At 41.5% G+C, this 121,896-nt stretch overlaps 1 protein-coding gene, 1 non-coding gene and 1 pseudogene across 3 annotated transcripts in view; all 3 read left to right on the top strand.

Annotated features, from left to right (window-relative positions):
- Positions 1-831: 831 nt before the first annotated feature.
- On the top strand, positions 832-48,887 carry LOC120061872 (annotated as a pseudogene).
- A 21,647-nt stretch (positions 48,888-70,534) lies between these two features.
- The window catches only part of LOC120061982 (glutamate receptor 2-like), a 65,046-nt gene continuing 13,684 nt past the window's right edge, over positions 70,535-121,896 (top strand). The window contains exons 1-8 of one of the 2 annotated variants that reach the window (XM_039011769.1): positions 70,535-70,619; positions 70,809-70,949; positions 96,627-96,866; positions 115,359-115,555; positions 116,387-116,440; positions 116,700-116,858; positions 117,147-117,314; positions 117,611-117,715. In XM_039011769.1, coding sequence (XP_038867697.1) covers positions 70,535-70,619; positions 70,809-70,949; positions 96,627-96,866; positions 115,359-115,555; positions 116,387-116,440; positions 116,700-116,858; positions 117,147-117,314; positions 117,611-117,715 — 1,149 coding nt within the window. The remainder of the gene's footprint in view (positions 70,620-70,808; positions 70,950-96,626; positions 96,867-115,358; positions 115,556-116,386; positions 116,441-116,699; positions 116,859-117,146; positions 117,315-117,610; positions 117,716-121,896) is intronic. The other variant, XM_039011770.1, reaches the window with a different exon arrangement.
- Positions 95,198-95,273, top strand: trnag-ucc. The gene has a single exon. It is a non-coding gene; the product is annotated as a tRNA-Gly (tRNA).

Below are 121,896 nucleotides of genomic sequence, written 5' to 3'. Positions count from 1 at the left end.
AACTAGAACTTAATGGGAATCTAGCTAACGTTCTGGGAATGTTCCCGGTTGGCTGGGCTGGGTTATATCTGAAATGGGATTTGGAATAGAGTCCAGTTGTCACAGCCTGATCTGTTTCACCTGTCTTTGTGATTGTCTCCACCCCCTTGATGTGTCACCCATCTTCCCCATTATCCCCTGTGTATTTATACCTGTGTTCTCTGTCTGTTGCCAGTTCGTTTTGTTCGTAGAACCTACCAGCGTTTTGTGTCCCTGTTCTCTAGTTTCTCAGTTCTGACCGTTCTGCCTGCTCTGAGCCTGCCTGTCGTCCTGTACCTTTGCACCACTACTCTGGATCACCAACCTCTGCCTGCCTGCTGTCCTGTACCTTTACACCCTCTCTGGATTATTGACCTCTGCCTATCTTGGCCTGTCATTTGCATGCCCCTGTTATAAAAAACTTTTACTTCGACACAGTCTGCATCTGGGTCTTACCTTAAAATGTGATAGTACAAACTGGCCATGACTGACCCAGCAGACTCAGACCAGATCCACAACTCCCTCGCCTCCCAAGAAGCCATCATTGGCCACAAGGCGTTGCTTCGTTGTCTGATGGAAAGGTTCCAGGCCGTGGCCGAATGTCACGACTAAGTATTGGACACATTGAGGGAGCAATTCTGTGGGTTGTCTACTAGGCAGCCAACCACAACGTTAACCTCCCAGCCGCTCAGTAACCCAGCTGGTAACAGAGCCGTCACCACGGTTTCCCGGGAACCCCGCTTACCTCCCCCGGAGCGCTTCAATGGAGAGTCGGGCACCTGTCGGGCATTTCTCGCTTAGTGTTCCCTCGTCATGAAGCTGCAGCCCTCCTTCCCCTCAGATTGCTCTAAGATAGCGTACCTCATCACGCTGATGTCCGGGAGGGCCCTCGCCTGGGTGCCGGCCATTTGGGAACAACAGTTGGCCGTAAGCTTCAGTCTGGAGGGATTCGTGGCAGAAGTGAAAAAGGTTTTCAAGGCTACGTTGTCCAGGAGAGAGGCTGCCCGGAAGTTACTCCAGCTTCGGCAGGACACACTCAGTGTGGCAGACTATGCGGTGGACTTCCGCACGGTAGCAGCGGAGGGTGCCTGGAACCCAGAAGCGCTGTTCGACACGTTTCTGCACGGATTATCGGAGGAAGTAAAGGACGAGCTTGCAGCTTGCAATTTAACCATCCGGATCGATGGTCGGCTACGGGAATGTAGGAGGGAGAAGAGGTCTGATTGCGGTCCTAATCGCTCACTCAAGTATCCCACCTTGCATCTGATGAAATCGGGAAGTCCCCGGCGTCTACGTCCCCGAGAGGATCCAAGATTACCCTAGTTCCTCCAAGAGCCTCCGAAGACTGCCAATTCACCTCTTCTCGAGCCGATGCAGCTCGGCATGGCTGGGCTGTCTCCAGCCGAACACGTACGCAGACTTGACACCCAGAGTTGTCTGTATTGGAGGTACTGCCGGTCATTATGTGTCTACCTGTCCCTTCAAGAGACCTAGTACTCACTCCAACGAATGAGCTCTGGTGGGTCAAAAAATATAATTTTTCTTGTCCCCTTACTCGCCCCCCTCTCCATGCCATCCTGCTGTGGGGCGACCAGTCCAAGTCTCTCCAGAGGTACTCATCGACTCGGGGGCCGATGTGAGTCTTATAGACATTACCCTGGTGTCCGAGCTGGGCATCCCCACTCAACCCCTCTCCATTTCCATGGATGTTAGAGCGATGGACGGGTGCTCTATAGGCCGGGTCACCCACCATACCACCCCCATCAACCTACGAGTGTCAGGGAACCACAGCAAGACAATCCAATTCCTGCTAGTTGAGTCTCCGCAGGTTCCCGTGGTATTGGGATTCTCTTCGCTCCAGCGACACAATCTCTCTATTGACTGGGCTACTGGTGCCATCGTGGACTGGAGCCTGTCCTGCCACACTCATGGCCTGAAGTCAGCTCTGCCTGCCCTGGGACATCTTCCTGGGGACTTGGAAATTGCCCCGGACCTCTCCACCTGCCCCGCGGAGTACCAGGACCTCCGGGAGGGGTTCAGCAAGGTCCGTGCCACTTCACTTCCACAGCACCGACCGGTATCCAAGAAGGTCAAGGCAGATGCGCTGGCACGCCGCTATAGCCCCGCGGCTACACCCCCAGAAGCCGAGGCCTTTCTCCCACACTCCAAGATCATTAGTCCCTTTGCTGTTCGTCCTCTGTTGCCCCGTACCCTTCGTATACATCCTACCTTTCATGTGTCCAGAGTTAAACCCATGTCTCACAGCCCTTTGTCTCCTGTTTCCTGGCCCACCCCTCTCCCCCGGATCACCAAACTATGCCTGACCTGACCCTGAGCCTGCCTGCTGTCCTGTACCTTTACCCTCTCTGGATTGCTGACCCCTGCCTGCCTTGACCTGTCGTTTGCCTGCCCCTGTTGTAATAAACTTTGTTACTTCGACACAGTCTGCATCTGGGTCTTACCTTAAAACGTAATACCAGTAATACCTCTTGGCTAGACATACAAAGGCACGGATCATAAACCACATACTGTAGTTTGCTTTTCTTTGATATCAGACCGTGTGTGAAAGAAAGGAGTGGCTCCACCTCAAAGGTCAGCTTTGAATCTCTGTTGGCGTGGCTATAATAATGGGGAAGTACAGTATACACACACACCAAAGATGGTAGAGAACCTCCACTCCCAATTTCCTGATGGGCTTAAGAGGCTAGAATGCAGTACTGCACACACACAAACACAAACATAAAAATATAAAATATAGTACTTCAGGCGCCGACAGAGATGGCCGCCTCGCTTCGCGTTCCTAGGAAACTATGCAGTATTTTGTTTTTTTATGTGTTATTTCTTACATTGGTACCCCAGGTAATCTTAGGTTTCATTACATACAGTCGGGAGGAACTACTGAATATAAGAGCAACGTCAACTCACCATCATTACAACCAGGAATATGACTCTCCCGAAGCGGATCCTGTGTTTTGCCTTCCACCCAGTACAATGGATCTGATCCCAGCCGGCAACCCTAAACAATGACGCCGTAAAAGGGGCAAACGAAGCGGTCTTCTGGTCAGGCTTCGGAGACGGGCACATCGCGCTCCACTCCCTAGCATACTTCTCGCCAATGTCCAGTCTCTTGACAACAAGGTTGATGAAATCCGAGCAAGGGTAACATTCCAGAGAGACATCAGAGACTGTAACGTTCTTTGCTTCACGGAAACATGGCTCACTCGAGAGACGCTAACGGAGTCGGTGCAGCCAGCTGGTTTCTTCACGCATCGCGCCAACAGAAACAAACATCTTTCTGGTAAGAAGAGGGGCGGGGGTGTATGCCTTATGATTAACGAGACGTGGTGTGATCATAACAACATACAGGAACTCAAGTCCTTCTGTTCACCTGATTTAGAATTCCTCACAATCAAATGTTGACCGCATTATCTACCGAGGGAATTCTCTTCAATTATAATCACAGCCGTATATATTCCCCCCCAAGCAGACACATCGATGGCCCTGAACGAACTTTATCTGACTCTTTGTAAACTGGAAACCACACACCCTGAGGCTGCATTCATCGTAGCTGGGGATTTTAACAAGGCTAATCTGAAAACAAAACTCCCTAAATTCTATCAGCATATCGATTGTGCTACCAGGGCTGGTAAAACCTTGGATCATTGTTATACTAACTTCCGCGACGCATATAAGGCCCTCCCCCGCCCTCCTTTCGGAAAAGCTGACCACGACTCCATTTTGTTGCTTCCAGCCTACAAACAGAAACTAAAATAGCAAGCTCCCTCGCTCAGGTCTGTTCAATGCTGGTCCGACCAATCTGACTCCATGCTTCAAGACTGCTTCGATCACGTGGATTGGGATATGTTCCGCATTGCGTCCAACAACAACATTGACGAATACGCTGATTCGGTGAGCGAGTTCATTAGAAAGTTCATTGACGATGTCGTACCCAGAGCAATGATTAAAACATTCCCAAACCAGAAACCGTGGATTGATGGCAGCATTCGCGTGAAACTGAAAGCACGAACCACTGCTTTTAACCAGGGCAAGGTGACCGGAAACATGACCGAATACAAACAGTGTAGCTATTCCCTCCGCAAGGCAATCAAACAAGCTAAGTGCCAGTATAGAGACAAAGTAGAGTCGCAATTCAACAGCTCAGACACAAGAGGTATGTGGCAGGGTCTACAGTCAATCACGGATTACAAAAAGAAAACCAGCCCCGTCGCGGACCAGGATGTCTTGCTCCCAGACAGACTAAATAACTTTTTTGCTCCCTTTGAGGACAATACAGTGCCACTGACACGGCCCGCTACCAAAACCTGCGGGCTCTCCTTCACTGCAGCCGAGGTGAGTAAAACATTTAAATGTGTTAACCCTCGCAAGGCTGCAGGCCCAGACGGCATTCACAGCCGCGTCCTCAGAGCATGCGCAGACCAGCTGGCTGGTGTGTTTAAGGACATATTCAATCAATCCTTATCCCAGTCTGCTGTTCCCACATGCTTCAAGAGGGCCACCATTGTTCCTGTTTCCAAGAAAGCTAAGGTAACTGAGCTAAACGACTACCGCCCAGTAGCACTCACTTCCGTCATCATGAAGTGCTTTGAGAGACTAGTCAAGGACCATATCACCTCCACCCTACCTGACACCCTAGACCCACTCCAATTTGCTTACCGACCCAATAGGTCCACAGACGACGCAATCGCAACCACACTGCACACTGCCCTAACCCATCTGGACAAGAGGAATACCTATGTGAGAATGCTGTTCATCGACTACAGCTCAGCATTTAACACCATAGTACCCTCCAAACTCATCATCAAGCTCGAGACCCTGGGTCTCGACCCCGCCCTGTGCAACTGGGTCCTGGACTTCCTGACGGGCCGCCCCCAGGTGGTGAGGGTAGGTAACAACATCTCCACCCCGCTGATCCTCAACACTGGGGCCCCACAAGCGTGCGTTCTGAGCCCTCTCCTGTACTCCCTGGCCATGCACGCCTCCAACTCAATCATCAAGTTTGCGGACGACACTACAGTGGTAGGCTTGATTACCAACAACGACGAGACGGCCTACAGGGAGGAGGTGAGGGCCCTCGGAGTGTGGTGTCAGGAAAATAACCTCACACTCAACTGTCAGGTTTTGGCCAAGACTGTTCGGGTTTTGGTCACTAGATGTCCCCATTGCACCTTTTTTGTACCTTTTGTTTTTCTTGCTCTATTATTGTTTGCACCTGTAGGTCATTCCCTTGTTAGTATTTAAACCCTGTGTGTTCCTCAGTTCCTTGCTCAGTGTTTGTAAGTTAGCACCCAGCCCCAGCCCAAGCCTTGTTTTATACAGATATTTCTCTTGTTGGATTTTCCAGAGGTTCTCTGGTTTAGTTCTTGTGTATTATTTGAGTAGTCTTTTGAGGTTTGTTTTTCCCTGCTGTTTTTTACCACTTTGTGGAGTTTCTTTTGTATTTTGGAGGATTTCCATTTTGTGCCTCTTGGCTTTATTTTTGGACATTGTGGATTTAGTTTCTTTACCTGAAGATTTTGTTCTTTAATTAAACCACCATCTCTAGTACTGCTGTGTCTGCCTCATCTTCTGGGTTCTGACGATTATTAGTGACTGTTTCTCGCACCGGGTCCTGACACTCAACGTCAACAAAACAAAGGAGATGATTGTGGACTTCAGGAAACAGCAGAGGGAGCACCCCCCTATCCACATCGACGGGACAGTAGTGGAGAAGGTGGAAAGTTTTAAGTTCCTCGGTGTACACATCACGGACAAACTGAATTGGTCCACCCACACAGACAGCGTTGTGAAGAAGGCGCAGCAGCGCCTCTTCAACCTCAGGAGGCTGAAGAAATTCGGCTTGTCACCAAAAGCACTCACAAACTTCTACAGATGCACAATCGAGAGCATCCTGTCGGGCTGTATCACCGCCTGGTACGGCAACTGCTCCGCCCACAACCGTAAGGCTCTCCAGAGGGTAGTGAGGTCTGCACAACGCATCACCGGGGGAAAACTACCTGCCCTCCAGGACACCTACACCACCCGATGTCACAGGAAGGCCATAAAGATCATCAAGGACAACAACCACCCGAGCCACTGCCTGTTCACCCCGCTATCATCCAGAAGGTGAGGTCAGTACAGGTACATCAAAGCAGGGACCGAGAGACTGAAAAACAGCTTCTATCTCAAGGCCATCCGACTGTTAAACAGCCACCACTAACATTCAGTGGCCGCTGCCAACATACTGACTCAACTCCAGCCACTTTAATAATGGGAATTGATGGAAATTATGTAAAAATGTATCACTAGCCACTTTAAACAATGCCACTTAATATAATGTTTACATACCCTACATTACTCATCTCATATGTATATGTATATACTGTACTCTATCATCTACTGCATCTTGCCATCTTTATGTAATACATGTATCACTAGCCACTTTAAACTATGTCACTTTATGTTTATATACCCTACATTACTCATCTCATATGTATATACTGTACTCTATACCATCTACTGCATCTTGCCTATGCCGTTTTGTACCATCACTCATTCATATATCTTTATGTACATAGTCTTTATCCCTTTACACTTGTGTGTATAAGGTAGTAGTTGTGGAATTGTTAGGTTAGATTACTTGTTGGTTATTACTGCATTGTCGGAACTAGAAGCACAAGCATTTCGCTACACTCGCATTAACATCTGCTAACCATGTGTATGTGACAAATAAAATTTGATTTGATTTGAAACACTGACACTGTGTTGTTGGCAGACAATAGTGATGCATGGGTTGACTCCACAACGAAAGCCTTCCACAGGGATGCTGGCCCATGTTGACTCCAATGCTTCACACAGTTGTGTCAAGTTGGCTGGATGTCCTTTGGGTTGTGGACCATTCTTGACACACATGGGAAACTGTTGAGCGTGAAAAGCCCAGCAGTGTTGCAGTTCTTGACACAAACCAGTGCGCCTGGCACCTACTACCATACCCCATTTAAAGGCACCGAAATATTCTGTCTTGCCCATTCACCCTCTGAATGGCACACATACACAATCCATGTCTCAAGGCTTAGAAATCTGTCTTTAACCTGTCTCCTCTCCTTCATCTACACTGATTTGAAGTGGATTTAACAAGTGACATCAATAAGGTATCATAGCTCTCACCTGGTCATGTCTATGTCATGGAAAGAGCAGGTGTTCTTAATGTTTTTTATCCTCAACGTATGTAACAAGCAAATCCAATTAATATGCCTCCAAGGTCAGAAATCCAATAGTGCAATTAAAGGACTATTGGAGGAGGTTCTGTTGGTTGAACAGAATTCCTATTGACCTTATACACACCTTATAAGCATTCTATGTGGGTGCTTGTGCCACTGCCTTTACACTTGGATTTAACTCTTTATGAAAAGAAAGAATGGAGAATGGATGGATCAGAAAGAATGAATGGATCAGTAAGAATGGAGTGACAGTGGTGAACTCTTACAACAGGGCTTTATGAGGTCACTTGCAATGTTTTCCCAAACATTCAATTTATATTAGTTACAGTATATTAGGAGAGCAGCAATGATCGTCTCCTCAGTCCTCTCTCAGTGAGAAGGGAAATTACACAAGCCTGGGAGGGCATAGGTTTTTGCTCTGACATGCACTGTCAACTGTGGGACCTTTATATAGAGATTTTTGCCTTTCCAAATCATGTCCAATCAATTGAATTTAGCACAGGTGGACTCCAATCAAGTACTAGAAACATCTCAAGTATGATCAATGAAAACCGGATGCACCTGAGCACAATTTCGAGTCTGAATACTTATGTGAATAAGGTATTTCTGCAAACATGTTTTTGCTTTGTCATTATGGGTTATTGTGTGTAGATTGATGAGAAAAAAAAATGAAAAAAAACTTACATTTTAGAATAAGGCTGTAATGTAACAAAGTGGAAAGAGTCAAGGGGTCTGAATACTTTCCGAAGGCAGGAGAGACGATGCCAAAGCAAAGTGACTAAAAGCTCAGGAAATATGCAGGGCATACCAGCTAAAACACAATTTGGTCATGGCACAACTTTGAGAGCGATAGAGAGAGAGAATCAAGGTTATATGTCACTTGAAGATAATGATTATGGGGAATTCTGGATCAGACACAAAGAAGTACATGAGGGGATAGGTACTGACGTCCTTAGACAAACTATTTTTTACAGGTAAACTGACGCTCTGACGACGTGTTAAATTTAGGCACAGCAGAAAGAACTCTACGGTTAAGTTTAGGCGTAATTCCGACTGGGTTAGGTTAAGGTACGGGATTGGGTGGATTTGCCCCTATTGGCCGGTTTTGACAGCGTCTCCCAACGTCCCGGGGACCTGCACAAACGTCACCTTGGGTTTGCAGTGATCCCTCTGGTGTGTGTGTGTGTGTGCGTGTAATATGTGTGCGTGCATGCATGCATGGTGTGTAGGTGTAAATGTGCATGTGTGTGTGGAATCAATGATCATGTGTGAGATAAGCTAGCAGAGTTTTTTTAGTTCTGAAGTACAGAGTGATCTGAAGTCAGGCACAGTTCTCCTGGAACTGATGATGATCAATGTTGAGGCAAAGAGCAGACAGGGATTTCCTTGTGCAGCAGCAGGGAGCAGTGTCTAGACTAGACAATGAACTGGAATAACTTCATTCTGGCAGAGGAACTGTCTGAAGATTGGGTTGCAAAATCTTAATGTCATAAAGGGTCTAAATTGTGTTGGTGGCATCAATAAATACAATTGTAGATTTTCTTTTGACTAGTGCTTTAAATATAGTAAAAGTACTTTCAAACCAACAATTTCAGCAAGAGTAAGACATTGATATTATACTTTAAGAATGCTGTGATATGGGTATTAAGAAGAAACTCGTATATGAAATGACAGTATAACAAATGTGAATACATATTCAGGATGCAGTAGGTGGCCTATGTCGGAATCAAACACGCAACTCTTCTCCAACCAACTGAGCCCTAAGATTAAGAATACACTCAAATGTATGAATCAAATCAGAATATATTGGTTACAGAATCTGTCATATCCATGGAGGACCAGTCTGCTGACAGAAACATACATTTTCTACAGGAAAGGGATTTAAACCAGAGCATGCAAATATGTGCCTACTGTGATTGCAATGGGTTAGGAGAATGGGCTTTCGTCTTATATAACTAACCAATGTGGTAGCCTTGCTCCATATGCGCGAATCATCTTCAAGGTTCATTGGATGGGGAAAAGACAACATTTGGAGAGAGAGATCACGGATGTCAATGCGTTAAGCATGAGTCAGTTGAAGAGATGTCATTTTTCTTTTCTCTCGACTCTTTTCAGGCTCAGGGGTTGACCAAGATGCGTGTCAAGAAGCTGGCAATCTTTCTCCTTGTCCTCTTTGTTTGGATAGATGGAGGATCCGCCAAAGAAAAAGGGACAAAGAAGGGAAAGAAGGGGAAGCAAGTCTACTGTCCTTCGTAAGTGCAGAATTTCACCCCACCTCATGAGATTCCCGGCAACATTGCCTATATTGCCCAAACTCAAATATACGAGTTACTCGGATCATTTGCAAATGCTTAGTCTTTGAGAATGTAGTCCAAGTAGAGACAAGTATGGTGCATTAGAAATCAGGGAGTGGACAGCTGGCCTAAAAAAATTAAGAAAGTGAGATTTGTCATCCATACCCCTGCTTTAGCTTCAAAGCCTAATTTGTCATGCAATGTTTGATGTATTACTCTATTAATTCCTAAAAGGGATCAAACATACAAAGATGATTGAATTTGAAGGGAAACGTTTAATTTCATTACAATATTCACTACATTATATATGATGTCCTTAGAATAGGCCCCAGTGTGCTTTTGTGGACCCAGAGATCCAGTTGGTTCCAGTTTAGCTTTGGCCCTCTAGGTTGTCAGTGTACTTCAACACAATGGTGGAGCAGAGGATACATTTTGATCAAGGGAACTGCAAACACACGCACGCAAATTCCTGCTGAGCACTTTTACTCATCCTTAGTGCCTGATAAGGTTTACAGAATTGTATGTAAAGTGCTTTTCGAGTCGAATTCCTTGGCAGAGTTCAGTTGCCACCCACGTGGAGCAGATTATCCCTCTCTTCTGCCAAGTTCTGCTTGCTCCATCCATCTCTCCTCGGGTCATTGTTCTTTCAGCAAAGCAGTCTCAGAAAGCAGAAGATATTCCTTGAACATTGTAGGTGTTCCCTAGAAAATGCTTGAAAGGTCACAACTGATGTGGATCTTCCACGAATACACTAAGAACCTTTGCGATTTGACAGAAATGCAAATGCTTCTCACACTGTTCCAATAATGTCATGCAATGGTTGCAAGGAATGTTATGCAAATGTAATATTCAGCAACATTGGGGATGTTGCCATTTAGTTGCTGACATTAGAGCACCCAAGCATTGTCTGCTGGAGAGGTCCTATTACCAAAGCTAATTAAATCGACAATACGTAGTTCTCAGGTTATGGTTCAATCAAAAGGTACTGTTTAATGGGAACACATACATCCATCTGCAGTTTATCCAGGGGAATCTGATGTGCTACGTAATGCGGTTTAGAGTTTCCTTTTTTCTTCTTTGCAGACAGCTGACACCTGAGGATCTTGCACGAGTCCCTGAGAATTCAACCAGTAACATCTTGAACAGATTACAGATCCCCTATGATCCTGGAATCAGGCCCAACTTCAAAGGTTAGCCCTCTTGGTCTCCACTCCATGTTGAGGAAGCTACTTTAAAGGCAGTTATTGGATTAGACCTTTACAGTAATTCACGTTTTGAATCACATCACCCCCAGGCTTTTAAGATGTTTTGTGCCCCAATAGAAAACCCACCTTATGATGTTATGGGTCCAGGCTGATACAGATTTTTGCGGGTCAAGAAGGCCGATGGACGATATTTTATCATTACATTTGTTACTGACAACAGCCAAACAATGAATTTGACTTTGTTTTGACCAATCTAACTACATAACATAATGGTAATACTTTTATATGAATGGTAAATCTCTTGATAAACCGGGTAAATTAAGATGGCATAGGCCTTCTCACATTATAGGTGAATGCATAATCAATAGGAGTGTGTGCATGCATTGAGTTATTGAGCTTGTTTTGGCTGATCAGTGGAGTCATGGTGCTACAGATGGCAAACAGTCTGTTTGCCTTCCATTTGGGAATTATTTTATCCTACTGATCAACAACCTTTGCATAGAAGAATCACTCCAGCATGTCACGCCTGTATGGAAGGACATCATATCAGAACTGTTGTTTGTTTGAGAATATAAAATAACATTATTTAATGCAAATGGACCCAACGTAATGTCATGATTTGTGATCACTGATGTTTATGAAACTAGTATTTTGAGCAATTTTTCGTGATGGGGGATTTATTTCTTTCAATTTTCTTGTACCCCCTTTTTCTCCCCAATTTCGATCTTGTCTTATCGCTGCAACTCCCCAACGGGCTCGGGAGGCAAAGGTCAAGTCATGCGTCCTCCGAAACATGACCCGCCAATCCGCGTTTCTTAACATCCGCCCGCTTAACCCGGAAGCCAGCCGCACCAATATGTCGGAGGAAAAACCGTTCAACTGACGACAAGGTCCGCCTGCAGGCGCCCAGCCCGGCACAGGGAGTGGCTAGAGCGCGATGAGCCACTTAAATATCCCCCCCATTCCAAACCCTGCCCTAACCCTTGACGACACTGGGCCAATTGTGCGCCAGCCTATGGGACTCCCGTTCACGGCCGGTTATGACACAGCCCGGGATCGAACCTGGGTCTGTAGTGACACCTCTAGCACTGTGATGCAGTGCCTTAGATTGCTGCGCCACTCGGGAGGGCCCCGGGAAACTTTTTCATTTTCAGTCAGGATGCATCTCTACACAACTCAGCTGCCAGGACGAAATTCTAAACATCTAAATTGGCTAGTTCAACAATCTGTCACAAAATGGGCGGATTGTAACTTGATCCTACTGCTACGGTTGGATAGAGCAAAGCTTTAAATGAGCTCCCTTTCACATCTCCTCACATCTCTCTTCATCGTTCAAATCACTTGCTTCTGTTTACTGCTACGATGAGAACTAGCTCATTGGCGATGCTATTTGATGCCAAGTCATAAATGTGCATGATATCTAACAAGGAGAGTGAGTGTAGAACCTGCATTGTCGTTTCATCTTTTTTTCTGTCTCAATATCTCACATATGCCCATTGTTTGAGAAGTGAGGGTGCACACACATGCACGCTGATCTACAGCTTTCTTGGTCTGTAAACATGCAGGAAGATTCTTAAGTAGCTAAACCTATTGCCAAACTTTTATGTAGGAATTTTAAAACACTTCCTCCTTTCCCTATTACGACAATCATCTAATCCGACAATCAACTGTCAATTTACTGATACGATTGCGGCTGGTCAGGTCAGCACACCAGTAAATTGATAACGTTACAACACAAGTTGGTGCATGTTCAAGATGATAAACAGCAAACGTTAGAAGCGAATAGCCAATGTAGCTAGCTATCTGATATCTTAGCACGTTTATCTAGCCAGCTAGCTAGCATAGTAGCTAATATAGCTAGCTAGCTAACACCACAGAGTTCGATTTGGGTCACTGTGTCAATTCATCCATTTCTTAATACTGCACCTTTCTGTTGCAGAATGAGCTAGCTTGCTGCTGATGATGATTTTGCCAGCTAGACATTCCTCGGCATTGTACGATGCTCGTGGCTCAGGTGGTGACCAGCGGCTGGCTTAGCAGCAGTTTGGCTATGTAGAGGGACTATTGGCAAAGCCGATGGAGAAGAGCCGATAGACTCAAAGGCCAATATCGTTCTCTAGTTTGATGTGGTTCGTGCCATGTGAACTCTCTCTATGACTGCTTGCTTATTCCTCCCACTTATCCTATATCTGGATTTCATATCAAGGTGAGATGAAAGCTAGATCTTACATTAAAGTCAGCGTTTTAATCTCAGAAATTTGTTTTGAAGCTGTTTCTTTGGCACCCTTCGCCCAGGTCCATGAAATCTCGACCAGTTTTATATTATATATATTTTATCGTGACACGTTAGGGTTTTCTGAATATCAACTTAGTTGGCTACAGTCACAGCTGTAGGCTGAAATTCTGAAATCTCTGTATATGTCACGGATGACTAGGAGTGGAAGGTAGGAATCAGGCGCAGAGAGCAGAGGGTTCAAGGAAACATGGCAATTTAATCCGGCACAAAATGGTCCTGCCCAAACACAGGGCGGAAAACACTGACCAACCCAAAACACAGAGTAACACGGTCTGGAGCACAACAACACCTCCAACTCAAAACGTGAACACAAAATAATCCCGCACAAACAAGAGCGGGCTTCACAAGCTTAAATAGGCGAGCAAATCAATAAAACACAAATAGAAACAGGTGCAACTAATAAGACTAAACTAACAGAAAAGGAAAAAGGGATCGGTGGCGGCTAGTAGGCCGGTGACGACGACCGCCGAGCACCGCCCGAACAGTATACATAATTCATGGATGGATACGTCTCCTGTCGAATGCCATGGTTGCCCTTAGTTGGAATGCCATGGTTGCCCATCTCCTTAGCTATCATACTCAAATTCCACTGATTTCAAAACTTGGTCCTCCAGAAAGTGGAGAGCAACACTTATGCAGTTTTACTTACACGGTACAAAAAAAGCAGCGTTAGACAGGATTACCTAGACATACTGACCAGCTCAAATAGACAGAAGCGTGCTATATGGCAGACCAATCCAAACTCATCTCTTGGCGTGTCTAGCCCACTCATTATCTCAGCCAATCATGGCTAGCGGGAAGGCTGCTGACTTTTTCTGTGTCTTAACCAACTGGGTTCATAATTTAACAATTTTATTTATATTTACAGATGGCATACACGTTTGTTATGAAGGCACATGAAAGTTCACATGTTCGAGAAGGCATTTCTGCCAAAAATGCATTTAGCAAAAACTTTGTTTACTTTCAAACGGCTCTCCTGTGAAGCAGTGAACTGCGACATACGCCTAGTTTCCTGAAATGGGTAACAATTGGAGCGAAAGAAATATAGTGAACCGGCGATACTTAATGTTTGAATTGATTATTTTGTGATGGCGCCGGAGAGGATGGCTGCCGTTTTATTGGCTCTTAACCAACCGTGCTATTTTTTTGTTTGTTTTTTCGCATTGTTTGTAACGTATTTTGTACATAATGTTGCTGCTAACATCTCTTATGACCTGAAAGAGCTTCTGGACATCAGAACAGCGATTAATCATCTCGAATTGGACAAATAATTTTTCTTTAACCTCTCTTGGGTAGGGGGCAGTATTTCTACGTCCGGATGAAAAGCGTGCCCAGAGTAAACTGCCTGCTACTCAGGCCCAGATCCTAGGATATGCATATTATTAGTAGATTTGGATAGAAAACACTCGGAAGTTTCTAAAACTTTTTGAATGATGTCTGTGAGTATAACAGAACTTATATGGCAGGAAATGGTGGGAAATCTGAGGTTTGTAGGTTTTCAACTCTTTGCTTATCCAAGATACAGTGGAAATGGGGTCATGTTGCACTTCCTAAGGCTTCCACTAGATGTCAACAGTCTTTAGAACCTTGTTTGATGCTTCTACTGTGAAGTGGGGGCGAATGAGAGGGGATTGAGTAAGGTCTCTCCCAGAGTGCCACGAGCTGACCATGCCCGTTCATGTGAGAGTTAGCTTGAGTTCCATTGCATTTCTGAAGACAAAGGAATTCTCCGGTTGGAACATTATTGAAGATTTATGTTAGAAACATCCTAAAGATTGATTCTATACTTCGTTTGACATGTTTCTACGGACTGTAATATAACTTTTTGGACTTTTCGGCCGTACTTTCCTCTGGACTTGCACGGTCGTCGTGAGTTTAGATTGTGTACTGAACGCGCGAACAACAAGGAGGAATTTGGACATAAATGATGGACATTATCGAACAAAACAAACATTTATTGTGGAACTGGGATTCCTGGGAGTGCATTCTGATGAAGATCATCAAAGGTAAGTGAATATTTATAATGCTATTTCTGACTTCTGTTGACTCCAACATGGCGGATATCTCTTTGGGTTGATTTGTCGTCTGAGCGCCGTAATCAGATTATTGCATGGTTTGCTTTTTCCGTAAAGTTTTTTTTAAAATCTGACACAGCGGTTGCTTAAAGGAGAAGTGTATCTAAAATTCCATGTATAACACTTGTATTTTCATCAACATTTATGATGACTATTTATGTAAATTGATGTGGCTCTCTGCAAAATCACCGGATGTTTTGAAACTACTGAACATAACGCGCCAATGTAAACTCAGATTTTTGGATATAAATATGAACTTTACCGAACAAGAGTTAGCGGATGGCTTTTTGAGAGGGAAAAGAGTAAGAAAGACAGACAGAGACAAAGTCGTAAAGAAAGATGACACAGACAGGTGCTCATCTTTTTCTTTTCTTTCATATTTCCACTTAGCTATATCCTAGCATGGAAAAAGAGAGGACAGAAAGAGAGCGGGGTGAAGAGAGACAGCTGGTTCTCCATTTATCACTCAACGGTGCCTCTGATCTTTTGAAATACTCGTCGGTCATTTACACCTCGGCTGAATGCTCCTCTCTGCTGCACGCCCACCATAGTTAATAAATCCATTTTCACTTTGAGGCACAGTTGCCTGGAGAGGATGACTAATTTGATGTTGCAGTGGACACTAAATCCCCACAATGTTTTATAAGGCATCTCCGACTCTAGTTGTCCTCTTTGATTACACTTGGTGGATGTGTTAAATCTTTGCCAAATTCATAGCGGCAGACGTGTGGTTGATACCCAGCCGCGGAGAATACATTTCATCTTTAGAGATATACAAAAATCAGGTGTGAAATTTGGAATGCAACAGAGGTTGGTTGAGTTAATGTCAGGGTATAGTTAAAGATAGGCCTGTTAAACATACTATTACGGGTAGTTGTTAAAGGCCCAGTGCAGTCAAAATTTGTATTTTCCTTTATTTTATATATATTTCCACACTATCAGGTTGGAATAATACTGTTAAATGAGCATAATGCCCATTATTGTAAGAGCCTTTTGAAAAAAACACCTGAAAGTTCAGCCTGTTTCGGTGGGATGGAGTTTTAGCCTGCCTTGACTTCACCAGGCAGGGTCTGCCAATGACAGCTAGTTTTCAGTTTTCCCCTCACCATTCAGACCACTCCCAGACAGGCCTAGCCAAATTCTTGCTTTAGAAAATTGCATTGAAGTTACAGTATTTTTTGTTTCTTTTTGAACATTTTAATTGAAAACAATCACAGTAAGGTACTTAATTGTTACCCGGAAATTATATGTGACTGACCGGCTCAATTCACCATTTTGAAATGGTGTTTTTTACAATGGATAAAAGTAGAGACTCAGAGCTAGAAAATGGTATATCATACACTAAAGTTGAGGAACAATGCGAAAGTAATTCCGCTTTGAAAGTTGATAACACTTTTGCAGTTCTACTATTTGATATCTTTCTAAAAAGCCTCGTTCGAAAGGATTACCTACACATACTGACCAGCTCATGTTATAGATGACAGCATGCTACATGGCAGACCAATCTGAACTCATCTCTGGGCATGTCCAGCCCATCCATTATCTCAGCCAATCATGGCTAGCGGGAAGGTTCTTGACTTTTTCCGTGTCTAAACTTACTAGGCTCGTGATTTAACAATTGTATTAGTATTTACAGATGGCATACAAGGTTGTTATTAAGGCACTTGAAAGTTCACATGTTCCAGGAGGCATTTCTGCCCAAATGTGTTTATTTTTTAATTAAAATATGTGTGAATGGCTCACATATGATATTGAGATAAAAACGTCTGCATTGGACCTTTAAGGCCATAATGTATTGCAGGGGTGTCAAACAAACTTTGCCCCAGGGGCCGCATTCGGCCTTCAACGAGGGCCACACTGAAAATTGGTTCTACTTTTGTATATATAGTGTATGTGGACACCCGGTAGTGTAGTGTGTTTGTCGGGAGCTTCAGGAAATTTGTTTCCATGGCCGAGCAGCCGCACACAAGCCTAAGATCACAAATATGCTTTGCCAAGCGTCGGCCGGAGGGGTGTAAAGCTCGCTGCCATCGGACTTTGGAGCAGTGGAAACGCCTTATCTAGAGTGATAAATCACGCTTCACCATCTGGCAGTCCGACAGACTAATCTGGGTTTGGTGAATGCCAGGAGAACGCTACCTGCCCCCAATGCATAGTGCCAACTCTAAAGTTTGGAGGAGTTTTCATGGTTTGGGCTAGGCCCCTTACTTCCAGTGAAGGGAAATCTTAACGCTACATCATACAATGACATTCTAGATGATTCTGTGCTTCCAACTTTGTGGCAACAATTTGGGGAAGGTCCTTTCCTGTTTCAGCATGACAATGCTTCCATTCACAAAGCGAGGTCCATACGGTGTGGAAGAACTTGACTGGCCTGCACATAGCCCTGACCTCAACCCCATCAAACACTTTTGGGATGAATTGGAACGCTGATTGCGATCTAGGCCTAATCGCCCAACATCAGTGCCCGACCTCACTAATGCTCTTGTGGCTGAATGGAAGTAAGTCCCCACAGCAATGTTCCAACATCTAGTGTAAAAGCCATCCCAGATGAGTGGAGTCTGTTATAGCAGCAAAGGAGGGACCAACTCCATAATAATGCCCATGATTTTGGAATGTGACGTGAAATAAAATAAATAAAAATAAATTCAGATTTTTTTTTTCTCCCACTAATTGGTCTTTTGACCAATCACATCAGATATTTTTCAGAAGACCAGTTAGTAAATAAAATATCAGAATTGGGCTACCTGTGTAAAGGCAGACTTAGAAACTTTTGATCTAAATGGTTTGTTTGTAATCAGTTGGTAGAGTTCGTGGGAAGAAGTCAGCCATTTTGTTAGCAGTCTGAACTACCTGTGGACACTTCCAATTGACTGATGATGGATAGTAATCACACTTTTCTGACATGTAACTCCAGAAAGTCAGGTTTGCTTGTCAAATATTCATCAGAGGAAGTCTGACTACTTGTTGCTACAGATGCTGATTCAACAATCCGTGCCGGCCTCGACTGGGAGATCCATGAGATGACTGTAGGTTTTTGGTTTCTCTCCCTCTAAAAACAGAAATAATTAAAAATAACAAACTGGCTTTATTTACAAATTGGTAACGTCTCACCCCATGTTCAAGAATGGCCTTTTTCCTCGCTCATTATACGTTATTTGAAAACGAAATCTCCAAAATATTGTTATTTTTTAACTAAGCGACTATTATTAATTTAGAATTATATAAAAGCCCATTGGATATTCTCACATATATATTATTAACTCTGCTATTAGCAGGACAATATAAACTCAGCAAAAAAAGAAACGTCCCTTTTTCAGGACCCTGTCTTTCAAAGATAATTAGTAAAAATCCAAATAACTTCACAGATCTTCATTGTAAAGGGTTTAAACACTGTTTCCCATGCTTGTTCAATGAACCATAAACAGTTAATGAACACGCACCTGTGGAACGGTCGATAAGACACTAACAGCTTACAGACGGTAGGCAATTAAGGTCACAGTTATGAAAACTTAGGACACTAAAGAGGCCTTGCTGCTGACTCTGAAAAACACCCAAAGAAAGATGCCCAGGGTCCTTACTCATCTGCGTGAATGTGCCTTAGGCATGATTCAAGGAGGCATGAGGACTGCAGATGTGGCCAGGGCAATAAATTGCAATGTCCGTACTATGAGACGCCTAAGACAGCACTACAGGGAGACAGGATGGACAGCTGATCGTCCTCGCAGTGGCACATGTAACAACACCTGCACAGGATCGGTACATCTGAAAATCACATCTGCGGGACAAGTACAGGATGGCAACAACAACTCCCCGAGTTACACCAGGAACGCACAATCCCTCCATCAGTGCTCAAACTGTCCGCAATAGGCTGAGAGTGGCTGGACTGAGGGCTTGTAGGCCTGTTGTAAGGCAGGTCCTCACCAGACATCACCGGCAACAATGTCGCCTTTGGGCACAAACCCACCGTCGCTGGAACAGACAGGACTGGCAAAAAGTGCTCTTCACTGACAAGTCGCGGTTTTGTCTCACCAGGGGTGATGGTCGGATTCTCGTTTATCGTCGAAGGAATGAGCATTATACCGAGGCCTGTACTCTGGAGCGGGATCGTTTTGGAGGTGGAGGGTCCGTCATGGTCTGGGGCGGTGTGTGACAGTGAGAGGACGTTTCTTTTTTTGCTGAGTTTATTTTGGGTTATATATGAACTTTACATTGAACCATAGCATTAGCTCAGCTATTGGTTAGCATAGCTGTGGGCCAGGTGTTTTGTGTCCTGGATTTCTCTGTTGTCTTTTTGCCTGGATTTAGCTTACATTTTGTGAAACTTGCCTACACACAAGGACAAATCTCTCCATTACTGACAATAACCACAAGATTAAGGTTTTGTCATGTTTTTGTATTCCCAACTGTGAACATAACAGGATTACAGAGTGAACATCTTCCTGAGGCAGCGATGGAACGATCCCAGACTCAAGCTACCTCGGGACTTTAAGTCCGACTCGCTCACCGTGGATACAAAGATGTTCAAATGCCTGTGGAAACCTGATCTGTTCTTCGCTAACGAGAAGAGTGCCAACTTCCACGACGTCACCCAGGAGAACATTCTCCTCTTCCGCAATGGTGACGTACTCATCAGTATGAGGTGAGTGTTACATTTATGTATTGTAGAAGAGAAACTTGTTCAGAAGCATACATGTGTATTGCTAATCATCCTATGGGGGAGAGGGGGATGAAACATTTAATTTGGCATTACTGCTATTAGTCAATAAACGCATTGAATAACAGATTCACTACATGGAACAACAGATAGTCAAAACAATTATCTGAAGGAAGTGTGTTTCTGAAGTATCTCTCCTATATCTGAGATATGATATAAGAAAGATCAGGAAACATTTTTTATTTTTATTTACATGTATTTATCCCCTTTATTTTAGGCACTAAACTTTCTCCATATATACTTCCATTCATTTTTTAAACTGGTACCGGGGACATTCAAACGAGTCTTGTGAGGCTTGCGTCTCTCATGAACACAACAGGGGGGTGTAACTCAGTAAAATCTTTGAAATTGTTGTGTTTATTTTTGTTCAGTATAAAAGCTGATAGTATATCAACCACATAAATAGGCCTATGAATCAAAGCTGAACTGACAATCTTATCAGAAACATGTTGGGATGTTTTCACAGCTTTCTATTTTCCTTAAAACCAGTCAAACTGATGATATATAGACATTTTGACAATTCTTTCCAGTTCTTTTTTTACAAATTAGAATTTTCAGTTTTTAATGATTTTTTTATGCAATTGCATTTTGACCCTGGTCCGTAAGTGTTTTTGCTCCGCGAAAGAAGCAGAGATGACAGAACCAACGTCAACTAGATGGAAGCATTCATTCTATCATTTATTACATTATTCTGGTGAGCAAGGGTTTATTTCGTTTTCTACGGCAACATACTGTATATTGGCAGAAGAGAAGCTGTATGTATCTAGTTATAGACGAGTTGACTAAACACAAAGCCGACCAAAATGTTGGAAATTACAATCAGAAACCTCTTCATCTGTCAAATCGTTCTGCTGTCTCTGACTGTAACCTACAGCACATTTTCTCTTTTAAGTGAAGGGAAAGGGGATATCTCGTCAGTTGTATTAGCGGGATAAGGTTGGGTACGGGCCTCATTCTCACTTCATCACATAGTACATAGTCGGCTGGTTGTGGATGGGTTATTAGCAATTGCGGGCAGGTGTGGATGAGCAAACGGCTGACCCGCGCACCACTAACACACACACAGACACACATTATTGCAAGCATGCATGCCCCCTCCTCACATCCCCACCATTTCCACTCTACCAGCTGGTTACATCTACTCTACTAGCTGGGTGGTCTTCCCTCACCCACTCTCTTTTTCTTCTCTCACTGCTAGTTTGTATTTTCCCACAGTGCCCCACTCCACTCCGCTTCACCCAGCCCAAAAGATTAGCACATTAAAAATGCTTTCCCCCACTAATACAGTCCAATGTTCATCTCCCCAGTCAGTTCTCCCTCTACTTGCTCCCCATCTGTCAAGACTTAGCCTCTGCTGAGTCCCCCAACAACCGGATGTTCCACTTTTGGACGTTAACAAGGCGACACTCCATCTTAACCACTCCTACACATTTACTGGTTGAACAGTGCAGAAGAGAACCTCCTCCAACATTTGTCTTCTTGTCAAGACCAGTATGTTGGGGATCTAGTTTCAGGCGCTTCTTTTACGCCTGCTATGTTAGGTTAGTCTAGACTTGACATTAGTATTTTCCTTATAAGTCACCTGACAAGGTGGCACTAGCTGTTGTAAGAACGACAGTGTCTGGATAGGATGATGTTTAGTTTTGAACCTGTCACACTCTCAAGTACTGAAGCTTGGCTGCTTGACTGCTTATTTCCGATCCCACATCGGATGCCCCACACATGTATTTTCATGTCACTCAGGGCTAAAAGCTCGGAGTCACTCCCTAAGCTTACTGTGTTTGTGATGATCTACTGTAATGTGTGTACTGTGTATACAAAGGATTGGATGGGGAAATCTGTAAAAAAAAATACTAAAGTAGCACCACCCTTTTCAGTGATGTTGCACTCCTCTAGAGTCTGGAGCGCCCAAAAACAAAGCTTTCATGTGCAAATGGAAGGCTGGGAAATAAATATGCAACTCCGTCTCTGCTCATGCACAATAAAGGCGTCGCTTGCATTAAGAATTTATTTCCGGAGCCGACAAAAAAGCTTTTAAGAGCGGGAGGAACAGTCTTTTTCAATCATTCAGCACTCTCCATTGTCTCTGAAATGATGAAATAGAGGCCCTAATTCTGCTGAATAATGTAGCTTTGCGGTATTCATGAACAGATTTTGGGGGGAAAGAGTTTTAGAAGTCTGAATCCCCATCAGCTCTATCTCCATCTAGTTCATACTTAAATTCAAGGACACTGACATTTTTAAATACATTTTTCAAGTCAGTTTAACCAGTCAATACCATTTAAGAAACAATTGCAACTAACAGACAATAATTACATTTATTTGCATAATTGTGGTTCTGCATGTTCTGTTCCCAGGTTGTCTGTCACTCTATCCTGTCCCCTGGACCCGACCCTGTTTCCCATGGTTACGCAGCGCTGTAAGATGCAGCTGGAGAGCTGTGAGTAACTGATAATGACTCAGTTTTACATTACCATATATGGTATCCGTTAGAGAAGGAGCTAGAGATAGTTATTCCTGAATTCATGTAAAAGGAATTTTTCAGTTAGAGACACGGGTATTTTACAAATGTTCCATCCTGAGAATAAATCACTTTTCCCCCGGTTAACCCGGTACGTTCCGCCAAAACCGTAAGTGTCATTAAAAAGCATTATAAAGCATATAAATAAGCCTATGTCTGGATTTGATTAGAGCTGTGATCGAAAATTCAAGCCTGATGCTACCGGAGTCTGATGAGCCATACAATAAATATATTTAATGAGCCCAAGCCCAAAAAAGCCCAAATGATTGTGCCGTTATCCATTAAATACCGTATATGTTGTAGGCTACTGCACATTACGCACAACAGAAAAACATAAAAGCCCATAGATGTAGCTGGCTATATGCTCTCTTGTGTAAATAAATGAAACTACTGTAGCTCCAGTAGGCTAATCTTTTTCAGTGTGAACTGTATTACTGTACTATATTGTATTATATGGACTGGAATTATGCACATTGTTCAAACCATGACAAAGCATGGAGAGAAAGAACATGGGATTCTGGTGCAGCACATGCAGCCTACATAGTTACAAGTATAGGTTAGCAAATTTTATTTTAATTTTGAAATATAATAGGGCCTATTTGTATAATTAGTAGGCTGACATATATACCTTTCATAATATTTCCCTTAATGTTATTAGCCGAGTAGGCTCTTTTTTTATTATTGCTTCATTCCTTCCTTGCTTTCAACAGTTAAATGAAATAAGGTCCGTTGTTCTTATCTTCATCATTCCAACAACATCCGTGAATATTATAGGACTAGAATTAGATGGAGAAGGCTTTAACTTCTCTTCACGAAGGTTCAATAGTTATGGGTCTGAATAAAAATAACGCTATAGCCTAAAGCCATCGCATGTTCGCTCTTCTCTCAAAGCACCTGTGATTTCTATTGGCTGCTGTTTTTAACATTCAGCAAACAAGAGCTTGCGCATCTCTTTGAATAGTCTTTTGGTATAAGAAATGCAAAAAATGTCCAGCACGCTACTCTAGTCTAGCTTTTCCTGCATGGGACTCCAAGAGCTAAGGAGCGTTTTTTAAGGAGAGAGGCCAGCGGAGCACAGGTGCATGCATATTGCTCAAGTGACAGAGGCTATCAGTTAGAAGCTTATTATGCATAACCCATCATTAATTAGATAAATATAAGGCTAATACTGAATTGAATGTATTACCTGAAAGAGGTAGGCTAGGACATCGATATATAGGGCTATACAGTGGGGCAAAAAAGTATTTAGTCAGCCACCAATTGTGCAAGTTCTCCCACTTAAAAAGATGAGAGAGGCCTGTAATTTTCATCATAGTATGAACTATGTATGAACTTCAACTATGACAGACAAAATGAGAAAAAAAATTCCAGAAAATCACATTGTAGGATTTTTTATGAATTTATTTGCAAATTATGGTGGAAAATAAGTATTTGGTCACCTACAAACAAGCAAGATTTTCTTTTCTTTCACTATGCAGTCCGACTCATCCCAAACCATCTCAATTTGGTTGATGTAGGGGGATTGTGGAGGCCAGGTCATCTGATGCAGCACTCCATCACTCTCCTTCATGGTCAAATAGCTCTTACACAGTGGATGTGTGTTGGGTTATTGTCCTTTTGAAAAACAAATGATAGTCCTACTAAGCCCAAACCAGATGGGATGGCGTATCGCTGCAGAATGCTGTGTATAGCCATGCTGGTTAAGTGTGCCTTGAATTCTAAATAAATCAGACAGTGTCACCAGCAAAGCACCCCGTCACCATAACACCGTCTCTTCCATGCTTTACGGTGGGAAATACACATGCAGAGATCATCCGTTCACCCAAACCACGTCTCACAAAGACACGGCGGTTGGAACCAAAAATGTCAAATTTGTACTCCAGACCAAAGGACAAATTTCAACCGGTCTAATGTCCATTGCGCATGTATCTTGGCCCCAGCAAGTTTCTTTTTCTTATTTGTGTCCTTTAGTACTGGTTTCTTTGCAGCAATTTGACCATGAAGGCCTGATTCACACGGTCTCCTCTGAACAGTTGATGTTGAGATGTGTCTGTTACTTGAAATCTTTGAAGCATTTATTTGGGCTGCAATTTATGAGGCTGGTAACTCTAATGAACGTATTCTCTGCAGCAGAGGTAACTCTGGGTCTTCCATTCCTGTGGCGGTCCTCATGAGAGCCAGTTTCATCATAGCGCTTGATGGTTTTTGCGACTGCACTTGAAGAAACGTTCAAAGTTCTTGAAATTTTACGTATTGACTGATCATGTCTTAAAGTAATAATGGACTGTCGTTTGTCTTTGCTTATTTGAGCTGTTTTTGCCATAATATGGATTTGGTATTTTACTAAATAGGGCTATCTATCCCCCCCTCCACACACACACACACACACACACACACACACAGCTTGTCACAACACCTTGGCTCAAACTGATTGGCTCAAACTCATTTAAGAAGGCACACCTGTTAATTGAAATGTGTTCCAGGTGACTACAGTGGTTCCTCCTTTAAAAGTTTTGTCATACTGCAGCACACCTTGCGGGCTGCTGCAGATTTCTATGGCACGTTATTTAATTGTCAGCCATTTTTACCATTAATGCAAGTTCGTGCTAGTTTGACCACCAGAGGGCATCTTTGAGAAGCATTTGATAGTCTTCAATAATGGCATTACTAGAGAATTTTAAATATTTTTTGTATGAACATAGTATATGGGATTTATTTTAAGAAATTTAGCTTAATTCATTTGATTAATATTATGGTGTTTCTATTCCAAGAAAAACGAAACCCTAATAAACCCAAAACCCCTTAATATCTAAGGGGCATAAAATGTCCACGCCCTAATTGTAGTGTAACCAATACCCAAATGGAGATTCAGTGAAAATAAAAATCTAATTGATTTATCAAGACCAGTCCTCATGCTTGTTTCATAGCAGTGTGTAACGATGCTGAAATAGTTATTACTTCAAATCCTATTGCTTCTAACTTCAATATGCTTTTTAAATAAATAAGGTTGGAACGAAAAATATGGCACTGTACAATGTGACGGTCGGGAGTAGGCTACAGTCCTGGGCTATTCAGCTAAAGAATCCCTGTGTCGTGTGGGCACGCGGGAGACCGGGGTTCAATTCCCCGATGGGGAGGAAGGAATAGGCTGTCCTTGTAAATAAGATTTTTTTCTTCACTGACTTGCCTAGTTAAATAAAGGTTACACTAAGAGCATAACATTTCTACACTATAATTGTAGTCTAACCAATACCCAAACGGAGATTCAGTAAAAATAAAAATCGAATTGATTTATCAAAATCAGTCCCCATGCTTGTCTCAGAGTTGCGCGAAACGGTGCTGAAATAGTTGTAGGCTATTGCTTTAAATCCTATTGCTTCTAATTTCAACATGCTCTTTAAATAAATAAGACCTACACCACTTTTAATATAAGATAATATATAACAATATTTTGGAGGTTATTATTTTTTTTTTTTATGAAAGTGAGCGATTGTAATCTGAATAAAGAGTAAAATAATATTTGTAAGGGCCAAAACATGTATTTCTGTTTTTAGAGGGAGAGAAACGCTGGGCCAATTGTGCGCCGCCCATTGGGACTCCCAATCAAGGTCGGATGCGGTACGTAATAATAATAATTTTTTATGTTTTGGTTTTATTTGTTTTGTCTTTTCTGTTGGATTAAACTGAAATTTCAACCAATCATGGCCTGTTGTGATACAGCCAACCTAACTAAGAAATACATTTGATGATAGAATTCTCCCCCTAACTTTCTTCTAGGCAAGTCTATTGTCCAGCTACCTGCTAATAGCCATAATGGCGCTGTACAACGTGACTGTGTGGGTTTTGAAAGAGTATTTTCCAGTAAGCAACCATTTGTTTACCTTCATTAGACAACTTTGTTCCAATATTTCTGTAATTCATTGGTCTTTATTCCCTTAATAATTCGCTATGGATCCATAACTGAATAAACATTGGCATTTTTAAAATAGTATTTTTTTCAGTATTTTATTAACGAAAGCATAAAGATGCTGATGAAGAAATACAGTAATGTACAGTGTATGCTTTTACATTTGGATAATAAAGCATTTAAAGCATTTTTAAGATATAAGCCACCTGCATTTGTTTATTAGGCTATAGCAGAACAGCGTAACGGTCCGGATGGCTCTTGCTGTACCTGGTGAGCAGTTGGTCTAGTTCTGTTGTCAGAAGAGGACTGGAAATTTCAGGGTGAACCGACGACCTGATGAACCCGCCAGGTATGTTGACTCTGCCTATCGGAGGTGGAGTTCCAGAGCTCACAGGTGTGCCTGGCATGGATTGTGACTCCATCTCATTCCTCGCCATCTTCAACGCGTCATTCTCCGCCTGGCTCTGGACCCAATGAATCAGCTGTCGCCCGTATCTCTGCCCTCAGATAATGTTTCTCTTTCTGCTGGTCAGCCTTCAATGACTCGATCTCGGTCTTCAAAGTTTGAATCTGATCCATGTGCAGTAGCTTGGATGAATAAGGTGCCCAGAGTAAACTGCCTGCTACTCAGGCACAAAAGCTAGAATATGCATATAATTAGTAGATTTGGATAGAAAACAGTCTGAAGTTTCTAAAACTGTTTGAATGATGTCTGTGAGTATAACAGAACTCAGAAATGGCAGGCAAAAACCTGAGAAAAATCCAACCAGGAAGTGGGAAATCTGAGGTTTGTAGTTTTTCAAGTCATTGCCTATCCAATATACAGTGTCTATGGGGTCATATTGCACTTCCTACGGCTTCTACTAGATGTCAACAGTCTTTAGAACCTTGTTTCAGGCTTCTACTGTGAAAGGGGAGAGAATAAGAGCTGTTTGAGTCAGAGGTCTGGCAGAATGCCATGAGCTCAGTCAGGCTCGCGCACGTGAGAGTTAACTGCATTCCTTTTCATTTCTGAAGACAAAGGAATTGTCCGTTGAAACATTATTGAAGATTTATGATAAAAACATCCTAAAGATTGATTCTATACATCGTTTGACATGTTTCTACGAACTGTAATATAACTTAATATAATAATAATTATATTATAATAGAACGTAATATAACGCTAGCGTCCCACATATCCCAGAGAAGTTAAGAATTAAATGTGACTACACAAATGCTGCATACACATTTTAAGAATCTAATGAAACGAACCTCTTTCTTGGCAATCATGCGTTTTTTTTCAGTGTAGCCCGTTGTCCAGCCCTTTGTCCACTGATCTCCACGTATGGTTGTCGGCATGGTTGTATTCTCTGCAAAAATACATTCACATTTTTAGTACACAATCATTTTTATTTTTTTATTTAACCTTTATATAATTCTCCATTTTATTACACAGTATGCTTACACATTGATAGGCTATATAATTTTTTTTTCAAATCTTCTCGTGGTTATGGTCCTAACTCTGGAATGGGTAGCACCATAGAAAGAAGATGGCTTGATGAAAACGATGTCCATTTCGTCTGTTCTCTTTGGTCGCAATGTCATATTTTTTTGGATAAACAGCTCATTTTTGAATGGCAAGTGTGTTAGGGTGAAGTTTGGGGCGGGGTGAGAAGTACTGGAAAGGTGTGACTTTCACACCTACAGTAGCCGGGCTATAAAGAGTCTATTGTCCTGCTAATCTGACTACAAGTGTTTGAAAACCTGTTTTCAAAATGGCACCAGCTGTCCATCACTACTGTAAATAAAAACACAGCATCTTGTTTACATTCTTTGTAACCACAATGTCACAAATAATTTATATCTACCTTTCCAATTACTTTTAGAGTTTGGGATTTACAAATGTGTGCTTTTCATGTCATTTTACATTAAATCCTGTTCGGATTTAAGTATAACTTTTGAGTGACGCGTTTAGTGAGAGGTCTAATGATTTTAATATTTAATAATATTTTTCCTCCGAATTCATATCTAAGGGGCATTTTTCACGCCATTATTAGTTAATAATTTTGGTTTAGTTTGAAAATGAAGACTGGCACTAAGAACAGCGGGAACGTTTCCCTAGTCAGCGCCATTATTAGTGCAATGCCCCTTAAAGTGTTGCTCTGTGCTACCCAGTGGGGCGGGGTGGGGGTCTACCCCCTCCCCCTTCTTCCCCATGAGCTAGGTCCGTCTTCTGCTGCGGCTCTGCGGCCCATCCCGTGCCCCCTACCCTTGTGCCTTGAACCTCGTGCGGCCACCGCTATTTCAGTGGATACAGCTGGAGAACTGCAAGGCAATCCCATTGTGTGCCACTCATGAGCCATGACCAATATAAACTCAGCAAAAAAAGATACGTCCTCTCACTGTCAACTGTGTTTATTTTCAGCAAACTTAACATGTAGAAATATTTGTATGAACATAACGAGATTCAACAACTGAGACATAAACTGAACAAGTTCCACAGACATGTGACAAAGAAATTGAATAATGTGTCCCTGAACAAAGGGGGGGGGGGGGGGGTTAAATCAAAAGTAACAGTCAGTATCTGGTGTGGCCACCAGCTGCATAAAGTACTGCAGTGCATCTCCTCCTCATGGACTGCACCAGATTTGCCAGTTCTTGCTGTGAGATGTTACCCCACTCTTAAACTAAGGCATCTGCAAGTTCCCGGACATTTCTGGGGGAAATGGCCCTAGCCCTCACCCTCCGATCCAACAGGTCCCAGATGTGCTCAATGGGATTGAGATCCGGGCTCTTCGCTGGTCATGGCAGAACACTGACATTCCTGTCTTGCAGGAAATCACACACAGAACGAGCAGTATGGCTGGTGGCATTGTCATGCTGGAGGGATATGTCAGGATGAGCCTGTAGGAAGGGTACCACATGAGGGAGGAGGATGTCTTCCCTGTAACCCACAGCATTGACATTGCCTGTAATGACAACAAGCTCAGTCCGATGATGCTGTGACACACTGCCCCAGACCATGACGGACCCTCCACCTCCAAATCGAATCCCGCTCCAGAGTACAGGCCTCAGTGTAACTTTCATTTCTTCAACAATAAATGCGAATCCGACCATCACCCCTGGTGAGACAAAACCCTGACTCGTCAGTGAAGAGCACTTTTTGCCAGTCTTGTCTGATCCAGCGACGGTGGGTTTGTGCCCATAGGCGACATTGTTGCCCGGTGATGTCTGGTGAGGACCTGCCTTACAACAGGCCTACAAGCCCTCAGTCCAGCCTCTCTCAGCCTATTGCGGACAGTCTGAGCACTGATGGAGGGATTGTGCATTCCTGGTGTAACTCAGGCAGTTGTTGCCATCCTGTACCTGTCCTGCAGGTGTGATGTAAGAATGTACCGATCCTTGTTACACGTGGTCTGCCACTGCGAGGACGATCAGCTGTCTGTCCTGTCTCCCTGTAGTGCTATCTTAGGCGTCTCACAGTATGGACATTGCAATTTACTGCCCTGGCTAAATCTGCAGTCCTGATGCCTCCTTGCAGCATGCCTAAGGCACGTTCACGCAGATGAGCAGGGACCCTGGGCCTCTTTAGTGTCCTACGTTTTCATAACTGTGACCTTAATTGCCTACCGTCTGTAAGCTGTTAGTGTCTTAACGACCGTTCCACATGTGCATGTTCATTAATTGTTTATGGTTCATTGAACTAGCTTGGGAAACAGTGTTTAAACCCTTTACAATGAAGATCTGTGAAGTTATTTGGATTTTTACTAATTATCTTTGAAAGACAGGGTCCTGAAAAAGGGACGCTTCTTTTTTTGCTGAGTTTATGTTGTCCTGCTAATAACAGGGTTAATAATATATATGTGAGAATATCCAAGGGGCTTTTATATAATTCTAAATTAATAATAATAATACAAATTATAATAATAATCGATTTGTTTAAAAATAACAATATTTTGGAGAGTTTGTTTTCAAATAACGTAAAATGAGCGAGTAAAAAGCCCATTCTTGAACATGGGGTGAGACATGGTTACCAATTTGTGAATAAAGCCAGTTTGTTATTTTCAAAAAAAAAATCTGTTTTTAGAGGGAGAGAAACCATAGAGAAACCAGTCATCTCATGGACCTCCCAGTCTAGGCCGGCACAGGTATTGAACCAGCATCTGTAGCAACACCGCGTGCTCTGTGATGCAGTGTCTTAGACTGCTGCGCCACTAAGGCGCTGTACAACGTGACTGGCCGGGAGTAGGCTACAGTACTACAGAGACACAGTAGGGCCTTGGGACCCAAAAGCATAATCAGTCCTCGAACTCCCCCTTGGGCTGGTCTGGAGCAAGGAAGTAATGACGCAGGGTACCGTACTAAACCACAAATGACCTCTCAGTCCCGCAGCATAATCGCAAAACTTTTAGTGGTGCAACCACTGTACCTCCATAAAGCTGGTTGAGAGAATGCCAAGAGTGTGCATAGCTGTCATCAAGGCAAAGGGTTGCTATTTGAAGAATTTCAATTATAAAATATATTTTGATTTGTTTTACACTTTTTTGGTTACTACATGATTCCATATGTGTCATAGTTTTGATGTCTTCACTATTATTCTACAATGTAGAAAATAGTAAAAATAATGAAAAACCGTTGAATGAGTAGCTGTTCTTAAACTTTTGACTGGTAGTGTATATTACTCCTCACCTCTCCACCTGATGGCTGATGTGTGGCACAAAATTGGTGGTGGATGAGGTGAGTTTCCCTCACCTATGTAAAGCGCTTTGAGTACATCAGTTGATAGCTCTAAAGCTCTATATAAATCAAATAATTAATTATTATTATTTCTATACGGTCACATATTTCTGTATTATGCGTGGGAATACTTGGGAACACAATTTCCTAAATTAAAATCACTTGGAGCTAATATCCTGGTGTTTTTATAGTATTTTATGTACAACAATGAAAATGGCCAAATAAAACCACACGCGGGCCACCAGTTGGATAACCCTGTTATAGACTGTGCTGCAGCAAATGTAGGCTTACCTGTCACAAGAAAAAAGTTACCATGGTGATAGATCTACATGCATTGTGAACTGCGCTCCAATCTGAGATGTGTTGTCTGTCCCCCCCTGATGATTCATCATGCAGATGCTGTAGATAAGCCAGATTTAGACATTGCATATCATTTAACAGTTCCATTTCACGCCCATGCTCTTCATTTATATAATTGATTATAATGCCCAGTTATCTCGCTGTTATTTATCCCAGGGAAAGGGAGTGGTTTTGGGTGGTAAGTCTCCGTAACCAGGTTCCCGCCATTCAACCCGATTTAGAGACCAATTGGTTTAATTTATAGCCAGTTTGTCACTGTTTTAGTATGCATTGTTGTTACTGTCTGTACTGTCTTATGTCTTGTGATGTCTTTCCTGTTCTCTCTTTCCTGTCCTGTTTTATTTATTTAGAGCTGCACTTGCCCTTCACCACTTCTCAGGCCGTAATCGTAAATAAGATTTTTTTTCTTAACTGACTAGCCTGGTTTAAAAAAAAACACTAGTAAAATCTATAGGATATGTAAATCTGCCTATATTTCATGTTTGTAAGTAATTGAAAATGACTACTGGAAAAAGCATCTTCTTAGCAGAGTGTGATTACTATTAATTGAAAAATGTACTTCAAACAACATTGAGAAATAGTGTAATCATGCCTGGATGGAGTTTTATATACAGTATTAACTGTTGTTGATGACGACAATGTGTGTGGGTGTGTTTGCACGTGCGTGCGTTTGCCTGTGTACGCGTGCCTGTGGATGCTTCTGTGTCTGTGAATTTGTCTGTCTGTGTCTACAGTTGGCTATACAACAGATGACCTGCAGTTTATGTGGCGGTCATGGGACCCTGTCCAGATGGAGGAGATCGCCCTGCCACAGTTTGATATCAAACAGGAGGATATAGAGTATGGCAACTGCACCAAATTCTACGCAGGGACAGGTATGCTCCTCATATGCATGCATCTGTGAAAACTGTGCTAACTACAGGTATAAGTCATGATTGCTTGTAATATGCATGTATGTATAAATGGGTTTTCATATCAACTGTATGTAGCTTTCAAGCCAATAATGCCCATAAAACACTGCTATGCAGGCTCTATTTCACTATAGGCCTATATGCCTATACATAACACTACCTACTATATTTGCCTTTATTTTTAAGGAATATGCGAATTAAACCATATTGGTCTAATTTATTGTACTTATGCCGGACTCTCCCTTGCATTTGGTTGCACAGTGAGAAATCCTTTGAACCAATTAACTTCCAGTCTCCTGATTAAGCTTTGCCATAAATTGGAGTGTCAGAGACCTACATGTGCTTGGCTTAAGAATGTAAGGCTCTGGATTTTCCATTTTCATCTATTCATTAATTATTCAATGTAAGTTCAAATGATTTACGTGGCTCAATACTAATGCTAATAATAATAATTTATTCAACTTTTATAGCACTGTCATGACGTTGGGTTGGGGGTAGGTTTACGACAGTCATAAATACCTCTTTCCCCCTTTTTCTCTCTCCCCACTATAACTGATGTGACATAAGGAAACCCATGGGTTAACATAGAGATTCTGGGTAACATCCGAAGTTGGGGGAAATGAACTATATTCTGGTAATCCAACCAACTGTACATATGCGGTGGTACTTAAGGTATATTATGTCAGTTCGGTTGCCCTCTGACACATTCTCATCAATGATAGAATGACATAAACGCTACTGTGAAAAGTCTAAACGTCAGAGGTATCGGATTCACATGGAATTGTTGTTTAATTCAAATGTTTGAATATGACATTGTTTGTGAAGAGGTGAAATGTAATTTTACCTTCCAAATGAGAGATCTGTGTTTTCATAAATTTGGCTTCTGCTCAACCAGGGGCCCGCCCCTGTGAAGAGACCTGGGTAATAGACTTTTCAGACACACCCCTCTCCCTCCACTATATAAAGCCATAGACAAGAATATAACTTCCTGTTCCGGGTACTCTAGGATGACGATCCAGGGTCAGAATGGTTCAGATAATCACTATAGATGAAGCCAACATCAGCATGGACTTTGATTGTGAATGGTATGAACTTTGAACTCGTATTCACTACAGAAGTGATATCTCCTAGCCTTTGAGTTAGCAACAGCTAAACGCAGGTTCGGAAGGACAGTCCAAGTATCCCGTCTAATACACACGTGTTCCCGTGACTACCAGAGACCATCTCCAAAGGACAGAGGACTCGGGTTGGCGATACGGCCTTCCATCTACCACCAACCTACTGAAGCGCAGCTCAGAGTAAATATGTATTGCATGTTCTTCTTCAAATGGGCGGTAATTTAGAATGCATAAGATACTATATTTACGAGAGCACAGCTTTTGCCCTGTTCCGAGTCTCCCGCTCTTTCACTAAGACTCAGCCCCTTTTCTTTGTGTAACAAGCTGCCATATCTACTCCGCCCGCTAGGGACGTTTTCTGTATGACGTAATTTGTGATCAAGTTATGATTTAATTGTATATGTGTGATTCTGTGTGATTAGTTAGGTATTTAGTAAATAAATAATTAAACCCAATTTTGTATTGCTGATTCAACTTGTTAGCCAGGATTCTTGCAGATAATCAAGGACTTACAACTTTCAGATGAGACTGAATATAATGACGATTAATGTGACTGCTATTTAGTAAAATATTACTAAATCTTTAAGAGTTTATTCGAAAGATAACAGCTCTATAAATATTCTTTCGTGGTGTCCCTCTCTAGTTAATTAATATTTACATGATTAGTTCAATCAGGTAGTATTAATTACGGAGAAATTATTTTATAGAATAGCATGTCATAGCAATTAATCTGGCATAGTCAAAGACACGACAGCGCTATTCATTAAATAAATCTCAAACTGCTTTAAAGGAACACAAAAGACAAGCAATATAGAAAAACAACGATATCATTCATGAGATAGAAGGTAATGTTGAGGGTCAGGGAAGTGCATGCTTGAGTGGTCAACGGCGGGAGGTGTTCAAAGGGGGAGAGCAACCAAAGATGGTCTCTGTAGCAAGGGGCGGGCAGGCAGCACGGTGTCATCAAGGTGTCTTGCCACCCTGTGTGGCTTCTCCATAGTAGGACTCAGATGAAGTTTGAGCTCAGCAACTGCAATTGATGGAATCCGTAGCTTGTGAAGAGAGCACGAAAAACCTATTTCCCCTCAGGAGACTGAAAAGACTTGGCATGGGTCCTCAGATCCTCAGAAGGTTGCATCACTGCCTGATGTGGCAACTGTTCGGCCTCCGACCGCAAGGCACTACAGAGGGTAGTGCGAACAGCCCAGTACATCACGGGGCCAAGCTTCCTGCCATCCAGGACCTCTATACCAGGAGGTGTCAGAGGAAGGCCCTAAAAATTGTCAAAGACTCCAGACACCCTAGTCATAGACTGTTCTCTCTGCCACCACACGGCAAGCGGTTCCAGAACGCCAAGTCTAGATCCAAGAGGCTGCTAAACAGCTTCTACCCCCAAGCCATAAGACTGCTGAACATCTAATCAAATGGCTACCCAGACTATTTGCATTGCCCCCCCCCCTCCCCCTCTTTTACACCACTGCTACTCTCTGTTGTTATCATCTATGCATAGTCACTTTAATAACTCTACCTACATGTACATATTACCTCAACTAACCGGTGCCCCCGCACATTGACTCTGTACCTGTACCCCCCTGTATATTGTCTCGTTATTGTTATTTTACTGCTGCTCTTTAATTACTTGTTATTATTTCTTATTCTTATCCGTATTTCTTTTTAAACTGCATTGTTGGTTAAGGGCTTGTAAGTAAGCATTTCACTGTAAGGTCTACCTACACCTGTTATATTCGGTGCATGTGACTAAAATTTGATTTGATTTACTCCTTCACTTTTACCAAATTAAAGCACCCACTTAGTTGAAGCTACGGCAGTCACGTGGCGCCAAAAAGCAAACCACATTTCAATAATAATTCAAGAGTAGCCTTGTAACGTAGTATTCCATATGATCCTCATCACTGCATCACTGTATGTAGCTAACGAGCTTTGGCCAAAGCTTTATTGGTGTTTTTTTACACTTGTCCTGCACTTGCACATGGAAGAAATATATAGTTGCCCTCATGCTCAATGCCCGGAGATATTAAAACTCTGACAGGTCACACTTCGCTAAAGCACTAAAACCCAGGCCTTTTTCTCACTTGTCAGTGTGAGTACCAAAATGCTAACACTAAAAACAAAGCAGCGATTGTCACTGGAGACTAGCATAGCGCCAATAGCGAAAGGCCTATACAGTTAGCACTCAGTTTGAACACAACCCCAGCACACTCACACAGGGGAGCAACGCAGCTGGCAGTGAGGCTGACCTTTTTAATGGGATTGTTGTGACGAACCAGTGAGACACAAAGATCACCGTTGTCTGTGACCGGTGGGAGCCTGTTCTATGGTAGCCCCCCCTTAACATGGCATGAAGATCACACAGTGAGACTGGAGGTGGGTGAACAACCTCAGTCTGTCCTCCCGAAACCCCTACAGGCCTCAATGCCTGGTTCAAGTATGATTCCTTCTCTTTCAAATACTTTGTTTGATTGAGCCTGTTTGAGTGCCAGAAGGGCAGGAGTTTGCACTTCTGTGACTATTCCATTGGTTCCATTTCTCCAGGCAAGCTACATCTGTTTGGACCCCAGGAAGAATAGCATCTGCCTTGGAAAAAAGCTAATGGAGATCCTAATAAAATACTAAATACAAGCTCTATTGAAGGGAAAGGTAGAGCGAGTAGCCAGGAAACAGGGTGTGAAAACGAAAAGTTATGAATATAGCCAGCCTAGTCTCATAGACTAGATATATTGTAGTAAATGTACATACAGTGGGGAGAACAAGTATTTGAAACACTGCTGATTTTGCAGGTTTTCCTACTTACAAAGCATGTAGAGGTCTGTAATTTTTATCATAGGTACACTTCAACTGTGAGAGACGGAATCTAAAACAAAAATCCAGAAAATCACATTGTATGATTTTTAAGTAATTAATTTGCATTTTATTGCATGACATAAGTATTTGATACATCAGAAAAGCAGAACTTAACCTCTACTTCCTCAGAAACCCAGGTCCGGGAGCACCCCCACCAGTAAAAAAGCTGACTAGCATAGGCTAGCATAGCGTCACAAGTAAATAGTAGCATCTAAATATCATTAAATCACAAGTCCAAGACACCAGATGAAAGATACACATCTTGGTAATCAAGCCATCATTTCTGATTTTTAAAATATTTTACAGGGAAGACACAATATGTAAATCTATTAGCTAACCACGTTAGCAAAAGACACCATTTTTTTTACTCCACCAGTTTTTTACTCCATCAGTAGCTATCACAAATTCGACCAAATAAAGATATAAATAGCCACTAACCAAGAAACAAATTCATCAGATGACAGTCTGATAACATATTTATTGTATAGCATATGTTTTGTTAGAAAAATGTGCATATTTCAGGTATAAATCATAGTTTACCATTGCAGCCACCATCACAACTCGACTAGAATAACTACAGAGAGCAACGTGTATTACCTAATTACTCATCATAAAACATTTCTTAAAAATACACAGCGTACAGCAATTGAAAGACACAGATCTTGTGAATCCAGACAGTATTTCAGATTTTCTAAGTGTTTTACAGCGAAAACACAATATAGCGTTATATTAGCTTAGCACAGTAGCAAACCAAACAACAGCATTGATTCCAGCCAAACATAGCGATAACGTATTCACCACCAAAATATATTAATTTTCACTAACCTTCTCAGAATTCTTCAGATGACAGTCCTGTAACATCATATTACACAATGCATATAGAGTTTGTTCGAAAATGTGCATATTTAGCGGCACAAATCGTGCTTATACAATGAAAATAGTGTCCAAATACTCAAGCAATCTGTCCGGCGCCATCTTGGAAAGACACCTATTCTTATCGAAAACTATTCATAAACTTGACAAAAAAAATACAGGTTGGACAGCAATTGAAAGACAAATTAGTTCTTAATGCAATCGCTGAATTACATTTTTAAAATTAACGTTACTGTGCAATACAGGGTGCAATACAGGGTGCGATAACGCAAGGCTACACGGCAAATAATGGCGTCTTATGCATTTTACTTTTTCAACAGAACAACGAATTATCAGCATAAATAGTTCTTACTATTAGCTGAACTCCCATCAGAATCTTGGGAAAGGTGTCCTTTGGCCAAAATAATCGTTGCTGGGTTGGAGAATGTTTTCTTCCACGTTGCAATTAGCAGTACACAATGGCATGCGAGAGAGAGATACCCAACTCAATACAACGGCAGAAAATGAAATGCCCGAAAATCGCAATATACTGACATAAACTGATATAAATCGGTTTAAAATAACAAGATTATGATGTCTTTAAAGCCTATATCGAATAAAAACAGAGCCGGATATAACTAGAAGCTTAAACGGGAGCTTCTAAAACGACATGCCAATGTCCTTAAGTGCGTCAGCGCGAAGAAGCAAAAGAAGGGACACCTCGATTCCAATCAATTTATAGACTTTCTGAACTGCGTAGAGACTCCATTTCAAGGCCCTCTATTCGCTGACACCCAGGGGAAGGCGTATGCAGTGCATCTCAACCAATAGAAGACAGGCAAAGTTATACACAGGTCTGAGAACAGGTTTGGAAAAATCTGCATTCTCAACTCCACATAGGGAAATTGCTCTAAGTCCAGTTCTGTTTCACTTACAGACATAATTCAAACGGGTTTAGAAACTAGAGAGTGTTTTCTATCCAATAGTAATAATAATATGCATATTGTACGAGCAAGAATTGAGTACGAGGCAGTTTAATTTGGGAACACCAAGAAAAAAAGTGCTAACAGCTCCCCCTATTGACAAGAAGTTTTAATATTTGGTACAGAAACCTTTGTTTGCAATTACAGAGATCATACGTTTCCTGTAGTTCTTGACCAGGTTTGCACACACTGCAGCAGGGATTTTGGCCCACTCCTCCATACAGACCTTTTCCAGATCCTTCGGGTTTCGGGGCTGTCGCTGGGCAATACGGACTTTCAGCTCCTTCCAAAGATTTTCTATTGGGTTCAGGTCTGGAGACTGGCTAGGCCACTCCAGGACCTTGAGATGCTTCTTATGGAGCCACTCCTTAGTTGCCCTGGTTGTGTGTTTTGGGTTGTTGTCATGCTGGAAGACCCAGCCACGACCCATCTTCAATGCTCTTACTGAGGGAAGGAGGTTGTTGGCCAAGATCTCGCAATACATGGCCCCATCCATCCTCCCCTCAATACGGTGCAGTCGTCCTGTCCCCTTTGCAGAAAAGCATCCCCAAAGAATGATGTTTCCACCTCCATGCTTCACGGTTGGGATGGTGTTCTTGGGGTTGTACTCATCCTTCTTCTTCCTCCAAACACGGCGAGTGGAGTTTAGACCAAAAAGCTCTATTTTTGTCTCACCAGACCACATGACCTTCTCCCATTCCTCCTCTCGATCATCCAGATGGTCATTGGCAAACTTCAGACGGGCCTGGACATGCACTGGCTTGAGCAGGGGGACCTTGCGTGCGCTGCAGGATTTTAATCCATGACGGCGTAGTGTGTTACTAATGGTTTTCTTTGAGACTGTGGTCCCAGCTCTCTTCAGGTAATTGACCAGGTCCTGCCGTGTAGTTCTGGGCTGATCCCTCACCTTCCTCATGATCATTGATGCCCCACGAGGTGAGATCTTGCATGGAGCCCCAGACCGAGGGTGTTTGACCGTCATCTTGAACTTCTTCCATTTTCTAATAATTGCGGCAACAGTTGTTGCCTAATCACCAAGCTGCTTGCCTATTGTCCTGTAGCCCATCCCAGCCTTGTGCAGGTCTACAATTTTATCCCTGATGTCCTTACACAGCTCTCTGGTCTTGGCCATTGTGAAGAGGTTGGAGTCTGTTTGATTGAGTGTGTGGACAGGTGTCTTTTGATACAGGTAACGAGTTCAAACAGGTGCAGTTAATACAGGTAATGAGTGGAGAACAGGAGGGCTTCTTAAAGAAAAACTAACAGGTCTGTGAGAGCCGGAATTCTTACTGGTTGGTAGGTGATCAAATACTTATGTTATGCAATAAAATGCAAATTAATTACTTAAAAATCATACAATGTGATTTTCTGGATTTGTGTTTTAGATTCCGTTTCTCACAGTTGAAGTGTACCTATGATAAATTACTGACCTCTACATGCTTTGTAAGTTGGAAAACCTGCAAAATCGGCAGTGTATCAAATACTTGTTCTCCCCACTGTATGCGTCACTTAAATTAGTATGATGTGTTACATTTGGTATGGTTACATAAGACAAATGGTTACTTAAGCAAAGTGTGGATGGGTGGGCGCATAACGCAAACGTCAAGGAACACAAAGTTGCGAGTTCGAATCTCATCATGGATAACTTTAGCACTTTAGCTAATCAGCAACTTTTCAGCTATTTAATACTTGTTAGTTACTAAGCAACTAGTTAGCATGTTAGCTAACCCTTCCCCTAACCGTAACCCTTAAACCTCACTCCTAAACTTAACCCTAACATTAACCCCTAACCCAGCTAGCGTTAGCCAGCTAGCTAATGTTAGCGACCTAGCTGACCTAGCTAGAATTCGTAACACACTCATACGTTTAGCAAATTTGGTAACATATTGTACGTTTTTCTAATTCACAACATATCATACAAAATGGGTGATGGACATCCACAAATTAATGCATGACATACAAACCTAACATATCATACTAAATTAAGTCTTCGATTTACGTACAGAATAATACTAAATGCCTTGAGACCAGGTAGATATATATCAACTGTGGGGCCTTATAGACAGGTGTGTGCCTTTCCAAATCATGTCCAATCAATTTAATTTACCACAGGTGGAATCCCATCAAGTTGTAGAAACATCTCAAGGATGATCAATGGAACGATCACAGGATTTACCTGAGCTCAATTTTGAGTCTCATAGCAAAGAGTCTGAATACTTATGTAAATAAGGTATTGCTGTTTTTATTTGTAATACATTTGCTAAAATGTTTAAAAACCTGTTTTTGCTTTGTTATTATGGGGTATTATGTGGATTGATAAGGAAAAACATGTATTTAATCCATTTTAGAATAAGGCTGTAATGTAACAAAGTGTGGAAAAAGGGAAAAAGTCTGAATACTTTCCGAATGCACTGTAAGTGATCAAATTATGAAACCCATACATTGTAATTTTTAATTGCGTAAAGTGAGTGTGGTAGAAGTGAAAAAACTATCAACAATGACAAGCCATCTGGGTCTGACAACTTGGATGGAAAGTTACTGAGGATATTAGCGACGATATTGCCACTCCTATTTGCAATAGCTTCAATCTAAGCCTACTAGAAAGTGTGTGCCCTCAGACCTGGAGGGAAGCGAAAGTGATTCTGCTAGCCAAGAATATTAAAGCCCCTTTTACTTGCTCAAATAGCCGACCAATCAGCCTGTTACCAAAGTTTAGTAAACTTCTGGAAAAAATGTTTTTTTGACCAGATACAATGCTATTTTACTGTAAACAAATTGACAATATACTTTCAGCATGCTTGTAGGGAAGGACATTAAAACCTTTTCTCAATAGGGGGTGCAGTTTTCACTTTGTAAAAATTTCGTTCCCAAATTAAACTGCCTCGTACTCAATTCTTGCTCGTACAATATGCATATTATTATTACTATTGGATAGAAAACACTCTCTAGTTTCTAAAACCGTTTGAATTATATCTGTGAGTAAAACAGAACTCAAGTTGGAGCAAACTTCCTGTGAGGAAGTGAGAAATCTGAAATCAGGCAGGCTGTTCTGGGGTCAGTTTATTAATTTGCATGTCTTCTATTGGTCGAGATGCACTGCATACGCCTTCCCCTAGATGTCAGCAAATAGTGAGAATTGGAATGGAGTTGCTAGGCAGATCTGAGGCCATATAAATGGTCTTGGAACGTGGGGTGCAGTCTTTTCAACATTCGCCATGACGCAAGACAGACCTCAGGATGGCGTTCTGGAAATGTCCCGTTATAGGCCTTAGATATATCCGGCTCTGATTTTATTCGATATAGGTGTTAAAGACATCATAATGTTGTTATTTTAAACCGAGTTATATCAGTTTATATCAGTATATTGCGATTTTCGGATATTTCTTTGTGCTGCGTTATAGTGAGTTGGGCACGTCTGGGCCACATGGCTAATGTTTACTGCTAATTCCCCTATCAACTCCGACAACCACTGCTGATCCCTCCTGGCCTCACTCCTGAGTGTGTTTTCACCCCGGGCAAACAGGACCGCACTCGCGAGTATCTTAAATTGTCATTCTGAAACCACATGCCCTAGGGCACGGTCGGAGGACAGCCTTTTTGAACTTAGTCTTACGCTGGCCATCTTACTAAAGTAAGGAAGCACTAGCTACACAAGCAGAGCAGAAAGTTGTTACTTTTTAGCAAAAACCAATATACAACACTCACAACATCTAGGGCAGGGGTCTTCATCCTTTTCTAGCATGAGAGCTACTTTAAAAAATGTAACATGTTGCAAGCTACAATTTTTTTCTAGCCATTTAAATTGGCACATTCTTCTCTTCTATTCTCCCCTGCAACTCTTCCCCGCAACTTTTCCCCAGGTTCTTAATGTACAAGAGAAAGTAGTCCACTGTTTTCTGCCAATATATCTGGTAAAATAATGGTTAATAAACAACTCTAAGGGGGGCCCTATAAAATCTGTGGGTTTTCTTCTCCCTAATTGTTTTATTTTCCTAAATTGTTTTCTCAGTTTTATTTTTCCTGGTTTTAGATTGTTTTTCACTCTCAAAATTACAATTGTTCATAGAGAGACAACACAATTGGATGTACTGAGACCATGTCGATGCTGAAATCACATCAGAAGACAAGTATTTTTTTTAGGTCTGGAAGAAAACAAAAATGTATTTTTGAGTGTAATTCCCCTTTTAATTGCACATCTAGCAAGTGAGGAAGGTGCCATCTAATGGGCTAGTCTAATGATGAGTCTGAACTGCTACTGCTACTGCTTGGGGGGAAAGTATTTCTGTCAATCCACAAGACCCTTATCACATCAACACATGGAGTGAAAGACAAACGTGCGCACCACACAGACCGACGGGCAATATTGCTGGAAATGTTTTTGCAGATATTGTGTTAAATTTGACTTTTTAATCCAATAGTGGCTAACCAGGGCTGGGATAATATCAATGTTGCATTGTTTAGATACTAGCTGGGAGATTGCGGTGTCTGATACTTGTGAGATTTGTTAACAAAAGTTTGCGGTGGGACAACGTGAAAATTGGATGTACTTTCAGAATTGTTTGGTGAGCTACTCATAGGTGGGCTGCAAGCTACTGGTAGCTCACAATCGACATGTTGGAGACCCCTGATCTAGGGGGAGGAGTACGCACTGTTCCCACTAACAGACACCTAAGTCGGAGCCGAATTTCGTGGTCTTCGTGTGTTTGAAAAGTTTGGAAATTGCGTGACAGGAGCTGAAGAGCGAAGAAATTAGAAAATGAATGCGAGCCCTGATTATTATAGCCATGAAGGGGGCGGGCACGGCATCCATTGGGCGTGATTTCAGTTTTCTTAAGGTGAATACGATTGGTCGTTGACTCCCCATAGTGTGTTATACCGAGTGACCGACTGAAAGGGAACACGAGAGAGACGTGTTTTAATGACGTTACTCCAAAGCAGATAACAAGGGAAAGAATTTGTGAAACAGCAGTCTGTCTAGGAAGTGAGATACCATGGTTATTCATAAATGCAATTAAACAGCAGAGCATTAGCAGATAGAGCGGAATCTGACCAAATGGAACACGCCAGGGGCTGCCCCTTATGTTCTGCTTCTGAAAAAAGACACAAGAGGAAATAGCCTCCGGTATTAGACGAGTGTGAGAACATACACATTTAGCCTGGTATATAGGGTATCTTGAAGAAGCGTTCTCTCTCTCTGCTTGTCCTTCGTCAAACTCTTGGAAAAGATGTGTAGTTCATTATTATGATTTCATTCACAGACCAATGTAATGCAATGGTATTTAGCAATTATAGTTAGTTATCACAACAGTAATTTAGTAGTCATATTATTGTATACCCAAATACATTTTAGATTACTTTGTTATGAATGTGTGTTACCCTACCAGTAGCTTGAAAAACTTGGTACACTTATACAAGGGATGGCCAACATTAATCTGTTTGTGCAGGCTTTTCACACTCCTCTGCCCCCCCCCCCCCCCCCCCCCCCCCCATCTTTACTTCTCTAGGCTACTACACGTGTGTGGAGGTGATTTTCACCCTGAGGAGGCAGGTGGGCTTCTACATGATGGGTGTCTATGCCCCACACTCCTCATCGTGGTCCTCACTTGGCTCTCATTCTGGATCAACCCTGATGCCAGCGCTGCCAGGGTCCCTCTGGGTAAGACCTCTAATCAATCCCTATCTTAACCACTGACCGTAAACCCCTATCCTAGTCTTACCCTGAAAGCAGTGATTCCTTGGTCCCTTTGGGTAACAGACAAGCCTGCTTTAGTCTCCCATGTCACTGTGGTGTTGTCTGTGGTGTTCGAATCACGCCAAGTTTCACGATTGTTTCGCTTCACTAATTGAAGCAATAGTGAAACGTAGTGTGATTCAGTTTGGATTTCGAGGCTAATCTTGACATACCGAGGCATCAAATGCAGCCTAATATTAGCCATCACTGAGTGCTTTCCATTTTTTCATATAATCTGGGACCACCCATTGTCATTCCACTGTCGCCCCTACATGATACATAATAGATAATGATACCTTTTTATTTTGTATGGGTAACTCGCCTGGTCCATTGTAAACAAGCCTGCACGAGTCGGAAATGTCAACTTCTCACCCATTTGACGTCACTTCACACAGTCCGATGGGTCTGGAAAGAGCTGTGTGGATAAGAGGACCATCCACCTCCAGCTGTTTGTCACTTTCATCCCATCCTTCCATTTCCTCTGGAGGGCCACCTCATGACACCTCAGTAAATGGGATCAGCAAAGGTCAGTCATCTCCCGCGTGTGACCGTTTGACATATGTCATTCATTCATCTCTGTGAGTGTGTGTGTTTATGTTAGCGTGCATGTTATTAAATGTGTGGAATACTTCCATACATGCTTCCTACTATGTGTGTCGGTTTCAGACTCATTTTGTTCCCACAATAAAGCGGCCCATCGGGGGCCAAGCATCAGCAAACAAAGCATTATGCTGTTTCAACAGAGCCAACATCTTCCTTGTGTTATGTAAAATAGGCCATCTTACATGCTGTGATGAAAAGGATTTCGGAGCTCGGCGAACTCGAATGGGGTTAGATAATCATCCGAAATAAGGATCTATATAAAGATTTTTACGCATACAACCACCTAGATTAATTGTCCAATTGGAGAAAAATAAATAAAAAATAGCCCTCCGTTATCAGTGGCTATTTGAACCCGCTTCATCACTAGAATGAGAAAGATAGAAAGGTAAAAAAAGGTTAATAATTGTGCTCTTTGTACTGTAAATCCTGGGATATGGGCTTGTGAGTGTTTCATTACCACTGCCTAGTTTAGGTGATTCATATATCCATTATTATGTACTGTACACCAGGGGTATTCAATTCCAACTCTCAAGGGCTGCTGTGTCTTCTCCCTGCTATTTACCACTCACCTGGTTTAGATCAAAGTCTAGACCTCTGATTTAAAGGCAAGGATGAAAACTAATAAAATACTGCAGTCCTCATGGTCTGAAGTTGAATCTCCTTGTCTGCTGTGCATTTTATGTCGCGCATTAGAGAGTCCAGGGGTCAAATGCTAATTTGAGATCCTAAGACACCCGTAGAAGTATCCCCAACGCTAAGCTATGCTCTCCTTCCTTGGATGTTTAATTGACAAGGCCACATCTTCACTCCCATCCTCTCAGTGCTCTCCCTGTCTTCTGAGTGCACGTCCCTGGCCTCAGAGCTGCCCAAGGTGTCCTATGTGAAGGCCATCGACATCTGGCTGATCGCCTGCCTACTGTTTGGCTTCGCCTCGCTAGTGGAGTATGCCGTGGTGCAGGTGATGCTCAACAGCCCCAAGCACATTGAGGCAGAGAAGGCCAAGATGGCGTCCAAGGCAAAGGGGAAGGAGAAGGCGGCGGGCAAGAACAACATGTTCAACGGCACCAGCGGGACGCCCTGTCATGTCAGCACGCTGCAGGTGGGTGAGGGGTGGTTGTGTGTGGTGGGTGAGGGAAAGGTGGGGAAGGGGATGGGCTTGTTTCTGGTGAGTGGGGGGAGGTTTGTGTGATTTAGAAATAAGTTGCCCCCAGACACTGCTCTAAGGTCAAGATGAAGTTGTCCCTAACCACTTCCCTCACAGTTGAATGAGGAATGGTTAACCTTGCATATATCCTCAGGCATGATGAGAGGGAAGTTAGAGATACCAATAGATAAATAGATAGGACAATTCAATCACTCATAAATGCTAACATCCCCTGCACTCTGGCCTTGCATGGATAAAGATTGACACAGGTACAGATTTCGCTTGTGAAATGTTATTTTCCATCATACACTTCATAGAAATGAATTTACATCGTAATGTATGTTAGTCAAGACTTGTGCAGAGTATTGTGCTGTGCGATTTGCAAGAAGATGACTCAAGTGGAAATCAAACGTAAATCAAATTAACGCCAATATGAGCTTAATGATTGAGTGAAAAAGTAGCAACTGTATGATTAGTATCTAATTTCCCCTGTAGCCAATGAGAAAGATTGAAATGTGTGTTTTCAGAAGTTACTTCCCACTGATTCTGTTGTGACAGCATGTCGATTCATCAAATAAAAAAAATAGAAAATCCAAATTACAGCTCCAAAACATCAACATTAGGGACATTCTGCCATGCATGAGATAATTGTGTATCTGTTGCATTCTCATCTCTTCCTGAAAGAAACTGCCAGTTAGCATTGAAGGAATATGGTGGTTTGACAACAACCCAAAATTGCACCCTTTGAATGTGTCGAGATTTATACATTAGAGGTCGACCGATTATGATTTTTCAACAACGATATCGACTGTTGGAGGACCAAAAAATGCCGATACCGATTAATCGGCCGATTTGTATATTTTAAATATATATTTGTAATAATGACAATTACAACAATACTGAATGAACACTTTTATTTTAACTTAATTTAAATCAATTTAGTCTGAAATAAATAATGAAACATGTTTAATTTGGTTTAAATAATGCAAAAACACCGTGTTGGAGAAGAAAGTAAAAGTGCAATATGTGCCATGTAAAAAAGATAACGTTTAAGTTCCTTGCTCAGAACATGAGAACATATGAAAGCTGGTGGTTCCTTTTAACATGAGTCTTCAATATTCCCAGTTAGAAGTTTTAGGTTGTAGTTATTGTAGGAGTTATAGAACTATTTCTCTCTGTATCGTTTGTATTTCATATACCTTTGACTATTGGATGTTCGTATAGGCACTATAGTATTGCCTGCCTAATCTCGGGAGTTGATAGGCTTGAAGTCATAAAAGAGCTGCTGGCAAACGCAGGAAAGTGCTGTTTGAATGAATGCTTACGAGCCTGCTGCTGCCTACCCCCGCTCAATCAGACTGCTCTATCAAATATCAAATCATAGACTTAATTATAATATAACAAATACACAGAAATAAAAGCCTTAGTTTCCAGATTTGACAATATTAATGACCTATCATTTCGAAAACGAAACGTTTATTCTATCAGTGAAATACGGAACCGTTCTGTATTTTGAGCGGGTGGCATCCATAAGTCTAAATTGTGCTGTTACATTACATAACCTTCAATGTTCTGTCATAATTATGTAAAATTCTGGCAAATTAATTACGGTCTTTGTTAGGAAGAAATGGTCTTCACACAGTTCGCAACGAGCCAGGCGGCCCAAACTGCTGCATATACCCTGACTCTGCTTGCACAGAACACAAGAGAAGTGACACAATTGAATTTCTTTTAACTAAATATGCAGGTAAAAAAATATATACTTGCGTATTGATTTTAAGAAAGGCATTGATGTTCATGGTTAGGTACATTGGTGCAACAACAGTGCTTTTTTCACGAATGTGCTAGTTAAATCATCACCTGTTTGGCGAAGTAGGCTGTGATTCGATTATAAATTAACAAGCACCGCATTGATTATTTGCAACATAGGACAAGCTAGTTAAACTAGTAATGTCACCAACCATGTGTAGTTAACTAGTGATTATGTTAAGATTGATTGTTTTTTATAAGATAAGTTTAATGCTAGCTAGCAACTTACATTGGCTCCTTGCTGCACTCGCGTAACAGGTGCTCAGCCTGCCACGCAGTCTCCTCGTGGAGTGCAATGTAATCGGCCATACTCGGCGTCCAAAAATGCCGATTACCGATTGTTATGAAAACTTGAAATCGGCCCTAATTAATCGGCCATGCCGATTTAATCGGTTGACTTCTATTATACACATATATATATGGATGTGCAAGAGTGATCATCTCCGTATGTCTCCATCCTACCCTACAACCACCCTAGAACCATAGGAAAAAACAGAACAGATCTGACCGAAACCACACCAAAGAGTTTTGACAGGGTTGGCAAAGCACCACAGTCATAAATCAGCTCATGTCAGAATGTCACACGAATGAAGGCCTTATTAAATTGGAGGTGGTCGGAGGACAGGCTTTGAGATGTACAAAGGGTATGGCAAGCATCATCACCATTTCTTTCCAAAGTCGAGTCAGGCAAGTCCTCAATTCTTCCATTGTCTCTCATTTCCCCTGGTAATAAGGACCAGGTGATCTGTGGCACCCATTTGCGTTCCTCCCGCGCTTCCCGGGCTCCTTAAATGTGAGACTGTGAGTCGCTGGGTATGACAGAAACAGAACAGGGCATTTGTTGAGTTTTTTCCCACGTTGAGTCAGGCTCCTCTCAGGTTGGCTTAACACTACTGTCGACGTCTCTCTGGCTCTGGCCGCAATGGCTCAGCGTTGGCGGTAGCTGCCATCTGTGGCAAGGGAGGAGAAAATGGGATGTGATTGGAGCTCTAGCTGTTACATTGCCTGCCGAGATGTATGTTGCCGTTAACTGAGAGAAAGTCAGAGAGCTGGAGAGTGACTGGACAGGAATGTTTGGAGTAGTGGGAGTAATGCAATGTTTTCAATTGTTCCCATCACCACCCACTGCCATTGTGCACTTGAACACAGCACTTAAGCAGGTAAGGTGTTAAGGGGCACTGCTCCTTGGCTGACCCTCTGCTCCTCCAATGATTGTGCAGTTGTTACTCTATCCACTTTTCCCTTTTCCAGGTGGGAGAGACCCGGTGCAAAAAGCTGTGCACCTCCAAGTCGGACCTGCGCACCAATGACTTCAGCATTGTTGGCTCACTGCCGCGGGACATTGAGCTCTCCAACTTTGACTGCTACGGGAAGCCCATCACCTTGCCTCACGGCCTTAGCAAAAGCCAGGCCAAGGCCAAGAAACCGCCACCGCCCAAACCCGTCATCCCCTCAGCCGCCAAGCGGGTCGACCTCTACGCCCGAGCCCTCTTCCCCTTCTCCTTCCTCTTTTTCAACGTCATCTATTGGTCCGTGTACTTGTGATCATGGAAGGAATTTAAGGATTTTGACCAGATTTTCTACTAATTTCCATCTTTGCCCTGTGATCTCGTATTTTGATCCATTCTCCCTTAATTCAAGTTGTTTAATCAAGAATTAATCAAGAATTAAGAATTTATCAAAAATATAAATAAAAAATAGATTCAATTATTATTTATTGAAAATATTAGTGAAATTGCCAGGTCCTCTGCTTTTTGGTGCTATTTTCCGGAACTTGCTTGCAACTTTGATAAGATGGCATTGGCACAACGTTTACAATTGCATGTAAAAAAATAAATATATGAATATAAATACAGTATATTAGATCTATCAAAGTTTATTAATATAAAAAAAAAATTCTCCAGTACTCCTGTTGATATGTGAAACACCTTATCCTTGTTCAGATGGTTATATGACATTGCCACGACGAGAATTGTAACTTTTGACCATCTCACATGACTACACATCATGTGTAAATGGGTTAACAAACTGACCATATATATATTATTTGCAAATGTGCAATTTACAAACTAACCAACAAATGTTTATATGAATCACACAATTATGAATTTGTGATATTTGTAGTAGTCTAAATCTGTCTGTCCCTACACACATTTATCACAGATTTACTACAATAACTAAAGAAAGTAAGATTGATCTCATTTTGGAAGACAATATACCCATTGTTCATTAAAATAAACTCAAGGACTTTGTCAGATATCTGAAACATAACCCCCATCCCACTAAAGTATTCACATGGTATCAAAAGATTAACTTCTACTCATAAAAACAGTCACATTTGTGAAAGATCATTCCCAGTAAGATTGATAATTGGGGAACATCTATCCGTCTTTCTCCCTCCATGAGCCGACCCATATTTTCCCAACATGCAAACTGCACATTAAGCACGCCACACAGCTGTTTCTCCCCGTGACAGTCTTGCGCCTCTCCTAATCTACCAACTGGCCTTCAATTATGCATTGGAAATGTGTTAGGATATTGACCTCAAAGTATCATTGCGAGACTCCTCAATATGAAATCTGTCTCCGACTTAACGAACCAAGATAAATACCGACCTCATGTCATGACAAATGGCCCATATAAATGAAGCAGAAGGAGATCTGGTTTGTTGAGAATAGAAGAGAATGAGAGTCATTTCAGTCGTTATATTACTTGGGGTTGGTCCATAGATTCATTAATAACACGTTTTGATTATATGCTTATTTACCAAGCAAATAAGTACCCTCATGACGACTTTCCTGTTGCTGTCATGGTAACAGACATAATGGAGGGAACCAATCTCGCCTACGGATGTTTCTGGAATGAGGACACGTGCCAGACGATAAAGTCTAGACAAAACAATAACAACAGGTGAGTTAAACAAGAATGACAAATGAGTTAAAATAATCTCCTCGTTAAAAGGTATACTTATATTAGTCTGGAAATGCACGGTTTTTAGGACCAAAATGTGTTGGTTATATTGATTTTGCTAAAAATCTATCGGTTTTGTCGTTAAAATCGACTGGTTCCCATGGAATATCCTCCCAAGGATTTGAACCTTATTTCGAAAGTCTCAGAGAATAAGAATGACCTCTGCAGTGCCCACTAGAGGATGTTTCTATTGCTGCCTTTAATTCAAATGGTTGGAGGAGATTCATTCACTCACATGGATCTACCATCTTAAGGTTCCCTTGGAACAGAAAATGAACAAGTGATGCTGGGGGAATATGTAGTCAAATACCACACCAGCAAATAAACCAGAAGCCAGTTGATTAAATAGCAATTTTGATCACATTTTGTGTATGATCTTTTTGTCTTATTCCTTGACTACAAATCAACACGCAATCTAGATTATTTTTGGGTCAGTCAGATGCCTTGTTCCCATAGAAACAGCATTATGAGACAAGAACTTGTCTTGTTTATTACTATTCTTAAAAACAATGTTATTATAGTCAATGGCGTTTGAGATGAAGGAAAGTATTTATGCCACAGGACTCATGGCTCGTCTCCGTTTCACATCCTCTTTCATCACTGACGTAACCGTGATAACTCTGAGTCTCCACCACCCCTACCCTCCTCCACCCCCCTGCTGCTAACACATCTCTGTATCTGCACCACCCCCACCCACCTTCAGCTTCCATGCCGCTAACACAGCTTTGTATCCTATAAATCACAGACTGTCTTCTAATCCAACCTGACCTTTCACAGAGGGACAACCCCCCCCACATGGGACACACAGGTAACCAACAGACTTGAGTGACAGTTGGAGCTGATGAGCTAAAATAGGAGCTATTCCCACACTGGCTCTCATCTTAGAATTTACATGTGGTCAATTATCACCCCCACAGGTTCACAAGATGGCACAAAGTTCATTGTGAGGAACCAGGATGATAGTTATAGCTGATTAGCTCAAATAGGAGTGATTTCTGAGGTGTCTCTTAAATGTACTGTACAGTATGTTCAATTATTCCTTCCACTTCACTCTATAGATTCCAGGTCATGGAACGTAGGGTTAATTGTGCTTAAGCTTTCCTGGAGCTCCCGAGAGGCGCAGCGGTCTAAGGCACTGCATCTCGTCCGGGTTAAGGGAGGGTTTGGCTGGGGTAGGACGTCATTCTAAATAAGAATTTGTTCTTAACTGACTTGCGTAGTTAAATAAAGGTTAAATAAGTAAAAAATAATAAAAAGAGATGATGTGGTAATTTTGGGGCATTAGATCATCTTCAACTCTGAAATTATTATGACATTTTTTCTGTAGCTCATCCTCTGAAATGATAGAGAGATTTAACCACAGATAATTCTAATGATTGATGCACAGTGCATTTGGAAAGTATTCAGACCCCTAGACTTTTTTTCAACATATGGTTACATTATAGCCTTATTCTATAATGGATTAAACATTTCTTCTTCTCATCAATCTACACACAATACCCCATATTTACAAAGTCATTTATTTTTTATTTTTACATTTTTGAAAAATAAAAAACAAACTGAAATATCACATTTACGTAAGTATTCAGACCCTTTACTCAGTACTTTCTTTAAGCACCTTTGGCGGCGATTACAGCCTCGATTGTTCTTGGGTAAGAAGCTACAACCTTGGCACACCTGTATTTGGGGAGTTGCTCCCATTCTTCTCTGCAGATCCTCTTAAGCGCCATCAGGTTGGATGGGGAGCGTTGCTGCACAGCTATTTTCAGGTCTCTCCAAAGATGTTCGATCGGGTTCATGCCTGGGCTCTGGCTGGGCCACTCAAGGACATTCAGAAACTTGTGCTGAAGCCACTCCTGCATTGTCTTGGCTATGTGCTTAGGGTCGTTGTCCGGTTGTCCTTCACCCCAGTCTGAGTTCCTGAGTGCTCTGGAGTAGGTTTTCATCAAGGATCTCTCTCTAACTTATTTTTTAACTTATTGTGTACATAATGTTGCTGCTACCGTCTCTTATGACCGAAAATAACTTCTGGACATCAGAAAAGCGATTACTCACCGCGGACTGGAAGAAACTTTTTCCTTTAACGAGTCCAACGAGAAAGATAGCCTGCTTTCACTGGAACAGGCCCAGATCCACGCCTTTTTCTTGAAGAAAAGATGCCGGAAAAGGGGATGCAGATCGGGGAGCCTTCTGATAATCCGGAGGCGAGCGAGTGAACTCCCAATGCCTTCCATTCTTCTTGCTAAAGTGCAATCGTGATAAAATTAAATTGATGACCTAATATTAAGATTATCCTACCAACAGGACATTAAAAACTGCAACATCCCATGTTTCACCGAGACGTGACTGAACGAAGAAACGGACAATATAGAGCTGGCGGGATTTTCCATGCACCGGCTTACCTCTGGTAAGACTAGGGGTGGGGGTGTGTGTCTTTTTGTCAATAACAGCTGGTGCGCGATGTCTAATATTAAAGAAGTTTCGAGGTATTGCTCTCCTGAGGTAGAGTATCTTATGAAAAGTTGTCAACCGCACTATCTATCAAGAGTTCTCATCTGTATTATTCGTAGCCGTCTATTTACCACCACAAAGCAAAGCTGGCACCAAGACCGCTCTCAACCAACTGTATAAGGCCATAAGCAAAGAAGAAAATGCTCACCCCAGAAGCGGTGCTCCTAGTGGCCGGGGACTTTAATGCAGACAAACTTAAATCAGTTTTACCAAATTTTTACCAGCATGTCACATGTGCAACCAGGGGGAAAAATCCTGGACCACCTTTACTCCACACACAGAGATGCATACAAAGCTCTCCCCCGCCCTCCATTTGCAAATCTGACCATAATTCTATCCTCCTGATTCCTGCTTACAAGCAAAAGCTAAAGCAGGAAGTACCAGTGACTCACTCAATGCGGAAGTGGTCAGATGACGTGAATGCTACATTACAGGACTGTTTTCCTGACACAGACTGGAATGTGTTCCGGGATTCATCCAATGGAATTGAGGAATACACCACCTCAGTCATCGGCTTCATCAATAAGTGCATCGATGACGAGCTAAAGGCTAGAGCTGCCGCTTTCAAGGACCAGGAGACTAATCCGTACGCTTATAAGAAATCCCGCTATGCCCTCAGATGAACCATCGAACAAGCAAAGTGTCAATACAGGATTAAGATTGAATTCTACTACACCAGCTTTGACGCTCGTCGGATGTGGCAGGGCTTGAAATCTATTACGAAATACAAAGGTAAACCCAGATGTGAGCTGCCCAGTGACACGAGCCTATCAGACAAGCTAAATGCCTTTAAAACCTTTTCTCAATAGGGGGTGCTGTTTTCACTTTGTAAAAATTTCGTTCCCAAATTAAACTGCCTCGTACTCAATTCTTGCTCGTACAATATGCATATTATTATTACTATTGGATAGAAAACACTCTCTAGTTTCTAAAACCGTTTGAATTATATCTGTGAGAAAAACAGAACTCAAGTTGGAGCAATTTTCCTGTGAGGAAGTGAGAAATCTGAAATCAGGCAGGCTGTTCTGGGGTCAGTTTATTAATTTGCATGTCTTCTATTGGTCGAGATGCACTGCATACGCCTTCCCCTAGATGTCAGCAAATAGTGAGAATTGGAATGGAGTTGCTAGGCAGATCTGAGGCCATATAAATGGGCTTGGAACGTGGGGTGCAGTCTTTTCAACATTCGCTATGACGCAAGACAGACCTCAGGATTGCGTTCTGGAAAGCTCCCGTTATAGGCCTTAGATATATCCGGCTCTGATTTTATTCGATATAGGTGTTAAAGACATCATAATGTTGTTATTTTAAACCGAGTTATATCAGTTTATATCAGTATATTGCGATTTTCGGATATTTCTTAGTGCTGCGTTATAGTGAGTTGGACACGTCTTCGCCACATGGCTAATGTTTACTACTAATTCCAAAGTTGAAGGCGACAATCTACAACCGAGCAACTATTCCTCTGGACAAAGGACAACTTGCCCAAGATTCTGATGGGAGCTCATCAAAAAGTAAGAAGTATTTATGATGTTAATTCGTTGTTCTGTTGAAAAATGTAAAACTACTATTCCGCCATTAATTTCGGTGCGGTCTCGCTTTAACGCACGCTGTATGTCGTAGTAACGTTAATTTTAAAAATCTAACACAGCGGTTGCATTAAGAACTAATGTATCTTTCATTTGCTGTCCAACCTGTATTTTTTAGTCAAGTTTATGATTAGTTACTGATTAGATTAGGTGCCTCTCCCAAGATTTCTCCCGACATTTTGTTTGCATTTTGGCTACTATTCATATTGTATAACCACGATTTGTGCCGCTAAATATGCACATTTTCGAACAAACTCTATATGTATTGTGTAATATGATGTTATAGGACTGTCATCTGAAGAAGTTTGAGAAGGTTAGTGAAAAAATTAATATCTTTTGCTGGTTTATTCGTTATCGCTATTGTTGGCTTGAATCAATGCTGTTGTGTGGTTGGCTATTGTAGTAAGCTAATATAATGCTATATTGTGTTTTCGCTGTAAAACACTTAAAAAATCTGAAATATTGGCTGGATTCACAAGATCTTTGTCTTTCATTTGCTGTACGCTGTGTATTTTTCATAAATGTTTTATGATGAGTATTTAGGTAATTCACGTTGGTCTCTGTAGTTATTCTAGTTGCTTTGGTGAGAGTTGTGATGGTGGCTGCAATGTAAAACTATGATTTATACCTGAAATATGCACATTTTTCTAACAAAACATATGCTATACAATAAATATGTTATCAGACTGTCATCTGATGAAGTTGTTTCTTGGTTAGTGACTATTTATATCTTTATTTGGTCGAAATTGTGATAGCTACCTATGCAGGAAAAAAATGGTGGGAAAAAAAAGTTGTGTCTTTTGCTATCGTGGTTAGCTAATAGAAATACATATTGTGTCTTCCCTGTAAAACATTTTAAAAATCAGAAATGATGGCTGGATTCACAAGATGTGTATCTTTCATCTGGTGTCTTGGACTTGTGATTTAATGATATTTAGATGCTAGTATTTACTTGTGACACTATGCTAGGCTATGCTAGTCAGCTTTTTTACTGATGGGGGTGCTCCCGGATCCGGGATTGTGATGAAGTAGAAGTTAATGCTGGCTTCAAGGCAAGCAACACTGAAGCATGCACGAGTGCACCAGCTGTTCTGGATGACTGTGTGATAACGCTCTCGGTAGCCGGTGTGAACAAAATCTTTAAACAGGTCAACATTCACAAAGCCGCTGGGCCAGACAGATTACCAGGACGTCTACTCAAAGCATGCGTGGACCAACTGTCAAGTGTCAGTTTAGACATTTTTTAACTCTCCCTGACCGAGTCTGTAATAACTACATGTTTCAAGCAGACCACCATAGTCCCTGTGCCCAAGGAAGCGAAGGTAACCTGCCTAAATTATTACCGCCCTGTGGCCCTCACGTCGGTAGCCATAAAGTGCTTTGAAAGGCTGGTCATGGCTCACATCAACAGCATCCTCCCGGACACCCTAGACCCACTCCAATTTGCATATCGCCGCAACAGATCCACAGATGACGCACTCAATTGCACGCCACACTGCCCTTTCTCACCTGGACAAAAGGAACAGCTATGTGAGAATGCTGTTCATTGACTACAGCTCAGCATTCAACACCATAGTGTCCACGAAGCTCAGCACTAAGCTAAGGACTCTGGGACTAAACACCTCTCAGGACTTCCTGACGGGCCACCCCCAGGTGGTAAGGGTAGGCAACAACACGTCTGCCACGCTGATCCTTAACACTGGGGCCCCTCAAGGGTGTGTACTTAGTCCCCTCCTGTATCCCCTTTTCACCCACAACTGCGTGGCCAAACACGACTCCAACATCATCGTTAAGTTTGCTGACGACACAACAGTGGTAGGCCTGATCATCGACCACGATGAGACGGCCTATAGGGAGGATGTCAGAGAACTGGCAGTGTGGTGCCAGGACAACAACCTCTCCCTCAATGTGAACAAGACAAAGGAGCTGATCGTGGACTACAGGAAAAGGTCGGCCAAACAGGCTCCCATTAACATTGACAAGGCTGTAGTCGTGCGCGTCGAGAGTTTCAAGTTCCTTGGTGTCCACATCACCAACGAACTATCATGGTCCAAACATACCAAGACAGTCATGAAGAGGGCATGACAAAACCTTTTCCCCCTCAGGAGACTGAGAAGATTTGGCATGGGTCCCCAGATCCTCAAAAGGTTCTACAGCTGCACCATCGAGAGCATCCTGACCGTGTGCATCACCGCCTGGCATGGTAACTGCTCGGCATCTGACAGTAAGGCGCTACAGAGGGTAGTGCGAATGGCCCAGTACATTACTAGGGCCAAGCTTCCTGCCATCCAGGAACTATATAATATGCGGTGTCAGAGGAAAGACCATAAAATTGTCAGAGGCTCCAGTCATCCAAGTTATAGACTGTTTTCTCTGCTACCGCACGCAAGCGGTACCAGAGCACCAAGTCTAGGACCAAGAGGCTCTTCAACAGCTTCTACCCCCAGACAATTTACATTGACAAGCCCCCCTCTTGTACACTGCTGCTACTCACTGTTTGTTTGTTACCTATGCTAGTCACTTTGCCCCCACCTACATGTACAGATTACCTCAACTAGCACGTACCCCTGCACACTAACTCAGTACCGGTGCACCCTGTATATAGCTTCGTTATTCTTATTGTGTTACTTTGTATTATTACTTTTTATTTTAGCCTACTTGGTAAATATTTTCTTCTTGACCTGCACTGTTGGTTAAGGGCTTGTAATTAAGCATTTCACGGTAAAGTCTAGACTTGTTGTATTCGGCGCATGTGGCAAATACATTTTGATTTGATTTTACTTTGCGCCGTTCATCTTTCCCTCGATCCTGACTAGTCCCCCAGTCCCTGCTGCTGAAAAACATCCCCACAGCATGATTCTGCCACCACCATGCTTCACCGTAGGGATAGTGCCAGGTTTCCTCCAGACATTACGCTTGGCATTCAGGCAAAATAATTCAATCTTGGTTTCAGCATCCCAGAGTCTCCTCTTTACTGTTGATGTTGAGACTGGTGTTTTGCGGGTACTATTTAATGAATCTGCCAGTTGAGGACTTGTTAAGCGTCTGTTTCTCAAACTAGACACTCTAATGTACTTGTCCTCTTGCTCAGTTGGGCACCGGGGCCTCCCACTCCTCTTTCTATTCTGGTTAGAGCCAGTTTGCACTGTTCTGTGAAGGGAGTAGTACACAGCGTTGTACCAGATCTTCAGTTTCTTGGCAATTTCTTGCATGGAATAGCCTTCATTTCTCAGAACAAGAATAGACTGACGAGTTTCAGAAGAAAGGTCTTTGTTTCTCGCCATTTTGAGCCTGTAATCGAACCCACAAATGCTGATGCTCCAGATACTCAACTAGTGTAAATAAGGCCAATTTTATTGCTTCTTTAATCAGAACAACAGTTTTCAGCTGTGCTAACATAATTGCAAAAGGGTTTTATAATGATCAATTAGCCTTTTAAAATGATAAACTTAGATTAGCTAACACATGTGCCAATAGGAGCACAGGAGTGATGGTTGCTGATAATGGGCCTCTGTACGCCTATGTAGATATTTCATAAAAAATCTGCAGTTTCCAGCTACAATTGTTATTTACAACATTATCAATGTCTACACTGTATTTCTGATCAATTTGATGTTATTTTAATGGACAAAAAATTGTATTTTCTTTCAAAAACAAGGACATTTCGAAGTGACCCCAAACTTTTTAATGGTAGTTTATGTAATTAAGGTATTTCTGTTTTTATTTTTAATACATTTGCAAAAATGTCTAAACCTGTTTTTGCTTTGTCATTATGGGGTATTGTCACGCCCTGACCTTAGTTCCTTTTTTATGTCTCTATTTTGGTTTGGTCAGGGCATTCTATGTTTTTGTTCTATGTTTTCTATTTCTGTGTGTTTGGCCGGGTGTGGTTCTCAATCAGGGGCAGCTGTCTATCGTTGTCTCTGATTGAGAACCATACTTAGGTAGCCTTTTCCCACCTGTGTTTTGTGGGTAGTTGTTTTTTCTGTTTTTGTGTCTGCACAAGACAGAACTGTTTCGCTTTCGTTCTCCTGTTGGTTGTTTTTGTTCAATTCGGTTTTTTGGATTAAATCATGAACACTTTAAACGCTGCACCTTGGTCCACTCTTCCTTCAGCCCACGACGATCGTTACAGGTATTGTGTGTTGATTGAGGATTTGTTCATATTTAATCCATTTACGAATAAGGCTGTAATGTAACAATGTGGAAAAAGTCAAGGGGTCTGAGTACTTTCAGAATGCACTCTCTCTTTGGATTTAACAACCTCAATTGCTGTATTCAAAAAGGTTAACTCACCAATTACTGTACCGTAGTCTGAATTTGTGAAAGGATTACTTGTTAATGAGATGCAGATCAAATTAAGGTGTCGAGATTATGTTCATTGCAAGACTCAAGGAACTGTGGTCACTATGACTTCCTGTAACAGAATGGGGTCGTGGGCGTCTCAACACCGGGCTTGGGCTGAGCTGACTGAAGCAATTGCCAAGCTGTCCATGACTCCTGGCTCGGTTGCCAAGAGTGAACAAGTTAGTTCTGCTCAGACCTGAGAGTGAAGAAAGGGAAGGATGAATGGAGTGTGTGGGTGTCTGTGAGAGAGCAAGTTAGAGAGGAAATGTGACAGCATGCAAGAAGGAAAGAGAACACAAGTCATCATGGAATATTACTGGAGTCACACAGAAAGAGAGATTGAGAAGAAAAATTGAAGAGAAGAAGCATCTAGAAATCTGGAAGGGTTGTTAAACATGTAATTAATATACCGTGTTAACCATCTCCAACCATTTACGCCCCCTCAACTCCCTGAAATAGTCTCAGGGCTCTTCTTCTAGATAAGGCCATTACAATCATCTCAAACACTATTTTACTGTGAACAATGATAGGATAATTATAATATCTTAGGCATATGTACACTGAGTGTACAAAACATTAAGAACACCTTCCTAATGTTGAGTTGCACCCCCCTTTTTGGCCTCGGACCAGCCTCAATCGGGGCATGGGCCATTCTTCATATACACGGGAAAATGTTGAGCGTGAGAAACCCAGCAGCGTTGCATTTAGTGACACAACCCCGTGCGCCTGGCACTTACTACCATACCCCGTTCAAAGGCACACATACACAATCCATGTCTCAAGGCTTAACAATCCTTCTGTAACCGGTCTCCTCCCTTTCCGTATAGATAAAGTGTATTTAAGTGACATCAATAAGAGATCAGTGTAGATATTCTGAGTGTGTGTTAGTTCAGATATCTCTAATGTACATACTTGAGTACCATTACAATTCCAAGCACAGGGAACTTACATTATAAAGCATACACTATTACACAATCTCTAATGCGTGATGCTTTTGATCCACAGCCCAGAGACCATGGGTGTTATAGGGTGGCTAAACTTCCTAATTTGGCCTCGTTTTAGATTTGGTTCATTAATAAGAAATGCTAGCAGCCACGACCGAATTAAAATGTGAGTCGTGTGTGTTCGCAGGTGGGAAGAGTTCGAAAAACTATTTAGCCCATTAGCTGCAGCCGGTTGGTGTGCGATCATGGCAAAGTTGGTTTCTCCGGGGCTAGTTAATAAATTACACAATGTAAACAAGACAGTTTTTATGTTGCACACCTTTCAGTTCTCATGAAATGCTTTCAATATTTGTATATGAATTTCTACAATTTATAGTTGGTTTGAGGTTAAGTCATTGAAATTTGGAGCTATTGGAATTGTAACATATTGTCCCATGTACATTGTGTAATTTACCGACAGTCCCTAACTAGCCCCATAGGAATATCCAAAGCCAACCTAAACTTACCACAGACATTACGATTGGGTCGCATGCAGCTCTACTAATTGATGATTACTTGTTTACTGCCAGCTGTGGGCAGGATTGAAACTAACCCAACCTACATTTACATTGTGATGCAGTCATGACCACACAAAATTCTGTTTTGGATGAGACTGACTTTATGACCAAAATGTATTCTATTTACACTTTCTAGTCAATTTTGACAGTAGAATAAATGTTGGACTCATATCGGTGACACATGATATCCATGATAGGTTGGCTCGTGGGAATTGTCGCTGTTTGCTTGGTCTATGCTTGGTCTAACACGTTTTTCGCCTCATGACTTTTTATGCATTCATGCCGCCACCTTGTTGTATACAGTATATGCTCAAGGAGCATTTCGGTTACTGAGGCATCAGCGACTGCCATTAGAAGACAGTGGCAGATGCAGTGTCCTCAGGTCCCTCATCAATTGACAAGGTTGCTGTGAACTAAATTCCCCAAGAAGCTCAATTTGAAAGGAAATTTCCTCAAAAGTGGGCCAGGAATCATTATCTTTTCGTCATCCATGGTTGTCAGGGACAGCCTTTAATATGCAAATATTTCTGTTTATTCTTCTATGAAATTATTACTCAGGGTTACAGATGTTCTCACTGGATTTCAGGTTGACTGTTTGGGGGTTGTTATAGGCCTTGGTTTTTCCGTTTTTATATTTAGAGGTTGACGTTAGCGTGTTGGGCACACTAATTGGTGTCACTTCATTGTCAGTATGTGTTACAGCTGTGGTGACTTGTCATCTCGCTGGCACAGGTGATATTTAAGAGCGGCTGGCCCAGTGCTCCAGTTGGCTTGAGAGATGGGGAGGGTTAACACCTTTAGTTGGCTCTCCCTATTTGGTAAAAAAAAAAATCCTTCTTCCCTGCTTTTGTTCCACCTTTTGGTTTGCTTCCTGTCTTTAAGAATGGTATGGGTTTTAATTTTGTTTGCATCTTCTTGGGCAAATTTAGTGGGTGCTCATGGTGGGTGTCTTTTAGGTCCCAGTTGTTGTTGCTCGTCAACTTTCAGTGGACACCCCCATGAATGTCTTTGAGGACCTCTCCTAGACCCCCACCTGTTTTGTTTCGGTTGTTAATGATTCTTTGTTGGTTCCCCCTACTGTTTTGGCAACAATTTATGGTTTCTTGCTAGGGAACCTAACAAAATGGGGGCTCGTCCAGGATTTTGTTTCCCTGGAATATGGTAGTTTCTCTAATCAGATATGAGTGTTCTAGAGACACTTGTGGTAGGTTGTCACAGACATCCAACCAGAGTGGTTATATGATTGGTGGAATTATTTTGAAAGTTCATAAACAAAAAAGCTGTGGACTTTAAGTTGGAAGCATTTGTGGAAACCCCTACATGGGAGATGCTAGTTAAATGTTGCTCATCATTGCAAAGTATTATGACATCAAAGTTACACATGCCAATTCAAAAGCAGTAGTCAAAGAGTTAGTGGAGGAGGAAATCCTTTCGGAGAGGGAGGATGATGGAAAAGATCCTACGGGTGGTAGAGTACACCCCGTAGACATGCAATTGCGAGACGTAGAACGAAAAGCAAAATGGGAACAGTAGAAATTAGAGCTTGTGCACAAGGAAAGATATCATGAGGAGAGATTGGAGCATCAGAAATTAGAGCTTGTGCACAAGGAAAGGGAAAGAGAATGAGTAGCCAGACAAAAACAGGAATGTGAGCGTGCCATTCGATTAAAAGAGATGGTGCTGGTAGCACGACAAAGAGAGAGATCTAGAAGTACTCCAAATCAAGTCAGGCCATTCTGTTACCTCAGCAAAGTTTGATCTTGGTCGGAACAGCCGGCTTATATCACCTTTCAACGAAAAGGAGGTGGATGTATATTTTACTCTGTTTAAACGGATTGCCACATCCCTAAAATGGCTCCTCAAGTTTTCTTGTGGGAGAAGCTCAAAGTGTATGCCGCTTTATCTCTTGACCAGAGCTCAGATTGACACTGTTAACTGCTATTGTTCAGCTTACGAGTTGGTCCCAAAGGAATACAAACAGTCCCGTAAATTATGAAAGACCAAATCACAAAGCCATGTTGAATTCGCAAGGGAACAAGCATTGTGGTGTGGATCTCAAGAGGTCAAGGACTTTGAGGATTTAAAGACACTCATACTTCTCGAGCAGAATTGCCTTCACAAAAGGGTTGCTACCTACATTTTATGAGCACAAGGATCTTACTCTTGAGAAAGCTGCAGTCCTTGCAGATGAGGTTGCGTTGACACATAGAACTACCTTCACAAACAAAGCACTCAGCAGTTATCCATAAACAAAAAGCAATCCAGAGATGTCTCTTCCTACTGCGAAGTTTGAGTCTTTTCCCCCGTGACCAAAGACAAGGATTGTCAGAAAACGTTTTTTTTTGTATCCCCCAAGTATCTTTTCTCACGGCAGTAATGACGCACATCGTCTCTGTGTCCTAAGTTGAGTGTGTCCTAAAAATAAATGTATTCTTGTGGGAGCCCTCCAGACCATCAAGTGTGTGGATAGGACTGGTTTATTTCCTAAACAAGACGTTGGATCAGATCCTTTGTTTCAGACGGGTTTGTGTCTGAAGAGTGGCGATGCTGTTAAGCAGCCAGTGAAGACACTGAGACACTGGGGCAGCCCAATCCTTCATTTTGGAGGGTGTTTAGCTTTTTTCTGACACTTCAGCAACTGGTTACAGTGTGTTAGTACAAGGTTTGGAGATGAGTTGCATGTATAATGTGGAACTCAAGATTGATCTTGTTTCTGGTTCCATTGTCATTGGGGTGAGGCCTAGCCTACCAGTGGAAGGGGTCTCATTCATTTTGGGAAACGATTTGGCTGGAGGGAAGGTTGTGCCATATCCTGTTGTTTGTAAGCAACCCAGAGTGGAGTAACCTGATGGGTTATCAGAAACGTACCCTAGAGTGTTCTCAGCATGTGCCATTACACATGCTATGTCTAAGAAAGTTGTTGGGGCGGATGTCAGCGGTCCCACCATGTTCAATCTGTCCGAGACGTTTATGTGTGATCCTGATTTCGGTAAAACCTCCTGAGTTGACCTCTCCTTTGAAAACCCCAAAAGCGAGCAAGTTTGTAGAACCACTGAAGGAAGAGCGGGTCCCTAGTGTTGACACTTCAATGTCTAGGAAGCAGCTGATTGCTGAACAGAGTAAAGAGGTTTCCCTTTCTCCTCTTTTTGCTGAGATGCGTCCAGAGGAGGAGTTTGATAAAGTTTGTGTGGGTTACTTTGTAAATAGGAAATGGCATTCTTGCGCCACTTCTGGCAAGACGATTGTCCTAGTGTATCTCAAATTGTTGTTCCAGTTACCCTTCTACAAGAGATGCTGAGGTTGGCTCACAATGGTTGGATGGCAAATGACCGTATCTTGCATATCTTCTTCCAGCCTGGTCTGAAACAGGATGTTGTGACTTACTGTAAATCCTGTCTCGTTTGAGATGAGTCCAAATTTGAGATTTTTGTTTCCAACCGCTGTGTCTTTGTGAGATGCAGAGCAGGTGAACGAATGATTTCCGCATGTGTGGTACCCACCGTGAAGCATGGAGGAGGTGTGATGGTGTGTGAGTGGTGACACTGTCAGTGATTTATTTAGAATTCAAGGCACACTTAACCAGCATGACTACCACATCATTCTGCAGGGAAACACCATCCTATCTGGTTTGCGCTTAGTGGGACTATCATTTGTTTTTCAACATGACAATGACCCATTACACCTCCAGGCTGTGTAAGGGCTATTTGACCAAGAAGGAGAGTGATGGCGCTGCATCAGATGACCTGGCCTCCACAATCCCCCTCCCTCAACCCAATTGAGATGGTTTGGGATGAGTTGGACCAAATAGTGAAGGAGAAGCAGCCAACAAGTGCTCAGCATATGTGGGATCTCCTTCAAGACTGTTGGAAAAGCATTCCTCATGAAGCTGGTTGAGAGAATGCCAAGAGTGTGCAAAGCTGTCATCAAGGCAAAGGGTGGCTACTTTGAAGAATCCCAAATATAAAATATAGATTGATTTGTTTAACACCTTTTTGGTTACTACATGATTCCATATGTGTTATTTCATAGTTTTGATGTCTTCACTATTATTATACAATGTAGAAAATAGTAAAAAAAATATATAAAAAAAATTGAATGAGAAGTTGTGTCCAAACTTTTGTCTGGTATTGTATTTGTTGTGTTAAGGGGAAGGTGTTACAGGCCTTGTTTTTTCATTTATATTTAGAGGTTGGACTTTAGCACGTTGGGTGCACCAATTGGTATCACCTCGTTGGTCAGTGTGTGTTACACCTGTGCTGGTTTTTCATCTCGTTAGACAGAAAGTGTTTCACCTGTGGCTGGTCCAGTGCTCCAGTTGCCTCGATGTGGAGGGTTAACACCTTTATTTGGCCCTCTCTATTTGATTTCTAAATAAACAAATATTTTTATCTAATCTTCCCTGTTTTTGTTTTTCTCCACCTTTTGGTCTGCTTCCTGTCTTTAAGCTTGGTGTGGGTTTTAATTGTGTTTTCCTCTTCTTGGGACTCATTTTGGGGGCACTCATGGTGGGTGTCTTTTAGGTCCCAGTTGTTGCTTGTCAACTTTCAGTGAACACCCCCATGAGTGTCTCTGAACCCCTCCTAGAACCCAACCTGTTTTGGTTGTTGTTAGTGACTGTTAGTTCCCCCCTTCTGTTTGAGCCATTATTTTTAGTTTCTTGCTGGGGAATGTTTGATGCTCAATCCTGTTAGGTTCTAATTCTCAGAGTAAAAAAACTCAACGGACACTATGAAAGGTTAACCAAGTTTATTCTCCCAGATGGTCAATACAGCTGCATCAGACAAAACATGTTTCCACCAACACAAGTATATATACTCCAATTTAGATGCACTCCTCCTTCTTTCCAACCCTTACATATTTTAGGGTTCGACGGGAAGACAAAGTGATGGGGTAATAACTATTCCTTCTCCCTTAAGGTGACCTGACCTCAACCTCCTTGATGCCAAATCCAAAGCTCTCCACCTGTATCACCTATAGCAATCATGTGACTGCCTCCCCTTTACTCAGTACATTCCAAAGCCATCTGGCTCCTACAGATAACCATTAACATCTGATGTGAAAACCAGTCTATCACTCCTTTACTATAGTATTACTCCTGATGTATCATGTCTCTAGTATAACAAGGTTCCAAGTTTAACCCAGAATCTAACAATCCAGTACCTCACAAGAGGGTATGATTTCACTAACATGGTCAGTCTTAGGTTGGCAGTGTAACCCAATTCTTCTCAGATTGATTTGGCCTATTCCTTTCTCAGTCAATAAGGGCTTATCTTGTTTTCTGCTTCTTGCAGTTTCTGCCTAAGCAGAAATCACACAGTTTATGCTCTTGTGCAAGTTATTGTGTGTGTGTCCATGTAATATCATCATGCAGCCATGAGCCTGAGGGAGTAGGAACACTTCATGAAAAGAACTGCAACAGAAGCTCAATTCACCCCAGCTACTGTACTGCCACTGTGTAACAGTGCAACAGATGTTTGTTTTTATTGCACAACCCCCCCCCCCCCCCCCCCCCCCACACATCACAATTGTCTCACTATAACTAATATGCAAGGATGGTTAGACGCCTCTTGTATCTAGTCCCCCTCTCAACACAAGTTGCATGAACTGTCAGTCAGCGATCGCTCTAGCCGCCTCTTGTTTTAGGAATTATCAGCCAAAGTTGCATGTGTAAGCCTACTGAACCTTATGTCAGTTGATTTCTAAAGCTATTCCCTCTCACTTTTTAACATAGTGTAACCCTATTAAACTACCTCAGGATACTGTACGGTATATTCCACCAGGCGGGTAACTTGACCAATATTAGTAACAGGCCAATTTGACCCCCTCTTTCTCCAATAATATACCATGATGAGTTTGATTGGGGGGAAAATCCCCACTGTTAAGCGCCAGGCAGCTACTGGGTTTATGTTGCTTTGCACCACAGTGACTCATTTCCTCATTTTATGATTGCATCCCCCCGCCCAAATACGCTTTTGATCCCCAGAGGCCGTCTGCCCGAAACGCACAATTTCTCCTCTTTCCCTTTTCAGCAGTCTGTGATGTATTGCTTTAGTCTGCAGTAACGGTTCAGCAGCATTTTCTGGGACAGTTCAAAACCGACTCAGGGACGGTTCTGGGATGATAGAGCCAAAATTCATACAACCACTGTACATCAAACAATGTTAAAAAGCAATGAGGCTGATGTAACAAATGAGAATGTTTAGCTTAAATGTTGACAAACTATTATTTCTTAACATAAGTGCAGCAATGCGCACATGACAGTAGGATACGCGCAAATGTTCCAAAATGCCATTAGCAGAAACACACCTTCCTAATAAACAGCGCACCACACATGCAAGCAGTGTATTGTGAGAGAGATGAAATCATCTGTTCAAAATGTAAAAAGAGGGGAGATCTAAAGATGCAACAACTAGCATGGGTTGCTTATATGACTAGGATTGTGTCTTTGGCTGTTGGACAATGAAAGCAAGTTGATTTGAAAACCAATAGAACATGAGAGAAATGCTGGTTTCAATGGCATAAGGAAGTGTTTATAAAAGAATTCCCTTAACATTTCTATGGTCTGTTTTTGGCGAGGCTACTTTGAAACGAGATAAGACATGCCTCCAGGTTTTAAACGTTTATGGTCAAGCAGTTTCAAAATGCCTGACTGCCTCCGCTCAGATTGCAAGGTGAGTGATACGCGGTGCACAACGGGGCACTGGCCCTTCTCTCCTTTAGACATTAATGTTAATTATCTTACATTATACACTGTGTGTACAAAACATTAAGGACACCTGCTCTTTCCATGGCATAGACTGACCGGGTGAATCCAGGTGAAAGCTATGATCCCTTATCGATATCACTTGTTGAACCCACTTCAATAAGTGTAGATGAAGGGGAGGAGACAGGTTAAAGAAGGATTTTTACACCTTAATTGTCTTTTAAGGCACATATTGTGTATGTGTGCCATTCAGAGGGTGAATGGGCAAGACAAAATATTTAAGTGCCTTTGAACCGAGTATGGTAGTAGGAGCCAGGCGTACTGGTTTGTGTCAAGAACTGCAATGCTGCTGGGTTTGTCATGCTCAACAGTTTCACGTGTGTATAAAGAATGGTCCACCAACCAAAGAACATGGGCCAGCATCCCTGTGGAACACTTTCGTCACCTTGTAGAATCCATGCCCCGACGAATTGAGGCGTTTTTGACGGCAAAAGAGGGTGCAACTCAATATTATGAAGGAGTTCTTAATGTTTTGTACACTCAGTATATGTGTCAAACATAACTGGCATTTGTCCGATATTTATGTAATTAAAAGTCTCATTGAAGTTTGTCTACATTTTCTGGTGCCTCCCTCAGGTCAGCATCGGTGTGGGCATATCACCTGGGCTACACTAATTATTTACAGGTAATTGCTAAAGGAAACACCAACATAAAGTGTCGTAATAGGGCTTGGGCTGCCAGAACAGCTTCAATGCACCTTGGCATAGATTCAACAAGTGTCTGGAAACCTTGTAGGGATGCGACACCATTCTTCCATGAGAAATTCCATTATTTGATGGTGGTGAAAAACGTTGTATCAGGGTCCGCTCCAGAATCTCCCATAAGTGTTCAATTGGGTTGAGATCTGGTGACACACACAAACACACACACGTTAAACCCCCTATGCTCCTTTGAAATACCTCTTTCAAAGTCACTGAGATCTTTTCGTCTAGCAATGGAAGCCAAAATAATGGGTAACTGGCCATTTATATACATGACCCTAAGCATGATGGGATATTATTTTCTTAATTAACTCCGGAACCCCTCCTATGTGGAAGCACCTGCTTTCAATATTCTTCGTATCCCTCATTTACTCAAGTGTTTCCGTTATTTTTTCAGTTACCTGTACATCTAATGTAGACCCATGTTGGCAGTTCAAAACATAAAAATAAACAAAGCATTTTAGCATCCTTGCTGTCCCCAGTCCACCTGGCTGTGCTGCTGCTCCATTTTCAACTGTTCTGCCTGCGGCTATGGAACCCTGACCTGTTCACCGGACGTGCTACCTGTCCCAGACCTGCTGTTTTCAACTCTCTAGAGACAACAGGAGCGGTAGAGATCCTCTTAATGATCGGCTATGAAAAGCCAACTGACATTTACTCCTGAGGTGCTGACTTGTTGCACCCTCGACAACTACTGTATTATTATTTGACCATGCTGGTCATTTATGAACATTTGAACATCTTGGCCATGTTCTGTTATAATCTCCACCCGGCACAGCCAGAAGAGGACTGGCCACCCCTCATAGCCTGGTTCCTCTCTAGGTTTCTTCCTAGGTTTGGGCCTTTCTAGGGAGTTTTTCCTAGCCACCGTGCTTCTACACCTGCATTGCTTGCTGTTTGGGGTTTTAGGCTGGCTTTCTGTACAGCACTTCGAGATATTAGCTGATGTACGAAGGGCTATATAAATACATTTGATTTGATTCGACGTCCATCCATGTCTGAGGACGTCAGGAGATGGCATGGAATCTGGCCACTAGGGGCAACAGTGAGTGCTGTTATCTTCAAGTAGGTTTCAGTTTTGATGGGGGGGCATTGTGGACAGGGATGGTGGATGGGTGTAAGCATCTGCCTCTGATTACAAATGTTGCAAGTGTAAGTCCAGTGATAGAAAGTTGGTTTTCTGATTTTTCTTTTAAACCTATCCCAAACCTTAACCCTTACCTTAACCATTCAGAGTCAATGCCTAACCTTACATTTTTTGAGTTAATGCCTAAACGTAACCTTAAACACTTGGAAATTTGACGTTTGCAACTTCGCTATTTGAAGTTTGAGAAATGTGGATGAACGTTTAATTCTGATGTGAGACTGTGAGAGCTAGTTGCAGCTATAGCCTGTATATCATAAACTGGGGAACAGGGATGACATTTCTTTTTATTGACTAGAGGGGAGCTCCTGTTCCATTTTACCCTGTGTAGAATGGCAATAACAAGCGCCACACAGATTCGGCTCCAATTAGTATGCATGGAATAGTGGAAAACAAGCAATAGATCAAATGTAAAGAGCACATTCATTTGATGGTTAATCCCAGCGAGATGGGAGTGAAGGGAGACACGTATTCATGCACACACACGGGCAGTTGAGCACACATGGACGCACGCACACCCGCACGCACATACACACACATATACGCACGTATGTACACACACATACCTGCACACCCACTCGCATATACACACACACCTTGACAAGATTCACTCGACGAGCTACAAGTGAAATGCATCTAAATGTCAGCCTGTACAAACCGTTATTGACTGGAGGTGAGCTCCTGTTTGATTCAACCTTGAATATCTTCAGTTTGTTTTTCGTTCCTTATATTTTGGTTGGAAGGTATGCAACAGTATTGTTTTGTTGTTGTTGGACAAGCTAGATAAAGTGAATCTTGTTTAGTTCATCAAGTGCAATTTAAATGTCTCCGAGATATAGACAGATGAATGTTTCAGGCCTAAGAAACAGGCATTGGTCAATAGCTGGCACAGCTATCTGCTTTTGAGGATGGCACACACTACCCATGGAATAAGTAAGATGCCACTCAAACTGGCATGGCTATTATTTGCTTAACTACATGATTTTTGGGGGGTTTTGTGACTGTCATTATCAGCAGGGCACACACAGGTTAATTCAAGATGTATTAATGTCATACTTTTCCATGTTCATGCAGAGTGATACAGTGAGGGCTAAATCTTCAATAATGACTTGTATAACACGAAGCAAACCAGTGAGATAATGAGATTGCCTTATGGTTTGCCATGAATCGTAGCAGGTTCAAAAATGTAAAGTCAAGCGCACATATTTCATCTATTATACACATGCTCAACAAACATGTACATACACACACTAATGAGTCGCGAGGCACTGAAGTGGAGCGCAGTGGAGCGGCTCCTCTCGTGTCTTTACGCTTCTCATTAACATTCGTCGCTTGTCCATGATGCTGAAAGGATCTCCAGCGCACGGAGCGGAGACGAGCATTGTTCCAGTGCTTAAAGGAGGTATCTACGACTCGCAGGCGGACAGCGCAAGGAGGAGGACCGGAAGAGACGGTTAATTTACATTATAGCATTCCTTCACTGCTGGACCTGGAGCAGGAGTCCTCATTTTCTATACAAAAAAAAAAAACACCTGCAGAAAATAGTCACCAGTGCATTTTTCCTGACATCAAGTCGCCGATATGTGTCGGATCTAACATAGACTATTATTGAGAAACAATGAATATCTCCATTCTTGGGTGGATGTGGGCACTTTTTTTCATGGAAATGCCTAAGTTTATGAATTTATCGGTTTTCGTTCTACCTGTTTTATGGGGTTTGGTGCTTGGTGCCTCTCAAAGTGTACAAATTGGTATGTATGAAGCAAATTCATTAATTTCAAGGATAGCCTATATTTTTGGGACATAGCAAGTAGGCTCGTGATTTTGCCAATGCATGATGAAAGCTGGTCATGCAAATTAAATTAAATAAATCAACAATATAACATTTTGGAATATGCTATACACAAGTATATTGAGATGTCCAATTGTTTCTATTACAGGTGGACTCTTTCCAAGGGGTGCTGATCAGGAGTACAGTGCATTTCGGATAGGAATGGTTCAATTCGGCACACCCGAATTCAGATTGACGCCCCATATTGACAATCTGGAAGTAGCAAACAGTTTTGCCGTCACCAATTGTTGTAAGTAACAAATGAAGCCTATTTCAGGTCTCTTTACAAAGTTAACAATGAAATCAATTTTCATCCCCTTCAAATATACCAATATAAAACACAGCAAAACTATCAATTGATGGATTCACTTAGGCTACTTAGAAACGGTGCATGGAACCACTCAATTAGCGCGTAATTTGTGAGCTTATTTAAGTCGGTGAAACCACATCTGTTGTGGAAAGACATGGACAAGTAGGCTGTTTGTAAAATAAGATATTATGTGGATTAGTGTTCATCTTCTCTGTGTGAGAAATGACAAAGTAAAGTTGGTTTCCACAGTAACAGTAAATCACAGTGATGCTCCATTGACACAGGCGCGCGTAATGTCTTGCATGACAAGTAGGCACTGGGAGTATCCATTGTAATTTCGTATTTTAATCAAATTCAAGACAGTTGTATTATCTTTTGTCAAATATTCTCACCGTTTGCAATAGCTTTTCATCTCTGATAGACATGACCTAGGTTAAAATACATTCACGCCCGTTAATTGAAAATGTGTTTATTGTTCCACATATTTAATAGGCATTTATTAACCGTATTTAGTAAAGGAACTAATCTATATCAGGTAGCCTATGCATTACATGTAGTTCTGTGGATGAGAAAGATAGGCTAAGTGTAATAATTAAATCATTAAGGTTTCTTCCCTCTGGGCATTGAGAGGAGGTTATAGCCTTCTGGACCAGCCTATTGCCTACCACTTCTTGGCCCACATTCGTTATGTTATTAGGTTCTTCAACGCAATTTCTTTATATATATATATATATATATATATATATATATATATATATATTGAGAACAATCAACTGAAACAATATATATATATATATATTTAAACTGACAATATTTAATAGTTTAAAAAAAGAATAGGTTCGATTTGATCTGTTCACTGAGCTATTAATGAGCGCCGCTCTAAAATGGATGGGCTCCCCATTTCATCTAGCTGTTGCCAAGCGACAGTTCGTTTGGAAAAACGTCTCTGAGGTATATTATATCAAAACTCAAGGATATTTTTTATACCATGTGCATTGATTATAATCACCGTTTCCACACTTTCCATATAAAAGCTTGTTGTGTTGAACCTCAACGCGTCAGATGCCTGATGATGCTGGATCAAGAGAACAGCGACATGTCAGTCACCGCTTGGGTTCTAAGCAACAACATCAATCCCCATAACTGTTATGTCAGAGGTTGTTCTTATGCAGTAGGGTTACATATGGCTTCATTCAGTAAGTAGTCTACTGCAAATAAGAAGCAGATGGAATCATTGTAACTTACACATTTGCCTCACTCGATATGCACTTTAAAAAGCAGTAACTTTTAGGATAATTATTTCTAAACTCTTCGGTAGGGAAAAGGCTGAAAGCATGTTCTTTGGACATAGGCCTACTGTAGCCTATTATTGATAGGTGTCATCATTTATTAGAAAAAAATAGGGACAATAGATCTCACAGGTGGCTGGTCGCACCTTAGTTGGGGAGGACGGGCTCCTAGTAATGTCTGGAATGGAATGGTATCAAGGACATGGTTCCATGTGTTTGATACCATTCCATTCACTCCATTCCAGCCATTATTAGCCGTCCTCCCTGCCCCAGCCTCCTGTGATAGATATGTGATAGCCTTGCCTTTTAGTCAACGAATTGGTCAATGGACCAATTCAAACTCATGTAAACCAATGTTAAAAAACACTCATAATAATTGGTAGCACATTTGGCAATACAATACAGATATATATATATATGTGTTTTCTCTATGTGAACATATATTATTTGAGAGTGAGTGGCCCTTCTCAAGCGTTTGACTATATAGGCTACTCTTTTAATCCAATAGATGACACTATACATTAGAAGGCATTACAGTAATTCCCTTCATATTTGAAACATACATTTTCAGATGAGAAAGCACCATTAAAAAGCTGGGCACAGAGACATTTATAGAAGCCATATTAAAATGAGATTGATCATTTTGCTGTACATTAGGTGAAACAATGTAACCAGTCAATGGGATATTTTTCATGAATTGAACGAATGATATACAGTACCTGGGATGAAATACACTCTGATTAGCTAAATCACCAAGTTGTATAGTAGCCCAAAGTACAGTAGAATCCAGGCCAAATTGAAGGCATAAGCTTCCCTTACAAGTATGCCTTGTGGGATAAGCTAATTCATAAAGAAGTAGATTGACATTTTCTCAGACAATTTTGTACAGGTTATGCAATGAGTCAGATAATAATTCCTTTACTGGGATATTGTTGGCCTGGCTTTTATAGTGACCATAAGAAAAAACAAGAGCTTGTACAATTTTATTCAAGAAAGTCTTGTTGGGCCAGAGTGGTACATCTACGATGTATGAAAGCAATGCCAGGAGAACCTACTCCTGCCATCATCGAGTGCATTTGGTACATTCTGGATCTGCTGCCAACTCCAGGAGAGTGGATGGAGGCGGCCACTGTGTGTGACCTCTTTCAAAAGAATCCACACCCCCTCTCTGGGGACTCCTAGAAGAGATACAATGTTGCATGTGAGAAATGGTTGATTTAACCCGTCAAAAGTCCCTTATTTGTCCGGGTTGAGTCGTCGTATTGTAATTTCCTACATTTACCTGCATCTGACCTCATTATGATGTACAGGTAACTGCCAAAACAATATACTGAACAAAAATCTAAACGCAAAGTGCAACAATTTCAAAGATTTTACTGAGTTACAGTTCATATAAGAAAATCAATCAATTGAAATAAATTAATTAGCCCCTAATCTATGGATTTCACGACTGGGAATACAGATGGCCCTCAGGATCTCGTCACAGTATCTCTATACATAAAAATGTAATTAAATTATATACAATTAAATTGTATTCATTGTCGGTAGCTTATGCCTGCCCATACCATAACCCCATCGCCATCATGGGGCACTCTGTTCACAATGTTGAGAACAGCAAACCCCTTGCCCACACGACACGTGGTCTGTGGTTTTGAGGCCGGTTGGACGTACTGCCAAATTCTCTAAAACGACGTTGGTAGAGAAATGAACATTCAACTCTGCCAACAGCTCTGGTGGACATGCAGTCAGCATGCCAATTGCACGCTCCCTTAAAACTTGAAAAATCTGTGGTATCGTATTGTGTGACAAAACTGCACATTTTAGAGTGGCCTTTTATTGTCCCCAGCACCAGGTGCACCTGTGTAATGATAATGCCGTTTAATCAGCTTCTTGATAAGCCACACCTGTCAGGTGGATGGATGGTCTTGGAAAATTAGAAATGCTCACTAAAATGGATGTAAACAAATTTGTGCACAATACTAAAGAGAAATATGCTTTTTGTGCATATGGATCCTTTATTGGAACTATTGTATTAGTTCATGAAACATGGGACCAACACTTTACATGTTGCGTTTAGATTTGTGTTCAGTGTAGAAACACTTGAGTAAATGAGGGCTACAAAGTCTATTGAAAGCAGGTGCTTCCACACAGGTGTGGTTTCTGAGTTAATTAAGTAATTAACATCCCATCATGCTTAGGGTCATGTATAAGAAATGCTGGGCAGGTCATTATTTTGGCTACCATGGCTTCCAATTGGCTCATTCATCCCCTCTTCTCCCCTCTGTAACTATTCCCCATGTCATTTCTCTAAGTGAGAATGTGTTCTCAGTCCACATACCTGGTAAAATAATGGTGACATAAAAACAATAAAAATGCCCCCATAGGATGCCCCCTGCAACAGCGTTTTCCACCACCATCAACAAAACACCAAATGATGGAATTTCTTTTGGAAGAATGGGGTTGCATCCCTCCAATAGAGTTCCAGACTCATGTAGAATCTATGCCATGGTGTATTGAAGCTGTTCTGGGTTGTGGTGGCCCAACGCCCTATTAAGACACTCTATGTTGGTGTTTCCTTTATTATGGCAGTTACCTTGTTGTATTCACATGCCATTTTAAATGTTCACGTATGATCAAAAGCAAAAATCTGAATCATGCAGAAAGCATATTCCATGGTCAGTTTATTGTACAATCTTAATTAAATACATTTAAATGCCCTATTATAGAAGACGCTGTAAAATATTAAGTAGGCTAGGAAGTTGGGCCTTTCATAAATCGAGGCTAGACAGCCCTCTGTGGACCTTAGCCTGCCCTGAATACTCTCCTTAACCCAGAGTGCATTTGAAATGGCACCCTATTCCCAATGTAGTGCACTAGAGCCCTATGGGCCCTGGCCAAAAGTAGTGCACTACATAGTGAATAGGGTGCCATTTGGCACACACCTTCCACTCCTTTTAATAATCCTCCATCCACACATACTGTAAGTGGGGTGTCTTTTTAAACTACACAGAGCTGAAATATCAATTACAAACTTGTTCAAAGACTTCAAGTCTAGTCGAAGTCGTCTCCTCTTGTCTCATGTCACATTGCTTAGCCCGCTCACTGCTTCCGAGGCAGCGAGGTCAAGTCTATTCACGTTGATGTGCTCTATATGGAGTCACAGTGCATTACACTGTATGTCACTTGTCCGTCAAAAAAAAGTTAGATTAGCGAAACTATAATGAGCTCGATGTTATTGCTTTCTTGCATTTGTAGGCTGCTACTATATGTTCAACTAGTGAGAGGACTCAGCCGTGTTCTGTAATAACTTGTAGCTCGAGTTAAAGTCACAGATCTCAAATCATCTTCCCCATTCCTAACCTTAACTATTATAGGTGGAAACAGAGAACTAACCATACTGTCGATCAGCGTCAACTTCATCCTATTCCTAGTTCAGCACCACGTCAGCATGTCAACCTTATCCCATAGGAGCGATCTTGACGTGTTCATTCAAATAAAGAAATTAATCTGATATGGGACCTGATAAAAAAACACGCCTGGCTCCTACGCACATCCTTTATCAAACTGTAGGTAGGCTACAGTACACTCAAGGGCAGAAGGCACTGTAGTGACAACTATTTACTGTTCCAGTCGAGATTCTGAAGGCAGAGCACTTATTTGCCAAGGAGATGGAGCGGAGATGGAGCACAATTATGATTATGTACCAGCCGTCCTTGACATCGGAGACTTATCGCCATTATAATAAATAGCTACACTTCAGAACAGCATCTACTACACAAGGTACAAACAATGCCGGACTAATTGTCCTGCCTAGTCCCAGTTGGCAAGACGGCACAAACAAATCTAGTACCAGGTTAATATTGCCTACTTCACCTGATCCAATTCTGTCACATTTGGGTACAGAGGTACAAGTGTGGTGGACAGATCATAGGCCCTATATTTATTTTAGTCAGTTGGTAGATGTTTGTGTTCAGAGCAACTTACAGTGATATGTAATACAATGCATGCCATAAGTGGGTTCCATCATAGAAATATATTCTATAGCTACGGGTTCAGCAACAGAATATTCATTATGCATCATAATTCTCTGTCTGGTTTTACCTTAATATTGTGCATATTGTGCAAGACACAGGGTGTCTTGATACCATTTAGCTCAGAATTTGGAAGAAGCAGTGAAAATCCTTAGTACTCCATTAAAAAGGTGTGGAAATGAAGGTCATATCCATGTCCATAGGGTGTCTTGATATTTTTTAAATGTCATCTTTATGTAACTAGGCAAGTCAGTTAAGAACACATTCTTATTTACAATGACAGCCTACCCTGGCCAAACCTGGACGACGCTGGGACGACCGCCCAACAATGGCCGGATGTGATGCAGCCTGGATTTGAACCAGGGACTGCAGAGACGCCTCTTGCACTGAGAAGCAATGCCGTAGACGGCTGCGCCACTCGGGAGCCCCAATATCACAATATTTGTATAATCAATTTGATGCTGGATCAATTTGGAAAACGCATATGATTTATTCTGTTTGTTCTAATCGGGATATTTGCTGTAGGGGTGCATTCATTAGCAACACTAGATGCCGAGCTCACTACCCCTCTGATGGAGAGGAATTTTTCGCTTGGATTACGATTTGAATCGGGACGCTGTTGTAGGTTTATTTCTTATCAGTGGGGTAAGTGGAGCCAAAGCGGTATATTAAGCCACCCTTGTTTCTAGAAAACCATACACAAAATGAATAATTTCAACAAATATTTTGGAAGATGTCCTCGTTTCATGGATGTGAAGGAAGAAACCACATGGAAAAAGTGGTAAGCGAGTTGGGTCCAAAAAACAGATTTTCACCAAGTCAAATTAATGTATTGTTTTAGAGGTTTCATGATGCTTGTGTCTAAACCAAAGTTGGGGTCTCTATAATCTTCAATATGAGTCCCTAAAATAGCATGAAAGTGCACATTCTTAGCTGTGTGGGCTAATGTAGTCAAAATGTTTGCCTTGGGGTAAGTTGAGGCAATGGCAAGTTGATCAAATAGAAATGTTTTCTTCCCAGGCATAATGCAAGCCATTGTCGCTGGGATACGAGGTAACAACAGGGCCTGGCCTATGTTAAAAGTGTAAAAAAAACACACACAAAAACAAGTACAATGTTGTTAGGTGTTAAGCCTGTGTTAAAATATGCTTACAATTATTAAAAGACAAAAGCGATTGTGTTTGGTAAGTAAAGATAGACAAAAGGTCGTGGTAATATTTAATTCAGTGAAGAAATTTGTAGGTGTAAGATGTGCCAAGAGACCACTTTTTTTGGACAAGCTATCTTTTAAAAACGTCAATATTTACATGAAATCTGATTGTACACAACATCCTGGAATATATTTAAATATCTTTGTTAGAAATAATAATATATTTCCCTTGACGGAGTGATGATGAATGTAAAAAATGGCCCAATTTAGCCCACTCTCCTCTACCTGTTCTCATCAAAAAACCTGACATATTTGTGTGTGTGTGTGCGTACGTAAGAGAGAGAGAAGAGTTAAAGATCATGATGGGCAGAGAAAGTGGGCAATGGAGGATGGACAGAGCAAGAGGCAGTGAGATAGAAACCCAGCCAGACATAGAAAAAAACTGAGAATTGTGTTATTCTCTATTCAAGCAACCTATTTAACAGGTTTACGTAATGCCACATATGAGATAGACAAGGTATCTGTGTGCAGCCGAGCAACCAAGGTCTATTAAAGGAGACAGGATGATTCATACCTATCCAAAACCACCATAAGGGGTCTAATCGATAGGGGGGGGGGGGTCTCCTCTGTCACGATATGTTTAGCTAACCAGCACTCTGCTCCCCTACCCATGTACTTGACAGTGATATTCAATCCTATTCAATTAAAGAGACCTTGGGTGTTTTTTTTCCTGTGGAACCCTGCAATGCCGTAGGTAGGCGGTAACTCTGTTGTATCTGTCACTCTAGTCGCAGGGAAAGATTTCTGATTGTACCTGCTGCGAGGGGAAGGAAGGGTGGCTGTGTGTGTGAGAGAGAGAGCGACAGAGAGTGAAAGAGTGTGTGTGTGTTCTGTTCTTGAAGAGGTACTGTAGATTTCCTCCATTTGAGACTTCAGAAACATGTAGAAGCTTGTAGATATGTCACGCAGACCAGTACAATGAGCTAGAGTGCATACATACAGTACTTTCATTCTCAGAGTTGACCGCCCCCACCCCCGTCTATTTATTATAAGACCTATTTATTCTCCTACTGTGGCTAAGCAGCGACTGGAGAGCGTGGGAGTAGGAGAGAGAGCGGGGGGAGATGCATAAATTATCTGACAGTTCGATTTCCGCTCGCCTCTAGAAGTAATTGTGTTCCAGCCAATACAAGGCTTCTAGTATGACTGACCACAGTTGCGGTGGCAGACAGGGCATGCATGTAAAGGCTTGGTTGGAGGGGGTAGAGGACCGCCCTCTAAGCATGCTTCTTCTCACACTTCATTTCCAGCTGTTGTTTATGTTGTTTATCAATGCAGTGGGACCTGAAGGATGGATGTTACCCTTCTTCAGGGTTGTTTTCATTTGGTCCTTGAAACGTTAGTGTCACAACTATATCCGCCTGTACTAACCCAAAACAACACATGCATGTATGGTTTGCCGTAACTTAAAGTTGATGGGTGATACGGTATTTGTACCGTAGGAAAGGGAGTCAACAAAAATCTGATATCAGAGACATACACGACCCATTTCACAGTGTTTTAGTAGCTCGACGCAGCCAGGTCTGCACCACTGTTACCATAGCAACGTGGTGCCAGACTAGCTCTCCATTGATAGATGAGTAGACTGAAGTTTCATTCGTCTTTCCGTAAGGCGTATGTTAATTCCAAACGTTCCCTGACATCGGTGGTGTTGTTCTTCAAATTACCCAAAGCACAACAAGTGGAATGACGGATGCACGATGGCGCAAACAACTTTCAGTAATGATCCAACATCATAATAACTTGATTAGTATAGCTCTTTGGTAGCCATGGTGACAAAGGGAAAATTGGCCTTTGGGATTAACATACGTTTTAATGTGTCTAGCCATGTGTTGTGATCTATTCTGAGCATTAGTGCATGAAAATAATATATTGTATATGTGTTAAATGGTTTGACCAATTATATGTTTTTGGTGTCTTTACAGCACCATAGCAATGAAATGAGAATGCTACATCATGCATGCATGATAAACCAATTTGAGCAGGTATAATTGAGACAATGTGCCCTGATTGTAACTGCAATCATATCCAATAAGGCTTTGGGGATATTTTTGGTAGAATCGACAGAAAGAAGTGTAACACAGGACATATAGGTTAACAATGGGATACCGTTTCTTATTCTTACAAACCAATTTACTGTTCTAATCAACACTGCCAAATCATTGGACAACAGATGTTGTCTCAAACCCAGAACGCCAGAAATCAGTCAACATCAGGGTGCAAGTGTCACGTTGTCCACAGTATGCCTTTCAATAAATTAAATGGAATGTCTTCCCATTTGTCCAGACATTATCCCTTTTCTTTGTTCCATCCTTTTATATGCACAAATTACCTGACAACACTGAAGAAGTAAGCTTTCACACACATTACTTACAGTATGTGTGACATTCAGCGCAAGCAAACAGGGAAAGTGTTTGGTTTCCCTGGCAACCTGGGTATCTGGCTCATTGGATGAAACAGTCTTTCTATACAGCAGTAGTAGCTAACATACCAACGTGCCAAGACATCATTAAAGAGAGTACTGCTTGGCCAAAACCTATGTGTTTGTGGTATTTGAATGAAATGTAATTTTATATACAGTACCAGTAAAAAGTTTGGACACACTTACTTATTCCAGAGTTTTATTTTTTATTTTTTACTATTTTCTACATTGTAGAATAATAGTGTAGACATCAAAATTACGAAATAGTACATATGGAATCCTGTAGTAACCAAAAAAGTGTAAAACAAATAAAAAAATATTTTAAATTTGAGATTCTTCAAGTAGCCACCCTTAGCCTTGATGACAGATTTGCACAATCTTGGCATTCTCTCAACCAGCTACATGAGGTAGTCACCTGGAATGCATTTCAATTAACAGGTGTGTCTTGATAAAAGTACATTTTTGGAATTTCTTTCCTAAATGTGTTTGAGCCAATCAGTTGTGTTGTGACAAGGTAGGTGTGGTATACAGAAGATAGCCCTGTTTGGTGACAGACCAAGTCCATATTATGGCAAGAATAGCTCAAATAAGCAAAGAGAAACGACAGTCCATCATTACTTTAAGACATGAAGGTCAGTCAATCCGTAAAATTTGTGCAGTCGCAAGAACCATCAAGTGCTATGATGAAACTGGCTCTCATGAGGACCGACACAGGAAAGGAAGACCCAGAGTTACCTCTGCTGCAGAGGATACGTTTATTAGAGTTACCAGCCTCAGAAATTGCAACCCAAATAAATGCTTCACAGAGTTCAAGTAACAGACACATCTCAACATCAACTGTTCAGAGGAGACTGATGAACCAGGTCTTCATGGTTGAATTGCTGTAAAGAAACCACTACTAAAGGATACCAATAAGGAGGAGCGACTTGCTTGGGCCAAGACACATGAGCAATGAACATTAGACCGGTGAAAATCTGTCCATTGGCCTGATGAGTCCAAATGTGAGATTTTTGTTTCCAAAAACTGTGTCTTTGTGAGACGCAGAGCAGGTGAACGGATGATCTCTGCATATGTGGTACCCACCGTGAAGCATGGAGGAGGAGATGTGATGGTGTGGGGGTGCTTTGCTGGTGACACAGTCAGTGATTTATTTAGAATTCAAGGAACACTTAAGCAGCATTGCTACCACAGCATTCTGCAGCGATACACCATCCCATATGGTTTGCGTTTAGTGGGACTATTACTTGATTTTCAATAGGACAATGACCCAACACACCTGAAGGCTGTTTAAGGGCTATTTGTCCAAGAAGGAGAGTGATGGAGTGCTGCATCAGATGACCTGGCCTCCACAATCACCCAACCTCAACCCAAATGAGATGGTTTGGTATGAGTTGGACTGCAGAGTGAAGGAAAAGCAGCCAACAAGTGCTCAGCATATGTGGGATCTCCTTCAAGACTGTTGGAAAATCATTCCTTATGAAGCTGGTTGAGAGAATGCCAAGAGTGTGCAAAGCTGTTATCAAGGCAAAGGGTGGCTACTTTGAATAATCTAATCTAGTCTCAAATAGATTTTGATTTGTTTAACACTTTTTTGGTTACTACATGATTCCATATATGTTATTTCATAGTTTTGATGTCTGCAATGTAGAAAATAGTACAAATTAAGAAAAACCCTTAAATGAGTAGTCTAACAGCATCCCTACACGCTTCAGTGTTGTGGTCCTATGCATAAAGGACGCATGGGTTGCTTGATGAGAATCAATGTGGCTTTGAATACAGTATTGTCTTTTTAAAATTAAATATTGCCACACATAGTGTGGTCTGGTCTTGCTTTACGCCTTTGCTTTGGAGAATCATTTTTTTTTATGTTTCATTTGCGAAATGACAATGTGTTTCCTGAGGTATTACTTCTCATTTAGCATGCAGAGTCAGTTTAAAGTAATTGGAGGAAATCAAGGGACGTCTACCGTAGAGGTTTTTTCTTTTTCATGTGAAGCCATCTATAGCAGACCTTCCCTCTCAACCTGACACCCTCCTTCCCCCACCCAAACAACCAACCAATACATGGCACATACCTGACAGACTGAGGGAAATAAAACAGAGACGGGAGAGGGTGGGTGTTGCCAGGGACTGAAGTCTTCTCTTTTCTGTGATGCTACAGAGCAGCTAGCGGAATAGCCCCTGACCCCCAGACCCAAAGGAATACCACAATGCCTCACTCAACCTCAGTGGTCCCCTCGAGCCACCTCATGGCCACACTGCTACACGAAAGAAGAGCACGATCAGCCTACAGTTGGCTGAGGATAGAAGCTCAGCTAGGTTCTGCTCATCTAGCTATATGTGTCATACTATCTACGTTCAGTACACTTGATTACTGATGTGGAGTTAAATCGTGACAAATAAATAAGGAAGATAAGATGAAAATGAGATTCCCCCGATGGGCATCACCAGTGGAGAGATCAGGTGTAATCTCAGGTGTAATGGCACGGATGCAAATTGCGAAAATATGAGACATGTTTCCAAAAGTGTCTGTTTCGTGTTCTAAGATAGCAAACATTTTCATTATCGTCAGTCTGATGTTGACCCTCACTCTGCTGCTATGTTATGGTAGTAGCACATTTGTTATTGTCATAAAACTGCCTTTCGACTGTTATAGATGCCCCAACAGATGTCACATGCTGCCGTAACATTGTTTATTATTTAGAGAAAGAGGGAGACACAGAGAGAGAGAGACAGAGAGAGGATGTTTGCCAATCTGCCACAGACAAAGATAAAATGTGTAAAGGGTGGTTGTATACCATTGTATACAATGGTTGATACCCAGCTATAGTATGCTCTGGTGTAATTCTGAGAATTCACATACTTTACAGGGACATGCATATTTGGGTCATATCCAAATGTGCATTTATGTGTGCATATACGTATGAGTTAGGGGATGTTGGTTGGCAGAGAGACACATTGACTCTCACTAACTTGAGGTTATTTCCTGTTTAGGATTCAATTGGTGGGTTCCCACCATCCTTAACATTGCTTCAGGTGCTACATTAGACAGACTAAGCTTTCCCTCTGTGCCATAGGGGGATTCAATTCAGAGCAGGAATCAGCCTGTGCAGTACTGAACAAAAATATAAACGCAACATGTAAAATGTTGGTCCCATGTTTCATGAGCTGAAATAAAAGATCCCACAAATTTTCCATATGCACACAAAGATTATTTCTCACAAATTTGTTTACATCCCGGTTAGTGAGCAATTCTCCTTTGCCAGGATAATCCATCCACCTGCCAGGTCTGGCATATCAAGAAACTGATAAAACAGCATGATCTTTACACAGGTGCACTTTGTGCTAGGGACAATAGAAGTCCACTCTAAAATGTGCAGTTTTGTAACACAACACAATGCCACAGATGTCTCAAGTTTTGAGGGAGGGTGCAATTGGCATGCTGACTGCAGGAATGTTCACGAGAACTGTTGCCAGACAATTAAATGTTGATTTCTCTACCATAAGCCACCTCCAACTTCGTTTTAGAGAATTTGGCAGTACATCCAACTGGCCTCACAACCGCAGACAATGTGTAACCATGCCAGCCCAGGATCTCCACCTCAGGTTCTTCACCTGCGGGATCGTCTGAGACCAGCCGGGTGCACAGCTGATGAAACTGAGGAGTATTTCTGTCTGTAATAAAGCCCTTTTGTGGGGGGAAACTAATTAGAATTGGCTGGGCCTAGCTCCCCCTGGCTGCTAGGCCCAGAAGAGATTCAGAAGGAGGGATGCCGGTTTAGGTACAAAAGGTGGTTGGTTTTCATTGCACAGTGCTGGTGATGGGACACATTTACAATAAAAACGGCTGACTTTAAATTGTCAGCACACAAAATGTAGTCTTCAAAAGCAAAAACCCTATAAGCACGCAAAACCTGTCTTTACTAACAAGATGAGTCTACCAGGCTCGAATACAGCCTCCCCTAACAATTACCAAAACCCAAATGAGGATAGCATACCCAAATGGGCACTTAAATACATTTGGCCACACCTATTCTGGCACACAGGCCAGGAGCATACATCTATGCGCGCTGAATCAAATCGCACATGTTCACAGTGACAAGACAGAGACTGAGAAGCTCCCAGGACTAAACAGCAAACAAATACATCTTACAAAAATAAAATTATCTTCACCACTTCCACCTTGTGAGTGTTGTGAACGCTCATGTGCACTATAAACATCGCGTCCACTGAGGATGGTAAGAAAAGGCGAATTAAAATGTAACAATATAGCCTGTATCAAACATAAATCAGAAATGTCTTAAATGTTGCAATAAAAGATAAGGGAATGGTGAAACGCTAGCAACTATTGTAGTGCATATGGATTTAACACATATTCTTTAACTTGTGAAAGCAACCGCAAATATGTACATTGTGAAAACAAACGGTTCTCAACTAGTGTGAGTTTGGAGAGCACACAAGTGAAAAGACGCGCCAGCGCATCTTCAACCAAAAGTGAAGCCCTCAGGCTTTCTCTGCACAACCCAGGGCCTGGTTTCCCAAAAGCATCTGAAGGCTAAGTTCATCGTTAGAACCTTTGTAGGAGCATTGGTAAAAATCTGTAAGCGGTTTACCAAAAGCATTGTTACCAAAGTTGCACTTGAAAATGCTTTATTTACCGACTGCCTCAGACCACTCGTAGAACAGCCAAGTGTCTCCTTTGAGGCTTTTTTGTAGTTTATATAGCTACAGAAGATCTTCACTGAACACACAATCAAGATGTTTATCTGTCTCTTTGTGATCGCCGATAACTTCAGAACAAAGTTGACTACAAATAGATAGTTTAAAAAATACTATCATTACAAACAAGTGAAGGATAAAAAGATGAATCAAATGAAAACTGAGATGACTGCATTACAAAGATAAATACAGTATAGGGTACATGGACCTATATATTTAAATCATATTGAAATCCATGTCATATTCATTAAATTGAGCTCCATTTTTGCTAAATGTAGACTAGCCTACTGTCTGTAGGTTTTGCCTCGATATATTGTATGCTTGATAACAACACAGTAATGTGCCAAATCTTGATTTAGTCCCTAGTCAGAAAATCCTATAGGATTAGTGACTTTTCCATTAGAATCCAATAGGATTCTCACAGTCCTATAGGATTTTGTGTCACCTCTATCAGAATCCCATTGGATGACTTTTTTCTATTGGAAATCAAAATGAGTCCTATTGGACCTTATTTAATTCTTGCAATCATATAGGATTTTGAATCACCTCTATCAGAATTGTATTGGAACTTTTTTCTTAATTGAACCCATTAAATTATAGATTGTTGTCATTAGTTCCAGTACAATACAACAACATTAATTACAACATTTTGGTTGATTGGAAACAACACTTCTATATTCATTTCTGTTTTATTCGCCCGTAAGAAAGCCTGTCCCTTTAAGAGCAGCTCATGACGTCACAGCTAGCATAAGCCTGCAGTGTTAATTAGCCTCCCAAGTTTAGCTCGCCACCTGTAGCTGTGAAGAGAATCTCAAGTTTTCTAACATTATTATTCTAACTTTCACTGTGCTTGAATGAAAGAACTGTCAGTACAGTATTTGCTTTCCATGTGTCATGGCGAAGTTGTCAGTGTTTTAGTTATTGTACAGCATTTTATGCACTCGTTTTTATGCTAGCTAAGAAGCCACATTTTGCCTGTCAGCTGGCCAGTTGGCTAAATTGTAGCCATTTGTGTTTTGTTTTTTGAGTCACTGTATTGTTATTGCAGATGAAAAATGTGTTTTCTTGTTTGTTATTGCTAAATATATGTGCCTTTTATTATAGGCAAGTCAACACTGTTTTCATGATTTCTGGTAGATCCCTTGTAGAAAAATCCTATCAGATCCAGTCCTCTCGGATTCCTATGGGATTCTACCCAACATGATTTTATTTTATAAGATCCTATAGGAATCCAATACACGAATACAATAGAAGAATCCCATCCGATTTTGTTACCAGTACTATACGATTGTTTGGATTATTTGACTAGGGGTGGATTATATTAGGGTAGGCTACGCATTAGAATAAAACCCCTCAATATTTTCAGCCATAGTTGATAATATCTCTCTAGAATCTGATTCGTCGTCAGTATAATGTAATTATTCTAATTATAAGGTAAGATTTGAAAGGGAGAAAGCTGATCTGAGAGCAGTGCTGCCTGCCTTTCGATCCTTTAAGTATCAACACATGTGTCACGCCCTGACCATAGAGAGCCTGTTATTCTCTATGTTGGTACGGTCGGGGTGTGACTAGGGTGTGTCATCTAGGTAATTATATTTCTATGTTGGCCTGGTATGGTTCCCAATCAGATGCAGCTGTTTATCGTTGTCTCTGATTGGGGATCATATTTAGGCAGCCATTTCCCCTGTGTGCTTTGTGGGATCTTGACTATGTTTTTGTGTAGCTGCCTGTGAGCAGCCCAGAACGCCACGTTTAGTTTTTCTTCTGTTTTGTTTGGTGAGTTTATTATTTATTAAACATGTGGAATTCTACGCACGCTGCGCCTTGGTCCAATCATTCAAACGATCGTGACAACATGCCTCAACGACGTACTTAGTGAACGGTGGTGTTTTGTGAAATGAATGTTACATCCTCGGCCGTTGAAGGAAAGGTATACATCGTTAAAACACTCGTAAGCCTAATGCTGTGTTTAGATGGTACAAGGTAGACAGCAAACCGGATGTTACTGTTTTCAATGAGAGCACAACGATAAATGCAGTTAAAATATTTTAACTTTTGCCGTATGCCGTAGCGTTGTTTTCTACCGGATGTTTTGCACTTTTTGTTTACTGAAATAACAATAGTAACACATACCATCGTGCTGACTTGCTTTTGCCGTCACCGTCTTTCTTGCTTTCTTGTCCAGCTATGCCGACTGGTATGACGGTTTGAGTCCCTCGTCTAAATGCATTATAAGATCCATCACTATCGGGAAATCGGCCCAGAGTGGTAGAGCAGAGTTATATCTAACAGCTATTCCGCTAGGACTGAGCTGATGGTGTGTGTGTTTAGCTTGTGCGATGATAATCATTTGTCTCATCAGTGCTGCTTGTCTGGGGCTAATTCAATCTCAAACACTTGCAATTAAAGGGCAACATTAACATATTCAAACGACAGGTGGAGGATATTTATGAAAAGTAACAACAAATTTGACAACATTTCAGATGACAAGTGTGATTCATTTCAAATGCCAAAAGGAGCAATCGATTTGGGGTGGCCTTTTCATCACCACATCAACCAGAACAGGCCTAAATAAACAAATGTATTTCACCATCAACTAAAAAGTTATACTTCATTATATGCCTAGCTGCAGTCAAGTTGAGTGAATTTCATCTGTCAAGTATGATTGATCGTGATAGAAACAGTCCAACAGTCTGCTTCTCAAATCTAGTTGCTGAAAAGGGAAAAGCGACACTCTAAAAAGCAACACTCATGGAGCAGGAAATGAGGCCAGTTAATTGGGACAGCTAAATATACTTCATAGGGTCTACCCTCTCCTAGTGTCACTGCTGAAGGTTATACAGTACAGATCGCTGGAGCCGGCATAGCACTGACATATTTTATGGTTCCTATCTATCATTAGTTATGAGGTGCTCATGATCCTGACCACGGCTGACCAATATAGCTTTTTGAATAATGTACAGCTCAAAAACACAATGTACTGTGCTGTTTTGTTTCCTGGGTGCAGATTCAGCCTACGCCTGGACTAAAAAGCATAAAAATGTGTTAACTATAATTCAAATACTGAAAATATAAAATGTGTGATTCTGTTTGTTTTCAATGATTCACAGTGATTTGTGTTACTGTGTTTTGAAATACTGGACATGCAGGTTTTTTTTTTTTCCTAGTCCAGGCCAGTCAAGGTTCATTGGGTACCTTTAAAAAACTTTTGTAAGTAAATATACAGGTATATACACTACCGATAAAGTTTGAGGTCACTTAGAAATGTCTTTTTTTTTTGTCCATTAAAATAACATCCCCACTCCGGGTGGCTGGCCTTCTAGGCAGAGTTGCAAAGAAAAAGCCATATCTCAGACTGGCCAATAAAAATAAAAGATTATGATGGGCAATAGAACACAGACACTGGACAGAGGAACTCTGCCTAGAAGGTCAGCATCCTGGAGTCGCCTCTTCACTGTTGACGTTGAGACTGGTGTTTTGTGGGTACTATTTAATGAAGCTGCCAGTTGAGGACTTGTGAGTCGTCTGTTTCTCAAACTAGACACTCTAATGCACTTGTCCTCTTGCTCAGTTGTGCACCGGGGCCTCCCACTCCTCTTTCTATTCTGGTTAGGGCCAGTTTGCACTGATCTGTGAAGGGAGTAGTACACAGTGTTGTACGAGATCTTCCGTTTCTTGGCAATTTCTCGCATGGAATAGCCTTCATTTCTTAGAACAAGAATAGACTTGACGAGTTTCACAAGAAAGTGCTTTGTTTCTGGCCATTTTTGAGCCTGTAATCGGACCCACAAATGCTGATGCTCCAGATACTCAACTAGTCTAAGGAAGGCCAGTTTTATTGCTTCTTTAATCAGTACAACAGTTTTCAGCTGTGCTAACATAATTGCAAAAGGGTTTTATAATGATCAATTAGCCTTTTAAATGATAAACTTGGATTAGCTAACACGTGCCAATTGGAGCACAGGAGTGATGGTTGCTGATAATGGGCCTCTGTACGCTATTTAGATATTCCATAAAAAAATATGCAGTTTTCAGCTACAATAGTCATTTACAACATTAATAATGTCTACACTGTATTTCTGATCAATTTGATGTTAATTTAATGGACAAAAAATGTGCTTTTCTTTCAAATACACACATATACAGTATATACTGTATATACACACACACACCTTTTAAAATATATTTTCCTTTATTTTCCGCTAACCCTACCACCCCTCCCCTAATTGGAGTAAACTAACGAACAACAACACTTAGGTTTCTAATTCCAACGTATACATACTATATACATTTTATGGACACAATCTATTTTACAATAGTTATATTTTGTTTGTTTTTAGCCCTGTCCTTCCTCTACCCTAAACCTCTCCCCTCTATTTCTGATGTCCATCCAGTTAGATTTCCATTTGTCATATATTTTTAACTGTGCTGTTTCACAAAAGTTCTGAACCTATATACATTTTACGTACACACTATATTTTACATTTGTTATCTCGATTGTTATGCATTGGTTTAATTGTGTAGTTGCTGGGCTGGACATAAGCCTGCACTACCTGTAGCTCTCCAGGACCAGAGTTTATAACCACTAACTGGTGTCAACCTTTGAAAACAACATGCTTGCATGTGAATATCCTTTTGACTTCTATTGAGTCACACATCATTCACATCATACTAACATCTTTGGCTGTTATGAAGTGAATATCTGTGGTGACCTCCAAACTCAATTACCCATCATTACTATGAACGTCTAACAAGCTGGAATGAGATGACATGCTTGGGGTGCAGGGGAGTACAGGCCTGGACAGTCTTCACAGGGAGATGGAGACAGCTAGTCAATTAGGGCTGAACACACAACTCTCCCTCTGCAGTTATGGTAATGACTCAATTTAATAGATTAATCCTTAGCACTCAATCTCACAGAGCAAGTTCCCCTTCCACTGTCTGTGCCTACCTGCTTTGGGCACAGTTTACTGAGCTAGCAGATGTTGCCTCAACACTCGAGAGTGTTCTCCTGTCTTGGGCCCGGTTTCCTAAAGCATCTTCAAGCTGAGTTAATCGTTAAAACTACGTAATAGCATCTTAAAATGTCCGAGCCGTTTCCCAAATCCGTCTTTATTAACGTTGCACTTGAAATCGCTCGTAATCTAGAATAGCTCAGTGCGTCGTTAGGTCACCATTTTCCCTCCCGTGTCACTTTACACACAGAAAATCTCCTCAAAACATAGAATGAAGTTGTTTATATGTCTCTGTGACTTCTGAAAACTTGATAGTTGAAAATAAATAGCCTAAAAAGTTTACAATGTTATAAACAAGTGAAGCAAGGATAAATTCGTTTTTGATTTTGAAAAATGCTAATTAAATTATAGTTAGATTATTAGTCTAAATATTGACATTCCTTTCATGTATGTGCAATCAATAGACCTACCTAGTATTAAGCCTTTACGCTACATCTGAGCCGCTTCTATATTTGTATCTATTAGGCCTATAGGCTACTATTAACTAAAAGCTCACGCATTTTATTGTAGCCTAACCAATAACTTAAAGGTCAACATATTAGGTCTATGGCAATATAGCTTAACTTGCTACTTCATTTTTAATTGTTTAATTATTTAATTGTAGAATATCTGTAGGCCTACTTAAAGCTAGATTCCTGCCTGCCATTAGGCTATGATTTGCTGAGAAATTATGAAAACCATTGTCATCATATCCTATTATTAGTTCACATGGATATTTTCTAAATAGTGAACGAGGGAACGAGTGACTTTGGAATTATTCATTCATGCTCACAGTTTGCACAAACTGAAGAAATGCAGAATTTACACAATCAAGCTTTGCATACAAAATAGCATGAGAAAACACTCAGAATACATAAGGTTAATACATACAGTTGAAGTCGGAAGTTTACATACACCTTAGCCAAATACATTTAAACTCAGTTTTTCACAATTTCTGACATTTAATCCAAGCACAAATTCCCTGTTTTAGGTCAGTTACGATCACCACTTTATTTTAAGAATGTGAAATGTCAGAATAATAGTAGAGAGAATTATTTATTTCAGCTTTTATTTCTTTCATCACATTCCCAGTGGGTCAGAAGTTTACATACACTCAATTAGTATTTGGTAGCATTGCCTTTAAATAGTTTAACTTGGGTCAAACGTTTTGGGTAGCCTTCCACAAGTTTCCCACAATAAGTTGGGTGAATTTTGGCCCATTCCTCTTGACAGAACTGGTGTAACTGAGTCAGGTTTGTAGGCCTCCTTGCTCGCACACTCTTTTTCAGTTCTGCCCACAAGTTTTCTATGGGATTGAGGTCAGGGCTTTGTGATGGCCACTCCAATACCTTGACTTTGTTGTCCTTAAGCCATTTTGTGTGCTTGGTGTCATTGTCCATTTGGAAGACCCATTTGTGACCAAGCTTTAACTTCCTGACTGATGTCTTGAGATGTTGCTTAAATATATACACATAATTTTCCTATCTCATGATGCTATCTATTTTGTGAAGTGCACCAGTCCCTCTTGTAGCAAAGCACCCCCACAACATGATGCTGCCACCCCCGTGCTTCACGGTTGGGACGGTGTTCTTTGGCTTGCAAGCCTCCCCCTTTTCCTCCAAACATAATGATGGTCATTATGGCCAAACAGTTCTATTTTTGTTTCATCAGACCAGAGGACCTTTCTCCAAAAAGTACGATCTTTGTCCCCACGTGCCGTTGCAAACCGTTGTCTGGCTTTTTTATGGCGGTTTTGGAGCAGTGACTTCTTCCTTGCAGAGAGGCCTTTCAGGTTATGTCGATATAGGACTCGTTTTACGGTGGATATAGATTCTTTTGTACCTGTTTCCTCCAGCATCTTCACAAGGTCCTTTGCTGTTCTGGGATTGATTTGCACTTTTTGCACCAAAGTACATTCATATGGCTGCTGCGCGGTCCCATGGTGTTTATACTTGCTTACTATATTTGTACAGATGAACGTGGTACCTTCAGGCGTTTGAATACTGCTCACAAGAACGTACAGGTGCAGTGATCTGTGAGCTGCTCTGACAGTTGGTGCTTAAAGCTAGTGAGGGAGATGTGAGTCTCCAGCTTCAGTGATTTTTGCAGTTCGTTCCAGTCATCGGCAGCAGAGAAGTGGAAGGAAAGGCGGCCAAAGGAGGAATTGGCTTTGGGGGTGACCAGTGAGCTGGAGCGCGTGCTACGGGTGGGTGCTGCAAAGGTGACCAGTGAGCTGAGGCAGGGCTTTACCTAGCAAAGACTTGTAGATGACCTGGAGCCAGTGGGGTTGGTGACGCAGTAGTGGGTAGTATATGGGGCTTTGGTGACAAAACAGATGGCACTGTAATAGACTGCATCCAATTTGCTGAGTAGAGTGTTGGAGGCTATTTTGTAAATGACATCGCCGAAGTCGAGGATCGGTAGGATGGTCAGTTTTACAAGGGTATGTTTGGCAGTATGAGTGAAGGATGCATTGTTGCAAAATAGGAAGCCGATTCTAGATTTAATTTTGGATTGGAGATGCTTAATGTGAGTCTGGAAGGAGAGTTTACAGTCTAGCCTGACACCTAGGTATTTGTAGTTGTCCACATATTCTAAGTCAGAACCGTCCAGAGTAGTGATGCTAGATGGGCGGGCAGGTGCGGGCAGCGATCGGTTGAAGAGCATGCATTTAGTTTTACTAGCATTTTAGAGCAGTTGGAGTCTAAGGTCTATGTAAATTTTCGACTTCAACTGTATACAGTACCAGTCAAAAGTTTGGACACAAGTACTCATTCAAAAGGTTTTTTCTTTATTTTTTACTATTTGCTACATTGTATAATAATAGTGAAGACATCAAAACTATGAAATAGCACATTTGGAATCATGTAGTGTCCAAAAAGGTGTTAAACCAATCCAAACATATTTTAGATTCTAGCCATCCTTTGCCTTGATGACAGCTGTGCACACTATTGGCACTCTCTCAACCAGCTACATGAGGTAGTCACCTGGAATGCATTTCAATTAACAGGTGTGCATTGATAAAATGTAATTTGTGAATTTCTTTCCTTAATGCGTTTGAGCCAATCAGTTGTGTTTTGACAAGGTAGGTGTGGTATACAGCAGATAGCCCTATTTGGTAAAAGACCAATTCCATATCATGGCAAGAACAGCTGAAATAAGTAAAGAGAAACGACAGTCCATCATTACTTTAAGACATGAAGGTCAATCAATACGGAAAACTTCAAGAACTTTGAAAGTTTCTTCAAGTGCAGTCGCAAAAACCATCTAACGCTATGATGAAACTGGCTCTCATGAGGACCGCCACAGGAAAGGAAGACCCAGAGTTACCTCTGCTGCGGAGGATAAGTTCATTAGAGTTAACTGCCCCTCAGATTGCAGCCCAAATAAATGTTTCACAGAATTCAAGTAACACACACATCTCGACATCAACTGTTCAGAGGAGACTGCGTTAATCAGGCCTTAATGGTCGAATTGCTGCAAAGAAACCACTAGTAAAGGACACCAATAAGAAGAAGAGACTTGCTTTTGCCAAGAAACACGAGCAACGGACATCAGACCGGTGGAAATCTGTCCTTTGGTCTGATGAGTCCACAATTTTTATTTTTGGTTCCAACCGCCCTGTCTTTGTGAGACGTAGAGTAGGTGAATGGATGATCTCTGCATGTGTGTTTCTCTCCGTGAAGCATGGAGAAGGAGGTGTGATGGTGTTGGGGTGCTTTGCTGGTGACACTGTCAGTGATTTATTTAGAAATTTAAGCACACTTAAGCAGCATGGCTACCGCAGCATTCTGCAGAGTTACGTCATCCCATCAGGTTTGCGTTTAGTGGGACTGTCATTTGTGTTTTAACAGGACAATGACCCAAAACACACCACCAGACTGTGTAAGGGCTATTTGACCAAAGAGAGTGATGGAGTGCTGCATGATTCCATATGTGTTATTTTATAGTTTTGATGTCTTCACTATTATTCTACAATGTTGAAAATAATAAAAAATAAAGAAAAACCCTTGAATGAGTAGGTGTGTCCAAACATTTGACTGGTACTGTGTGTATGAATATATATATATATATATATAATATATAATATTTACACGAACACACACACAAACTGGCATCACACTACACAATAGCAACTGCACTACATTGTTGGGATTACAGCATACAAGTCCCCGAAATCTGTGTTTTCGATATCTTTCCCAAACAGATTACCCCTAAGTAAGTGTCCATTGAATGTTTCCCTCCAAAACAACAGAGATATGAAGTAGAAACTTGGTTGGAAAGCATAGCGAGTGGACACAGCACTGAAATAATAATGTGATTTTGTTTCAGTCTGAGCACAAACCACAGTTTTTTGGGGGCAAAAATCAAAACCATTCTGTGATTTTTATTTAAGAAAATATCTACCACAGAAATACCGCAATGTTTGTTCAAGTTCGCTTGAATTGAGTCCTTTTTCAGGTTTGGGTTTCTATAGGCTTCTAGACTGCAAGATGTTAACTTGCTAAACTACAGCTGAGAGACTGCTTTTAAACTTATTCTGACTTCCAAAGCCCAAACACTGTCAAGACCTGTCAGTTAACTGCCACAAGCCTGACAATGGACGTTCCCTTGAGAGACGCTGGGAGGAAACTCCTCTGTGCAACATCTTCTATGTTTGAAAATGCTGTTTGTGGGTAATAGTAGAGTCAAGAAACACTTAAGAGTCAACCCCTCCTTAAATCTGTACACACAACTTGATCTTTCGGGGAAACGATGCATCAATATCAATGGAAGACATTTACAGATCTCAAGTTAGAATTTGTCCTTTAATGATTTAACATTTCATCACCAATACATTCTTAGACAACAGCATTGGATATTTTTAATCTAGTTGTAGCAAAAGCATGGGTGGGTTTTACAGTACAGCGTAGCCACTTAGGGCAAGATTACAGTAGTTAGCGTGTGATACAAATCAGGATTTGATGAGTCAGGTTGCACTCTTGGAGGCCACATCAATGGACGGCTGGCAGTGCCTTCAACTAAAAGGATTAGGTTTGTCGCCACAAATTGACAGTGATCGGACTGCCTTAACGATGCTCTCCCATTGACTCCTGAAACGCCTTTAATTGCTGACTTGACAGATCAGTATAGATTTGGTGGGTTATGAATGTGGGGCTGTTAATTTGCGGTATTCCACTGAAGTGGCTTTTAAAGTGGTGTAAGAGATAAGTGAAAAACTTCAGTGTTCAAGAAAGTTGAATAATTCTGTGGCAAGATACTTGGTGGTGTCACTGCTTTGCCTTGGAAGCTCCATATTTTCGAAGTAGCTTGGATGTCCATATTTTCAAAGTAGCTTAATTATGAACGTCCACGATTTCTCAAGGCTTCTCTTTTTGCCCACTTGTAAGACATGGTGGGAATTGTATCTGCCAATAGAGTATACATTAAACTAGGCCCAACAACGAATCACAAAGGCTTAACCTGATGCTATTCATGCCTGTCCAGCATGTTTAGATCAAAGATGGCCGTCACAGCCTATGTGGTCCCGTGTGGCTCAGTTGGTAGAGCTTGGTGCTTCCAATGCCAGGGTTGTGGGTTTGATTCCCATGGGGGACCAGTGGTAATTGTACTGAAAGTCTCTCTGGATAAGAGCATCTGCTAAATGACTAAAATGTAAAGCAGCAAGACGAGCAAGCTAATGTCTAATGTATAGACTCCAATCCTCCAGTTTCAGAGGGAAATGAGTCATTGGATTAATTACATTGGAGAGGCATTTATGTCCAAGTCAATAAGCCTGATTAACCTACATTTGATCAATAAGCATTTACAAGCGACACCTGAATATGCTGACCTTTGTCGAAACGACATAGAAATACAACTGAGCCATTCAATATTCATATTTACCTTTGATCAGCTACAGTCGCTGCGCTCTGCATTAGCATATTACAGGACGTGCGTTGGTAATGCATGTGATGGTAGATAGATTATACTGTACCAATCACTAACATAAGTGATTGTATGAACCAACTTACGGTCGATCAATAGTTTTTTTTATATTTAAAGAAACATGAGGAAAAATGAGACAGAAACCGTCACGAAACCAACAGAAACCCACCCCATTAGAGGGTAAAGCAACTAAATCATAACTGTATTTGAATAAAAGCCAGTCATTCAAGTTTTATGGTATCCCAGCACAAGCTCTCAAAAGGACAATAGATATGTCGCAGCAGAGCTATACGGGATAATAGATAGGCCACAGCAGAGCCATTCGGGAGAATAGATAGGCCACAGCAGAGCCATACGGTGTGTATAGATCTCAGTGCCATAGTGTAGCCTTGTATTGTACTGAATCTTTCAACTATCTCTCAGGAGATGTCTTTGACCCTCAAACGGTCTCCCTATTAACGTAACTCAAGCAGAGACTACAATGTCTCAGAGTCTAGGACTTACATAGAGCGGGTCATATACATGACCTTAGATATCCAACATGAAGATCCAGCAATTGGTTGCACTGATACGGAACTTTCTTTTCCATACATTCCCACTGTATTGAATTCTATAATAGAAGCCCATTAAAGTTTAACAAGTAGCTGGCAAATATTTTACTGTTGGAAGTAAAACCTCCCCAGGCAGTGCTTATGGACATCAATAATAGATTCATCAGCTAAAACCAGCTGCTCCAGTGTTAAAGGCTGCTTAATTAATGTGCGATGCAAGACATTACAAGGTAGTAATAAAGTTCATGAACGCTCAAACTTCCATTTGTTACAGCACTTTTTGGAAGCCAAATGTTTCACAGTATCGGTCATTTCTAGTATCTTCTATTTTATGTCCTGGAATGAGCTTGTTTTAATGGCACCAAGAACATTTCTGTGAAAACAGACAATGAATCTCATCCTAATGTCACACTGTCATCCAAGACTTAAGCATACATAACCTCATGAGTGTTTCTCAACTTCTCTCGTTTCAGTCTGTTCCCAGTTCTCGAGAGGAGTTTACGCCATCTTTGGATTCTACGACAAGAAGTCGGTCAATACGATAACTTCGTTTTGCGGGACTCTCCATGTTTCATTTATCACCCCGAGCTTCCCACTGGACGGAACTCAGCAGTTCATCATCCAGATGAGGCCTGACATCAAGGGACCCCTACTCAGCCTCATCGAGTACTACAAGTGGGATAAGTTTGCCTATCTCTACGACAGTGATAGAGGTAAGAGACACTACCTTAAAAAAACAGAATCGACCCCTATTTAAATGAAAATGCCACAAGTATGGAAAGTTTTGTTCAAATCAAAAGGGATGCTGTCAAAAAGGTGATTGATTTCATGTGGAATGACCCTCAGGACAACAGGTTTTACTCATCAATAAATCAAACCCAAGTTAAACCCTTGATTGGTTGAGTCAGGTGTGGTAGTATTGGGTTGGAACAAGAGCTTTGACATTCTATGGGTCCCTAGGACTAGGATTTATAACCGTCAGTCGGGGCTAAACCTAGCCCTACAAAGCTTGCGTCATATGATGCAAATATATTTACTGGCAGCAGTAGGCTACATCTGTGTCAGTGTGTCTTTCTGTGTTCTTCTGAACTTGACTGCACTGTCCTCTGCAGCAGTAGCTGATCTGTCTGTGCTAAACCCAATCTCTTACAGACACTGTGGTGCTACCTCATTTGCCACATGGACAATCCACCCCCACTAGTTCAGTCTCTGAATCACAAATGAACATTCTAAATCAAGTCTCTGTTTCAGTTGAGCAACAATGTCCAATGAAATAACATTCAGTCCCACAATCCAGCAACAATCCAGCACTCAGACCATCAGAACCAGAACTTTTAGAAAATTAACTTTTAGAAAAGGAGTAGGTTAATTTCACAAATTTAGCAGCGTTGAGCTACTTTTTTTTGGCACCTCCTTTGCTTTTTAAAAATGTTTAATCCATAATCTTGGCATAATAATGACAGAGAGTCAGAGCGGGTCTGTTGCTGATGCGCATTTGAATGTGAATTCACGCGACCTCAGAAAACCGCCGTTGCCTACTGATCAGCCGAATGCTCATTATATATTATTATGACAACAGAGAAATTGCACAAAAATCATCAAAATAATCTTAAAAGGCCCATGGGCCGCCGGTCGTGTGTCCCTTTTGTTTTTATTTTATATAGCAAAGTGTTGTTTTTGTTTTGTTTTTTTGCCTCGGAGTGCTGCTGCATTCCCTGTGCATGTCTTGACCAATCAGATTCATGGAAATCGCAGCTCGTGGGGGCAGGGCACAATGCACAAAGCTCAATGCGCGCTCTCCACTTTCCTCCGGTATTTACCTAGCGAAGTGATAACACGTCAATCCCGACAGACACAAGCAAAAAGTCTTGAAATAAATGTTGTAGCAGCCTACACCTAAACATTAGCGATCTGACATGTTGTATTGCATGAAAAAGTGATGATTGTTTAGTGTAGTCAACTGTAAGCTTCTAACAAAAGCAGTTGCATACAGTTTACTATGCTCTGGCCAGTAAACAAAGCCGTAACGTTGTAAATGTATAGCCCATTTGTTTGTGTCAGGAGAAAATGTGAATGGGATCAAATTTCGTTTATATTCAAATTTAGGCTGACTAGGCTACCTAGACTTTTTCCAATCCAAAATTCTTGACTGGAATTAATCTGTAAATTCATGTTTATTAATTAGGCCTACAGTTGCATAGGGCAAGTCTACACAACGCAAACCTGCATGAAGCAAGCTCAGCCCTGTGAGTTATATTGTCCAATCATGTTGCTGTCTCTGTGTCTGTGTAGAGTAAACCCCCTGTTAGTCTAGCTTTAAAATATAATTATAAGTCTACATTTTTATGCTGTTTTACATGGTTTTCATCTTCCCCAAGACCTGGAGTTTTTCTAAGATTTAAAAAAAAAACTATGTGACCTGATTAGAAAAACTGTGTTACCCATCATATCCAATATTAAACCTTTTTACAACTGATTAATAATGTCATACCGTATAAGATCGAGAGTTTTAGCTGGTTAGTTTACCAGATTAGGTCCCAGATGCATTTCCCCCCCCACCACTCTGGGACCTGTGGTGCTACCTCATTTGCCACATGGCCAATCCACCCCCACTAGTTCAGTCTCTGAATCACAAATGAACATTCTAAATCAAGTCTCTGTGTCAGTTGAGCAACAATGTCCAATGAAATAACATTTTAAATTGAGTTCAGTCCCACAATCCAGCAAGAAATCCAAAATGTGGTCCTAAGAAGCTATAGTCCACAGCGGAAACCTCTTGATAGTAAATACAATATCCCTTAAAGAAGTCTTTGAAAACTAGGCTTTAAAAATATTAACAATTTCCTAGTTACAACAGAAAGGAAGAGGCAAAGCGAAAGGGATTACTCCACCCAAAGCCTGCCCAAAACGAATCCCATTGTTAGGGCGGAGACATAGGCAATGTGTCGTCATATCCAGTATCTCTAGTTACAAACATTTCAGTCAAGATGGCTTCCCCATTCCTAACACTCAAACCAGAAAGTGACTATGGGCGTGGCTAGGGACTGACCAGGAGCAGAGACCACAGCCTAAATACATCTCAAGGAACTGTGGAACCGTATGGGTAACAGATTTTTAAAAACACTGCTTTTTGCCAATATTTAAAGTTGACATTGGAGTTACTGTATATTCAAAAAGGCTGTCAAAACCTGAAGGTTGAAGAGAAGACACGTACTGTACTGTGTATGACACCCAACTGTGATCAAATTACATTACATTCAAATTACACCTCCACGGGTATTCGTGGAGCGACCGCCCTCTTGTCAACACAACTAAGGCCTAGATTCAATCAGATCAAGCGTTAACCCGGCAATAACAGACACCCGCATGGCAGATGTTTTGGCGGTGTCAGAGGTGGAACTGTGTTGGAGCTGTCAAATCGCTGAGCAGCTGCTCTTGCGACCATTGTCACGAAGCCACACATGCCCCACTTGTGTTAAAGTTCATAATGAGAAATTGTAGGCTTTATAGAAATAATTATGCTCAAATTGAAAAAGCATTAAACAAAATAATGATTTATATAATCCTATTCACATTCCAGAGATCAAACTTGTAAACAAGGCTGCATTGGATTTTTCTTAATGCGATTTCGTGCAGCCAATTGCAATGTCCGCTTTAGGTATCCACTTGTGGATTTGACAGCTCTAACGCAGTTCCACCTCCGACACTGCCAAAACAACCGCTATGCGGATGTCGGCTAAAGCGGATCGATTGAATCTAGCCCTAAATTTAATTACAAAGCACTCAAACATGAGAGAAGATAAGAACGGTATATGCGCTGCAAAGGTTATGTTTCTAGGCTGTTTGCCATGTACTGGATGTGACATGTTACATGCACATAAACCACCATGTTTTCTAGACACAGAGGGCGTTCATATCAGTTCCAAACAGAGCAAGGTACTAGAGTGACACTTTGTGCAGGGCATTGTGGTGCATGACAAACAACTTGTCAGATAGTATCAGCTTGGGCCATTGCACCTCCTGTGTAAGAGCTTATCATTGCCTGCAGCAAAGTAGGGGGGAAGTTACCTAACATTGAGGGATTTAGACAATTTGGAAGTGGTATCCACTGGTCCTGGGGAGCTGCTGGGTTGTGAAAAAATAAAAAATGGACGTTTAAACTTTTAGCTGTTCCCATTTTCTAACCTGCACAGCTGGCCGTGATTATATCCGTTAACAAATTCCTCAGCAGCCTATCAAAGAGTTTATATCCTCCACCCATTGTCATTTCTTAAAATAGGTCAACTTGGCCACCAGAGGGACAACCTCAAAAATTCAAGGTTTACTTTTGTTCCACTTGGTCTGTAAAGTGTTGTGTCCCGATATTAAATGATGCATCCTTGACTTCAAAAGGCACGTTTTCACACATACATGAGAAAATCCCATGTTATTGCCTATCTGTTTCACACACCTTTGTGTGCTTTCACAGCAATAAAGATGTAGGAGGATTATACAACACGTACGTTTATATTCGTACATCATTAAAAAAAGTCTAAAACACCTGTGGTCTTGTCAAATAGCTGTAATTCATGCCATTACTGCTTTAGTTAATTGGTGGTGTGACCCACTAAAGCGGTAAGCCCATAGATGGCAAGTTCTAATCCCCTTTAGGGCAAGGTTTTTATTTGAAGAAGAAATGCCCCATCGTTGGTCCTCGAGTCAAATAACACATATGTGACAAAGTAGATGACTGTAAAAAATGAATATAAAACGTTGCATGCCTACATTTAGGTGTACACATCCATGTAGCCTATGCAGTATGCCAATTAGGCCACAGCAGTGTTTATCTGAAAGGCTGAAGAAAGAAGTATCTCCTTATTAAATGCATTGTAATCTTCATATTCAAGCTGTTGGCTTTGCTTCCCTTCTCAACACACTCATTCTACATTTCGAAGAAAAAATACTCGTGTGGGATTCAAACGCTTGCAACAATGACTGTGAGCCAGACGTTCGTTCTACACTGTGAGCCAGACGCTCGTTCTACACTGTGAGCCAGACGCTCGTTCTACACTGTGAGCCAGACGCTCGTTCTACACTGTGAGCCAGACGCTCGTTCTACACTGTGAGCCAGACGCTCGTTCTACACTGTGAGCCAGACGCATGCTCTACACTGTGAGCCAGACGCATGCTCTACACTGTGAGCTATATGACCAGTCAGTCAAATGCATGTGATCTAATTGTTTCGGTTATCAGATCGTGCTGTTGCACTTCTGTTAAAAATCTAATTTAAGTATGCTTTTAAGTATGCTTTCATGAAGTGTTGGATCACGTCCAACTACATCGACTATTTTTATTGGCTGATATGGAATATGTTACCGGATATAATCACGGCCAACAATGCAGGTTAGCAGACAGTATACAGGGCTAAATGTGGCAGGTTATCTAATGGGAACAGCTAAGATGTAGCATTTTATCACATGTAACTACGTCAGCCAATTTAATTGGCTGATGCACATTTTGAGACGGAGAAAAAGTTATCTATATTTTAAACTTTTTCTAACGTTGGTTTCTGTTGTGTAGAACTCCTCATTAGAACACTCATTTTAAAATATTTTGCTAGAGAATGACCTTGCATTTGAATTGTCTAAAACTTGGGAATAGGTCTATTCACTATCTGCATGGAGGCTTTCAGCTTTGTTGATGTTTTTCAGTATTCCTATTTTCTGTTTCATGTAGTAGACTAAGTATGATGCATTGAGTTGTTACTCTGGAGGATATTGCCATGTCAGACAGTATTTACCCGTTGTGATGACACCACTTCATATGACACGACTTTGAAAAGGACACATGTCTACACTCTTAGAAATAAAGGTGCTATCTAGAACCAAAAAGGGTTATTCGGCTGTCTCCATAGGAGAACCCTTTGAAGAACCGCTTTTGGTTCCAGGTAGAACCCCTTTGGGTTCCATGTAGAACCCTTTCGACAGAGGGTTCTACATAGAACCCAAAAAAGTTCTACCTGGAACCAAAAAGGGTTCTACATGGATTCCAAAAGGTTTAGCCGCAGAACCCTTTTGGAGTGTAGATTTCCCCAAAAGGAATTACATTTCATGTGACTGTCCTGATAGCAAGGTTACAAGGTCTAGAACAAAGAGGTCCATAGTCTCATTTTATTACCGGGGGTAAAAGTAATTAGCCTCGCAAGCCACTCTGATCTTGCAAGTTTACATGAATTGTTCCTGCACAGATTGTGAGATCAAGGTGGCTTGCGAGGTCAAATAGTAATATGCATAATATTATTGGGCTTGCATAAGGATAGTTGAAAGGCGAAATAAGATAAACGTTTCATTACATGATGTTATTAGTCTTCATTTCCAATATGTCTAAATGAGAGTGAATTAGATTAGCAGTACCGTAAGGTGATAATACCTGATGATAAAAGCTAAAGGCAGGTTTGCCATAGTCACACAGTAGAATGGAAGACTGAACTAATAAAGAGAAAAGGTGGGAATATTACCACGGTGGGTAAGGACTACTTTACAGGGTATTATAAACTGGGTTGTTCGAGCCCTGAATGCTGATTGGCTGACAGCCATGGTATACAATCTGTTATACCACGGCTGTCAGCCAATCAGCATTCAGGGCTCGAACAACCTAGTTTATAATACCCTGTAAAGTAGTATGACAAAACATTTATTTTACTGCTCTAATTACGTTGGTAACCAGTTTATAATAGCAATAAGGCACCTAGGGGGTTTGTGGTATATGGCCAATATACCACGGCTAAGGGCTGTGTCCAGGCACTCCGCGATGCGTCGTGGTTAAGAACAGCCATTAGCCATACCTCATTGGGCCTTATTGCTTAATTATACCATCGAATTGTTGAATACTTGTTTCTGATTTGCTTGAAGGCATTTTAGAGCTTGCATTATTTCCCGATAACTCACGGTATATTTGCATGGTAGAATTCAATGGTTAGAGTTCATTCTTACATGTTCTATGTTTGAGCTGCTTTTGAAAGCAAAAGTAGAATTATACATTATTGGCATTGTTGAATTCGATTTTCATAATGGTAAGCTAGGATTGATGGTTTGACTAGCTAAACTAGCAAGCTACTTCAGTGGATGTTGAACACATTTCTACTGGCAAATGTGTTAAATTATAGCCATGGTATAAAAGGGATAGACAATTCGGGGCTCTATGCATTCTTTGGAAAATAATGCAACTCCATGGCAGGTCAGTTCACACCTTCCATGTCGTTCATTCTTTTCCATAGAACCCATTGCCCCTTGTTGATTATCCCTTACGTAGTGCCACTGGCTAATACAGGCTTTACTGTATTTCTAAGTTTATTTCATTCACCGCCCCCTCTCCCTATACTATGTTTCATCCCCCTTCATTTCATGATCTTATATTCTCTCTTGCACTTTCTCACATCGATCCTCTTAAGGTGTCCGCATACATAGGTTTGGTTTGCTCCTAGCAGAACTCTGAAATCCGTAACTAATTTTGACGATTCTGACGAGGTTTTAGTCGTGCAATTAAGATGTTTGGTGCGGTATTTCTGAAGTGAAAAAAATGTGCATGAAAAGTAGTCATCTGTCTTTGAGTGACAAACATTTATTTGAAGAATCCCTACTGTAGACCAATCACAGATGAAAGGGAGTAGATTTCAGCTACCCAACTTTGACTAGACTCAAGAAAACATTGCCGAAGCTGCCAATCACCAATACAAACACAAACGTCACAAAATGTCGTCATAATATATGCCCAAACTGTTTCAAATCAAATCAAATGTTATTTGTCACATGCGACTATTACAACAGGTGTAGTAGACCTTACAGTGAAATGCTTACTGTACTTACAAGCCCTTAACCAACAATGCAGTTTTAAGAAAAATAAGTGTTAACTAAAAAAGACAGATGTAAAAAATAAAAGTAACATAATTAAAGAGCAGCTGTAAAATAACAGTAGTGAGGCTATATACAGGGGGTACCGGTTAGTTGAGGTAATTGAGGTCATATCTACATAAAGGTAGAGTTAAAGTGACTATGCACAGATAATAAACAAAGAATAGTAGCAGCGTAAGGGTGGGCAATGCAAATAGTCCTGGTAGCCGTTTAATTAGCTGTTCAGGAGTCTTATGGCTTGGGGGTAGAAGCTGTTTAGAAGCCACTTGGACCTAGACTTGGCACTCTGGTACCACTTGCCTTGCGGTAGCAGAGAGAACAGTCTATGACTAGGGTGGCTGGAGTCTTTGACCATTTTTAGGGCCTTCAGACACCGCCTGGTATAGAGGTCCTAGATGGCAGGAAGCTTGGCCCCAGTGATGTACTGGGCCGTACGCACTACCCTCTGTAGGGCCTTGCGGTGGGATGCCGAGTAGTTGCCATACCAGGCAGTGATGAAACCAGTCAGGATGCTCTCGATGGTGCAGCTGTAGAATTTTTGAGGATCTGAGGACCCATGCCAAATCTTTTCAGTCTCCTGAGGGGGAATATGCTTTGTCGTGCCCTCTTCACGACTGTCTTGGTGTGTTTGGACCATGATAGATTGTTGGTGATGTGGACACCAAGTAATTTGAAGCTCTCAACCTGTTCCACTACAGGTTGAGAGCTACAGTTTCAACTGGAAAGCATAGAGTAAGCTTTAGGCAAAGAGTGTCTCTGCTAGTGGGGGTGTTTTCCTCATCAATGGTCAGAAAGAGTTTCTATTAGAGTCATGCTGGAAGTAATTTGATTCATACTTCATGCAGTGTAAGGTGCAGCTAGTAGGTTCTAATGCTACATTGCTAGCTGTAGTGGAATGTGTGTTGTATCGACTACATTGAACAGGGCTCTCAAATCTCAATGGTCACAGACGGTCTTTATTTAACTCGGCTAGTCACTTAAAAACTTCTTAGGGCTGCAATCCCGTTAACGGGATCGATATGACAACAGCCAGTGAAAGTGCAGGGCGCCAAATTCAAACAACAGAAATCTCATAATTAAAATTCCTCAAGCATACAAGTATTTCACACTATTTTAAAGATACACTTCTTGTTAACTTCTTATGGCTGCAGGGGCAGTATTGAGTAGCGTGGATGAAAGGTGCCCAGAGTAAACGGCCTGCTCCTCAGTCCCAGTTACTAATATATGCATATTATTAGTATTAGTATTGGATAGAAAACACTCTAACGTTTCTAAAACTGTTTGAATTATGTCTGTGAGATTAACAGAACTCATATGGCAGGCAAAAACCTGAAGTTCCACTTCCTGTTTGGATTTTTTCTGGGGGTGCCATATTTTCAACCAAGCTCTCATTGAAAATACAGAGAGATATGGATGGGTTTTCACTTCCTACGGCTTCCACTAGATGTCAACAGTCAATAGAACTAAGTCTGATGACTCTAATGTGAAGGGGGGTCGAAGGAGACAGAAATTAGTAATCACTGCCATGAGGTGACCATCCATTCAACACGCGCGTTCACGTGAGAGGCAGCTCCGTTCCATCTCTCAATTGAAGTCGATGTAATACTCCGGTTGGAACGTTATTCAAGATGTATGTTAACAACATTCTAAAGATTGATTCAGAACATCGTTTGACATGTTTCTACTAACTGTAACGGAACGTTTGGACATTTCGTCACGTTATAGTGGTCGCGCTTTGAGACTTTGGTTAGGGTGTTTGGTAAACAATTTGAAAGTAGCTAATTTGACATAAATAACGGACATTAACGAACAAATCAAGCATTTATTGTGGACCTGGGATTCCTAGGACTGCATTCTGATGAATTCATCAAAGGTAAGGAAACATTTATCATGTATTTTCTGGTTTCTGTTGAGTCCAACATGGCGGCTAATTTGGCTATTCATCTGAGCTCCGTCTCAGATTATTGCATGGTTTATTTTTCCGTAAAGTTTTTTTGAAATCTGACACAGCGGTTGCATTAAGGAGAGGTATATCTATAATTCCATGTGTATAACTTGTATTATCATCTATATTTATGATGAGTATTTCTGTTGAAATGATGTGGCTATGCAAAGTCACTTGATGTTTTTGCAACTAGTGAATCTAACGCCTCAATGTAAACTCAGATTTTTTTATATAAATATTAACTTAATCAAACAAAACATGCATGTATTGTGTAACATGAAGTCCTATGAGTGTCATCTGATGAAAATAATCGAAGGTTAGTGATTCATTTTATCTCTATTCTGGTTTTTGTGAAAGCTATCTTTAGCTGGAAAAAATGGCTGTGGTTATTGTGGTTTTGTGGTGACCTAACATAATCGTTTGTAGTGCTTTCGCTGAAAAGCCTATTTGAAATCGGACACTTAGGTTCATATTTATATCCAAAAACCTCAGTTTACATTGGCGACATGTTCAGAAATGCCTCCAAGATATCCGGAGAAATTGCAGAGAGCCACATCAAATAACAGAAATACTCATCATAAACTTTGATGAAAGATACATGTTTTACATAGATTTAAAGATATACTTGTTCTTAATGCAACCACTCTGTCAGATCTCAAAAAAGCTTTACGGCAATAGCACAATATTCAATAATCTGAGAACAGTGTTCAGCCACAAAAGGAAGCCATACAGTTAACCGCCAAATTGTGGAGTCAACAAAAGTCATAAATAGCATTATAAATCTTCACTTACCTTTGCTGATCTTCGTCGGAATGCACTCCCAGGACTCCCACTTCCACAAGAAATGTTTGTTTTGTTCGGTAATGTCCATAATTTGTCCAAATAGCTACTTTTGTTAGCGTGTTTGGTTAACAAATCCAAAGTCATGAAGCGCGTTCACTAAAAGCAGACGAAATGTCAAAAAGTTCTGTAACAGTCAGTAGAAACATGTCAAACGATGTATTGAATCAATCTTTAGGATGTTTTTAACATAAATCTTCAATAATGTTCCAACCGGAGAATTCCATTGACTTCAGAAGTGCGATGGAACAGAGCTCCCTCTCAGACCTTACTCATTGCCGTCTCCTTCGGCCCCACTTCACAGTAGAAGCATCAGACAAGGTTCTACAGACTGTTGACATCTAGTGGAAGCCATAGGAAGTGCAAACTGACCCATATCCCACTGTGTATTCGATAGGCGATGAGTTGAAAACCTACAAACCTCTGATTTCCCACTTCCTGGTTGGATTTTGTTCTCAGGTTTTTGCCTGCCATATGAGTTCTGTTATACTCACAGACATCATTCAAACAGTTTTAGAAACTTCAGAGTGTTTTCTATCCAAAACTAATAATAATATGCATATACGCTGCTGCCCAGCATTATGCGATGGAGAATGAGGATACAAATGCTACAATGCTAGTTGGGGCGGCAGGTAGCCTGGCGGCTAGGAGCGTTGGGCCAGAAACCTAAAGGTTGCTGGATCAAATCCCAGAGCCAACAAGGTAAAACATCTGTCGTTCTGCACCTGAACAAGGCAGTTAACCCACTGTACCCCAGGCGCTGATGAAGTGGATGTCGATTAAGGCACCCCCCCCGCAGATTCTGAGAAGTTGGGTTAAATGTGGAAGACACATTTCAGTTGAATGCCTTCAGTTGTACAACTGACTAGGTATCCCCTTTAAGTTGGAGTGTAATGTGTGCCAGCATTGACTTAATTGAATAGAGCTAATGAATATTCATGTCCACAGAAGGTCCGATGTTATGAAGAAAGTTATGCTAATGCTACAATGCTAGCTGTAGTGGAATGTGTGCTAGCGGTGACTACATTGAATAGGGCTCAAGAGAATCTCCATAGCCATAGACGTTCCGGTAGAATATGCTATGATGAATGAGGATGCTATTGCTACAATGCTAGTTACAGTGGAGTGTGTGCTAGCATTTACTACATTGAATAGGGTTTACCATACCATGGTCTCAGAAGGTCCAATTAGCACCTGGGAATGCAGATGCTAATCCTACACTGTTAGTTGGAGTGGAATGTGTACTAGCATTGACTACATTATATGAATCAAGAGAAACTCTATGGTCTCAAAAGGTCCAATTAGCACATGTTATATGTGGGAGATGCTGATTCTACAGTGCTAGTTGAAGTAAAATGTTGTGCTTGTGTTGGCTACAGAAAACAAGTTCAACAGCATGTTTTATTGAGAATGCTAATGCTATAATGCTTCAGTCCCTGGTTGAAGAGCCCTCTCTGGCTCTCTTTGCATATTTCATCATCACATTGCTATGTCTAATTAGGTCAGAAAGATCCACACACACATACAGTACCCATAGCAACCGATTGTGCTGGTGTGGTGGCTCGTTGGTGTGTGTGAATTGGCGTGTGTGTGTTTAAGGAAGAGCCATGGTTTCCATGGCCGAGCAGCCGCACACAAGGCTAAGATCACCATAAGCAATGCCAAGCCCTGGCTGGAGTGATGTAAAGCTCGCCACCATTGGTCTCTGGAACAGTGGAAACGCGTTCTCTGGAGTGATGAATCACGCTTTACCATCTGGCAGTCCGAGGTACGAATCTGGGTTTGGCATATGCCAGGAGAACGCTACATGCCCCAATGCATAGTGCCAACTGTAAAGTTTGGTGGAGGTGGAATAATGGTCTGGGGCTGTTTTTCATGGTTTGGGTTAGGCACCTTAGTTCCAGTGAAGGGAAAGCTTAACGCTACAGCATACAATGACATTCTAGACTATTCTGTGCTTCCAACTTTGTGACAACAGTTTGGGGAAGGCCCTTTCCTGTTTCAGCGTGACAATTTAAAAAAATATATACATATATATATTTTTTTTATTTAACCTTTATTTAACCAGGTAGGCCAGTTGAGAACAAGTTCTCATTTAGAACTGCGACCTGGCCAAGATAAAGCAAAGTAGTGCGATACAAACAACAACACAGAGTTACACATGGAATAAACAAACGTATAGTCAATAATACAATAGAAAACTATATATATACAGTGTGTGCAAATGAGGTAGGATTAGGGTGGTAAGGCAAGAAATAGGCCGTAGTGGCGTTGCAATTACAATTTAGCAATAAAACACTGGAGTGATAGATGTGCAGAAGATGAACGTGCAAGAAGAGATACTAGGGTGCAAAGGAGCAATAAAAAAATAAAATGACAATATGGGGATGAGGTAGTTGGATGGGCTATTTACAGATGGGCTATGTACAGGTGCAGTGATCTGTGAGCTGCTCTGACAGCTGATGCTTAAAGTTAGTGAGGGAGATATGAGTCTCCAGCTTCAGTAATTTTTGCAATTTGTTCCAGTCATTGGCAGCAGAGAACTGGAAGGAAAGGCGGCCAAAGGAGGAATAGGCTTTGGGGGTGACCAGCAAAATATACCTGCTGGAGTGCGTGCTATGGTGACCAGTGAGCTGAGATAATGTGGGGCTTTACCTAGCAAAGACTTATAGATGACATGGAGACAGTGGGTTTGGCGACGAATATGAAGCGAGGGCCAGCCAACGAGAGCATACAATGTCCCCATGCACGAAGTGAGGTCCATACAGAAATGGTTTGTCGAGATTGGTGTGGAAGAACTTGACTGGCCTGCACAGAGCCCTGACCTCAAGCCAATCGGACACCTTAGGGATGAATTGGAGCACCAACTGCAAGCCAGGCCTAATCGCCCTACATCAGTACCTGACCTCACTAATGGTGTTCGGCCTGAATGGAAGGCCCCACAGCAATGTTCCAACATCTAGATGTTCGACGAGCACATACTTTTGACAATGTAGTGTATCTTTAACTCTAGAAAAGGACCTGTAAGTAAGCATTTCACTGTTAGTCTACACCTGTTGTCTACAAAGCATGTAACAAATAACATTTGATTTAAATCTCTTCAGATCTACTGAAGTGCATACTACTGCTTCGGAAGGAGGGGCTAAATAAGGGTCAATTTGGAACTCATACCACCCTAGATCTGTAGCTGGAAAACATATTTAAAGATTTGACTTGATGTATATACAAACTTGTTAATGTAAGACTAACCCTTGATCGTGATTTACACAGATTGTACAACAAAGATGTAATCCACCCCATTTCTATTTGGATAAAGCTACAACTGGCATTCTTTGGAAGTTGGGGATAATCCTCTCACTGAAGTGTTTTGTGATGACATGGCTTTGTCATTGTAGATTTTGTTTCCTATCTCCCTATGGTTGCCTGGGGTATTAACCCACCCTTTATCAAAATTAAATTAATTAGATTGGTTAAATTAAGGTTAGTTGTCTTGTTTTGTGAAACACTTTTCACCATTGTTCAAACGGATGGGATATGATAGGCCCCGAGCTCAACAATAAAATGGCGTTTAAAAAAAAAACTGTACAGAGTATGTCACCAAACCACGTTGATGAGAAACAATAAGGTCAACACCTCCGATACAGAATTACTTTAACATTCAAAATGAACCCGCGGTGCACTTTATCTCTATCTGCAATTGTTTGAATTGGAGCTTTAGTTGAGAGAGAGAGAGGTACTGCAAGTATAGGTGCACACCTTGAATACAGCATTTTATATTCTGACTGAACTCACAGCGTGGTTGCCTCTATTTACAATGGATTGAATATTGAATTAGTCTAGACTCTAGAGAGAGGTTCTGGATGTGTCTGTATGTTTTGTGGTTGAGAGAGCTTCTCTGACAGATTCTGACTGTCCTTCAGCCTCACCCCCCTTCTCTCCGAGGGTGCTAGCTGTCTCCACAGCCCGCCTGTCAGCCACCAGCTACCCACCATGATGGAGGGAGGCTCCATGGGACATCTGCTCAGCTAGACGTGCCCAAACTGTTTGGGAAATGAAACATGAAGGAGAAACTCCATTGGTCTATTGTTTTTCTTAGTTGGTGATGGCATACAAGGCTGTGACGATTTGGAATGATAGGAACATTTTCACAGAAATGTTGATTACCAGTATCGTATGGTGTTTCAACTTCACTTACAGTATGTTACATAGAGATATACTATTGGATGATCTGTGTCCATTATTAATATCAATACAGGCCAGGGTTTGAGGAGAAAGAAGGAAATGGATACCCTAATGTCTAAAAACAGTGAAAGTGTGAAGACAGTAGAGCTGCAAACATGTAAAACAAAGGGGAAAATACCATCATTATCGACCCAATACTTGACTTACAGTACCAGTCAAAAGTTTGGACACACCTACTCATTCAAGGGTTTTTCTATATTTTTTAAAAACTATTTTCTACATTGTAGAATAATAGTGAAGACATCAAAACTATGAAATAACACACATGGAATCAAAGTAGTAACCCAAAGTGTTAAACATGTCAAAATATATTTTAGATTCTTCAAAGTAGCCACCCTTTGCCTTGATGACAGCTTTGCACACTCTTGGCATTCTCTCAACCAGCTTCACCTGGAATGCTTTTCCAACAGTCTTGAAGGAGTTCCCACATATACTGAGCACTTGTTGGCTGCTTTTCCTTCACTCTGCGGTCCAACTCATCCCAAACCATCTCAATTGGGTTGAGGTCGGGTGATTGTGGAGGCCAGGTCATCTGATGCAGCACTCCAGCCTGGATGTGTGTTAGGTCATTGTCCTGTTGAAAAACAAATGATAGTCCCACTAAGCGCAAACCAGATGGGATGGCCTATCGAATGCCAAGAGTGTGGTACTGTATGTGGTCAGGTATGTGGTCAGTATAAGATTATATCATCCCGTCTATAACGATTTTTATGCTACATGAGTACTGTCATGTTGTTTACGCTTTATGCATTGTGCATTCAAAGACGAACCTCTGATATTTGTTATTGAAAATGTAATATTTGTGTGACTCCCAAGATTGCTTATGACTTATTACATTATGTTGGCTTTGAATTTCTCTCTCTTGATTGAAGTGTTCCGTTCCAACCAAAGGGAATTCCAAGAGGCTTCTGTAGCATTCATTATCAATGGAGCGTGTCAATCCATTTATTGAGTTTGTTTTGCTTTGAATGTTTCTAAATGAGCTAGGGAATGTGTGTTTAATATATACTTGACGGATTCATTTGTTCTAAAGATGGTATCCTATGCCGGTGCCGCGTTGAAAGTCCCTGGGCTCTTCAGTAAGACCATTCTACTGCCAATGTTTGTCTATGGAGATTGCATGGCTGTGTGCTTGATTTTATACACCTGTCAGCAATGGGTGTGGCTGAAATAGCCAAATCCACAAATTTTAAGGAGTGTCTACATAATTTTGTCTATATATAGTGTATGTGTTTGATGGTAGAACGGTATCAATTTATGGTAAAGCTGGTGGTATGGTGTGGTGTGGTTATTCCTAACTATCCCAGGAAGATACAAGTCTTTTCTAAAACCATAATGCATGAAAATGCTTCTCGCATGCAATGTTGAGTACCCTTCTTTGAGTCAGAACATGCAATAAACATGCATCACGAAGGACGAATCAAATCCATTCCACTCTGTGAAGATGTTTTCTGAATCCTGTATATTTCCATTCTACCCAACGCATCGGTCTAACAACTTACCATACTGAGCAATAAACGGCATTCTCTCATCGCCTCGCATCGCCCGAAGCGCATGTTGAGCGGAGCTTAAATCTGAAAAAATTCAAATTATCTTATTTTAATGGGCATCGGAGAAACAGTCAACCTTAACTGAGTCATAATGACCCTACAGTAATCATGACTTGCAGTGTATTCTGAGGAAAAACGTTTGCTCGATTTTCTATCTTCACAAAGCCCCCCCCATCTCACCTTCATAAACACCAAAGAAGACTCGAGGCTGTAATCTTTTCCAAAGGTACTTCAACAAAGTAATGAGTAAAGGGTCTTAATATTTATGTAAAATGTGATATTTCAGTTTATTTTTAATACATTTGCAAAACTTTCTAAAAACCTGTGTTTGCTTTCTAATTTTGGGGTATTGTGTGTAGATTGGTACGAAACAAAAGAAGATTTAGAATCATGGTGGTAATGTAACTTATATATACAGTGCCTTCGGAAATTATTCAGACCCCTTTTCCACATTTTATTAGGTTACAGCCTTTTTCTAAAGATTTTTTTTTTTTTTTATGTCCCTCATTAATGGCCTGCAGCATACCACCCTGCATTCCACTGCTGGCTAGCTTCTTCTGAAGCTAAGCAGGGTTGGTCCTGGTCAGTCCCTGGATGGGAGACCAGATGCTGCTGGAAGTGGTGTTGGAGGGCCAGTCGAAAGCACCCTTTCTTCTGGTCTAAAAAAAGTAATATCCCAGGGCAGTGATTGGGGACATTGTCCTGTGTAGGGTGTTGTCTTTTGGATGGGACGTTATAAATGGGTTTCCTGACTCTTTGTGGTCACTAAAGATCCCATGGCACTTATTGTAAGAGTAGGCATGTTAATTAACCCTGGTGTCTTGGCTAAATTCCCAATCTGGCCCTCATACCATCACGGTCACCTAATCATCCCCAGTTTACAATTCATCCCCACTCCTATTCCCCAGGTCTTTGCTTTAAATGAGAATGTGTTCTCAGTCAACTTACCTGGTAAAATAAGGGTAAAAAAAAAAAAAAAAAATCTACACACAAAATAATGTCAAAGCAAAAACATGATTTTATACATTTTTGTAAATGTATAAAAAAAATGTAAACTGAAATATCACATTTACATAAGTATTCAGCCCCTTTCCTGAGTACTTTGTTGAAGCTCCTTTGGCAGCGATTACAGCCTCGAGTCTTCTTAGGTATGACACTACAAGCTTGGCACACCTGTATTTGGAAGTTTCTCCCATTATTCTCTGCAGATCCTCTCAAGCTCTGTCAGGTTGGATGGGGAGTGTCGCTGCACAGCTATTTTCAGGTCTCTCCAGAGATGTTAGATCGGGTTCAATTCCGGGCTCTGGCTGGGCCACTCAAGGACACTCAGAAACTTGTCCCGAAGCCACTCCTGCATTGTCTTGGCTGTGTGCTTAGGGTTGTTGTCCTGTTGTGAGGTGAACCTTCACCCCAGTCTGAGGTCCTGAGCGCTCTGGAGCAGATTTTCATTAAAGATATCTCTGTACTTTGCTCCATTCATCTTTCCCTCGATCCTGACTAGTCTCCGAGTCCCTGCCGCTGAAAACCTTCCCACAGCATGATGCTGCCACCACCATGCTTCACCGTAGGGATGGTGCCAGGATTCTTCCAGAAGTGATGCTTGATATTCAGGCCAAAGAGTTCGATTTTGGTTTCATCAAACCAGAGAATCTTGTTTCTCATGGTCTGTGAGTCTTTATGTGCCTTTTGGCAAACTCCAAGCGTGCTGACATGTGCCTTTTACTAAGGAGTGGTTTCTGTCTGGCCACTCTACCATAAAGGCCTGATTGGTGGAGTGCTGCAGATATGGTTGTCCTTCTGGAAGGTTCTTCCATCTCCACAGAGGAACTCTAGAGCTCTGTCAGACTGACCATTGGGTTCTTGGTCACCTCCCTGACCAAAACCCTTCTCCCCCGATTGCTCAGTTTGGCCAGGCGGCCAGCTCTGGGAAGAGTCTTGGTGGTTCCAAACTTTTTCCATTTAAGAATGACGGAGGCTACTGTGTTCTTGAGGACCTTCAATGGTGCAGAAATGTTTTGGTACCCTTCCCCAGATCTGTGCCTCGACATAATCATGTCTCAGAGCTCTACGGACAATTCCTTTGACCTCATGGCTTGGTTTTAAATCTGACGTACTGTCAACTGTGGGACCTTATATAGACAGATGTGTGCCTTTCCTAATCATGTCCATTCAATTGAATTTACCACAGGTGGTCTCCAATCAAGTTGTAGAAACATCTCAAGGATGATCAATGGAAACAGGATGCACCTGAGCTCAATTTCGAGTCTCATAGCAAAGGTTCTGAATACTTATGTAAATAAGGTATTTCTGTTATTTAATTTTAATAAATGTGCAAAAATATGTAAAAACCTGTTTTTATTTTTCATTATTGGGTATTGTGTGTGTATTTGCTGGAGATGTTTTTTTTTAAATTTAATACATTTTAGAATAAGGCTGCAACGTATAGAAATGTGGAAAATGTCGAAGGGTCTAAATACTTTCCGAATGCACTGTATCTATTTGAATGAATTTAAAACACTATAAGGATCCCTAGTCTCAGATGTACTATGGCTAATCCTAAGTGTGTCCTATCCTGGGTCAGCTTCATTAGAACACACCATAGGAAAATGTTTTTGTGACAGAAAACAAAGACAATAATTTCTTATTGGAGATGTTCAGATTGTGTCTTCTCGTTTCACTCAGTTCAGAGTTGTTTTGTCAGTTTCGTGCCTAATGAACATGACCCTCTTGTCTGTCCAGGTCTGACCACACTGCAGGTGGTGCTGGACACGGCTGCAGAAAGGAAGTGGCAGGTGACCGCCATCAATGTGGGCAACCTGAAGGACGAGAGGAAAGACGAAGCCTACCGCTCCCTCTTCCAGGACCTGGAGAACAAGAAGGAGAGACGGGTAATCCTGGACTGTGAACAGGACAAAGTCAAAGACATTATGGAACAGGTAAACATAAAAACTCAATCCTCTGGTAGTTTGTGCGGGCCCTGATGTTAGAGCAGTGTTATATTGAACAGCTATTCTGCTATGACTGAGCTTATGATGACGGCAATGATGAGTGTGTGTAATTCAGCAATTGATATCTTGGTGGTGTGTGTTTGCCTGTGTGGGTGAGTGTCATCCTTGCCTGCAAACATTTCACACCTACCCCCCAAGTGGACTGTCTTGCAACAATCCCCTTAATTGTTAAATTAGACTGCAACAAAAGTGGAATTAAAGGCCACAGAGATTTACATAAACGGGTTATTTATAAATCATCCCTGGCCCGTGGGAGAGTACATCGATTAGTTTTTAAGGCAAGCAGATGTGTGTTTCACAAAACACTGAAATCAATGCGTATTCCCCTCGCTGCTGCATGCTAAAGGTTTTATCTGAGAGAAACATAATCAAACCCGGTCACAGTTTTCTGCCAAAGGAAGTCACGTACAATGCATTTTTATTCAAATTATTATTTAAATCTCTTTATGTAACTGGCTTTCTGAGTGGAGGTGTCACTCATGTGGTGGGATTAGCTGCAGGTGTGTCATTTGAGGTAGTTAGTGGAATGGCTTTTGAGGTAATTACTGAAATGGGCTTCCTGTTTTGGTTCGTTACTGACATGTGATAGCACTGGCAGGTGGCAGGTGTTCGTGACTGTAAATAAAGCCTATAAGAATAACACTCATGACTACTGTAGCATACGGAATATGATTACTTGGAGACTGTCTTGTTTGGTTTCCATGTCATGATGGTTTCATATATGATCTGTTCTGTTTACCAATCTGATCTTGTCCCCAGGTTATCACCATTGGCAGACATGTGAAAGGCTACCACTACATCATTGCAAATTTGGTGAGTTTTCACAAATCAGCCGTGGAATTGGAATCTCAGGGAGAACATAGTGACTAAAATAATTTATTAAGCTAACTGCATAGCGATGAGACATTGAGAAGCCAGAGTGATTGTCTTCCAATTGAATCTCTTATGTATTGCCCAATAAGTTAGCTTTGGGTAATAATTCCATTCCCGTTTTGTCTTTTAGCTGACATTTGTATGACAGCAAACATTTCCATTTCATGTCTGTGCTTCGATTCCCTTGTTTTAATTTCAGGGTTTTGTGGATGGGGACCTCTCCAAAATCCAATATGGAGGAGCCAACGTCTCAGGTTTCCAGATTGTGGATTTCGATGACCCGTTGGTTTCCAAATTTGACCAGAGGTGGGAGGCTCTGGAGGAGAAGGAGTACCCTGGTGCCGACAGTAAGATTAGGGTGAGTAGACATCCACATGGGTGTTTAGTTGAGAGGCACTCAGCTAGCTCTTCTCCATCCCCGGGAGCTGTGACGTGGCTGCGGCTTCAAAATGTTTTGCCCCTATTCTCCCTCACACGTACTGTGCGTGTGCAGACCCAGGCACACAGCCGCTTGCACACACACAGACAAGCACACTAACGTCCTCACAACCCCTCTCAGAAACACACTAACTCTTCCTTCCCCTCCCTTGTGTCGCCATTTCATCCCCACACACTTACACACTCTTCCCCTTCTGTTCTATTGCAGTACACGTCTGCGTTGACCTACGACGCGGTGCAGGTGATGACGGAGGCCTTCCGCTACCTGCACAAGCAGCGCATTGACATCGCCAGAAAGGGCAACAACGGCGACTGTCTGGCTAACCCCGCCGTGCCCTGGGCGCAGGGAGTGGAGATTGAACGAGCGCTCAAACAGGTGACAGCATGGGGTTGCCGTGGCAACGGCTGGCTGGCTCTACCACAGACACAGAGACTGAAGTATAAGGACAGACAAAAACATACACACACACACACACACACATTCTCCCCTGAGCTAGCATTGACAATAGTCTTCCCACACACTCTCAGGATTTCTACCCTGAGCATTGGCTTCAAAGCTTTGACGAGGCAATGTGAATCCAGATCTGTGTGGGAAAAGTAAATTGGTCTATGACTGAGGTATTTAATGGTGGCGTCTTGCCATTCTGCCGCTGTGGTTTTGTGTCCTTCTAGGTTCGTGTGGACGGTCTCACAGGGAATATTCAGTTCGATCAACATGGCAAACGAGTAAACTACTCTGTTAATATCATGGAGCTGAAGAATAATGGTCCTGTGAAGGTATGCTAGTGTTTCTGAATATGAATATGGCTAGAACATGTCTCAATAGATCAAGGTTGCATAATATATCAGACAGTCTTAAATGTGTTGGTCTGCGATTGAACAAGACAACAGCACATCAGCACTGAACCCCCCCAAAAAACAAGAAGAAATGAGAGTTCTTAACATGTGGCTGTGTAGATGCTTCAGTCAGTTCCTTTTCAGTTGTTCATTCGTTATGACATACTATGGGAAGTCAACGACCAATCCTATTCACCTGAAGAGAACTGAAATCATGCCCAACGGGCCAATGGATGCCGAGCCCACCCTCGGAAGCCCCGCCTTACTGGCTACAATACCAGGGCTGTCATCCATTTTCAAAATTCTTCGCTCTTCAGCTCGCCTGAAGGAAGAACATTTCACGCAATTTACTAACTTTTCAGTCACACGAAGTCTCCGAGATTCAGATCTGACTTAGGTGTCTGTTAGTGGGTCCCCCTAGATGTTGCGAGTTTTGGGTCTTGATCGTTTTTTGTGTTTGCTAAAAACGAACTACTTTCTGCTCTGCTTGTCTAGCTAATGTTTCCTTACTTGGTTAGGATTTGTGTTTGCTAAAAACCCACCACTTTCTGCTCTGCTTGTGTAGCCAGTGCCTCCTTACTTGAGTAAGATGGTCAGTGGTAAGAGTAAGTTCAAAAAGGCTAACTAGCTCAGTTTCAACCTCAGACCAAGCCCTAGGGCATGTGGTTTCATAATGAAAATTACTAGAGCCGACCAAAAACAATTGTTATGTTCTTTCGACCAATCGATTGGTTAAACTTTTCAAACGTGTATTTTCCATATATAGACTCATCTTATGTGTTTTAATTAAATCAACTACATTCAGTGAGCACGTCTGATGCTTTAAGTACACTGATTGATTAAATAATTAAGACACAAATGACTAAAGGGAGTCTGACTGCATTTGATTTGATTGTGCCTGGTTGGGCTCAGACTTGCTGCGCTGTGCTAAAAAAAATGACAGCGAGTGACTGTGTGAAGAGCATCAATTGTCTCTCTCTCTTCCCTGCTGCAGTGACCACCACAGAACTTCAAGTGTTTATCGCGCTGTCCTTGTTGCTGAAGCTGCAACATAATTACATCCAATTCTGACTGAAAAGTTCTGTTACCGATATCCCTAATTTGTTTAGGAAAAACATTCCCTATTCCCTATTCCCTCAACCCTAGCTCTCTTTACGTGACACATGTATGCATTGCATGCACGTGACCAATATAGAACTATAGAATATCATAATCACATCAGTAAATTGGTTTTAACAAACTCAGAACACTAACACATCTGACAGCAAAACGTATGCAGAGGACGTGACAAATAAACTTGAAACGGGGGAATTTTTACTGGTTGCTCAGGAGGTCAAGGGGAGGTCAAGTTGTGGAAAATACTGGAGATCAAGAAAAATAAAGTAAGGAGCAAGCGCTGTGTGCATATTATGTTTGCCAAACAGGTGCTGTTAGATTACAATCTAATTTCTCTAACGGTTTGGAACAATGTAAACAACACTAAATCAATTAAGTGTACTAGAGAGTCTGTAATTATTATTTAAAACATCTTGTGAAGCCTTTATTACAGCAAAGACCAAAACCAGTCGCATTCATTTGTGAAAGCAATTTCCAAAATTGAACGGTTTATTTATTGTTTACGCTAATTATTCAAGGGTCGAGTTGCTATTTTATTTAAAAACTAAAATGCTTAATTGCATTTCAAATCAGGAATGACTCGTATGCTGTGTGTTGACAGGAATGAATGAATGAATGAATAATTGATTGATACAGTACTGTAGCTTATATATAAGTATTGAAATATAGGCCTAAGTTATGTATTAAGACTAAACAGGAAGTGCTCCAAGCCCACAGCACGATGGTGGTTATACAAGGCTGCTATACTAAGCCTACTAATAATAATGCTATTACTTATTCTTATAATAATGATGATCATAACAATAATAGTAATAATAAATATAAGGAGATCAAGAAAAAATGGAGCTATTATTATCATAAATATATTTTTCCTGGCAATTTGGAACAGTGTAAACCACACTAAATAAATGAGAAATAATACAAGAGAGGCTCTTCTAACGAGAGAAAAAAGTGTAAAGCCTTTATTACATTTTTGAAATGGTTTATCTGACATGTGGTTGGTGCTCACAGAGGCTTGGTGCTCACGGAATCAGTAGGCTATTAAACAAACAGTCAAAGGCAACAGAAGCAGGATCTGTTTTATTTCTGTAGATGTGTATGGAAGATTTATAAAGCCTGGCACATTTAACAGTTAGACTATTGATTATAGGCCTAATTAAGTTGGGGATTCCGCTCTCCTCACTTTTCTTAGACAATCTAGGCAATGACTGTTTTCTCATCTCCTAACTCCGCTGCTGCCCCCACCACATTGTTTTCAACACCAATATGCTGGTTAACATGACCTTTATGCACATAGCAACATGGTCTAGGAAAAGGCGCCAATTAAACAGCGCACTGATGTGTTTCAGAACCACGGACAGCGACTGCTATCCTGTTACGGTGCTCCCTCTCCGTCCTCTAGGTCACCAGTCTTCTTGTCATGGCGCACACCTGTCACCATCGTAGCGCCTAATAGTGTATTATGACATTCACCTGGACTCCATCACCTCCTTGATTACCTGCCCTTTATGTCACTCCCTTTGGTTTCTTCCCCAGTCGTCATTGTATCTGTTTCTGTTCCATGTCAGTGCGCTGTTTGTGTTACATGTTTGTTTAATTAATTAATTAAATGTATTCACTCCCTGAACTTGCTTCCTGACTCTCAGCGCATATCATTACAATCCAATGCGGGAGAAAGTGCATCTGTTATAGAATAATATTATTTTTATTAGTGTTGCACCATTGTTCCTACTTAATATAACCATATACAATTTCAGTAGCATGTCTTCGAGTGATGGAATGTGCCATCCCCACGGCCTCCACAATGGATTAGTCCACTCAGACAGGCAACAATCATGATGTCTTGTACACCATGATTTTATTTATCTATATACACAGTACCAGTCAAAAGTTTGGACACACCTACTCATTCAAGTGTTTTTCTTAATTTTTACTATTTTCTACATTGTAGAATAATAGTGAAGACATCAAAACTATGAAAAAACATATATGGAATCATGTAGTAACCAAAAAAGTGTTAAACAAATCAAAATATATTTTAGATTCTTCAAAGTAGCCACCCTTTGCCTTCATGACAGCTTTGCACACTCTTGGCATTCTCTCAACCAGCTTCACCAGGTAGTAACCTGGAATGCATTTCAATTAATAGGTGTGCCTTGTTAAAAGTTCATTTGTGGAATTTCTTTCCTTCTTAATGCGTTTGAGCCAATCAATTGTGCTGTGACAAGGTAGGGGTGGTATACAGAAGGGCTAGTTGGTAAAAGACCATATTAATGGCAAGATCAGCAAAGAGAAATGACAGTCCATCATTACTTTAGGACATGAAGGTCAGTCAATGTGGAAAAGTTCAAGAACTTTACGTTTTTCAAGTGCAGTCGCAAAAACCATCAAGCGCTATGATGAAACTGGCTCTCATGAGGACCGCCACAGGAAGGAAAGACCTAGAGTTGCCTCTGCTGCAGAGGATAAGTTAATTAGAGGTCCCTGCATCAGAAGTACCGAGCAGTTGGTACAGCCGGTACTTCAAATCAAGTTTATTTTATATAGCCCTTCGTACATCAGCTAATATCTCGAAGTGCTGTACAGAAACCCAGCCTAAAACCCCAAACAGCAAGCAATGCAGGTGTAGAAGCACGGTGGCTAGGAAAAACTCCCTAGAAAGTTCAAAACCTAGGAAGAAACCTAGAGAGGAACCAGGCTATGAGGGGTGGCCAGTCCTCTTCTGGCTGTGCCGGGTGGAGATTATAACAGAACATGGCCAAGATGTTCAAAATGTTCATAAGTGACAAGCATGGTCAAATAATAATCAGGAATAAATGTCAGTTGGCTTTTCATAGCCGATCATTAAGAGTTGAAAACAGCAGGTCTGGGACAGGTAGGGGTTCCATAACCGCAGGCAGAACAGTTGAAACTGGAATAGCAGCAAGACCAGGTGGACTGGGGACAGCAAGGAGTCATCATGCCCGGTAGTCCTGACGTATGGTCCTCGGGCTCAGGTCCTCCGA

The sequence above is a fragment of the Salvelinus namaycush genome, chromosome 17, assembly GCF_016432855.1.
Source record: "Salvelinus namaycush isolate Seneca chromosome 17, SaNama_1.0, whole genome shotgun sequence".
Taxonomy (NCBI): domain Eukaryota; kingdom Metazoa; phylum Chordata; class Actinopteri; order Salmoniformes; family Salmonidae; genus Salvelinus; species Salvelinus namaycush.
This window is presented reverse-complemented; position numbering and strand designations above follow the sequence as displayed.